At 44.7% G+C, this 125,895-nt stretch overlaps 3 protein-coding genes across 3 annotated transcripts in view; 1 reads left to right on the top strand and 2 right to left on the bottom strand.

The window, feature by feature from the left end:
- Positions 1 to 10,955: 10,955 nt before the first annotated feature.
- Cdkl3 (cyclin dependent kinase like 3) lies at positions 10,956 to 97,272 on the bottom strand. Its single transcript, XM_028857242.2, is given in 15 exon segments — positions 10,956 to 11,016; positions 29,629 to 29,738; positions 63,955 to 64,052; positions 65,082 to 65,244; positions 67,991 to 68,084; positions 70,418 to 70,746; positions 70,837 to 70,996; positions 72,110 to 72,198; positions 76,412 to 76,551; positions 79,751 to 79,863; positions 80,913 to 80,997; positions 81,000 to 81,090; positions 89,799 to 89,993; positions 96,262 to 96,441; positions 97,048 to 97,272. Coding segments are annotated over 13 exon segments (1,791 nt in total). The 5' UTR covers positions 96,427 to 96,441; positions 97,048 to 97,272; the 3' UTR covers positions 10,956 to 11,016; positions 29,629 to 29,669.
- A 2,382-nt stretch (positions 97,273 to 99,654) lies between these two features.
- On the top strand, positions 99,655 to 115,545 carry Ube2b (ubiquitin conjugating enzyme E2 B). The gene is made up of 7 exons (XM_028857243.2): positions 99,655 to 99,759; positions 101,457 to 101,525; positions 103,764 to 103,844; positions 106,606 to 106,631; positions 110,345 to 110,434; positions 112,809 to 112,897; positions 114,283 to 115,545. Exons 1-7 carry the CDS (start codon positions 99,734 to 99,736, stop codon positions 114,409 to 114,411), a joined length of 510 nt encoding a protein of 169 aa, XP_028713076.2. The 5' UTR covers positions 99,655 to 99,733; the 3' UTR covers positions 114,412 to 115,545.
- A 9,060-nt stretch (positions 115,546 to 124,605) lies between these two features.
- Cdkn2aipnl (CDKN2A interacting protein N-terminal like) overlaps positions 124,606 to 125,895 on the bottom strand; it is an 8,300-nt gene continuing 7,010 nt past the window's right edge. The window contains exon 3 of the mRNA XM_028857227.2: positions 124,606 to 125,895. This exon is cut by the window's right edge and continues 239 nt beyond it. The gene's annotated coding sequence lies outside the window, so the exon portion shown is untranslated.

Genomic DNA, 125,895 nt, shown 5'->3' with positions numbered 1-125,895 from the left:
CTGCCTGCCTCTGCCTCCGAGGGCTGGGATTAGAGACGCAGCCACCGCACCCAGTGTCATCTAGAAAGTCTTCCTTAGCTATAGAGTAAGGATAATTGTAATAGCCAAGTAAGTCTATTCTGAGTGTTAAGTGAGATTATAAAGGTATAGCACTGAGCAGCACAGAATACATAGCTAATAAGTGTTTATATCATTTCTATTGTAAATCCGATTTTAAACATGCCCATTACCCATTAGAATCCCTCAGGTATATCAAAAACACCATGTATAATCAAATCATAGCAGGAAGTGGAGGTGGGAGAGGAAATTCAAGCAAGGAAAGAGGTAGAAATAGAACAATTCCCTCGTCACCAGGAGACCTGTTGTATAGAGACAGTTACTTAGAAATAAATCCAAGAATTAATATATTTGTCAGACTCATGCTTCTCTTAGCTCCAAATCCTGTGTCTAAAAAGATACCAGACCTAAAAAGGAGAATGTGTTCTTTGCACCTACGTCTCCTAGGCCTCAGAAGCCCCAGCCAGCATCTTACCGGCCCTGCTCAGGGAAGAAGGCCTAGGATGCTCTAGCCAACTGGGCCTGCCTCCCCACCAGCCTTCTGCACTCCACCTACCCAAGGCTACCGGAGATAGCTATCTATTCCTTTTTGAAGTCTTCAGAAAAAAAATATGCCTTTTCACCTACACTGAGTTTTACAGATGTGGCCAAAGTTTTGTGGCCAGGAACTTTGTCACAGAAACACTCCTGACCTTCCTCCCAACTCGTGTCACTTGACTAAAGACAGAGAGAGGATCACGTCGCTGCCTGATGCCCATGACGTCCAGGCAGTTCTCAGTTACACAGGGAACCAGCACAGGAAAAGAAAGGCAAAGTTCACCGTCCAGAAGGCAGGCCAAGCCTCAGGAACGCTGCCACTAGCCCCGCAGTTCCCAGGAGTCCTGTCATAAGTCTATTTATCGACACAGGTGACTATTTATAGAGTAAAAAGTACCTTAGGAAACAACAGGTATGTCTGGGTGTGGTGGGACATACCTGTACACCAAGCACTCAGGAGGCTGAGGCAGTGGGATCCTGAGCTTGAGGCCAACCTGGGCTGTACAATGGGACCCTGACTCAAAGCCAACAGTCAAAAAATGACAGCCATTTGTATGAAGCATCTTTTCCAAATACAGGAGGTGGTAATAGTTGAGTGGAATTTTTTAAACCTGTGCTTACTTGATTCTTCTATAATGAGTACATATTACCTCTATGACAGTGAAAAGAAAACACCCAGGATATCTGAGTAGACCGGGCATATCTTCGGAGAGTCACAGGTTCAAAGAACTCATAGCTAGGGGCCAGAGAGATGGCTCAGTGGGTTAAGTAAGGCACTTGCCACCGAGCCTGATGACCTGAGTTTGATCCTGGGATCCACAGGGTGAAAAGGGAGCACTGATTTCCTGAGGGCTGTCCTCTGAGCATGTGTGCTGTGGAATGTGCAAATACACACATAGATGAAAAGTAAAATATAAAGGAAGACGTAAAACCTCACAGCCAGGAGGCCAGCTAACTATTGCATTGGGCCATTATTTACGGCCCCCACTTCCTGACGAAAAGGAATCCCAGCTCTCTTACAGCCTTCTCATTTGCCTCCTCACCAGGCATCCCAAGATCCCAACTTGTTGCCGGGCGGTCGTGGCACACGCCGTTAGTCCCAGCACTTGGGAGGCAGAGGCAGGTGGATCTACATGAGTTCGAGGACAGTCTGGTCTACAAAGTAAGCTCCAGGACAGTCAGGGCTACACAGAGAACCCCTGTCTTGAAAAACCAAAGAGGAGAGAGAGAGAGAGAGAGAGAGAGAGAGAGAGAGACAGACAGACAGACAGACAGAATTCCAACTTGTTTTTCCTCCTGCCTTCCCTCTCACAGGCTCTGTCCTCACTTCTTGGGCTCCCTTACCCCCAGCTCCAGCCCCCGCCACCTGAGCTGTTCTTGTCCGCCATGTTCCATGCTCAGCCTTTGTCCACAGTCAGTTTGAACTTCTCTGCTGACTTTCGGTCTCTCTTCCTCATCTTTTTTTGTTTTCTTTATGCCCCTTTTTCTCCTCTTCTCCTCACCTCTATCCTCCCCTCCACCCTTTCTCTTATGCTTTTTCTTCCTTTCTGTGGTGTTGGGCATCAAACCCAGTGCCTCTCCCATGCCAGGCAAATGCTCTGTCACTCACAGGTCCATATAGCTTTCCTGAAGTTGACAGGGGAGCCAGCAGGCAAGATTGATTACTACATATTCATTATTTAAATTTAAGTTGTTGGCGTTAGTGGATGGGCAACTTGCAGGAGTTGGTTCCCTCATTCCACCATGAGGAACCCCGGGGTGGAATTCTGGTCCAGGCCCAATGGCCTTTATCCACTTAGTCACCTCCCTGGTCTTTCTGTGTTCATCCCTAAGTTCTGATTCCGGGGGATGACAATGGAGTTGAGTCCTAAAACAAAAGAAGGAACAGATAATGTGTGCAGACAAAAGTGATGGGTGACTTGGTGTCTACAAGCTGATGGTCAGTTCTCAGAGGAAGCATGCTAAATATCTGCCTCATCTTTGGGGGAACAGACAAAAGGCCATGAGCCTCTGTCCAAAACTAACACTAAGAAGAGACAGCATTTATTTTTGTTTTTGTTTACTTTGTTTGTTTGTGGTTTTTTGGTTTTTAGACAGGGTTTCTCTGGGTTTCTCTGTGTAGTTTTGGTGCCTGTCCTGGATCTCGCTCTGTAGACCAGGCTGGCCTCGAACTCACAGAGATCTGCCTGGCTCTGCCTCCTGAATGATGGGATTAAAGGCGTGCGCCACCACCACCGCCCAGCAAATTCTCAGTTCTTTAATTCATGTAGAGATAGTCTCTCCACCCCCAGGAGGTGTTTGCAATTTAGTCTTCTTTTCTTTTATTTCTTCTTTTCTTTCTTTCCTTGGGGTCTCAGGTAGCCCAAACTGGGCCCTGAACTCACTATGTAGCCAAGAAAGAACTTGAACTCCGATCCTCCTGTCTTAACCTCAAAGAGTTGGGATTACAGGCATGCAACACTACACCTGGTTGAATTTTGTTGGTGATATTTTTTATTTGTTTTGGTTGGGTTTGGTTTTTGGTTTTGCAAGACAGAGTTTCTCTGTGTAGCCCTGGCTGTCCTGGAACATGCTCTATAGACCAGGCTGGCCTGAACGCACAGAAATTCACCTACCTACCTCTGCGTCCCAAGTGCTGGGATTAGAGGTGTGCACAACCACCGCCCGGCTTGTTGTTGTTTAATAGACATTTTTGTTGAGAGATTTTAATTATTTATTTATTTATTTAATGTGCATTGGTGTGTTTGTCTGCATGTATGTTTGTGTGAGGGCATCAGATCCCCTGAAACTGGAGCTACAGATAGTTATGAGTTGCCATGTGAGTGCTAGGAATTGAACCTGGATCTTCTGGAAGAGCAGCCAGTGCTCTTAACTGCTGAGCCATCTCTCCAAGCCCTGAGAAATTTTAGATTTACATGCAGCTGTTAAAAATAACATGAAGAGATCACCATTTCCCGGCACCAACATCTTGCAGTGTTATAATACAATGCTACAACTTGGATACTGTCATCGACTCAGCCAGCGTGTGTGACTCACACTTGCCCAGTTTTAGATACACATTTGTGTGCTAGTCTCTATATAGTGTTCTCCCAGCTGGCATTTTCTTCTGCATCAACATTTTTTTTTTCTTTCTGTAAAAAGGACCTTTATCTTCACAATTATGATTCTCTCAAGTACCTGATTTCCAAAAAGGAATCTGGTTCCTAGCTCTGGGGATTCTAGAAGACGAAGATCCCCAAACCTCTACAGCTCTCAGTTCCAAAAATCAGCCCAGACCATTTTGAGACAATGTCCCATTATGTTGTCCAGACTAGCCTCAGACTTGCTCTATAGCCCAGGCTGGACTCAAACTTGTGATTCCTGTCTTTCAGCCTCCTGAATCCTGGCACTACAGGTGTGTGCCACCATGACAGGCACAGGAATACAGTGGGTGAAAGGTGACAGGAAGGTAGGGGGAGAGGAAGGAAAATTCAAAGGCACAATGCATAGCCTGTCACAGCTTGAATTCAAAATGTCCCTCACAGGCTCTTGTTTAAGTACTTCTTTCCTGGCTGGGTGCTGTTTTGGCAAGTGGTGGAACCATTAGGAGGTGGGTCCGGCTGCTAGAAGTAACTTACTAGAGACAGGCCTTTGAAGATTCTAACCCAGAATCTGCTTCCAAACTTCTCTGCTTCCTAGCTCACCGCTGTGGTGGTCTAAATGAGAAATGTCCCCCCTAGGCTCATGGCTTTGAACACTTCATCCCCAGATGGTATCACTGGGGCAGGGACAACTCAGCCTTAGGAGCTCATGTGATGCCACCACACTTTGGGTCTTGATTTGCTGAAGCACGGTGCTGCATTCCTGTTCTTCCCTCTGGGGCTGGGAATGTCACTCGGTGCCACTGTGTGTTGGAAGTACTTACTTTTGTATTCTGCGAGGTCTCACAGGTGAGAGATTGCCTTGAGTCTCAGAAGAAACTTGGGATTTCTCAACAGTGGTGGGACATTACACTATGTGGAATATTCGGGTTGAACTAAATGCACTTGGCATCAAGAGATGGCCATAACTCTTGGGGCTGTGGCAGAACACTATGATTTAAGTCTGAGATGTGCCCCACAGGCTCTTGAGATTGTTATTGTTGTTTCCCAAAGAGCTGGGATAGTAGGCATGTGCCACCATGCCCAGTCAATCTCAGTGCTTGTTCCCTAGCTCTTGGCACTATTCGGGGAGACTTTAGGACCCTTAGAAGGTAAGCCAGGCTAGTATAGCTCACAAGGGGCAGACCTTAGGCAGTAATAGCCCACACTTTGGTTTCAGCTGCTCCTGCCCAGCCACACGCCTTCCCTACCTTAGAGATGTACCCCTCTGAACCTATGAGCCCAGATGAATCTTTCCTTCCTTGGAGCTTCTATCAGGTATTTTATCATAGTGCTAAGATGTGGAACTACCACACAGTCCACTGAGCACAGTGCTAAGACACGGAACTACCACACAGTCCACTGAGCACAGTGCTAAGACACGGAACTACCACACAGTCCACTGAGCACAGTGCTAAGACACGGAACTACCACACAGTCCACTGAGCACAGTGCTAAGACACGGAACTACCACACAGTCCACTGAGCACAGTGCTAAGACACAGAACTACCACACAGTCCACTGAGCTTGGGTCCCAGCAGGGAGGCAGGCAGTCCAATAAGCAGACAGATCATTTATTAATCATGTCCCCAAAAGAGAGGACATTGCTTGGTAACATTGGGAAAGTCTTTCTGCAGAAGCTGATGCATGAGCTCCATCTTGAAGGAGAGCCCTGGAATTCTCTAGCTGAGAAGAGGAGAACTGTTGAAAACCATTCCTTTTAAATCATATCTAGTCTATTCTCAGTGCTTGAAGAGAACACAGGAAACCATGTCTACGTTTGTTTACAATGTTAAGGTGTCAAATTCTTCAACCCCTGTGTGCATGGGCCGAGGCCAAGAGATTTTTTCCCCCCTTGAGTCTGTTTTCCACTGTCTTGTCCAGATTGGACACCAGATCCTGCCTGCTTAGTTTGAGAAAGGCATTTTATCTCTGGGGCTTTGATCACATCAGAGCTTATATTTAAAGCATGAGAGACGAGAAAAGATCGCAGCTATGCCCTTGACTCTGTCTCATGGTGGCACCACCCTCCTCCTCTCTACGGAAGACTCTGGAAGCCAACTCTTCAACTGTTGGTGGGAGTCAGAGCTGGTCAAGCCATGAATAAAACATCTTAGCCCTCTAATTACTGCGTTAGCCCTTTTGTCAAGGGTTCATTGGAACCTCCCAGAGGCATGGGGGTCCTGACCCCCTCATGTCTGCTCTCCCTGTGTCTGCTGGTTAGCTTCCTCCTGTGTACGCTGCCTCAGACGCCCCAGGGAGTTCTGTGTGGGCTTCAGGTTCCCCATAAGGCTGCTCAGTTCTCAGCTGTTTTCACAGAGACCACACTCTCTGCCGCAGACTGACTCCTAGCAGATCCATACTCTGAACAGCCCCTGGGAGCCATGTTCAAGGCATCTTGTGTGTGTGTGTGTGTGTGTGTGTGTGTTTTCCCGAGACAGAGTTTCTCTGTGTAATTTTGGTACATATCTTGGATCTCGCTCTGTAGACCAGGCTGGCCTTGAACTCACAGAGATCTGCCTGGCTCTGCCTCCCAAGTGTTGGGATTAAAGGCGCATGCGCAACTACTACCCAGCTGTTTTGTTTTGTTTTTTTGAGATAGGATTTCTCTGTGTAGTTTTGGTGCCTGTCCTGGATCTCACTCTGTAGACCAGGCTGGCCTCGAACTCCACATCACACACATCCACACCACCCACGTCCACATCACACACATTCACACCACACACAATCACACCACACACATTCACACCACACATGTCCACACCACACACATTCACACCACACACATCCACACCACACACATCCACATCACACATATTCATACTACACACATCCACATACAGTTGTGCCTTTCTGGGTTTTTGGGGTTTTATTTGTTTTAAGGTGGAGTCTCTCTATATAGACCAGGCTGGTCTCAAACTGGTAATTATCCCATCTCAGCCTCTCAAATCTGGGATGACAGGTATGAGCCACTGTGCCCACCTTCCCAGCTTGTGTGTGTCTATATACTCAGAGGAATTGAAATCTGAGTTCGTACTGTGTAGCCTGCTTTATTCATTTATGGATCACAAGCACTGCCTCATGTACTTAGTTACCATGTGACAATCACATTTTCAGTTATTATCTGGTTTTCTTTTCTTTCTTTCTTTCTTTTTTTTTTTTTTTTTTTTTTTTTTTTTTTTTTTTGGTTTTTTGAGACAGGGTTTCTCTGTGTAGTTTTGGTGCCTGTCCTGGATCTCGCTCTGTAGACCAGGCTGGCCTCAAACTCACAGAGATCCATCTGGCTCTGCCTCCCAAGTGCTGGGATTAAAGGCGAGCGGCACCGCCGCCACGGCCACCACCACCACCACCACTGCTGCCGCCTGGTTACTATCTGGTTTTCTAATATGTTGATATTCATACAATTCATAATGCATGATCTTGGCCCTTAAATTGCTTCCTATTTTCATTTCTGTATACAGTGCTGTGGTAAATGTCCTTGCTTATAAGCTTGTGTCTCTGGTTCTATTTCTTCAAGACAGATGCCTAGGAGTGGCTCATCTCTACTCTGCTGTTGCTTTGCTAATATTAGGTATGCAGAATTGCATCATAATTCCTGGCTCATGACACATTCTCATAGTTGACCAGTGGATGGTCCGATCTTATTGATTTAGGCAACAAATTTATTAATTTAATAATGTAATCAGTAACCAGTATCTAACCATAGCCTGCCATCTCCCTTTCCTCCCCACCCAAGGGCACCATCTTGATCTATGTTCATTTCCTTGCTTTTCTTTTTATGTTGTTTCATTGTTTTTTTATGTATTCCTGAAGTATAATTTTTTTACAAATAGGGTATCATGTTGTATGTAATTGTTTAGGACTTTTTCATCCAACTGTATCACTGCACATTGCTGTGGGTTATTCACATTGATGGATGGATACAGAGGCATAAATGTCCCAGGGCTCATCATCCTCTCACTCTCCCATGGATGACAAACACCATCTCCAAGGCTTTGCTCTTCCACAGCACATCTGTGACATCATCAACATCTCCTTCACTTGCACCAGCCACAGACCAGACCCTCTGGATACTCATTCTCGTTGTTCATACTTCTATGGCCTGAGAGCCATGCTGTCAGGCCACTCTCCAGACAGAGAGAGCAGTTTACTCCTCTTCAAGGAACAGAATGTGCACCTTCCCACACTCTTCTTAATGACAGGATCATTTAAGCCATTTTGACCATCTCACGGACAAAAGGTGACCTCTCCTGGTTCTGTGGCCAGGTCCTGAGTCCTCTTGAAGCTGAGAACAGGTTTTTGGTTCTGAGAATTGTCTCCAGTCTGATAATGGCAGTGATTTCTGGGACGCATTTCCCAATGGCTCAGCTGCTTTCCCATGTGCTGAGAGGAGTGACGGTGTTGGAAGGAGGCTGTGAGGGGAGCCGGGGTGGGAAGTGTGCCCAGCTTACCACAGTGGAAGATTGTCTCCTGGTCCCAGCCCCTGCCAGTGTCAGATCACTCCTAATGAAACAGGCATTCTCTCTCCCTACTCACTATCCTAGGAAAGCCAGCATAATGCTACCCTTTGTTCTTGAACTGATAAATTTAAACCTGCTGCTATGCTCTGCAGTAAAAGAACTTTCTATTTTGGGCTTGGTGACATAGCCAAAACCGAGCAAGAGCTGCAGGCTGCAGCGTGAGTTAATAGCTTTCTTTAGGGGAGAGAGGATCCACCAGCAAAAGACCCTTCCAAAGCGTGGCTTCTGCATAGCAACACGCAGCCCATCTGTCTATCTTTCTGCTGACAGATGTATTTCAAGACTGAAAACTAAACACTACTTAACATTCAAAAGAAACTGGGGGACTAACCCTGAACTGACAGCTACCCCTCCTTCCTGAAAGTATCTCCTGTAGCTAAGGCTGGTCTTGAATTCCTGATCCTCAGGCCTCTACCACTCCAGGCCTGGGATTTACAGGCAGGAGGCCACCATGCTCAGTTTGGATTTCTTAGTCAAATGCATGAATTTGCTGATGTCCCCTGTGTCCTTAGCACTCAAAAGGCACTGTCAAGGAAGACAGTTCTGTCCCCAGGAGATTCCTAGTCACCAAAAAAAAATGATGCTAAGTTGAGGAGTGTCGGAGCACCACCCAAGAAAAAGTTATTCTCTACTAGTCTGCTTCTGTGTGAGCCCTACCCGCCATACTTGGGTAGGGGTCTCCAGAAGACTCAGGCACCCAGAAAGGGCATGCTCAGATCTATCTAAGCCTGGCACCAGTTAGCACAAACCCAGGTCTGGAAGAAACAAAGTGTGAGTCCTCTCACTCTCTCTTGTTAATGTTGTCTTATGAGAAGTTTCAAGTGTGTCCAGAAGTACAGATGACAATGAGATCAACTCTATTAGCTACTGTCTGGTTTCAGTGACTATCAACATATGTCAATCTCATTCCATCCATACCCAACCATTCCCCTGACATTAAAATAATATCCATTTTAAAGGAAACACAGACTTTTTTCTTTTTTTTCTTTTTGGTTTTTCCAGACAGGGTTTCTCTGTGTAGCTTTGTGCCTTTCCTGGAACTCACTTGGTAGCCCAGGCTGGCCTCGAACTCACAGAGATCCGCCTGGCTCTGCCTCCTGAGTGCTGGGATTAAAGGCGTGTGCCACCACTGCCCGGCCAGACTTTTTTCAACAATTACTGTATTGAGGTTGAAAAAACAATGATGTATTAGTGTCATCTAGGGTCAGAGGTCAAACTGATCTGGTGTTTCTTGTTCTTCACTGACTTCCTGCAATAGTGTGGTCTGACTCAGAGCAAAGCAATGACATTTGAGCAGCTAAAGTTGGGTAGATCTGTAACTTGTAACTGCAGCACTTTGCAGGTAGAGGTAGGAAGATTAGAGAGTTCAAGGCCATTCATCCTCTGTTATACACAACAAATCCCAGACCAGATTGGGCTACTTGAGACCTTATCTCAAACAAACACAAACAAAACAAAAACAAAACTAAAACACACAGGCCCACAAGATGGCTTAGCTTGGGGACACTTGCTGCCAAGCCCAGGGACTTACTCAATGGGAGGGGACCCCGACCTCACATCACAACACTAACTAAAGTGAAAACACACTAATACCTCTTGCATTTGTGAACGGAGCTCATCGCTAAGGCCAAGCAGAGAGCAGGATCCAGTCTTTGTTTATAGTTTTAGTTACTTTTAGTTTGTAATTTTTGGGGGTTTTGTTTTTGTTTCTTTTGAGACAGGGTTTCTTTGTGTGACAGCCCTGGCTGTCCTGGAACTCACGGCTGTAGACCAGGCTGGACTGGAACTCACAGAGATCCGCCTGCCTCTACTAGGATTAAAGGTATGCACCACCACTGCCCAACTAGTCTATAATTTTCAAAGTTTTAATTTGTAATAGCATCCTCCACCCTTGCCTTTACTTATTTGTATTTTGTTTGTTTTTTCCTTTTTTGTTTTTTTTTTTTTTTTTTTTTTTCGATATTTCTCTGTGTGTTTCGCTTTCTAGGTCCTTGTAGCTCTTGAATACAAGATCCGCCTCTGCTTCAGTGCTAGATTGCGTCATCCTGCCGAAACTGTCTACTCTGGCCTCAAACTCATGAATGAACTTCTTGCCTAGCCTCCTGAGTCCTGGGATCCCAGGTATGAGCCACTGTGGTTGGCTAGTTGCTCTTTCTTATCGAACTTTCTGGTAGGACTGAAGACAACAGGTCTTTTACTTGGATGGCTAGTTAACAGATTACTCCAGTCTAGCACTTTAGAGTAACCACCAGTTTATCGCACACACTGGAGTCTATGGGCAGGAATTCAAAGGCAGCACTGTAGGGGTGGCTTCTCTCTGTTCCATGCTTATTTGGGGCCTCCGCTGGGAAGATTTGGAGTCAGCAATGATGTCACAGCTGAGATCTAGCAACACTTGAAGTTTTGATGACCCCGAACAAGGGCTGCAGCCAGAGCCCTGACACGGCCATTCTTTATGGCTTAGTTTTCTGACAGCAGGGTGGATTCAAGAGAGTCAGACTTTTTGTTTTGTTTTGTTATATTTTATGGGGATCAAAGTATTCCAGCCAACAAGCCAGAGGCTGTATCGTTCTCTGCCACCACATCTCAGAGCTTAGTGTCAGTCTTGCTGGGCTCTAGCGGGTGAAAGTCCCGAGCCCTCTCCAGTGGAATGGGTCAGACTCTACCTTTAGAGTAGCAAGACCCCAGCAGAGCATGGGGATGACCAAGTGGGCGGTCAGGATGGCCAGTTGAAGTTGCCTCTCTTGCACCAACCAGGAAAGATGTTGTAAACGGAAGAACCCTGGGGGAGGAGAGAAGAGGAAGTCAGGCATATCCCCACAGCTGTGCACACCGCACCCTGGACAACTGAGGGGCTGACTGGGCTGAAACTCGGTACCAACTGTGTCCCCATCTCCAGGAGGAACAAGGGTACTCCCCGCTTCATGTTAGACCCCACAGGACGGCAGGTTCCCACTGGACAGCAGCCGTTAGAGGCATATGTCTTCCTGACACTGGGCTGTACATAGGTTGTGATGGAGCATATTAGGTCTTTTGTGCCTTAAGCTAGACCGGCTAGTTAACCTTAAAACTTGAAGTTGTATTACTTAAATATTGGTTTAAATTATATGTGTGTGCTCGTGCATGAGTGTGTGTGCCCAGAAACCAGAAGAGACCATCACATCCTTGGGAACTAAAGTTACAGGAGGTTGTAAGCTATTCAGTATGGGTGCTGAGAACTGAACCCAGGTCCTCCACAAGAGCAACAAGTGCTTTTAGCCTCTGAGCTCCCTCTCCATCCCTCAAGTATTGTTTTTAAATGGTGTGCACTTTTAGCTTACAGGTCTCACACTTGTTACTGCTGTATTGGTCTTGCATGTTATAGCACTGTCTCAGAAGTTGAGACAACGTGTTCTAATGTCCAGGGACCCCGACCTGACCCACCTGCTGTCAGGCTTAGCTAGACAGAAAATATGGACATAGAATTTCTAGGAAACCAAGCCAAACACAATTGAGGATTTTCTTTCCTTTTCCTTACTAATTTTTCTCAGGCCTCATTAATTGTTAGCATAGCTTTTGTATTTGGGATAAATACAAGAGTAAGTACTTACAATCTTCTTCTGGGTGTCAGGAAGCTAATAGAAAGTAATTTCCTAGGAGCTGAGAGATGGCTTAATGGTTAAGCCATAAAGGCTGCTCTGCCAGAGGACCTGGGTCAGATTTTCAGCACCACATGGCGGCTCACAACTGTCTATAATTTTAGTCCCAGGGTATCCATCTGGCCTCTGCAGGCACCAGGCATGCGTGTGGTGCACAGACATACATGTAGACAAAATACCTATACACATAAATAAGTTACATAATTAAAAAAATTAAATTTCCATGCATTAAAAAGATGCATTTTCAATTATGTGAATGTTGAGGGACAGGCTGTGCACGTGTGAATGTAGGTCCCTCAGAGTCCAGAAGAAGGCAAGGTATCAGATCATCTGAAGCTAGAGTTCTAGGCTGCTGTGAACTGCCCAGCCCAGGTCCTCTGCAAGAGCAGTACATGCTCTTGACCACTGAGACGTCTCTGCAGCCCAATTTCTAAGCATTTGATAGAGCAGAATAGCATCATACACCTCACACCTGACAAGGGCAGGCAAGTACCAAATCACTCCCACAGAAGCCAAAGTTCTCTCAATGAAGCCTGCAGTGGTGGCGCACGACTTGAATCCCAGCTTTTGGGAGGCAGAGGCAGGTGGATTTCTGTGAGTCTGAGGCCAGCCTGGTCTACAGAGTGAGATCCAGGACAGCCAGGGCTGCACAGAGAAAGCCTGTCTTGGAAAACCAAACAAACATTTCTCTCAGTGAGATTATCAGAACACTCTGATGACACCAATAAAGGCAGGAGTAAGAATCCGGGTGAGGAAAGCCACGAAGGGCGTGGTCTGGGCACTTCATTTTTATTTTCTTTTGAAATTTAATGTTTTTCTAATTCATTAAACCTCAGATAGAGAGCATTCCTCACATTGTATCAGTTCATAGCACATTATACTGTAATCAGTCCATGCAAGGATCCTCTCATTTTGTGTATTAGTATGTCTGCATGCATGCACACATTACATTAGTATGTGTGTATGCATGAATCTGTGTATGCATGTAGTAGTGTGTGCATATGCATGCATTTATATATACACAAATGGGGAATGCATGTATTTGCCCCATTCTTTTCTCTGGCCTTCTCTTTCAAGTAATCATTCTAATACATTTGATGTTTCCTGGCTTATATGTGTCCATGTCAGGTGTGTACTATGGCTGGCATGTATTTTCATTTATATGAACAATACTAAGTTACATATCTCATTCTGTCTTCTTTTTTGTTTCCACCCCTCAATATGTTTTCTAGGCCTGCCCATGTTTCTATTTGTACGTTTCATATATCAGCCCAGCTGCTGAACAGCCCTCTGTAGTATACACCCATGGTGTTTGTCATCTCTGCTTCCCTAGTCATGGGTACCCTAGTGCCTGCAACTTCTCTTCTCAAACCAATGCTGCCAGGAGCGTATCAGACCCATATCAGACTCACATGGGAATCTCTCTCTCTCTCTCTCTCTCTCTCTCTCTCTCTCTCTCTCTCTCTCTCTTGGTTTTTTGAGACAGGGTTTCACTGTGTAGCTTTAGAGCCTGTCCTGGAACTGGAACTTGCTTTGTAGACCAGGCTGGCCTCGAACTCACAGAGATCTGCCTGCCTCTGCCTCCCGAGTGCTGGGATTAAAGGCATGTGCCACTACCACCCGGCTCCCTCTTTTTTTTTCTTTTTTTAGTTACATTTTTTTCTAACTTATCATTATTATCATATGTTCATGTGTGTGCATGTGTGCATATGTGTGTGTGTGTGTGTGTGTGTGTGTGTGTGTGTGCTCACATGTATGGGCATGCAGACGGTGCATGTGGAGGTTAAACGACAGCTTTCAGGAGTTGGCTCTGTCCTTGTACTTGGCTGAGGCAGGGTCCATACTCAGGAGGCTGCAGGTGAAGGCTTCTCCTCATTGGCCCCTCGCTCAAGATACCCTTGGCCGAGGCGAAGGGCTTAGGGCCAGCGCTGCCTCATGTTGTCTTGAAGATGGTGGAGAAACATGGCCCCCCTGCCACTGCTGCACGCTCCTGTGTGGACATAGGCAACACGGGAACCACATCTACTGAGCAGCAGCTCCAAGTGGCTTTGCCATGTGTGGAGACCTGGCCCCGTGCCACCCATGTTTGCCCCTTGCTAAAATCCTGTGACAGAAACAAATAAGAGTGGTTTCCACCCAAGGACACCAAAGAACAGGCTTGGCTTCAGCCATCTGGTGAGCTTTTAAAACGGGTCAGGATTGAGATCCAGCAGAAATTCTCATTGACTGTACAGACACATTTAAGCCCTCTTAAAATGACTGTGTGTGGAAGAGATAAAATATCTAGGCATAAAGAAAGCTGCTGTTACTTATTTGATATTTGTATTGATTTATTTTGCCTTTTTGAGATAAGATTTTACTCTGTAGCCCTGGCTGGCCTGGAACTCAGGGTCCCCATTCTCAGCATATCCAGTGCTAGTTTTACAAGTGTCATTTATCCTTTCTAAGGGGGTGGCTGTAGCATAGCTTGGTCCCCTCCTTGCAGAGGAGTTTTGTTCCTAGGACCCACATCAGGCAGATCACAGCAGCCTATGACTTCAGCTCCAGGGGATCAATGCCTCCTTCTAGACTACATGGGAACCTGCACGCACACTGAGAAGTCCCATACAGAGTCTCTAAACCAACGTGCTGGAGAATTGAACACCAGAGAGGACACCTGACGTCCCTACAGTTCCATGAGCTCCTCAGAGTGAACAGATGAGTGTCCACACAGCACCAGCAGGTCCCCTGCCTGGGGTCAAGCCCTGGGATGAGAAAGTTTTCTGCTGTTGCCTTGCCAACAGCCAGGGACTCCTAGCTCCACATACCAGGCTTCTGAGGTCTTGATGAGTCAGCTCTGTTTCCTCCTCTACTTCCTTACCACCAGCCTAGCTCAGTTTCAGCCTGGGACCAGGCAGGGCAGACAGTATCACTCACTCCCCACGGTGATTCATTTGGTTGATTCAACAGCTTGCTTGAAAGACAAATTACCTCCAAAACACTATTTGGAATCCCAAACTAGAGATCATAATTCTCAAAATTTGCCATTCTAGAAAGCAATCACTTGATCCCCCACAGCCTCTAAGAAAGGCTCCAAGGTTGAGGTTGGCTGTGGTCCTGTACTGTGGAGGAGACCTGGCATGACCTCATGTCAAGTCCCCGTACACTGAAGGACTTTGGATCATGTTTAAGATAATGCTACGACCTTAGCTATAGTATTTTCTACAACTTTATGATAAAAGAGGACAAAGAACTGTAGGAATAACTGAACCACCTCTCGCTCCTTTTTCCTCCACCCAAGACCAGACTATCCCACCCCTCTTTGGCTTTTGGACACGGCCTCGTGTAGCCCAGCCTGGCCTCAAACTTACTATGAGGCCTTGAACTTCTAGTCCTCCTGCCTCTGCCTCCCCAGTGTTGGGATGACAGGTCTTTGCCCCCATGCCCATCTATGCTGGCTAGTTTTATGTCAACTTGACACAAACTAGAGTGACTTGGGAAGAGGGAATTTCAATTGAGAAAATGCCCATATCAGACTGGCCTGTGGTGCATTTTTTAATTAACAAGTTTAATGAACAAAGTAAGGCTAAGGTATGAAAATCTCCCAAGGATATAGATAAGAGGTAGATTATTGAATCTACTATAAAAAATATAGAAATGATAGGATAAAAGGGTAGATTATTGAATCTACTCTGAAGAGAAAAAAGAGGGCATAGATACAACATAAAAAGGTAGGTTATTGAATCTACTTTTAAAAGGCAACTACTAGTTTTAAATAATTTACATTGGATTGGATTTGTGTATATTGTATACAAATTATGTATATTGATACAAATTTGAGATTGATTTTGTTAGAAAATACTGTACATACATTTCTAATCCTGTTCAAGGTATTGTACCTATACAGTTCATTTAACAATGTAATGCAAATTGCTAGTCCTTGAAAGTTATTATTACCAACTAACTTGGATATAAGAAATGCAAGTTAATAGTCATTACAATCAAACTTGTAGTCATATTAGGTACGTTTTCAAGGTCAAATAGAAATATATTTTAGATAAACAGTTCATCTTCAAACACTTCAGAGATCTACAGAATATGGCATTTATGATGTTTTAATAACATAGATTCTTTTTTTTATGACAATGAGACATGTCTATTCCTAGCAGCACCAATATACTTCAGAGAAGATGATGGGTACTGAAAAAATTCCATATGGAGTTTACTTTCTTTGTGGCAAGTTAGCCACTGGGCAAGAAAATGTCCTTGTCTAGACTGCTAACAGTATGTTGTCCAAAGTAGACAAGCAGGATACAAAAGAAAGAACTGCCTAACTTTGCCAAGACAAGGTAGGAAGGCTGTTTAGAAAATCCTGCTTTGAGCTGGGCACTGGTGGCACAGGCCTTTGATCCCAGCACTCGGGAGACAGAGGCAGGCAGATCTCTGTGAGTTCGAAGCCAGCCTGGTCTACAAAGTGAGTTCCAGGAAAGGTGCAAAGCTACACAGAGAAACCCTGTCTCAAAAAACAAACAAACAACAGCAACAAAAAAAAAAACCCAACCAAACAACAAAAAGAAAGAAAGAAAGAAAGAAAGAAAGAAAGAAAGAAAGAAAGAAAGAAAAAAGAAAGAAAGAAAGAAAAGAAAATCCTGCTTCACAGATGAGACTCTCAGATATACTAGGCCTGTAGGCCAAAGATGGATGCCCCAACGTTGCAGAGAAACCTTGGGTGACTGTCCAGGCAGCCAACTGTTTCTGTCATTTCTCACAATTTTCTGGAAGTTGCTTGTTTGCACTTGCTGCTTACTTAGGTAATATTATTTCCTTCTTGGTTCTCTGAGGGAGTTGAAGATTAGGTAGTTATAGTTTTCCTTGTTAACAAGTTCACAAGTTCAGAAAAGAAACTCACTAAAGATGTGTAAAGTATAAGATTGAAAGACATCAAAAGATAGTTTTTGGTTGGTAATACAAGTTAGGATAGAAAGTGAATTAGGTACAACATTTTGGACTCACCAAAATAGGATAAATAATGCAGTATTTTCTCTGAATTTGTCACATGTTAATGGACTGCACATTGGTTTTTTTTGTTTGTTTGTTTTTGTTTTGTTTTGTTTCGAGACAGGGTTTCTTTGTGTAGCTTTGCGCCTTTCCTGGAACTCGCTTTGGAGACCAGGCTGGCCTCGAACTCACAGAGATCCGCCTGGCTCTGCCTCCCGAGTGCTGGGATTAAAGGCGTGCGCCACCACCGCCTGGCTGGACTGCACATTGTTAATGTAACTCTTGATTGTATATATTGTATATACTTATTGTACTTATTGCATATAGTTTTTCTTATATTAGTTGTAACCTTCTTTTATTATTTTAGACAAAAAAAAAAGGGAAATGTAGTGATATATTGTGTAACCTAATAAAATTGCCTGAGGATCAGAGGACAGAGCCAGTCACTAGATTAGATATAGAGGCCAGACAGTGGTAGCACACACCCTTAATCCTATCATTCGTGAGGCAGAGATCTGCCTGGTTCTCTGTGAGTTCAAGGCCACACTGGAAACAGAGACAGGCAGTGCTGGCACACACCTTTAATCCCAGGAAGTGACGGCAGGGTGGAGAAAGGCATGAGGAAACAGGAACTAAAGCAGTTCAGCTGAGACCCTTTCAGGTGAGGACTCAGAGGCTTTCAGTCTGAGGAAACAGGACCGGCTGAGGAGTTGGTGAGGTAGGGTCGGTTGTGACTTGCTCTGCTTCTCTGATCTTTCAGTTTTCACCCCAGTATCTGGCTCTGGGTTTTTTTTTTTATTATAAGACCACCTAAGATTTGAACAACAGTAATTAATGTGGGAGGGCCCAGCCCATTGTGGGTGGAGCCACCCCTGGGCCGGTGGTCCTGGGGTATACAAAGGCAGGCTAAGCAAGGTGTGCGGAGTAAGCCAGTAAGCAGTGCTCTTCTGTGGCCTCTGCAATCAGTTCCTGCTTCCATGCTTCTGCCTTCAGTTCCTGCCCTGACTTTCCTGGAAGATGGACAAGTTGCAGGATGAAATGAACCCTTTCCCCCAATTTGCTTTTGGTCCTGGTGTTTATCACGGCGATAGAAACCCCAACTAAGACACTGTCTTTAGATTATTTCTATTTTGCAGGAATTAAACATGCTGTGATCCCCTAGTTTCAGAGAGGAGTGCTGTCAGTGTCGGAATAAGCTCAGAGATTTTGGACACTGAACCCAGCACCAGATAATCACCATTTTGAGAATATTCACTTATATTATTTGATGTCTTGTCTTATTCTTAATATATCATTTTCTAATCCTCAAGACACTATAGTATTCAGTCAGGGTCATAGGATGAGTGCTGATTGGGTAGAAGAAAGCCCTGTAAAGAACAAGAGAAGCCGAAGTTAAAGCGCTCTGAGCAGACAGTGGAAGGTGAGGAGAAATGCACACATAACTAGATGCCGCTCAGTCAGCTCAGGTCAGTCCAGGCTTGACTGAGATGGCTCATGGGCGAAGAGAATGCCACACACGAAGCTGAGGTGTTCCTGGGCACATGAGTCTCCGGAAACAATCGCCAGTAGTTCTTTTTCTCACAGCACTGCTGTGAGATCCAAACACAACCAATCCTGCCCTCTACCTAAAGAGTGATCATTGAAAAATTATGTGTATTTTCAAACATGCATAATATGTGTATATACATACATAATTAAACAAATGTAACATGTATCATTTCAAACACCTATAAAGGTCATAATTACTCACTAATTTATGTAATATAGTGAATAGTATAATGACTCCATTTCCCCAGGCAAGGCCCCATTATCTGGCTCCACAGTCATCAAACTCAAAGCCATTATTACTTTTCTGCATCCTTCGTGACACTCATCCTGGGATATTCTGAAGTAAATCCCATGCATTAGAATCTCACTTGTAAATATTTAATATATGTCTCTAAAACATAAAATTTTGCCAGGCAATGGTGGCACACGCCTTTAATCTCAGTCCTTGGGAGGCAGAGACAGGCAAATCTCTGAGTTTGAGGCCAGCCTGGTCTACAGAGGGAGTTCCAGGACAGCCAGGTTACATAGAGAAACCCTGTCTCAAAAATCAAAACAAAAACAACTCCTCCCATCAAAACAAAACAAAAAAAAAAGGATAAAATTTAAATTTTCAATTTGATCGCTTCTATACTTAAATTAGTAGCTCCATCATATCCAGCTGTTTTAATTTTAGGCAGCAAACAAAACACTGATGAAGGGACAGCTGTAAGGTGCAGGTCAGACGGCCCCTTCTCCATATGGGTGACACCTGACTACTTCAGACTGCAGAGCTTTTCAAAATCTGCATCGACTTTTCAAGTTCATCATCCCCATCTAAAACCCACAAATGTCCCAATTTTGCACTTTGGGATGAGGGGTGTTCAACTCTGCCCAAATCCCCATAGGCATTAATTTAAACGAAGGGCATGTCAGATCTGTTGCTAGGACCCCAGGCTGGGTTATGAGATTTCAGGCAGTCCAATGTGTGTTACTGTCTACACTTGGGGTGGGAAGTCATGAGGACACACTCACCACAAAAATATTAGAATGCTGTCTCTTCATGAGCAATCCCCTTTGTGACACCATGCCATGGTGACACACATTACCTCAGAGTGACACACAGCCCAGGAATGTGAGCAGCACAGAGGGCAAGGGTGTCACATGTGCATCTAGAACACAGGTAAGAAGCAGCAGTCTGTGAGAGCTTTGCAGAGTCCAATTGTGTTGGTTTCTGTCTCCTTGGAACTAGGAACATGCGCTTATTTGGCATGTAATAACAGTGCCATTCATGAGGAATAGAAGACAGTCATGCACATAAAGGGTTTTAGTTGTGATACAGGTATGCACGTTCCCATACTCCTTGCAAGGATTGGTGAGTGAGCCCTAAATAAGTCTGTTCATGAAGCACCTGGAGATCCATGTGCAAAAATTTCTCTAGAACAAATTCCCATTTCTTCTGTTTGTTTGGAGACATGATCTCACTAATCCAGACTTCTCTGGAATTCATTACATAACTCAGGCTGGTCTTGAACTCATGACAATCCTCCTGAGTGCTGGGATTGCAGGAATGGGCCACCACATCTGTCCACATTCTAGTTTTAAAGTTGTAGAGTGGAGCAGCTAACTGGTTTTCATGCTTCCTATCCTGCCCTTCACACCAAGTTGTCTTCCTAACACATATGTGGTCCTGCCACTTCATTAATAGGCATCTAATGCTTCCACTGTCTTCGAAGATTCTCTCACTTCCTTAACACGGTGCCCAGAGTTCTCTGTGATCCACCCCTGACTTACAGAAGAGCCCACTGCTCTCTGCCCACCGCACACTCTAGCCTCCCGACAAGCAAAGCTTTCACACCAGAGCCATGTTTTCCCACTGAAGTAAACCACTGAGTTCATTCCTAGAACAAAGAACAGGATAGCCCAGTATTTAAAAGCCACCCTTCGTGTCAGACTGGATTGAATCCTACCTGCGTCATTCACCAACTGTGTGTCTCTGAGAAAAATCACTCCATCTGAGACAAATCTCTCCAGCTCTAACCTGGGATAATGATAAATGATAACGCACATCTCAATGAGTTGCCAGGAGGGTTCAGTTGGATCAGGTAGGTACATGCTTAGCCCAGCATCCCCACACATAAGCATCCAGCCTACAGTAACTCATTACCTGTGTTAAGTCCACCTGCTGCCCAAGCTTCAGCTCAGCTGACTCCCTGGGGAGCCTTTCCAGCACCCACAGCCCCCAGAATCTCATGGCTCTTTCACACCTTTCTCAGCCCACTTCCTGCCTCCTTATAAGTATTTATAGACACAACTGCTGTGGAACAGTCTTTGCACACTGTAAGTATGTAGTATTCTCACCGGTTAATAAAGAGCTGATTAGTCTATAGGTGGGCAGGTAGAGATTGGGCGGGAAAGCTAGACTAGGAGGATGCTGGGAAGAAGAAGGGTGGAGTCTCAGGAGTTGCCAGCTGGACTCAGAAGCAGCAGCATGGGAAGTACATATTTGAGGTAAAAGAGCCACGGGGCAGCACATAGGTTAACAGAAATGGGTTAATTTAAGTTATCAGAGCGAGCTAAAAACAAGCCCAAGCTATCAGCCGAGCTTTCTTAATTAATAAGAAGTCTCCATGTGATTATTTGGAGTGGCTGGTGGTATAGAGCCGACCGACAATTCCGACAAAAAACTCCACCGACACACTTTACTGAATCCCTGCCCTTTTTTACATGCTATAAGAAAAAAAAAAGTGGAGGAAACTTTGATCCTTAACTATAGAAAATCTAATTAGCAGACAGACACCAGCAACGTGGGCACAAGTCACCGGTTTGCTGAATGAGGCGGTGGCTCACTGTCGTCTCTGTGACGTTTAGTTGTCCTGAGATTCTCTTCATGGCACAATCTCAGTCAGAGCTAAATTTCAAATAGGGACTGTTTCTCCTCCTATCAGGCGGAGTTTATTCCCCAAAAAACAGTGAATTATAGTTGACCAAAGAAAAGCTCCGTGAACTGCCAAGGGAAAGCAACATAGTGGTGTCAGGTTCAGAGGATACCGTCAACTCTGACTTTCCCATTCCCAAAGCTTTCACCAAAAGAAAGATACAACGTGTCGGAGTTACAACACAGCAGAGGGCTAAAATCCCTCCCGGCCTCCCTTGCCTGATGGTACAGTTGTAATGTGTTTTCTTGGTGTATACATGACACTGAGAACAGGCGGTTCAGTATGCTGCACCTCACACCCCCGTATCCTGTCGATAGACAGTCAAAGCTTCGAGGGAAAGGGCTACGCCGGGCTTCAGCTCCAGCATGCCAGTAATCCTACCTGCTGCAGGAGTCCTGTACCTTACATTAAATGGCGCCCTGTCACTACCGGGTGCTCAGTGTCATCAAGACTTCAAGCAAGGCTGTCCAAGCTCCGCCTCACCCAAATACCAGAAGATGACACCCACAACGCCTACCACAAGAGGAAGCGATGCACCTGGACAGCATATTTTGACCGTGTGAACTGAGTGCATGTCATCAGAGTGACATCTCATGAAGTGACTTCCCTGGGCTGGCAGAGAAGAAGCAGCTTGCCTGCTGGGCACAGCTGCCCACTCTTTCCCTGCTGCTGCCTCCATGCCAGGCTGGTTGGCCGCTGTGGCCCAGGGGGAGGGTCTGCCTGGTTGCCTCACTCCATCTCCAGATTTCTAGCTCTGCCAGGAACTATGGGAGAGGAGCCTTTAGCTAATTATGGCCAGTTCTGTTTCTGAACATAGTATGTTTCTAAAACATGGACGTCAAACAGTGAGCTCTTATAAGGATGGGTCATTCTCAGAAAGCTGGACTCACTGGGGAGCGCCACACATCTCACATTCCAACCACAGTACCAAACAATGGCCAGCTTTCCTTCATTCCCTTCCTCCTTCCCTCCTTCCCTCTGCTCATCTTCCTCCTCTCTCCTCTCCCCGTCGTGTGTCGTGTCCCGTCCCGTCCCCGTGTCGTCGTCGTCCCCCCCCCCCCCCCCCCCCCCCCCCCCCGCTTCTCTCAAGTAGCACAGTCTGGCCTAGAACTAAGTACCGAAAGGTGACTTTGATTCTCCTGCCCAGTGCTAGGATTACAGGTGTGGTCACCATGCCCAATTTATTGGGTGCTGCAAGTCAATTCCAGGGTTTCATGCATGCTAGTCAAGCACTCTACCAACTGAGCCCCATCTACAGCCTCAAACAATGTATTTTCCATGGTTTTAGATTGCTTTCATTTTATTATACTTAGCAGTGGGATATGTAAAGAATGGCATGTGACCAAGAATTCAGCTGAGACTCCAGGTGCCTTGCTGTGAACAGTATGATGTTGCTGTGGACACCGCTTCTAGCTGTACCTGTAGTGGCCTTGTCTCTTCCTGTTCATTTCTGTTTTTTCAAACAAGAGAGAAAAAAAAATCAAACTGCCACAAAACATCACAGTGCTTACAGTGGGGTCAAATTAGCAAGACTGTATCATGGCCTGGCAGAGGATGCCCCATGCACCAGCCCAGATGGTAGGTGAGAACCTGAACAGCCCCCTGATGGGTACACAGAGGGAAGTCTCCTTACAGTTACCAAATTTAAACAGCTGAGAGATGAGGCTGCCTGTTCCGTTAAAACACCTCTGCGCAGCACTCGCGGGCTGCAATTCACTTTCATGCGTTATCTCATTTGCTCAGTACCTCAGTCTTCTCAGCCCACACCCTTCTTAGTTTTGTGGAAGAGCAAGAATGGTAAGCCTGTGCAAATCAGTATTTGTTTAGCGTAAATCATTAGTAAACAAGTATCGTTTGTCTTACTTGATACAGTAACTACGGAGACATTTGCTGAGCTGGGAATGAGACAGACATTAAAGGGGCCTTTTTACAGGACCAAAGCAGGGAAACCAAACCACAGTATCTGACATGCATCACATCAGAGATGTACAAAGCAGGCATCTGTGGAAATGGCTGTTGGCTCTCACAAGCCATGTGAAGTGTGGAATCACAACCTTCCCCATGGGATGAGCCAGCTACTTTGTGCTTACAGTGACATCTTCAGCCTCAGATCTGTTCAGCGGAACCTGACTCAGGGCTTCACGGAACTTCCCATGACCAACTTAAAAAGACTAAAAGGCACTGGATTCCAACAGAATGTCAAACATGACACGTGAGAAACTTGGAAACTTAAATGCTGACTAGAGTTTTGATGGTTTAAAACAATTTGTAGTTGTGATGAGCAATTACATGTTTTTAAAGACACACTTAACTTTTAGAGATACATTTCAAAATATTTAGTGAAGAACTAAATGATACCTAGGATGTGCCTCAAAATAATACAGAAAGAATGAAATGCCTGAGAGAATAAAGGGGACAAAAACTGACCGTGTGTGGACAATTGTTCAAACTACATGGTGAAGGAGTGGGCACCTCCCTGAGGTATTGGTCAGGGGTCCCCTGAGGTCCCCAAAGCAATACAGAAGTTTGTTACTGCCGTTGACTGACCATCAGAACTAGATGACAAGACTCTATATGCTTTGGTCACAGAACTTAAGAGAAATTAAACTGAAATGGACTGGAAGCTTCCTCTTTGCTGGCTAGAGTGCCAGAAGGTGCTATACACACTGCTGGGAAGAACTGCCACCAACGGTCTTAATCAGCTGTGGACCCTGTGTGTAAAGCTGCTAAGTAGCCTGGCAAGGTGAGCTCATGGGTGCAGTAGCCTTAAGTCTGTTACGGGATAATCAAGTGCTTTTTGCCTGGACTCGAGGCCCACTCCATAGGAGTAATTTACACCTGGTGCTGTAAATCCAGTCAAGATCCCGTGGCTGGGGAGGGCTTAGGCCCCAGTGGGGAAGTGCCGATAGTTGTTTTTTTCTAAGTGGACACGATATGCCTTCTACATTGCTCTGTTTATGTCCACGGGATAATGCTCCTGTCTGCTTTGGGCAGAGAAGCTTTTTTCTTTCCCTGTAGTCAGCAGGGTCTGCAGAGGCTCATAACTGGTCCAAAGCATGGAGAATAAATGGATATTGAGTGGTAAGCCATACATGGGACATCGATATCGCCCCTTCCAAAGCTAAGGAGACACTGCAGAAGGAGGGTGGAAACGATGTAAGAACGGCACTTTGCGGCCTGCCCTGGCTGCTGCACTCTTGAGCTCACAGTAGGTGTGACTGTCTGCACAAGAGCTGCACACGACTGGACCTGTCAGCACCTGTCATGGGAGGGGGAAGGGTTCACAGGGCCCCACCATTTCCGCTCCTGAGGATGTTATGTGCCGTTAATGGTGGATGGGGAAAGAAACATTTCCTCAGTGGTGTGTCCACTAGTAAGGTGTACGTGCTCCTATAAACAAGTCTAACAAAATTCACCAGATCACACACGCACACACAAAGACATGGAAATAGAGGGGGGTCTAGGTAGGAAGAGGGAGGCAATTATCAGGCCTGGGTAACAGGGGTGACTATGACAGAAACACATTATGCAAACATATGAGAACGTTACAGTGAAATCCATTATTACATGGAATGAACAGATGTAAGTAAAACATTCCTAAAAACTTTATGGTAAGTACATGGGATGGGCCATTATGAGATTCTATTTTCTTCAGCATGTATGATTTACCCATAGTAAAAAGTTTTTAAAATCTTGGAGGATTGGATGCATAAATTAAAACTGGACACAAACAATCCTGTCATATTTCATCACACACACACACACACACACACACACACACACACAGAGAGAGAGAGAAACAGAAAGACAGAGAGACAGAGAGACAGAGAGACAGAGGGAGAGGAGTTGCAAATGTACCACATTATACCATTATTAAAATGCCAGCCTGGTCTACTGGGCAAGTTTCAGGACAGCCAGGTCTACACAGAGAAATCCTGTCTTGAAAAAAAAAAAAAGCTACACACAGCTTGGTGCCTATAAGCACCGCTCTTCTTGCAGAGGGCCTGGTTTCAGTTCGAAGCCCCACACCGGGTGCTCACAACCACCTGTCACAGCAGTTCCAGGGGCTCCAGCGCCCCCTTCTGTCTACCCTGAGCACCCCATGCACATACACGGATACACGCAATTAAAAATAAGATGGCAACACACATGCCAGACAACACAACCTACGTAAGCTTTTGCAGGTCCGTGCACATCCCGGCGATCTTAGACCCAAACACAGGGGTGCTGCCCAGGCCCAGTCCCAGCCAGTCAGGGCTTCACAGTGAGACCCTGGTTCAACAAAGTTTAGTTAAAATGCATTTAACTTAGACACATGACATCGTAATATGACTTGCTTTTGTTTTTGATTTATTTTCACTTTAAAATCTTTATTGCATTTTATTTAGTGTGTATGTGTGAGAAAGAGAGAGACAGAGAGACAGAGAGAGACAGAGACAGAGGAGACACACACAGAGGAGAGAGAGAGACAGAGAGGAGACACACACAGAGGAGAGGAGAGAGAGAGAGAGAGAGAGAGAGAGAGAGAGAGAGAGAGAGAGAGAGAGAGAGAGCATGTGGGCTCTAGGAATCAAACCTGGTCCTCTAGCTCAGTAGATTTTTTTTTTTTTGAGACAGTGTATCTCCATTGTAGCCCCTGGAACTCACAGACATCTTCCTGCCTCTGCCTCTTAAGTGCTGGGATTAAAGATGTGCCTGGCTTCCCTAGATTAAATATTTTACACTGATTCATACAAGCCCATTTCTTTGCAAGTATAATACATTTTTGATGAGATACTCTGCTATCCTCAACTTTGACATAGCTCCCCTTTTTCATAACTATATTTTTATGAAAAATGTAAGCTCTATTCATGTGAATAGCTGTAACTGCTGTTGATTTTCACTGTGTAGAAATAACCATTCATTAGTATATTTGTTGATGAGCCGTTGCAACGTTTACAGATGTTGCGGTAATAAACACCGCCGGGAACATCATCACACTCCTCGGAAGCCGGTGGGCAAGGCTTTCTTTGAGGTGGACCAGGCTTCAGCATTCGATGCCAGGTTGTTTTCCAGAGAGGAGGGTTCACACGCCACTCCCGCCAGCAGCGCACTGTTTCCAGCTGCTCTGTCTCATCCTTCACTGGCACCGTGTGCCAAGGACTAGTCCTTGCCAAGTGGGTGAGAATGAAAAGTGGGATCCACAATTTTTACATCTACTTTTCTGCTTTCTAATAAAGTCCTTTCTTGATATTAGCCATTCATCTTTCTTTTATTATCCGAGGTGTTTTGTTGTTGCTTTTTAAAGAGAGGGTCTCCTGTGTGGCCCTTGACTGAACCTGCTGTGTCGTCCAGGCTGGCCTGGAACTTGGGGATCTGCCTGCCTTTGCCACTGAGTCCTGGGATGGTCACTGTGCCCAGCCAATCTTCTCCTCTTTCCCGCTGTTTTGTTAAAGAGATTTTAGGAATTCACTGTACTCTAGAGATTACTGTGTTAACTCTAAGTTTCAAGTAGTGACTTTTCCATTCTTTTTATGGATCTGCAATGAAGAAGAATGATATACTTGAAGTTTTTTGAGATTTTTTTTAAGGGTAGGTGTGTTTGGTCTGCATCGTTTATCTGTGAACCACTTTCCTGCAGGTCTGAACAGGCCAGGAGTAAATGCTGGATCCTCTGAGACTGGAGGGAGACATTTGTGAGCTACCATTCGGATGCAGGGAATTGAGCCCCAGTCCTCTACAAGAACAACCAGTATTTCTTTCTTTTTTTTCTTTTTTGGTTTTTTGAGACAGGGTTTCTCTGTGTAGTTTTGTGCCTTTCCTGGAGCTCACTTGGTAGCCCAGGCTGGCCTTGAACTCACAGAGATCCACCTGGCTCTGCCTCCTGAGTGTTTGGATTAAAGGCGTGCGCCACCACCGCCCGGCACAACCAGTATTTCTTAAATTTAATTTTCGAGATAGGGTTCCTCTGTGTAGCCCTCGCTGTCCTGGAACTTGCTTCATAGACCAGACTGACCTTGAACCTCAGAAATCTGCCTGCTTCTGCCTCCTGAGTGCTGGGATTAAAGTTGTGCTCCACCACCATCAGCAGATGACTATAAAATTTAACAGTTCAATTTGCCCATCATTTCCCCCATCTCTCTCTCTCTCTCTCTCTCTCTCTCTCTCTCTCTCTTTTTTTTTTTTTTTTTTTTTTTTTTTTTTGAGACAGGGTTTCCCTGTGAAGCTTTGAGCTTTTCCTGGAACTCACTTTGTAGACCAGGCTGGCCTCGAACTCACCTAGTGCTGGGATTAAAGGTGTGTGCCACCACTGACTGGCTCCCCCCCCCTTTTAAGAAATATGTATCTACCTCAAAGCATTAAATGTATTTTAAGACCAGTTAAATAACTCAGCAGGTAAAGTCACTCCCTAAGCAAGCCTGATTGACTGCTTGAGTTTGACCTGGAGCCCATCATGGAAGGGCACTCTTGAAAGTTCTCCCTCTAACGTACATACTCTCTCTCTCTCTCTCCCCCCCCCTCTCTTTCACACACACATACATACACACACACATGCATACACACACACATGCATACTCTCACACACAGATTCTCTCCTCTCTCTGACACACACATACATACACACACACAAATGCACACTCTCACACACAAAGATTCTCTCTCTTTCTCACACACACACACATACACACATGGTCTAGATTTTCATTTTAATGTTTTCAGGTTTCTCCATTCACAATTCTTAGTACATACTTGGTGTTTCTAAGGAAGAAAAAGCCCAGTTCCTCTGTCCTTTTACCATATAGTCCAGTCCCACTTTTAAGGGTGTGGCATCTCCCCGGTGATCGGGATTATCAATGGCTAAGTTTCTGAGCATGAATGGGCCTGTTCTCTCTTCATCAGTTACACTGGCTCATTTTCCACCCTTTCATCACTTCAGCAATGTCTTAATTACAACTTCAAAAGTGTCTTCAATCTAGTTAGACAAGTTCTTCTACTCTGGTTTTTATGATGTGCTGGCAGCTCTCAGTCCTTGGCTGTTCTGTATGAGTTCTAAAACAAACTGCTGGGTTATATTAACATGCCCTGTGAGATGCTGACACCTTTTTGACATTGAGTTCCTGTTGAAGAAGGAAGGAGGATGCTCAGGGAACCCTTCTCTTCTTGCTGCTCCCTTGATATATGTCCGGTATTTCAGTGGGTTTCCGTGTAGATCCCTTTTCAGATTCATGAGCTTTCCTTCCATTTCTATTTAAGTGTTTTTTTTTCTTTTAACTAGAAACAGATATTGAACTACTTTTTCCTGCAGTGATTAATATAAATAAATGTGCCTTCCCTTCCCTCCTCCCCCTCTTCTTCCCTTCCTTCCTTCCTCTCTTAGGATAGGGTCTTTTGTAGCCCAGGCTGGCCTGGAAGTGGCCAAGGATGACCTTGAACTTCTGATCCTCCTGCCTCTACCTCCTGAGTGCTCGGGTTATGGTGTGTACCCCGGGCTTATGGAGTGTTGGGCATCCAAACACCAAGGCCTCATGCATGTCAGGCAAGCATTCCACTGAGTCATACGCCTAGTCCTGGATTTCTCTTCAGTCTTTCCTTAATAGTCATGGCCTTCTCAGGAGGCAGAGGCAGGTGGGTCTCTGTGAGTTTGAGGCCAGCCTGGGCTACAGAGTGAGTTCCAGGAAAGGCGCCAAAGCTACACAGAGAAATGCTGTCTCGAAAAAACAAAAACCAAAACAAAAAATAGTCCTGGCCTTGATCTTTCAAGTGTTACAGGCCACTATCATTACCCCGATACTCTTTCGTATTTAGAGTCAAGTCACTTACTTTTTGGCAGGAACACCAGGGAAATAATGCTACAATGCTGCTCTCCTTGCTGGACATTGTCCAGTGTTATATCATGTTTTATTTTTATTGACATGTATGTCTGTTGTGCTCACATGCATGATGGTGCCTTCAGACTCCAGAAGAGGGGGGTCACAGGTACACTCAGGTCCTCTGCAAGAAGGGAGCGTTCTTTTTTTTTTTTTTTTTTTTTTTTTTTTTTTTGGTTTTTCGAGACAGGGTTTCTCTGTGTAGCTTTGCGCCTTTCCTGGAGCTCACTTGGTAGCCCAGGCTGGCCTCGAACTCACAGAGATCCGCCTGGCTCTGCCTCCCGAGTGCTGGGATTAAAGGCGTGCGCCACCACCGCCCGGCCGAAGGGAGCGTTCTTAACCAGTGGGCATCTCTTTAGCCCTTAGTTTACCCTATTCCAAGCATGCTCACTTTGATAAAGTTACAGATGCCTTCTAACATTGTCTCTGCACAAATCACCCATTTGTGAATGGATTCATAGATACTCACTGTTATGCGGGAGCAAGTCTACTCCAATCTTGTAACTGTGATTATTTTAGTACCCCATATTTGGCTATTGGGAGCTCCTTCTGGTTGGCTTCTGTGTCCTTTTGATATGCCTGCATAATTTATTTAGTTACTCATCCTTTCTGGCACAAAACATTTCCACTATATCTAATAAAAACATGACTTCATTCCATAATACATTTGCCCAACCCTTTCCTAGAACATACATGCAGTTTCAGAACTACTAACACGTACAGATGTGGAACAAATCCACAAACTGGAGTGCAATAGCAGCACACTATTCTTTTTGTCTTTAGCCTTACAGCATCTAGGCAAAATTTCCTTTTCCAAACTCATTTAGATTAGTCTCTTTTGGGCCAGCTAAAAAGCATGGTGGGTAAAGGCGCTGCCAAGCCTGATGACCGTGTTCCATCCCCAGGACCATATTGTGGCAGGAGAGCACTGGGTCCTCTGACCTCCAAATCAATGTTGTGACAGGGCATGTCCACAACACATACACATGTGCACACTTGAAGTAAGATAAAATGTTGTCCTCTGATCTCCTCATGTGCAGGAGCATGCATGTGCACACACACACACACACACACACACACACACACACACACACACAATATATTAGAGTATAATAAATGAAAAAGATTGGCCTTTTTCTTCTCAGCATGACCATGTTAGTCAATGATTTGGTTAATTTGTTAGTACTGGTATTCTGTGTAGAGTCCTTTCCTACCACACAAATACATACACACCTGGTGCAAATCAGTTCAGCAGGAGAACAGTCTGTGTGTTGTGTGTGCTGTTCACATGTGTGTGCATGTACACACACAGACTGGGTGTCTCCCTCAGTCACTTTCCACCGTATTCTCCTGAGATATGCTCTCCCTGGGACCACAGATCCACATATTTTTTTAAATGAAGATATGTAAGTGGTCGCCAAGATATGGTACCTGCACAACATCGATGATTGTTAGGAAGATGAACACATTTCAAAACCACAGTGAGAGCCCTCACCCATTTACAACAACTACCATCAGAGGAGCAAACCACAGTGAGAGCCCTCACCCATTCACAACAACTACCATCAGAGGAGCAAACCACAGTGAGAGCCCTCACCCATTCACAACAACTACCACCACAGGAGCAAACCAGAGTGAGAGCCCTCACCCATTCACAACAACTACCACCACAGGAGTAAACCACAGTGAGAGCCCTCACCCATTCACAACAACTACCACCACAGGAGTAAACCACAGTGAGAGCCCTCACCCATTCACAACAACTACCACCACAGGAGTAAACAATAGCCAGTGCTGGTGAGGAAGCGAGGACACAGACATAAAGGTGTTTCAGAAAAACATAACTTGAATGGATTTGTTATCAGAGTAGGGAGAGGAATGGGTGAAGACGTTCTAAGCCATTTCACTGTGCCTGAAGAATAGGAATGCAAATTATATTAAGCCTTGGTAAATCAAAGACACACATGAAGAGGGGCAGTTCCACAAGGAGAGAAGACAAATCTTAATTTCATGCACCTAATACGAAAGCCTTAATGAAGCTTGTAAAGAAACAGGGATGGCAAGATGAATCAGTGGAGAAAGGCACTTGCCACCCAGCCTAATGGCCCGAGTTCGATCCCCAGGACCCACATGGTGGAAGGAGAGAACCGCCTCCCACAAGCTGTTCTCTGATCTCCATATGCACACAGACACAACATAAAAATTAAAGATGTAAAAAAGTTTTAAAATAAACAGATAAGTCCACAATCATAATTGGAATTTTTAACATACAGCCCTGAAAACTGTTAGAGTAAGCACATGTCAAATGACCAAAAGTGACATAAAGCCCAGAAGAAGGCAATTCCACTCTTGTCCAATGGGCACTGCACCCAGAATGCATGAGTTTTTCAAGTTTAAGTTCAAGCACTCACTGTATATTGGTATTTAAACCAAATAAAAAACATTTCAAAGGATAAAAATACTCCAGAACAGAGTCTCTGACCATGCTCTAATTATAAATATCAGCTTCAAATGTTCCTATGTGCCTGAAAATTGGGAAATGAATCTCCAAATAACACATGATTCAGAGAAGTTACTGTGGTGGAAACTAGGAAATATTTTCACTGAGTAACAATGAAAATAACATATATTAAACCTTGTTGCTGGGTGGTGGTGGTGCACGCCTTTGATCCCAGCACTCGGGAGGCAGAGCTAGGTGGATATCTATGAGTTATAGGCCAGCCTGGTGCACAGAGAGAGATCCAGGACAGGCACCAAACTACACATAGAAACCCTGTCTCGAAAAACCAAACCAAATCAAAACAAAAACCTTGTCTGATGAAGCTAAAGTTGTTCCTAGAGGCAAATTCATGGCACAAATGTGTTTCTTATTAACAGAACTGAACAGCAGTTGTTAGTCAATGAAATCAGTCAGGTGTGATTGTGCATACCTTTGGTTTCAGTGCTTAGGAGGACAACAGTGTAAGGCTAACCTGGGCTACACACTGAATTTAAGATCGGTCTAGGCTATAAGAGTAAGATGGGGCGGGGGATATCAAAATAGAGCAGGAGAAAATAATAAAAGCAGAGCAGACATCAAGGTGTAGAAAATGAACACAATAGAGAAAATCGCTACTCAAAAAGTGATGAAGAACTTAGAAAACTCACAAATTACAATATTCTGGGCATTTGTTTGCTTTGTTCTTGAGACTGGGTTTCTCTGTGTAGCCTTGGCTGTCCTAGAACTCGATCTGTAGACCAGGCTGGCCTCGAATTCAGAGATCCACCAGCCTCTGCCTCCTGAGTGCTGGGATTAAAGATGCGAGCCACCGCCGCTGCCCAGCATATTATGAATAATTTTATGCTGATAATTTTTCTTTGTTTTATGTGTATGGGTGTTTTACTTGCATGTATGTATGTGTACCACATATGTACCCGGTGTCCATGGAGACCAGAAGACAGCATCAAATCCCCCGGAACTGTAATTAGGGATGGTTGTGAGCCATCATGTGGGTGCTGGGAATCAAATTGGAGTCCTTTAGAAGACCATGGAGTGCATGCACTTAACCACTGAGCCATTTATTTTAGATCACAGCACAGGACTACTAGTCTATGTCACATAGCTGTAGCCTCAGACCAGGCCAGTGTTGACACTGGCTTTCATCTTAGCTTGTGCTTCTCACACATGGAGGCTCGTCCTCTCCAATTCAGCTCATCCATGTGACCACACAATGTTCTGCTCTCTTCTCTACTTGATACTCCCCTGGATTCTCCAACACACCAGCAGAGCTGTGCTAGCAGTGGGCTATTGACACCAAGTATTACATAGCATCACTGAATTCTAGAAGTTTGTGTAGGATTAGCACATAAACTGATGAGGGGAGGAGAGGGAAGGGGATGGTGGGGAGGGAAGGGGATGGTGGGGAGGGAAGGGGATGGTGGGGAGGGAAAGGGATGGTGGGGAGAGGAGGAGAGAGAAAGAGATGGGGAAAAAAGAATGGAGAGACAAGGGGAGAAGAGGAAGGGAGTGAGCTTTCACCAAGAGAACTCCATTTAATTGATGGGTTTTTATCATGGAGATAAGAGATGTAACCAAAGTTACACAAAGTTTTCAGATAATTGTTTTTAAAAGATTTATTTTTACTTCTGATTATGTGTCTGTGTGTGCACATGCAAATACAGGTGCCCTTGGAGGCCAGAGGAGCCCAAGCCTTCAGGTGTGGGTGCTGGCAAGCAGTCTTGTCCTCTCAGGAGCACTGTGTGCTCTGAGTAGCTGAAGTGCCTCTCCTCTCTAGATCCCCAGGACTGAGTTATGTATTTGGTTTTTCAAGACAGGGTTTCTCTGTATAACAGCCCTGGCTGTCCTCTGTAGACCAGGCTGGCCTCGAACTCACAGAGATCTGCCTGCCTCTGAGTGCTGAGATTAAAGGCTCTCAGCACCATTGCCCAGTAATTTTTTTCTTTTTTAAGAAAAGGACACTTCATTTAGTACTGGGGACTGAACCTAGGGACTCTAACATGTTAGCCAAGCACTCTACCACTGAGATATACTCCCACCCCTAAGGGATATTTTCAGTATCAGTTGAACTTTGCAACTGGGTGTGGTAGCACATGCCATACTGTTAGCATTTGGGAGGCTGAGGCAAGAGGATCCCAAGTTCCAGGCCAGTCTGGGATACATGGTGAGACCTTGTCTCAATAAATCTCATCAGTAATTTGGCTATTTTGTGTTGTGGACACAAACAACCCTCAAGTTGCAGTAACTCAAGACGAGAGAGATTCCTGTTTTCTCATGTCAGCTGGGAATTTGCTGCGGCTCTTCTCTGGGCTGAGGGCAACTATGGCTTTCGGCCCTGTGGTTTCTTTGTTCGGGATCCAAGCTGAAGGAGCAACCTCAGTCTAGGACTTGCTGTTCTCTGGTTCCACTATCGAAGATAAAGAGCAAGGAGTTGGCAAAAGACACCATGACCTTCACAGCTGCTGCTCAGATGAGGAACTTGTCACATCCATCCACCTCCCACTGGCCAAGCAAGTCACTGGGCCAAATCTCAGCCTGCTGGAACAAGAGTATTTCTTCTTCCAGAAGCATCTCTGTTAATCACATGATGGAAGGTGGGCATATGCAATCTTTTGGGGGGAAGGAGTGAATACTTGTGACTAGCCATACACAGTCCACTACTCAGCTAGCCTTGGTAAATCAGCACAACCTTGATGTGAAGCTGGTAAGATTGCTTGACAAAGAAAAGAAACTGGCTCCAGGCCCTCTGGTCAGCTCGATGTAGATGCTCTCACTGGGGCCAAATTCATACTGGCAATTTGTAAAAAGCATGGGAAAGCATTTTTAAAAAAGATGTAGGAATGATATCTAGAAACTTTGTGGGAAGCAGAGGGTCTCTATGTAGCCCTGGCTGGCCTAGAACTCATTATATAGACCAGAGATCTGCTTGCCTCTGCCTCCCAAGTGATCAGGTTAAAGGCATGCACCACCATGCCTGCCCTAAGAAACATTTTTTTTTTTTTGCGGTGGGAGGGGGGAGCTTTTCAAGAAGGGTTTCTCGGTGTAACAGTTCTGGCTGTCCTGGAACTGTAGACCATGCTGGCCTTGAACTCACAGAGATCCACCTGCCTCTGCCTCCCGAGTGCTGGGATTAAAAGGAGTGTGACACCAGAGTCCGGATCTAAGAAACATTTTTAAGGCATTTATTTTTAGTTGATTACTCTGTGTGTGTGTGTGTGTGTGTGTGTGTGTGTGTGTGTGTGTGTGTGTGTTCGTGCACGCCACAGCACACAAGTGGAGATCGGAAGACAACCTGCAGGCGTCAGTTCTCTCCTTCCACCATGTGGGCTCTGGGGACTGAAGGCAGGCCATCTGGCTTAGTGGCACGTAAGTGCCTTTGCTCCCAGAGCGGCCCCGCGGCCTGAGGGAGAGCTTTTCGGAATCTTTAGAGCAGACCAAGGCTTCCCTGGATTTTCTGAATCTTCTGTCAGTGTTGTTTTTCCAAGGAATCTGTTCCCATCTGGGGTCAAATTTATTGGCACAAAGTTTACTAGACACCTTTATGTTTTCTTTGTTTTTTGTTTTTCCAGACATGACTTCTCTGTGTAGTTTTGGAGCCTGTCCTGGAACTTGCTCTGTAGCCCAGGCTGGCCTCAGACTCAACAGAGATCCACCTGGCTCTGCCTTCCGGGTGCTGGGATTAAAAAGCATGCACCACCACCGCCTGGTGACCTTTATGTTTTTAACACCATGCTTCGTGTACAGCATTTTGCCTGCATTGTGTCTGCACCACATGAGTGCCTGGTCACCTTCAAGTCCTCATGTCTGTGGAATCCGCAGTTACATCCCTCATTCCACATACTGCTGAATCTCTCCTCTCTTTTCCCCCCTTTTTCCTTTTCTTCTTTTAGTATTTTTATTTCATTTTTATGTGTATGGATGCATTGCTTGCATGTATATCTGTGCACCACATGTGCGCCTCAGGCTCACAGAATCGAGAAGAGGGCGTTGGATTTCCTGGACCTGAACTTATGGAGGGCTGTGAGCTGCCGTGTGGGAGCTGGGTATGGAACCTGGACCCTTTAGAAGAGCACCCAGTGTTCTTAAACAGTGAACCATTTTTTTGCATCCCCCACTTTTTTTTAAATGACATATATTTATTTTGTATGTGTGTTGTTATGTGCTCAGATGTGTTTTGTTTTTTTTTTTTGGTTTTTCGAGACAGGGTTTCTCTGTGTAGCTTTGCGCCTTTTCTGGAACTCGCTTTGGAGACCAGGCTGGCCTTGAACTCACAGAGATCCGCCTGCCTCTGCCTCCCGAGTGCTGGGATTAAAGGTGTGCGCCACCACTGCCCGGCTAGATGTGTTCTAGGATAACCCACCATGTGGGTCCCAGGGATTGAACTCAGATTGTCAGGATGGCCACAAGGGCCTTCACCCACTGAGCCATCTGGCTGGCCCTCTCCCTTCCACTTTATTTCATTAAATATTCATTCAATATTTAATTCCTTTAAAAGCAGTTGTGCGGTAGCAATCCTTATAAATGTACTGAGATTTGCTTTGTTTCCATATATGATTGTCTCAGTTCAGGGTTTCTGTGGCTGTGATAAAACACTATGCCCAAAAGCAACCTAAGGAGCAAAGTGTTTATTTCGTTTCCACTTCCAGGCAACAGTCCATCACTGAGGGAAGTCAGGGCAGGAACCTGGAGACAGGAGCCAATACAGAGACCATGGAGAAGTGCTGCTTACTGCCTTGTTCTTCCTGGTGTGCTCAGCCTGCTTTCTTAGCCTGCCTTCTGGAGGTTCTCCTATGCACAGTGAGCTTAGCCCTACCACATCAACCACCAATCAAGTAAATGTCCCACAGGCCAATCAGGTGGGGGCATTCCTCAATTGAGGTTCCCTCTTCCAAAATGACTCTAGCTGCTATCAAGTTGGCATAAACTAGCCAGCACAATGGTCCATGTAGTAAAGGTTATATTTGCACTTTTTTTTTTTTTTTTTTTTTTGGAGCTGAGGATCAAACCCAGGGCCTTGTGTATATTTGCACTTTTAAAAGTGTAGTTCTTGGGGCTGGAGAGATGCCTCAGTGGTTAAGGACACTGGCTATTCTTGTAGAAGACTGGGATTTCATTCCCAGCACCCACATTAGGTGGCTCACAATCACCTGTAAGTCCAATTCCAAGGGATCTGATGCCCTCTTCCAGCCACTGTGACACTTCCATGCAAATATACATGTACACAGACACAGAAAGTGCATATAAATAAAAATATGAAATACTTTTTTAATGTGTATTTCAGCTACCTGGGGTGTAGTACTCTAGAAGCACCTGCTGTTCAAGCTGGCTGGTTTGTTCAGATCACTTGGGTCCCCACTAACTTTCCTATCACTTGTTTGAAAGGGCGCTGAAGGGGGTGTGGCCTGTAATCCTAGCTACCTGTGAGGCTAAGGCAGGAGCATGAGTTCAAAGCCTGTCTAGGCATGAGTTCAAGGGCAGCCTTGGCACTTAATGATATTCTATTTCTTTCTTTTTTTTTTTTTTCTTTCTTGGTTTTTTGAGACAGGGTTTCTCTGTGTAGCTTTGCGCCTTTCCTGGAACTCACTCTGTAGCCCAGGCTGGCCTCGAACTCACAGAGATCCTCCTGGCTCTGCCTCCTGAGTGCTGGGATTAACCCAGCTGGAGATTCTATTTCAAAAGAAAAGGAACAAAAAGAGGGCGGATTGTCACTGCGCGGTAGAGCACATCTCCAGTGTGTGAGGCCATGGCTTCAGTGGTCCAAACACAAAAGGATTGAAAGACATTATGTTTATGAACTCATCTACCAGCATCGCTCTGTGCATCTTAAGGCTCTCTTCGTACCGCATTTGTATTTGAAATAGTTGCATGTTAAGAATGGATTATCACTGGCGAATCTCTATCGCTGCATTCCTTGTCCAGGACTTGACTCAGTCAGATAAGACACTTCAGTTCTCCAATGACTGCTGTTAGCACGCTTTCTCCTTCCTTTCCCTTTATAATGCATCTTCACACCGAAGCATGTTTCTTGTAGTCTAACTACTAGTGAATCGTACTCTTTCAACTGGATAATTCTCAGTTTTGTTGATGATTTGAACCATTTATGTATTTAAAATTTTTGCATACTGTTTTGATCATATTCTTTTCCTTCCTGAACCATTTATATCTACTGTAACCATTTACATGGTTGGAGTAGATTGCAGTTTCCACACACATTGCATTTATATTGAGCCAAAAACAACTGATAACCTGTATTCTGCCCTGCTACATTTCCCTAAACTGGACACCTCACACGAACAGTAAATAGCTCTTGTAATTTTCTTTTCTTTCTTACATTCTTTCTTTCTTTCTTTTTTCTTTTTCTTTTTTTTTTTTTTTGGTTTTCTGAGACAAGGTCTCTGCAGCCTTGCCTGCCCCCAGACTCACTATGTAGACCAATCTGGCCTCGAACTCAGAGATCCACCTGCTTCTGCCTCCTGAGTGATGGGATTAAAAATGTGCACCAACAAACCTGGCTTTCTTTCACTTTTTTTTTTTTTGAGGTTATTCCATATTGTACCATGTATCAGTAAATTACTTAAGATGCTATTATTACCATTTGTGTGTGTGTGTGTGTGTGTGTGTGTGTGTAAACACATGTGTGATGTGGAGGGGTGGGGTGTGTATCACAGTATGCATTTGGGGGTCAGAAGACAATTATGAAGTTGATTCTCTCCCTCTGGGGATCACACTCAGCTCACCAGGCTTGGACAGCAAGCGTCTTAACCTGCAGAGCCATCTTGCGGCCTCTTTACTCTTTTTATGAGCAAATGTTACTCCCTTCCATGGGCATGACACAGTTTAGCTCATGTTTCTTTGTAGAAGCATACTTTCATTTCTACTGGACACATACAGGAGTAGAACTTCTCTGCAAGCAGTGGAGGACTGACGAGACTTTTTTCCAAAACACTCGAATCACTCTATAACCCATCTGCAGTGTATATGAAGATTCCAGTTTCTCCAGGTTCTGACCAGTGTTTGTCATTAACTGACCTTCTAACTCTGTCTAGCCTAGGGGATGGTAAAGTTGCACCCAACTTGAGGCTTGATGTGCGTTTCTCTGAGAACTAAAAATATTGAGTTTACTGAAGATACTGGCCCCCTGTACATCTTCCTCAGAGAGAGGTCTATTCAAGTCCTGTCTTAATGAGTGTGGGTTTCCATAACCCACATTCACACACCGAATCATTCAAGGTGTAGATTAACAACAGAACACGACTGAGCATGCTCTGAGGAAGAACCATGTGAGTACACAGTGACAGCGAACACCTGCAAACCAGGAGAGGCCTTACCAGCCCCTCTCCAGGCTGACACTGATCATGGATGCCCAGCCTCCAGAAGTGTGAGAAAATAAACGTCCGTTAAGTGAGCAAAGGGATTTGCATGGGCTGAGCCGTAACCCACCCGTCCCCACTCTTGTCAGAGTTTTGCAGACAGGGTTTTTGCTGAAGTAATTAAGGCTAACTGAAGTTGTAAGGATAGGGCCCTATCTGATAGGGTCGGTGTCCTTTGCTCATTTTTAAAATCGGATAAATTGTCTGAGTTTGCTTTCTGAGCGGTGATAAACACTATAAGAAAAAAACAAAAACAAACAAAAACCACCTTGGGAAAGAAAGGGTCAGTTTCAGCTAATCCTTTCTGAAAACAGCCTATCACTGGGGGAAGTCAGAACAGGAGCCCCACGCAGGAACCTGGTGCAGGAGTCACGGAAGAAGGCAGCTTACTGGCTGGCTTAGGGGTGGTGCCACCCATTATGGGTTAGGTCTGCCCACGTCGATCATCAGTCAAGACCAATGTGATCCAGGAAACTCCTGAGGGTCCCTCTTCAAAATAAAAACCAACTAACACAGTACTTATGTTGAGTTGTAGATTTCTTCATATATTCTATGAAGATGCCAGTCTCTTATCAGGTATATGATTTGCAGAACGTGTTCTCATTTTGGAAGATGTTTTCCACCACGTTAGATGTTCTCCACAGCCCTCTCAATAGACTGTATTTTCTGTATTTCTGTTGCTTTGACATGATGGAGTCTTCCTTACCCTCAAGGGACTATTGCCTGACTCCCGCCCCAGCATGAGGCAATTCCTAGAGACAGTGCAGGCCTCACTTGAAACTGTGCCATTCAGGGCAAACAACTCCCCCAGAGCCTAGGCGCAGACACCTTTTCGCCAGCCTCTTACACTCAGGGCGTTCTCTACCACTGTAGCCACACCCTCCAGCCGGGAGACAACGCCAGAGCCGCTTCTCTGCAAATCCACCGAAATGACTCAAACCAACCAATTCTGGCCAAGGTAATTGCACCCGTCTGTATTCCCAGCACTCAGGAGGCTGACACAGGAGGCTCATGAGTTCAAGGCCAACCTGGGCTGTGTATCAAGTACCAAGTCAGTCATAGCGAGACCCTGTCTTAAGACAAACCGCCATCCTAAAAACATCTCACCCCAGCTCTCCTGTTACTTCCCAAGACGCCATGGTAAACAGTCTGGCCTGGTTTCCCTTCATGTGCCAGGCCCCCTGGTCAGCCATCAGGCCTCCTGGTCAGCCCTGGTGTTTCACCACACGCCTCCTGTGGCGTGGCGTACCCCTTCATCCATCCAAGTATCTTCGAGGGTCAACGCCACTCAGCTTCTGAGATCAGTCACATTCAGAGTGACGTGGTCACAGACGAGTACCCCCATATCCTGTGATTTGTGCTCATTTTAATACTCTAATTCTTGGCAGTTTATCTCTCCAGATAGACAGATGGACAGTTTCCCTCACATTTGGAAACATTTCAGCCATCAGTTTTTCTGCCCTTTCTCTTCTTTCTGCAATTCAAGAGTATGTTACCTAAATATTGTCCCAACTTCACTCCCCCCCCAGTTTTGTTATTTTATTTTGTTTCATTTCATTTCAATCTTTATTACTTAATTTGGATGCTTTCTACTGCAGTCTTAGGAGATTCATCCTCTCTTCTTTTGTATTAAGCTATTACATTTTTAACTCTAGAAAGTTCCGTTTGGATCTGGGGTGTTGGAGGATACCAGCTCAGGGTCTCATGTATACAAGGCAAGCATAGTCTTTGATTCTTGGTTGGCTTTGTAAATTCCACCCTCGGCAGAGTTTGTCAGCTCGAGTGTACAAAAAGCCATATGGCAAGAAGAAGACTTGACCTAAGACATTTGTCAAAGGAAGTGCAGTAAGACGGTGAGGAAGGAGCCAGGGTCGGCCGGAAGGGTATGGCTGCCATGCAGAGCCAACCCTTGTGGAAGGCAGGAAGGCCAAGTGGGAGACAGCAACAGGCATCCTTGTTCTCCAGAGGAGGACAACCTTCTCACAGGCAGAGATGGACACAGGCAGTGTGGCCTCGGGGAAAATGTAGTGATGGACTGCAGAGTGCAGCAGCTGAGGCCATCAGGCAACAATGTTCTCCCCTAGAATCCAAGAGGTACATTTTGGAGGCCTCCAAATACCCACCACAATACATCTACTCCAGACGTGGAGAGGGGCATGTCCATGGTTCCCATTACCCTCTTCCTGAGGGGAACTCAGGAGAGTGACATCCCATCTCATGCCAGCAGCTAGTTCCTCAGCCTTCTCATGACCCACGGAACTGACTCAGCTGTGTCCTTAGTAGCTTCCGGGGCAAATGTGATGGTGCGGAAACCTCCATTTCTAGGTGGTCCGACTTTCTTGGCAAGTGTGTCTTCTCAGTTGGAGGCTGCCACAAGCGTTCATTCGTAGTTAACGGAAGTGTGTGGTAATAGCAAGAGGCACGGACACGGTGACTTTGGGTTCAGCACACACACCACTCTGTCCTGTCTGTGTCACAGCTGATCGCCTCATCTGGCTGACCACAGCAGCATGCTCTCGCTCCATCAGAACGGTGACTTTCTTCCTGTCTGCTGGTCCCTACACAAGGAACACCTTGGCAGCTGTAACTTTAAATGGGACTCTTGCTGACCTGACAGCAGCGTGCCTTCTGGAGATAAGGAATTCCAAGTCTCCAAAGCCCAAGATTACAGGTATGGGAGCACAAAGCCCTCTAATTTGGGGGTGTCAACCCCAATGTTGGGAGTGATGGTCAGTAGAACTACTTCTGGTTCCATTCCGAGACTCCCAGACTCAAGTATCCTGCCTGCTGGGGACCCAGCCCTCTAAAAGGTCTCTGACTTAATGCACAGCCCACAGAATAGCCCAGCATTCTTGTCATGTATTTCTCTGATGTACAAAGGCTGGCCCAGCATTCCACAAGGCTGGATGCCTTATGTGGGACTCCATGTGACAGCACCAGTGAACACCATGATCAAGAGCCCTCCCTACCTCCTTCACTGTGAAGAGGTCCAGTGCTGGGTTGTGTGGGAGTCCATATCCAGGGATTAATTATTCTACGAACCCCAGGTAAGAATCCACATGCAATCAAGACACAGCTACACACAGGCTCTATACTGTCCCCATGAGGATGAAAGCCAAGTTCTCCCAGGACCGAGGAGGCTGACATATAGGACTTTTTTGGTCTTCTCTGGGAAAGCATCAGAGTCTGTTGCTATGGTTTTCAGCACACAAGGCTTGCACTGCTGTGCGGTGGGGCTTCCTTAATGCCCTGGTGGGTGGGTGCTGCCTTCTGTGGCCTCATGTGGAACAGTGCTCTGTTTGGGCATCTGGCTTTACACAGTAAATGTATTCTAGCATGCCTACTCAACTCTTTATGCCTTCCTCGGCCATTTATAAATGCCAGTCCAGGCCTTCCATTCCCCCGAGTGCTGAGATCTTTTCCCAAGCTTCTTAGAGTCACCTCAGTGGTGGATTTGCCTTATGACCTACATTCTGGGAAAATGTGTCAAAGTCAATGAATTGTCTTTATCTAGGGGTACATTCTCATCTCTGACTAAACACCCTAAAAAATGAATTCCAAGCGTTCTTGTTCCCCTGGCTCCTGCCACATGCAAGCTACTTAATTCTTCTGTTGTCTCTCTCTTTCCTCATCAGGCCCAGGATGGTTTCAATGGAGCTACATCACAATTCAACCTGACATCGCAGTATGAATCAGGGCAGCAACTGAAGCAGATCTGCAGCACCCAGCAAGGTGGGGGAGCTAGTTCTTACAAAGGAAAACTGTGCCACCTCCACAAGCCCACAGGAACCAAGGGCCGCTGCACCAGCGCCAGGATCCTTATGCACATCCACCCAGATGTTCCCATTCTGTGTTCCTCCTCCTCTTTTTTTTTTTTTTTTTTTTTTTGGTGGTAGAGTGGGACACAGTAGTTTCTCTGTATAACAGTCTTGGCTGCCCTGGAACTCAATTTATAGACCAGGCCAGCCTGGACCTCTCAGAGATCCACCTGCCTCTGCCTCTCAGAGTGCTGGGATTAAAGGCATGCACCACTACACTTGGCTTCCCATTCTGTTTCTGCATTCTGGGCTTTCCCTCCACTGGTGTGCTGGGCATTCAGAGCCCCTGAAGGCCTGCAACCATAACGATTACACATACCCCCCTCCTGCACAGCTGAATCCGTCCTTCTGTTGAGACTTCCTAAGACACCAAGGCCACTGGCTTTGACATCCAGCCTCAACTCCTTAAGGACTCTGAGTCTGGGAAGATGACTTGGCACTTAGGGACACTTGCTACTCTTTGCAGGGGACCCAAGTTCAGTTCCCAGCACCCACGCTGGGCAGCTCAAAACCACCTGTAACTCCAGATCCAGTCTTCTGGCTTCCGTGGACCCGTGCATGCATGCGCCCACACAAATAAATACACCTTCAAAAGAGCTTTCAGTCTCTGTCCCTGTGCTAGGTCAGCACAGCCCAGTGAGCCATCAGTTCTATCCCTGTAGTGGTCTTCCTTTCCCTTCCGTCTCTCTCAGGCCCTCCGCATCGCATCTGACAAGAGAATTCCTCACAGAACACCCTGCAGGTCATCAACGATGAAATTCTTGCTTGTGAGCTCCAGTTTGTGCCAGGATCTATTTATGGTGCATGCGACAAATCAAAATGTTGTCCTTTCTGACTAACCCAAGGTGTGCCAGCTAGTCTCAGATCCTAGCTTAACATTTTTTTTTTCTTGGCATCACTGTGTTGGCCCACATAGTCTGAGGAATAGATTGAAAGAGAGAATTAGGAATTCGGGAGATTTGCCAGGGGAAATACCTGTAAGAACACTGGGAAGGGAGCCATGGTGCTGGGTAGAGGCACCACACTACAGAACATGTTTGGCTGAGAGAGGGAAACGTGGAGGGGCAGAGACCTGGACTGCAGGGCAATTTTAAGGAAGATTGGTGATGAGGAGGAGGAAGCTTCCAGTCAAGATTCTGCAGCACTGCCACAAACAGGCCTGCCGGAGCTTCCCTTTATTTCCACAGAGTTCTCCCTTTGTTAGTGCTCTGTCTCCACAGTTCAAGCCACCTCAGCCTCTCCAAGCTTCTATCCATACTTCACCTCAGCAAACTCCTCAGGCTTTCTTTGGGTCCCTGCTGTGGTTCAGCAGCCGCCTCTAGGTAGAAGGCCTTTGTGGGCGTAAGGCTCACCTCTGCTCCTGAGGCTGGCCTCGGCTGACTCTCCACTCAGATTCTCCACAGGCCAATCTGTCACCAGGCAAGACGAAGAAGTATCAGACAGTTACTCCCTCATGGCAGAAACAAAGCTCCTTAGTGTTCTTGGGAAAATATGTGTTTTCTTCATTTAGGAATATTTTTATCTTGTTTTCTTCGTTTGGTTTTAGTTTACTGTTTTTGTTTGTTTTGTTTTTTTCTGTTTTTTTCCGAGACAGGGTTTCTCTGTGGAGTTTTGGTGCCTTTCCTGGATCTCGCTCTGTAGCCCAGGCTGGCCTCGAACTCACAGAGATCCTCCTGGCTCTGCCTCCTGAGTGCTGGGATTAAAGGCATGTGCCACCACCGCCCAACCTGATGTGAATTTTTTTTAAGTGCACTAGTTAAACCACTTTCTTTTTTTTTCCTGGAGCTGAGAACTGAACCCAGGGCCTTGTGCTTGCCAGGCAAGTGCTCTACCACTGAGCTAAATCCCCAGCCCCTTAAACCACTTTTTATAGTTATTATTAATTTCTATCTTAATCCTAGTGGGCCAGATGACATATTCTCAGTATTTCAAGACTTTGGTGAAGTTTGCTTGTCAGTTTGGAAAACTCCCCACATTCAGTTAAAAGTGATACTGTTCGAATCTTGTGTGCAGTGCTCTGTTGTGTCGGTAGGGGCTTGTTCACCTGCTATTTCTGCCTTGTATGTTGTTACTGATTCATGTGTGCCTGTTTTATACGTATCCGGGAGAAGCGTGCTGACTGTTATTACTGCAGACTAGTCCATCATCTCCTTCCAGTACTATTTCTGCGTTTTGTGTTCTGAAACCGCGCTAGTCACTGAACACTAACTTAGGATGTAAATCGATATATTCTTCTGACGGTGCCTTCTCTGTGATGACAGCACATCCCTGGTGTCTCACTCTTGCCCTGAGATCTACTTGGTCTACGTCAGATACTAGATTTCCTCCACCTTTCATTTCTAACATGCCAGTGTCTTTTATGTAAAGATTTTCAGAAGTAGCATAGGGGTGGATAGTTTTTATCTATCCTGATAATTTACAATCCTGGTATTTACTTGGAGTATTTGATCCATTTCATATGGTTACTAATATAGTTGTGCTTATTCCTGTTGCCTTTGTCTGGGTTTAGTAAAAATATGCTCACTCTGAAAGCTTAGAGCACATTAGCTGTATTTACCCGTTCCTCATGGTCTTCCTATGGTCAAGCACTGTAATTCTGCTTTTATTTTCATATTCTTGCAGTGCTGGATCCAGGGGCTCATGCACATCGGACAGACGTTCTACCACTCAGCTCTACTCCTACATCTCCACACATTTTTTAAACCCTCAAAACCCTGTTATTCATACATAATATTTACCCACACTTTCCCCCTTTGTTCCTTATTCTTCCCCAAATTTCCTATTCCCATTTGGGACTAATTTTCTTTCATCTAAAGAATTCCCGTAAAGGGAATGGCAAGATGGCTCAGCAGGCAAAGGAGCTTGCCACCAAGTCTTACAGCATGTGTCTGATCCACAGAATCCATGCGTGGAAGGAGACAGCCCACTCCTGCAGCTGTCCCTCTGACGTTCAAAGGAGTGCATGCACACACGCGCACACACACACACACACACACACAAATGTAAAATTAGGGGGGTGGAGAGGTAGCTCAGTGGTTAAGGGCACTTGCTGCTCTTGTAAAAGTCCGCAGAACCCGCACTGGGAAACTCTCAGCCACCTAACTCCAGCTCCAGAGGACCTGATGCCTTCTTCTGGCCTTCATGGGCACCCCCAGCATGTGGCAGATATTCACACAGACATACACAAACACATAGTTTTTTAAAATTTTAAGTAAAGTAACAAACATTAACAAAAGTGAAAAAAAATTAAGAGAATTTCCTTAAGCTTTTGCCTTAAGGCTAGACTGCTGGTAATACGTTGTCTCTGTTTTTGTCCGTGTAGACAAAAACTGTCGTCTCCCCCATCTCTGAAGTACCCCTCTCTGGATGTAGATCCTCAGCTGGCAGCTCTTCTCTCCCACTTTGTGCCTGTTTGTCAGGCGCGCACCTTGGCAGGAATCATGTTCTACTGTTGGTTCTCTTGCTTTTTAGACTTTATCTCAGGCTGTACACTTGCTTGCTGAAGTCTCCCACAGTGTTCACCTGGTGCATTTTCTGTATAGTCTCTCTTTTGGGGTCACAGTAATACAGACTGCTCGTCCGTCAGGTTGGGAGTGGTTTAGGGCATCAGCTCTTTAATCTGATTTCACTCTGGTCCTTGTGAAGTTCTTCTTACATTTCCGCTAGGACATGGTTGTGAAAGGGAAACGGAGGGGTGTTATCTCTCTGAGAAGCCTCAACCTCAGTTGTCTCTTGTTTCAAAATCAATATACTCCCAGGAACTGGGGAGTGTGGGGTGTCATACAGTGCCTCTGAAATAATCCCCTCAAACTATCATTCACCATCAGCTTTTTGTCTGGGTTCTGATCCGAGGCAGGGTCTCACATATCCCACATTGGTCACAAACATGCTGTACAGCATTGAGGACGACCTTGAACTTAATGCCGCTTCTGCCTCCCAAGTGCTGAGGGTACAGCACGGGCCACTATGCCCAGCTTACCTTTCAACAGCAGCTCCTTCGGCCCAGCAGCTTTCAGCCCAGTCCTGTTTTAAGCTACCAAAGTCCTCCCAGGAGCACAGGTCTCCTGTCCTATGGTGAGATTCAACTTTCTCTCTTTTTTCTTTTTTAAATATTACTTTTTATTTTATATACATTGATGTTTTGCCTGCAAGTATGTATGCCAGAACCAGATCCCCTGGAACTAGAGTTACAGACAGCTGTGAGCTGTCATGTGGGTGCTGGGAATTGAACCTGGGTCCTCTTGAGAAGCAGCCAGTGCTCTTAACTACTGAGCCATCTCTCCAGCCCCAAGATTCTACTTTCATTAATGTCCTTTTTTGTTTCCTGGTTTTCATTATTATTTATTTCTTGACACATTTAGAAAATATATTTAAAATTTCCTATGTATGGGTTATTTTTCATTTCTGGATAAACAATTGTCCTACAAGTCCATTATAGCAAAGTTAAAAACTGCATTACTCAAATCCATATCCACATTTTTGTTTGGTTTGTTGTTTCATTTTGATGTTTGCTCTGGCAGAGGCAGAGGCAGATCTCTGTGTTTGAGGTCAGCCTGGGCTACATAATGAGTTCCAGGACAGCCAGAGCTATGTAAAGAGACCCTCAAACCAAACAAACAAAAAGGAATTTCATGTTTTGATAACAGACTTCAAAACTTCTCCTTGGGCTCACTAAATTTGTCTTTTACATATTCTGAAAATAAGCTGATAGATACAAGACCTTTTTGGGTGGTGTTGGACATGCAACCAGGGGCCTGATGCATGCTGGGTACGTGCTCTGCCACCGAGCTACAGCTGCAGGCGGTTGGTGCAAACCTTTTTAGCATTTAATCATAATAGTGCCCATCTTATGTATACTCAGTTTTTTCTTTATAATTTTCATGCTTATTTATTCAGTGTGTGTGTGTGTGTGTGTGTGTGTGTGTGTGTGTGTGTGTGTGTGTGTGTGTTGTGTGTTGTGTGGAGTCAGGGGACAGCTGGCAGCAGTCTGTTCTCTTTCCACCATTGGTTCATACTCAGTTAGCAAGCTTGGTAGCAAGCGCCCTTACCTACTGAATCCAGAAGGGTGTCTCTTTCTGGCCTCAAATTTTTTTTTCTGATATTAACATAGTTACAAAAACACTACTTTCATCAGTATTTGCCCTGTGTCTTTTAACAAAAGTTTTCTCTCTCTTTCTTCCTTTTATTTGTTTTTTCGAGACAGGATTTCTCTGTGTAGCCCTGGCTACTCTGAAACTCACTCTGTAGACCAAGCTAGACTCAAATTCAGAGCGCTGCCTCCCGAGTGCTGGGATTAAAGGTGTGCGCCACCACCACCTGGCTGTTTTCTCTATTTTTGTGTCCTAATAATTTGTGAACTGTGGCAGTAGCTGTCTATTAATACCTTACATTTTATATTTACACCTTAGCTAGTTGCAAAATTTTTTCTCCTCTCTCTCTCTCTCTCTCTCTCTCTCTCTCTCTCTCTCTCTGTCTGTCTTTGTGTGTGTACATGCATGTGCACACATGTATGCCCCAGTATGTATGTGGAGGTCAGCAGACAACTATGGAAGTCCATTCTCTCCTCTCACCATGTGGCTCCCAGGCATCAAACTCAGGTTGTCAGGCTTGGCAGCAAGGGCTTGGCAGCTGAGACATCTCACCAGCCCTAGATAATTTTTTAAAATCACTGACATACTGAACTAATTATGCTGCTGTTTTGGTTTTCTGTATCATTTCTTTGTCATTTTATCCTTTCTTTGGGAAATGCTGATGGTTAGTATGCTGTCAATCTGACTTGATAGAGTGATGTTTGGAAGGCTGAGAAAGCAGAGCTGGGGTGAAGTTCTTTCGAGAGATATTGGAGTGCAGGACGGTGACGTGAGAAGTCTGACCATGAACACGGGGGATCTCCAACAGGCAGGCGTCAGATGGAGCAAACATGGGCACGAGTGGGGAGCTGGTAAGAGCATGCTCCACCCTTCTAGAGTGAACGTGGTTTTGCCGTTACTGTCTCCTATGGACATTAGATTCTTCAGCCTCTAAGTACAGACTTGCACCAGAGGCTCCTCGGGACTTTGGGGCCTCAGACTAGGGCTACATCATGTCTCGTGTGCTGAGGCTTCCAGCTTCCTGGACTGAGCACTACCAGTTTTCCCTGGCTTTCCAATGTGCTGATGACCACTGTGCAACTGGTCAGCCTCTGATGATGTAAGTCAATCTAATAACCCTCCTCTTGTAATCATATTCGATTAGTCTATTGTTCTGCTTCTCTGGAGATCTCTAATACAAAAACTAAGCATAATAATGTAATGTTTATCTCACATAGACAAATTTTAAAAGTAGGCAATTCAAGGCTGGTTTGGTTGAGGACAAACATAAATTAAGAGGTAACTCATGTCAAAAAACAGGATGTGAATCAGTTAAAAAAACAATTTTAAGAAAGTGAGAATCTAGAGGAAAAAGAGATGACTATATATATGTGCTCAATTGTGGAACACTTTATAATTTGGGAGAGCCAAAATGTGACAGCAAAAATAAATTAAGTAGGCCTTGTGCCTAAATGACTTTCAGACATACAGAGACTGAAAAGTATCAAGTTGATGCCAAGTTCCAGGCTACTTGGAGAACCATGGGACTGAGACATGAGTCAGCTCCCATGGGAAGGGAAGGGCAGGGCCCACAGTGGACCATGAGCTAGTCAAGCAGTTTGGAAACAAAAAAGATGGTCACCACTCATAACCATTCCCTGACTGGATGAACAACAAATGATCACCTCTCTGGCTGACCCAAGGGAGCATGCAGAGGGCATGTAGACTCCTCACAGGTGCAGCCCCTGATACAAGCGATCGACCACAAACAACCAACCTTAAAAAAGATCGCCTAAGTCTCCACCCAATTCCGACCACACAACAGAATGCCACTAGGCAGGTCCATAGCTGGACCCCTCTCCCATTCGTTCCCAGGAGTCAGTCTCCTTTTCCTTAATAACTCTATGTTCCCTCTGCTCACTTCTTGTTCGTGTTTCTTGTTATTCTTGGGTATAAGACAAAACAAAAAACAAAGAAAAACAGAAGCTGGGGGCAGCTTTGGTGACTGCTGATTGTCCAGATCCAAGTTCCCCGGGTTAGGCTGACCAAGAGCTAAGACAGGTCCCTTCACACTCAAGGAATCCACGTCAGTTCCACTTTGAAAACAAGAAAAGCTAGACAGAAACCCTGGTTTGTGGATGACTCCATCCTTTTTGGCACTGTGGGGACCTCAAGATGATGAAGTGGCCATGTGAGCAAGCATTCAGCCAGAGCTGGAGCTTCCAAGAGACAGACGTCAGCGTGAGAACTCCAGGGTTCTGCTCTCAGTACCTGGGAAGTGGCGACTGAGTTGAGCTCCCAGGAACATGGGAAGAACAAGGAACTGAAGCCCCGTGCTCCAGAACACGCTGACAGGCAGACAGGTGGGAAGATAAAATTAGCAGAAGAGCAGAAAAGCATTGGAGGTGAGAAGAGAGTGCTGACATGTGACAAGAAAGATGAGGATGCTTCCACAAAGGGAAGATGATTCATGGTGTCAAAGGTGACACAAAGGTCAGGGGGGCCACGTGAAGAAAGCCACTGAACTGAATGATTTAGTAGGTAACTGGAGCCCAAAGTGAGGTTTCATGGCGGGCTAAACAGGAGCCAGACCCCTTATTTAGCGGGCCAACTCTTACTCTTTGAGGTCTTAGTGCAGCAGGGCATGCCCTGTCCTCTCCACTACACCCTCTGTTTCTCTTTAAAAGGAAGTGGGTACCACACAGCAATACCCACTGAGCCACCAGCTGTCACCCGTTCTGCTGTGAGAACTGTGGGCAAAGAACGGTAGCCAGGACTTCTGCCCTTACCCTATGAACGCCTACCCCACAGCTTTCAAAAGCCAAGCACCCGATTACTGATTCAGCTGCACTGCCACAGCGTGCTCGCAGGAAGGAGTTGGTGGTCAGGCACTCCAGTGGGAGCAATCCTGTCAGCAGGGCCAGCCTGCTGAGAGACCGTGTGACCCATCACCAGCCCACACTTCTTCCGGGGCCACAGAAGCAGCACAGTGATTTTGCATTTGAAGTATGAAATTCTCCTCAAAAAAGAATTTTCCTTTAAAAGCCTTAACCTCTGTAAAGCCTGGAGACGCCTAAATTAAGTGGCAATCCACTAACCATAGCACTGTTTCTAATACCCCCTTAAGAACTCCATGAGCGGGGCGGTGGCATACACCTTTAACCCAGTGCTCTGGAGGCACAGGCAGGTGGATTCTGTGAGTTCCAGGCCACTTTAGTCTACAAAGTGAGGTCCAGGCCAGCCAGGGTGAGACCCTGTAAAACATGCAAATAAGATAACAGCAATGAACTCCATGAATGCACAAAAATTCTGGAGGAAAAACAAAGTAAAACAATGTAAACTCAAAAAAAGAAAAACTATGATCTGTGATCTTGACCGAAACTAACTACAGCACTAACATCTTCCCTGTGGTAGGAGGCACAACACTGAAGAGCCATGGTGTCTTCCCACTAACTTTCTTCCCAAGAACACTAGGAGACGTGCATGTGCATCTTTGGATTGTTGTATTATTTATGCATATGCATATGTTGTATTATTTATGCATATTATGCATATTATTTATGCATACCTGTGTACCCCTTGCATGCCTGGTGCTGGCAGAGGACAGGAGAGAGTGTTGGATTCCCTGAAACTGGAGTTACAGATGGTTGTGAGCTACCATGTGGGTTCTGGGAATTGATCACAGGACCTCTGGAAGAACAACCAGTGCTCTTAACATCTGAGCCACCTCTCTAGCTCTGTCTTTTTAAATTCTAAATTCATATGGTTATGGTAGCTCAAACCTGTGCTCTCAAACAGAGGGGAAAGTGAGGTAGGAGACTGTGAGTGAGAGGCCAGCCTGGGCTACACAGGGAGCCTGAAGTCCCTCTAGATTACACAATAAGACTCTGAAAACAAAATTAACCAGTCAACCAACCAACCAATCAAATAACCCCCCTCTGAATACAGTGTTCCTTCTTCTATTTAATGAAACATTGTATGCACACTGAGCAGACAATGGGTGTGTTATCACTTGTGCCAGCTTCATGTCCAAAGCAAATGAAACTACTCAGACAACATGCCACAGAGCAGAGGGCACTTCTGGACTGAATTTATTCCTAAAGTAAAGAACTCAGGATGTACTCTGACACTTAGACATCAGAACATAACCAAAATAAAACAAAGACCACAGTTCCATCTTCTCAAAGGAAATTCTGCAGGCCCTACAAATAACTGACTTTGATTGGTGCAAACCTACTGTACCTTATGTCATCAAGCATATCTCAAGCATCCTCACAATAGCTCCAGGAAATAGGGCTCAACTGTTAAGGCTGTTTTTTCATAGGACCCAGGTTTAGTTCTCAGCACTCACATGGCAGCTCACAACTGCCTGTAACTTAGGTCCCAGGGCATCTGAGGCCCTTTCTGGCTTCTGCATGAGCCAGCACATGGTGCACATATTTACATGCAGGTGAAACACTCATATATACTAAAAAACCAACAACATAATATCTCTAGGAAAAAAATCTATTCTTTTTTTTTTTGTTTTGTTTTTTTTTTGTTTTTCGAGACAGGGTTTCTCTGTGTAGCTTTGCGCCTTTCCTGGAGCTCACTTGGTAGCCCAGGCTGGCCTCGAACTCACAGAGATCCGCCTGGCTCTGCCTTCCTAGTGCTGGGATTAAAGGCGTGCGCCACCAACGCCCAGCCAAATCTATTCTTTTTATATTAATTTACTCTGTGTGTGTGTGTGTGTGTGTATTGTTGTGTTGCTTCAGATTTTCCAGTTGGAAAAGGGGACAATAGTTTATTTACACACACACACACACACACACACACACACACACACACACACACACACAATCCCTCAGTGAAGAAGTAGTAAAGGGGGCTGGAGAGATGGCTCAGCAGTTAAAAGCACTGGCTGCTCTTCCTGAGGATCTGGGGTTCAGTTCACAGCACCCACATGGTGGCTGATGACTCCAGTTCTAGGGGATCAGATGCCTTCTTCTAGCTTTGTGAGCACTGGGCACACACATGGTACACAAACATACATGCAGGCCAAACATCTACACACACATAAAATGTAAAGAAATGGTAAAGGTGTTGAGCACTGGGTATTCATCTTTTCACTGTCATTCTGATGCTCATCTGGACTCTGATAGTTACACTCTTTATGGCTTTTAATAAAAATGGAGTATTTGTTCAATAAGAGTTTTCAATGAAAGGATCTGCAGAATTGTATAGGTATAGTTTCAATGAATATTCTGATCTTGCTAGATGGTCTCTTTGCAGATGAGAGACAGGTGAAAGGAAATGATTTTCCAAACTGGACAACAATCCAAGGGACTATTGATGGCAACATGATTCCATAATAAAACTTGTTTTTCTTGAGGCATCAGATGCTTTTAACATGATAATAACACATTTCAATGTAATAATTAGTAACCATGAAGAAATTCCCAAAAGGAGCCACCCAAGTGTAAACACGGCCTGAACTACATGTACGTTATTCTAGGGCTTGGTTTGATTAGAAATCCTTCACCTGAGGAAACCAATCCCAAAGCTTGCCTTTTATTACATCCTCATCTACAGGATTTTGAGCAAAAAGCACTGATGCATCCCCACAGCCCCATTCAGCCCAACAGGGACCAGGAGTCCTGAAAAGTCTAGACCTGGGGCTCCCTCTGGAGGAGACTATCTTGGGGAGGGAAGCCTCTGCAGTCCACATGCCGGCTACTGTAAGGACCTACTATATATTCTGAGCTGCAGAAAATGAAGTTAATACTACCACATGGCATCCAGGCTCAGTAGCATGTGCTTGTAGTCCAAGCTACACAAGAAAGTGAAGGATCGCTCGAGTCCAGGAATTCAGGACCAATCTGTGCTACACAGTGAGACACTGTCCATGCAAACCACAGAAAGACACGGTGGCACGCTACTTTTGCTTTCTCAAGACTTAGTATGTGTGGTGCTTACACTGGTTCACCACAAATCAAGTGTTATTGAATGCCAATGTCTTCTAAGCACTACTCAAAGCATGGGGACTACAATAGTGAATTAAACAGCAATCCATGCCTTCCCAAAGGAAGATTTCAGTGGTAAGATAAACAACATGAACAGCTTATCAGACTGAAAATGCTATATAAAAAAATCAAACAGGAAATGGGAGTGGGGATGGAGCTGGAAACCACAGGGTGTCTCATACCTAAAGTACAGATGGGTGAGGAGACCCTGCGGTCACACCATCGGGGCGGGGTTTGAAGCAGAGAAACCCACAGGCACAAAGGCACTGGACAGCTGCTGCCTTTCTGGGTTAGGGTAGACTGGAGGAAAGCAGCAAACAGGACCAAAAGCAACAGAGGTTGACAGTCACCTCACCTCTGTGGGTTTACTCTAAGTAAAGGAAGTTTTGACAAAGCAACACATTTGACGAGGTTTTTTAGGAACATTCTGGCCATGCACTGGGATGAAACTCAAGGTTGAACAAGGATAAAAGCATGAAGACCTCTTAGGGGATTTCTACCAAGCCTGGACAAGAGATGTCATGAAAAACAATAGAGAGTTAGGTGGTTAGACCCTGGAAATACTTAAAAAAAAAAAAAAAGACCTGAAAGGATGGAGGTAGGTAGGAGGAGAGGAGGAGATTCTACTCCATAGCTTTTCTCCTGAGCAACAAAAAGAATGGAGTTGATGTCAACTGAGATATGGAAATCACTAATGGAATGAGGAACGTGATCAGAGACCTCTGCCTCTTACATGTTTCAAGGGCACTCACTGTCAGATAGCTGAAGATCTGAACATGGGAGTCTGGGGACCATCTAGGCTAGAGAGAAATAAATTTGTTCTTTTGTGATCTAAGCCTATTTTTTTTCTTTTGTTTTGCTTTTCAAGACAGGATTTCTCTGTGTCCTGGCTGTCCTGGAACTCACTATGTAGACCAGGCTGGCCTTGAACTTACAATGATCTGCTTGCCTCTGCCTCCCAAGTGTTAGGATCAAAGGTGTGCACCACCACCACCACCACCACCACCACCACCACCACCACCACCACCACCACCACCGCCGCCGCTCTCGAACTAACACAGTTTTAAGAACAGTGATATGCTAGTTGGCCCCCGGAGAGGTTGCCCAAGTAAGAAATTAAAACTACAGGCATACATGAGAGTCTGTCTCACAAACAAAACAAAATAAAAAGAATGACAACAACAATACACACACACATACACACACAGAGAAGAAACGAAAACTAATCTACAGCAACTTTCTAAAATCCTAAAATAAAAACTAATGGATTGGACAAGCTTAAGCATAGCCTGAAGAGCTTGTTGACTGGTTTTCTCATCAGCATGGCCTGAGTGTCACCCGTCACGGATGCACACTCCTGGCTATCTGACCTCAGAATTCCTTTTTCAGAAAAGAAGAGCTGCTGTGGGCCTGTCTCCACGGTCAGTTAATTAGCTTTCCTACCTCTGCAGGAAAAGAAAGCTGGGTAGTCAGGAGACTGGTAACAGAGAATATTTTCTTTCTGTGCTTTGCCTTCCAATAAACCAAAGAGTGCTTTCTTGAAATCACACAGCACAGCGTTAATGTGTTTATGTTTTATGTGTAGTCTGTTTTTAAAAATTAATTTTATTCTCGAAATTTTTAAAGATTTTCTCATTTTTAATCATCTTGAACCACAATTCCTGTGTCACCTAAGATTTTCTGATTATTTCCCTGTACAGTTCTGTGACTGTTTTAGTAACATGGCCCAATTTCCATTTAGGGCCCTTTAATTTGCACTTCTGACAGTATGGTTCTGAATTTGGGCAGATTTCCTTCTCTTTATGGTCCTACACACTGGTGCAGTGTGCTCCTATGTTTGTGCACTGATGCAGTGTGCTCCAGTGTGCTCCTATGTCCAGTGCACTAATGTAGTATGCTTCTATGTCTGTGCACTGATGCAGTGTGCTCCTATGTCCAGTGCACTGATGCAGTGTGCTCCTATGTCCATGCACTGATGCAGTGTGCTCCTATGTCTGTACACTGATGCAGTATGCTCCTATGTCCATGCACTGATGCAGTGTGCTCCTATGCCCAGTGCACTGATGCAGTGTGCTCCTATGTCCAGTGCACTGATGCAGTGTGCTCCTATGTCTGTGCACTGATGCAGTGTGCTCCTATGTCCATGCACTGATGCAGTGTGCTCCTATGTCCGTGCACTGATGCAGTGTGCTCCTATGTCCAGTGCACTGATGCAGTGTGCTCCTATGTCCAGTGCACTGATGCAGTGTGCTCCTATGTCCAGTGCACTGATGCAGTGTGCTCCTATGTCCAGTGCACTGATGCAGTGTGCTCCTATGTCCAGTGCACTGATGCAGTGTGCTCCTATGTCCAGTGCACTGATGCAGTGTGCTCCTATGTCCAGTGCACTGATGCAGTGTGCTCCTATGTCCAGTGCACTGATGCAGTGTGCTCCTATGTCCGTGCACTGATGCAGTGTGCTCCTATGTCCGTGCACTGATGCAGTGTGCTCCTATGTCCAGTGCACTGATGCAGTGTGCTCCTATGTCCGTACACTGATGCAGTGTGCTCCTATGTCCAGTGCACTGATGCAGTGTGCTCCTATGTCTGTGCACTGATGCAGTGTGCTCCTATGTCCAGTGCACTGATGCAGTGTGCTCCTATGTGCAGTGTACTCATGCAGTGTGCTCCTATGTCCGGTGCACTGATGTAGTGTGCTCCTATGTCCCTGCACTGATGTAGTGTGCTCCTATGTCCCTGCACTGATGCAGTGTGCTCCTATGTCCCTGCACTGACTCAGGGTGCTCATATATCCGTGCACTGATGTAGGCCAGAATTGGGGTGAGATCTCCTGGAACTATAGTTACAGACAGTTGTGAGCCACTGTGTGGGTGCTGGGAACTAAACGGAGATCTTTTGCGAGAACAACAAATGCTCTTAATCACTGGGCTATCTTCCAGACCTCAAAATGCTTTTGGGGGGTGGGGAGTGAGGGTGTGTGTGTGTGTGTGTGTGTGTGTGTGTGTGTGTGTGTGTGTGTTATTGTGGGTGGCTGGAGAGACAGCCATGGATGCTGGGAACCAAACTCATGTTTTTGGTTGTGAGCCTCACCTTTGATGGCTGAGCCATCTCTCCAGTCTACGAGGTGTGTGTGTGTGTGTGTGTGTGTGTGTGTGTGTGTGTGTGTGTGTGTGTGTGTGTTTTTAGATAGGGCCTCATGTGTGCCACATGGACCCAGGGTTTCATGCATGCTTATTCAGTCAACTACATGAAATCTCCAGCCCAAATCAAAACTTTCCTAAGACTCCCCAAACCATACAGGCTATTGCCATTATTCTTGGTTGCACACTAGAACTTAATGGTAAGCCCCTATTGTGCTAAAGACATCACACACTTTTGTCCCAGGCCACGGAAAAATCAAAGTGGTACTTTCCAAGGAAGTTTCCTCCCAGCTGGCTAGTTATCATAGTACTGAACAGCATTGCGTAGGCTGCTGAGGGAAAAGCCATCAGCGTCTCACCTAGCTATGGGCCTGGTGTACTACAGGACCGACTGCCACGGCAGGAGATGCTAACGAGTCCACCAGCGGCATGCTGTTATGGGCATCGACAGCTGCTTTCTGATTGTACATCAGGCCTGCAAAGGAGGAGATGCATACCTGGTACTGTACATCCGGCTAAGAATCCACAACTGCGGAGAGCCCATAGATCCCAGGGTTTAGTCTCCTAAATGGACATAGTATCAAACCACTCTCTAAATTTGTGTCTCTATACCCAGAGATTGGTGTGGCTCTCACGTCACAGAAACTCACAACTGGTCAGAGTTCAGAAAATAAGTGGTAGTGGAGCGCTCATCTACACATGGACCATCTATGTCACTCGGCCTCTCACAAGGACCAGAGAGCATCATGGGAGAAGGGGTAGAAGACTCCAGGAGTCAGAGGTCAGGGAGGACTGGAGTGAAACGCTATCTTTCAGACATGTCAGAATCCCTCTCTCAAGACCGCACGGCAGCTGTGGACGCCTGCCCAGGATCAAGCCATTCACTCTAGCATGAGGGCGAGGCAGCTCACAAGCCCTTAGCCTAACTGTGTGGCTTTGGATGACCGATGGCTTCCGGGGAAAGGGGAAAGTTTTCTTTAGGGTGTGGTTCCTGGGAGGTTGCTCACCCTCCAGTGGATGACCCCACACCCAGGAATATATAGGCAGCACAAATTGAACCTGATAAGTAATTAAAAGTAAAAATAAGTATATGACATGAAATTGGGAGTGGGATAGGAAGGTAGGGATGGACCTGGGAGGAGTTAGGGACAAGATTAGGAAGTGAATATGATAAAAATACATGAAATTCAAGGAAATACAAGGAATTAATAAAATATATTAAAAAGAATTTCCTGGTGGGCAATGGTGGTATATGCCTGATCCCAGCACTTGAGAAGCAGAGGCAGGTGGGTCTCTGTGAGTTCAAGGTCAGCCTGGTTTACAGAGAGAGTTTGAGGCCAACTAGGGTTACACAGAGAAACCCTGTCTGGAAAAACCTAAATAAATAAAGATTTTCCTAAATTAAAAACAGCACAGTGTTATACTAAATAAATTGTGTTTTCTTGCTGGGTGTGGTGGCATGTGCCTTTAATCTCAACATTCAGGAGGCATCGGCAAGTAGATCTCTGAGTTTGAGGCCAGCCTGGTCTACAGAGTGAGTTCCAGGACAATCAGGGCTACACAGAGAAACTCTCTCAAAAAACAAACAAAAAATGTGTTTTCTTTTCTTTTTCATATTTATTAGTAACTAGAAAACTAGATTAGAAGCTTGGTTCAACACCAAGTAAGATAATTTTATAATTTTTACAGGGTGAAAAAAAATCTAGAATTTTGGTAGTACTTTGGTTTAAATATATCCTTCAAAAGTCCATGTGTGGAACATTGCTATACTCTGAGAATTCAGTAGACTAAGGCAGGAGGAGTACTCCAAGTCTGAGGCTAGTCTGGGTTACAAATAGAGTACTAGGTCAGCTGAAGCTGTATCTAATAAGAAACTGTCTGAACAAAACAACAAGAGGTCATATTCTAGCTCGGAGGTAGAGAGTCTGCCCTGCACCTGTGCATCCTGAATTCACTTCTCAGCATCCTCAGAGGAAAACAGAGTTAATGTGTTATAAACACAATGCCCAAGCTAATACATCAATAGCCTTAGGCAGCGGGGCCTTCAGAAGGTAATTCAGAATGGATGAGGCCATGAAGTGGCACCTCCATGTATTAGTGGCTTGCTCTGCCTCTCCACATGGTGACCTCTGCCATTCTTGGTTGTAACAAGGTCCTCCCAGAAGCTGAAAGATGCCAGTGGACTTCTAGCCTCCAGAACTATGAGCTAAATAATTTCTATTTTTTATGTTCCACCCAGTCTGTATTATTCAGCAACAGAAAACAGCCCAGGAGAGAAGGTAAGCCTTTCCCAGGTTGTGCACAGTTTCTTTAGGGAAATTTTTCCAGCTAAATGGAAGGCATCAGCCTAGGGGACTGGGGGAACGCAGGCAATGATTCGTTTCCAGGAATTTAACACTGGAACAGCATCTCACTGTTAAATGTTACGTAACATATTATAAATGCTCACTGCTGACCAACAGGATGTCTTTCGTCATGTGATGGAAATGAACAGTTACTTAGACAACAGACAAGAAGGTTCACGGAGCATCCACTTGAAGGGGCCGGTGCTTTCCAGGAGGCTGAAAGCAGTGTGAGCAGGGCACATCATGTGACCTGTGCTACCCACTCAGTAATCATGGCAAGGAAGGAAGCGGGTAGAGGTAAGGTGACTTTATAATTCCAAATCGCAGCATTAAAATAACACAGTTTTTAGAGGAAAGAGAAAAATGGTTAAAATTCTGCTAACAAAACCAAAAAAGCAGACGATGCTGATGCAGACAGGATGAAGGGCTATCTTAACAGCAGCCTGTTACCTTCTATTGTGTGTAAATAACAAAGAAAGAGTTGTCAAGCTTGCATTTTTAAGATTACTTAAAAGACAAAACACTATCGGGAAAAAAAAAATCTGTTCCTCTTCAAATTCTTCCCCTCACAATCGCCATCTCCACCCTAAAATTAAAAACCAAGCCAGTAAGAACCAGGGATAAGAAATGTGAATATCTGTTGTCAAAGCCATGTCTGTACTAATGTTACACTACAGGCGATCTACTGAATGGTAAGAGCTACTCAGGTTTTAAGTCCCATCCTTTCAATCAAACTACGGGACAGGACTCAGTGTCCGGCCAGCATGTTCAGTGTGGAACCCAACACCCGCTCATGCTTAGGAATCTTTGGCTCCTAGAAATTGGGACTCTGTCTCACATATTTACATTGGAACTTTATCATATATTTACACTGGGACTCTGTATTACATATTTACATCGGAACTCTCTGTATTACATATTTACATCGGGACTCTCTGTGTTATACATTTACATTGGGACTCTATTATATATTTATATTGAGACTCTATATTACATATTTATATTAGGACTCTGTATTACATATTTACTTACAGTGGGACTCTATCATATTTACAGTGGGACTCTGTGTTACATATTTACATTGGGACTCTCTGTATTACATATTTACATTAGGGCTCTCTATATTACATATTCACAATGGGACTCTGTATTACATATTTACAGTGGAACTCTGTATTACATATTTACAGTGGAACTCTGTATTACATATTTACAGTGGAACTCTGTATTACATATTTACAGTGGAACTCTATTACATATTTACAGTGGAATTCTGTATTACATATTTACAATGGAATTCTGTATTACATATTTACAGTGGAACTCTGTATTACATATTTACAGTGGAACTCTCTGTATCACATATTTACAGTGGAACTCTGTATTACATATTTACAGTGGAACTCTGTATTATATATTTACATTATGACTCTGTGTATTACATATTTACATTGGGAGACTCATATATATTTACATTGGGGGACACTTATATATTTACATTGGGACTCTCTGTGTTATATATTTACAGTGGGACTCTGTTACATATTTATATGGGGACTCTCTGTGTTACATATTTACATTGGGACTCTGTGTTACATATTTACATTGGGACTCTGTGTTACATATTTACACTGGGACTCTATATATTACATATTTACACTGGGACTCTCTGTATTACATATTGCATTGGACTCTTATGTTATATATTTAGTAACTTTCCCTTATATACTTATAAAGCTCTCAACCAAACCTAGAAACGAGCACTAATCAACATTCCAGAAATAATAGATGATTAAATAAAATCACATGACTTGATGTGATACATAGTTCTATTTACAGGCATTTGTGAGCTTAATGTTCAAATTAAGAAAACAGGAACAATATTATACATTTAAAAGCAAAAATACTACACCCAGCTATCCGGGCTTCACTGCTAGTCAGCACTTCCGTGCCTGAAACATTAACGAAAAGGGTTGTTTTAACCACACATGAGTCTGGGATTCCCTGAATTTTCATCGGCTGTATTTTCTAGTCTACAGCTAACAGGTTCCTCTCCTTTAGCTGGTGCATTTCTTGTTTTCTAAAAACAAACAGGAAGTGGTTAGTCACTGGCTAAGGGAACTCAAGCTGACACAAAATACCTGTACTCTGCGCTACAGGCTGCTTCATAAGGATCTAGGGAGACTGGTGGCAGAAGACTAACCCCTCCTCACCAAACAGGGCTCTTTTCTCTCTTGCCCATGCTACCCATTCACAGTCACGCAGGGGTCCTTCTGGTCAGAGTCCCTTCAGTGTGCACCTACATTATGTCAATGGATTGCTAAGTCTCCTGGAAGGGTTTACTACCCGTCTAGGAAATGCTTGGATCTGATGAAGTAATTAAAAATCCAAGCCAATGAAGAGTCAGACTAGACCACGAGTTGCTACTCCCTGTCTTCTGGGCTTCGCTTGATTGGGGTGCTGTAGACCAAGCTCATGCCGGATGAGCCCCAGCAGCTACACTCCTAGATGCTACCCCATGTTTCGATATTCTCTCAAACTATAAAACAAACTACAGACTGAAAATTTAGAGGAAAGATTTTGAGATAGGGTCTTACTATGAACCTCTGGCTGGCCCGGAACTCACTCTGTAGACCAGGCTGTCCTTGGAACTCATAGTGACCCACCTGCCTCTGCCTCTCAAGTGTTCTCTGCCTCTCAAGTATGGAGATTAAGGGCATGTGAAACCATGCACAGCTAAGGAAAGTATTTTAATTTTACATATATTTATTCTGTGTGTGCATGAATGTGTGTCATGATGTTCATGTCAGGGTCAGGGGCCGACTTGTGGGGCCTGGTTCTTTTTCTATGACGTCAGTTCTGGGGCTGGACCTCAGGTCTTCGGGCTTGGCAGCGTCTTTACTCACTGAATCATTTCACCAGCTCAGAAACCTTCTTAATTCTGACACTGACTCACTAAACTGTGCTCGGACTAGTTACAGCTACAAACTCACGCTGTGTCTGCATCTCGGTGGATAAGCTCTGAGCAGCACTGACAGACAGCTCCTGGTGTTTCTAATAACTGCAGCTGGTTTCGGTTACTCTGCTTTCACGGCTGCCTTTTCAGGAATTCTACACCATGTCAACACCTGAGAGCACTGTTTTGATTCATCTTTCCCTGCATGTATATGTGGGTTTGGTCTCTGAGCCTCTCATGGAATAGCAGGTGGAACATCACAACTCTCTTCAAACCCAGGAGCCCTAATTCACCCAATTAGTTAACCTATCTATCTGCAAACGGTATGCTATGCAGGCTTCCAGGACATGAGTACATCCTTCAGTGCACAAGCTTAAAGGATCTTGTGACTTATAACAAACTACAAGATGCTCACTAATGGCTTTCCTCTTCTATAACAGCTGGTTCTGCAAAGTAGATTGTGACATAGATAAGAAGTCCTGGGACTGTCAAACAAAGCTGTACCTCAAATGTCCCAATGAAAATGCCTCCTTACAGGGTTTCAGAAAAAAATATGCATATATGGCTCCTTTGTTTGTTTTTCTGATACGAAGTCTCAAAGTCACTGAAGATGACCTCGAATTTCTGACCCTTCTGCCTCTACCTCCCAAGTGCTGGGGAGAGATCTACACTGCCACACTTGGTTTATGTGGAGCCAGGGCCTTGTCAATGCTAGGTCAGCACACTACCAACTGAGCTACAGTCCCTCCCCAGCCCTCCATAGTTTTAATTCACTCAATTTTCTTTAATAAAGCAGGAATATCTTTATCATGAATTCAAATGTAGTCACTTTCATTTGTAATGGGGATAATAAAATTGATAGATTATGCATGGAGATGACCTCACTAGGGAATCCAAGGCCACACGTATGCTGAGACTCAGTGATTGTCAGTTCAGTCTCCTTCCCCTTCAGAGAAGCATTCAGATGGATGCTGATAACTACAAGATTCCAAATAAAATCCAGCAATAGCTGTGGTGGGTGGGCATTGGAGCCGACAGCAGGTATTTGTGAAAGCAGGACCAGATTCAGGGAGCAAAGACTGTAAACATGAAGGAAACAGAAGGGAAGAAGCCAAAGGCCAACACAGCTGGGGCAGCAGGCAGCCACCACCGTCCCATGGCACGGGTCACCTGAACAAGGCTGGACGAGGACTGTAACACAGCTACCATTTGTCCTGGGTGCTGTCTGCATATTCTGATCACGAACAGTTCAAACGAGGGCTGTGCTTACTGCTTCAAAAACTAATACTTAGAACATAAATAATTGGGTATGGGGTTACAAGCCTTTAATCCCAGCACTGGGGAAGCAGAGGCAGGCAGATCTCTGTGAGTTTGAGGCCAGCCTGGTCTACATAAGTGAGTTCCAGTCAGCCAGAGCTACATAGTAAGACCCTGCCTCAAAAAATCCAAAAAACATGCAAATAAAAGAAAATAAAAACAGACCTGTTCTAGAGTTTCAAGATTATAAAAGTTTTAATTTTTACAAAACTTTCCAATAGCAAAAGCAACTAAATCCAAGCACCGAGTACAACATTCTATAAATAGTATAAAATGTTTACCTCTTGTTTTTCTTGATTTGGGTCCACAGTAAGTAAAGTTGGTATTTTAGGTGGATCTGTTTTCTTTGACTCTCTCTTCAGCACTTTTATCTGTTTAACTTTTTGCAAAATAAAAAGAGAGAGAGAAAAGAAAAAGAAGAAAACATAATTTGTTGGCCCTGCCAGCCCACCTAGAAACCATTCTTTTAAGCAGTGCAGATAGGCACCCTAACAGCTAGTCAGCCCACGTCTGAAGTTAGCTGCAAAGGCACTGAGTAGCTGTGAGCTGGAAAATATGGTACGCTTTGTTTTTGATCTCACAAAGGCATGTCTGTTCTTTCTACTGAGTGGCCCTCACAGGGCACACGTTCTACACCTCACTACTGTGCCCCATCTCACCAGGTCTCTGTCCTCCCAGGAAAGGAAAGGGTATTTGCTCACATCAACACATTTCATTTTAAGATAAATATCTGTTTAATTTTTATTACATTCTATTGGGGGGGTAGAGCCAGTCCCCTCCTTCTATAATGTGATTCCCATGACCAAACTCAGGTCACCAAGGCTTAACATCAAATGCCTTTACCTGCTAAGCCATCTCATCAGCCCTTAAATTAAATCTTAAAGTGACAATGAATTTTAAATTTATAAAATCTACCAAATCCCAGCATGCCCAAAGCATCTATAACAATTTTGGGCAAACAACCAGGGAAGGTACTTTACCATAGGCTATACACTGAACCAAATCCACCTTTTTCAAATTCTGCCCCAGCATCTCAAGCTAATAAAACATTTACCCTTTGGAGCTGTCTTTACCTTTCTTTAAAATTATCTCTATTAAGTCAGGCAGTGGTGCGCCCTTAGTCCCAGCACTCTAGAGGCAGAGGCAGGGGGATCTCTGTGAGTTTGAGGCCAGCCTGGTCTACAGAGTGAATTCCAGGACAGCAGAGAAACATAGTGAGACCCTGTCTAAAACAAAACAAAACAAACGTCTGACCCTTAATTATAAAAGAAAAAAATCTCATAATGGGATTTGCTTTTTCAAAGCAAATTACTACCTTGTGAAAGGTCACATGTAAGCTTCCTTACATCCATCCCTTACCTATGTCATCCGCAGAGCTTTGTGGAGCTGTGCACCACCAGGTACCCACCTTCCGTTCCTTTCATTTCCTTTGCCTGTATTGTGAATGGCAGTTCAGGGAAATGGAATTCTTTCCGGTCGCATCTGGAAAAATTCAGCTTTCTTTTGTTTCCACTGGCCATTTGGTCACTCTGACTTGTTCGATCATTAAATATGCCTTTCTCCACCTGGCTCTAGACAAACAAGTACCAGTTAGCATGAAGAACCATGTGAAGGGGCTGGAGAGATGGCTCAGGGGTTAGGAGCACTGGCTGCTCTTCCAGAGAACCTGGGTTCAATTCCTATTACCCACATGGCTCAAAACTGTAACTCCTGTTTCAGGAGATCTGACACCTTCACACCAATGCACATAAAATAAAGTTAAAATATTTTTTAAAAAATCTTGTGAAACTAACTGTAAAATCACAAACCAGTGATTATCTTAATAATTAAGAAGTAGAACAGAACCAAATTTTGGTAGATATGCTTGTAGTCCCAGCACTTGGGAGATAGGCAGAAGGATCACTAGTTCAAGGACAGCCTAAGGTAGATAGTAAAAGCCTGTTTTAAAGAAAACAGAAGCAAAAACAAACACACAAACCAAAAGAACAGGGCACTACTCCATACAAGAAGACCAGATTCCCAGGGAAGTTTCCCAAGCAAGGTTTTTAGTCCTTATTATTCTTGATTTTGAGAATCACAGAGTGAGTGAGTGAGTGAGTGAGTGAGTGAGTGAGTGTGTGTGTGTGTGTGTGTGTGTGTGTGTGTGTTTCAAGACAGGGTTTCTTTGTGTAGCCTTGGCTGTTCTGGAACTTGCTCTGAAGACCAGGCTGGCCTCGAACTCAGTGATCTGACTAAATGTGTGCTCCACCACCACCCGGCTTTTTTATTTTGTTTTGTTTTTTCAAGACAGGGTTTCTCTGTATAGCCCTGGCTGTCTTGGAACTCAATCTGTAGACCAGGCTGGCCTCAAACTCACAGAGATCTGCCTGGCTCTGCCTCCCAAGTGCTAGGATTAAAGGTGTGCACCACCACCACCACCACCACCACCACCACCACCACCACCACCACCACCACCACCACTGCCTGACCTCTTTTTTCTTTTTTTTTGAGTTAAGGTCTCCTGTAGCCCATGCTGGCCTCAAACTTACAAAGCAGTCGAGGCTTGACCTCCTGATTCTTCTAACTCCACCGGCATTATAGGTGCGCACCACCACACCTGGCTCAGGCCGAGCTAGGGATGAAGCTCAGGACCTGCCAGCAGAGCTACCTTCAGAGCTCTCTAAAGTCTCCGTGGCGGTAAAACGGCTCAGGGGGTACAGATGCTTGTCATCAAACCCTGTGATTTTGGCTCCATCCCTGGGAGCCACAGAGTAGAAGAGCAGCTGACTCCTACAGATTGTTTTCTGGCCTCCCCATGAATGTCTCCCCCCCCAAAAAATAAATGAATGCAATAAAAAACTTCTCTAAAACAGGGAATACTTTCCAGTGTAACATGCAGCACCACATCATGCAAATGCACCCTAGTGTACTTCTGAAACTATCAGCTCTTACACAGGTTTGTGTTTTCTATATTTTATTTTTTTTAATTTATTTATCATGTATAGTGTTCTGCCTGCATGTGTCCTTGTAGGCCAGAAGAGGGCACCAGATCCCATTACAGGTGGTTGTGAGCCACCATGTGGTTGCTGGGAATTGAACCCCGAACCTCTGGAAGAGCAGTCAGTGCTCTTAACTGCTGAGCCATCTCTCCAGTCCCTATATTTTATTTATTTATTTTGAGCCAGGGTCTCACTACGTATGTACAGAACTTGATCTGTAGACCAGGTTGGCCTTGAACTCAAGAGATCATCCTGCCTCTGTCTTCTGAGTGCTGGGATTAAAGGCGTGCGCCACCACACTCAGATATTTTCAATTTTATATTATTATAAATAATGTTGTGCCTCAAATGCAATAAACTGATTATACTATTAAAGAAATGATGAGCAAAAAAAGAAAGACACGGTTAGCATTTCTAGGGCAAGGAAACTTCATCTATTTGGCAAGTGTTTTTAATCCATAAAGATAGTTTTGGAAGAGAAAAACACAAGTCTTGTGATTTGGAAAGGTCAAAGTCGCATGTTAGTAAACGGGGCTGGGGAGGAGGGTCCGTGGTTAAGAGCAGTTGCTGAGGACCTGGGCTCAAGTCTCAGCACCCAAATGTGGCTCACAGCCATGCATAACTCTAGTTCCGGGGAAAAAATACCCTCTTCTGGTCTCCACGGGCACCAGTAGGTATTCACATATAAAATAAAATAAATAAATCTTAAAAGAAAATTTTGAAAAAAGATAGTGAGACAAACCCAAATCATGAAGCCTGAGGAGGCACGAGGGAAATCATGGTCTACTTTCAGGAAGAAAAGAGGGGCAGCGATTCTCAGTGAGCACTCATTTAGTGCATGCAAAGCCTTGGACTTGTCCCGGCACAGGAAAAGGAAGAAGGAGAAAAAGGGAGAGAGAAAGGGGAGGCTGGAAGGAAGATTTTTAACATGAGAATTTAAGAGAAAAAAGGTAGATAATGTTTAAAGAGGTCATGTTTATTAATCAATTTATTCATTCCCTGTATGTGTGTGTGTACATGTTCATATGTGTGTACATGTGTGTGGGGGTATATCTGCATGTCTTTCTGGGTAGCTCTTCATCTTATTTTTGAAGACAGTGTTTCTTGTTACACCTGTAGCTCACTAATTGGGCTAGACTGGGATGCCAGAAAAGGCCTAAGGTTCCTCCTCCCCGACTCCCCAGGGTTAGGGTTACAGGCCTGTACTGCTGTGCCCAGCTTTGTACAAGGGTGCTGTGGACCCAAACTCTGCTTCTCATGCTTGCTTACCTAGCTCTTTACTGACTGACATTTCCCCAGCCCCACAAGTCCATATTTTAATGACTAGCATCTTGCCTTACTTGCGTGGGACCTGTGTCCTCTTGTCTGCTATTAGACAAAGTCTGTCCAATGACTTGTGAAGAAGTGCGTCTCTTTTTTGCTCTTTCAGTTAACCTATGAATTAAAAATAAAGGAGAAGTTACTAGAAGCCCCCAGAATTGCCCTTGCTTTAGCTTTAAGAACAAGTAAGTTATGCCGGGTGTTGGTGGCGCACGCCTTTAATCCCAGCACTCGGGAGGCAGAGCCAGGCGGATCTCTGTGAGCTCGAGGCCAGCCTGGGCTACCAAGTGAGCTCCAGGAAAGGCGCAAAGCTACACAGAGAAACCCTGTCTCGAAAAACCAAAAAAAAAAAAAAAAAAAGAACAAGTAAGTTATAATAGACGGACCTGGCTGCAAACACGTATAACCCTGACATTTAAGTGGCTGGTGCAGGGCTGTTAACTTAAGGACAGCCTGTGCAGCAGAACCAGACTGTAGCTTATGAGAAAGAAAAGGGTTTATACCATGGTGCTGTTAGAACACTGAGTGCCCAAAAGTTCTTACGTCCTCAGAACTCCAGAGACAGAACAGCTACCGCATGGCTAACTGCCGGTGAAAATATGTCCTGAAGCTACTCTTGCGGCCCATCTGCTCCCTTGGATCTGCTCTAAACTTGGCTCATTTAACCTCTGAAGTTCTCAGCTGTTGCCTGAGACTGGCTTACAACCATGCTTACTGGAGTGTGGCTCGGGGGTCACCTCAAGAACACCTTGGATTACTGCAGTCTAAGGCCTGATGTACCTTTGGACTAGACAGACGTGTCCACTGGTCTACATCTACAGACCACTCATCCTCACAACCTGTAGCCTGAATCAGTCTGTGAGAATCTAGTTGAGTTAATGCCCCTCACAGTGTAAGTTTGCACAGAGACCTAATGTCTTCACTGTTCATTCCCAGTCCCCAGATGAAGCAGATTCAGTATCAGTCTCTCAATCTACAACAGGAGCTAATTGAAAACTGGCCTGATAGAGCATTTTCCTACCAAAACACTTAACACTGAAAGGTGATTTGCTGGGAAGGACTAATTTTGGAGCATCCTTTTTCCATTGAGAGAAGCTGCTGTGAGGCAGAAATAAAGCTTACCCTGCAGGACTGAGTGCTACGGCTAATAGGCTTTGTCCTCCAGTGGTCCACATACTGGAAGCTTGGTCCCAGTGGGCAGGGTGCAGAGGAGTGGAGCCTGTAAGTGGTGAGGACTCTCACAAAGGAGGTGACTAACTCTCAAGAGGGACTGATGACTTTTCTCCTCAGGAGGCATCCCTGCACGTGACGGCTGCTCCACAAAAGAGGGTCTTTATAAAGTGCCCTGGCGTCTCCCCTGACCGCTCTCCCTCGTTCACACACACGCCACTCCTACATGGGCTCAGTTCCTACATGGCCTCCCTCTCTGCTGTGCTGTGACACAGCCAAGGAGCCCTTGCCAGAGCGGTGACACCATGCTGCTGGACTCTCCAGCCACCATCACCACGAGCCAAGCAAGCCTCTCTTCTTCACAAAGCACCCTATGTCTCAGTTTTTGTCATAGCATACTAAGTGCAATGACAGAGCAAGACACATGGGGGCCAACACCTAAGTCAAATCACCCTTTTCTCTTCAAATAGAAGGTATTTTTCTTTTAAAAAGATATTCCAGGGCTGGAGAAATGGCTCAGTAGTTGAGAACACTGGCTGCTCTTCCAGAGGACCTGGGTTCAATTCCCAGCACCCACATGGTAGCTCACAGCTGTCTGTAATTCCAGTTCCAGGTGACCTGATGCCTTCATACACACATACAAGCAGGCAAAACACCAATGCACATAAAATAAAAATAAATTAAGTCATTAAAAAAAAAAGATATTCCAGGCTCAGCAGCTAAGAGTGAGTATTGTCCATGCAGAGGACCTGGGTTCAATTCCCAGTGGTGGCTCAGAACTGCCTCTAACTCTAGCTTCAGGGGATCTGATGCCCTGTGGCCTCCACAGACCCTGAATGAATGTGGTACACATAAATATACTCAGGGACACATACAAACATAAAATAAAAATTTAAAGCTATGCCAAAGACACCAGTGAACAATTAGACAGAATCTAAGTTGGTGTGGTGGTACACATCTCCAATCCAGTCACTGAAGAGGCTGAGACTGGCAAACCATGTGTAGGAGGCCAGCTTGGGTTACAAAGCCAAGTTCTAGCCTAGTTGGGCTCTGTGGCAATTTGTCTTAAAAAAAAAAATTAAATACCTATATAGCTAAGAAAAAACTTATCATATGGCACTCCCCAAAACTACTCAGTGAATGCCCTCCTCCATGATGGTAATTTCAACAGATCTTTTTCCGATTCAGTCTCCACTGACATCACAGAAGTAATTCTGAAATGCCATCAGACAGGAAGCTGCTTTACTTGGGCCTCTCTCTTCTCTGCTCCAGCTCACCGTGAACTGGGGTGGGAGAGGTTGGAATTGAGGTTCGCAGCCATCAGATTACTGCTCGTCAGGTTGATGGGTGGCATTATCATACAGCCCCCAGCATGGGGGGCTTCTTTGACTCCGTCAGAGTTCGTGGTGGGGTTGACAGGGTTTGGCACTTCGGTGACGGCAGGCTTTCTGTCCTGAGACGAGCTGTGCGTGTCATCGGCTGGGCCCTGCTGGCGGTGGTCCCCTTCACACTCTATCTTTTTCAGGTCTGGGACATCTCCTTTCCCTCCCTTGACTTTAATAACTCGGACTTTGATCTCCTTGGGCCTTTTGTCTTTGTCCATTTCCTGAAATAGGTACGTTGAGAGTCTGAGTCATGACAGGTCTAACTAGGATATAACTAGACAGGCTGAAACAAAAGGCTAGGTGCAGCTCACCTTTCCATAAAGTGACGTGTTTCCATAAAGCAGCGTGTTGGTAAAAACTGGTTTCCCCTCATCTCTGACAGGTTCGTTTTCTTTAAAATTCTCTCTTGGCTTTATGAAGGAATTAACCTTTGCTTCTTGTAACAATTTAGCTCTCAGCTCTGGTATGAATCTGATGAATCAAGCGATATTTACCCATCATCTTTTAACTTACATGGTTTATCTTACTAGAAGCATTTTTCAAGCATAAACAATGCTTTATAATAACTGACATCAAGAGATGGCACTATTTGATTTGTTTCGTGACAGGATATCACTGTATAGCCCAAGTTGGTGCCATGCATAAAATCCTTCTGCCTCAGCTTCCTGGGTGCTAGGATGACAGGCATCACCATACCATACTTGCCCAAGATCATGTAAATATTTACTTAACAATAATTGTGGACATTTTGCTAGGGAAATTTACCACATAAAACTTACAAAACAGGCCGGGCGGTGGTGGCGCACGCCTTTCATCCCAGCACTTGGAGGCAGAGCCAGGCGGATCTCCAAGTTGGAGGCCAGTCTGGTCTCCAAATAGAGTTCCAGGACAGCCAGGGCTACACAGAAATCTTGTCTCAAAAAACAAAACAAAACAAAAACAAAAGCAAACAACAACAACAATCCAAGGCAGGTGGATCTCTGTGAGGTCCAGGCCAGCCTGGTCTACAAAGCTAGTTCCAGGACAGCCAATGCTACATAAAGAAACCATCTCGAAAAAGAAAACACAAACAAACTTACAGAACAGACTTACATTAGATTCCCTTTGAGATGTGAATTTAATGAAATGTCAAATTGGGTTGTGATAGAGAAGCTGTTTGTATCTCTGGACTTACATAGAGGTTGTTTTCCAAAACTCTGGCAGCTCACAACTGCCTGTAGCTCCACCTCCAGGGGATCTACTGTTCTTCAAACTTCCACAGGCACCCACACACATGTACACATACACATACATAAAAAGAAAACACACCCTTAATTCTTGTATTAAATATGTCCTCTGATCTGAGATAAGGCTGCAATTGTAGAATGGGATCTTGGTACACTGCCTACAATCCCATGTCCCTGTAATGAATGCTAGCTGCAATTACTTGCATTAAATCTCTCACCCATGTCACCTGCCAGACTACCATGTACCTGATCAATACCTGGTGCAGTAACTGTTAACTTTTTGTGAAGCTGAATATTTGTGGTTTGCAACATTAGTCTACCTAGCAATTCCCCTTCTAGAAAGAGCACACATGCTTACTTCTCAATAAATCCATCTCTAGTAAAGTAATCATGATGCAAAAGATCAGTAGATGATGTCCTCTCCGCAGGGTCAATTTGTAAACAAGCCTGGAAAAGAAAAAGGTTTAATACAAGATGAGCTTTGGGCTCTGCTCTAAAATTAAGTCTTTAAAGGGTAAAAAACTGATTTGACACATGACAAAGTAATTTTTCAGTGCTAACAGAATAGGCAAGTTTCTTTTCCTTTTCTTTCCTTTCTTTCTTTCTTTTCTTTTGTTGTTGTTGTTGTTGTTTTATGGAGACAGGGTTTCTCTGTGTAATAGCCCTAGCTGTCCTGAAACTCACTTTGTAGACCAGGCTAGCCTCAAATTCACAGAGATCTGCCCGAAATATGCAGATTTCTAACAGTTAAGTTCTGACAATCTATTTACCTAAGAGATTTACTCTCATGAAACTTATTATAAAAGTTATATTTTATATGTGCATGCCACAGGCACATGGGGGTGTGTGTGCAGAGAACAACTCTGTTATTGGTTCTCTCCTGAGACCTTGTGGGATCTGGGGATTAAATTCAGGTCAATAGGCCTGCATTAAAGTGCCTCTATCAGCTGCCCTCTAACCAGCCAGTGAAACTTTTATTACAGGTTAAAAGTTATATGATCCTAGCCAAAATAAAATCAGCCTGCTCATGCTACAATTAACAGAAATTAGGAACTGAGGGTATAGTTTAGAGGTAGTGTGCTGGCCCACCACACAAGGATCTGGGTTCAATCCCCAGAATCTCTCTTACACACAAGCAGTAATAAAATCATAAAGTTGCATTAGGTTAACAGAAATAATTTAGCTTTGCTCTTCTGTCAGCCCTGTGTGGGGGAGAAGTTCACAGGGAATAATTTATATTGTGCAGATCTAGAAGCATGATCAGTGATTGGTCAAATGGGGATTTGAACCTGTATCAGCTGGCTCCTAATGCTGTACCCTTTGTGGCCTAAGGAAGCTCAGTGAATACTGCAACTCTCAGGCCTCTGAAAGCCCAGCATTAAAGCAGCTCTTCTGGAGCTGGAGAGATGGCTAGCAGTTCAGAGCCCTCTCCAGAGGAGCTGGGTTCAATTCCCAGCACTCAAATGGCAGCTCACTCCAGTCCCAGGGGCTCCACCCGTCTCTCTGGCCTCTGCAGGCACTACACACATGATGCACACACATACAGGCAGGCAAAACACAAACATACATAAAATAAAGTTGTTTTTTTAAATCAATGATCGGCTCTTCTGTGTCTCTCTGCCCTGGGAATACCTCAGCTGAGGAGACAACCAAAACCCAAAGGCAACTCATGGGACAAGTTGTGAAAAGGAAGCTGCTCACAATGACCCATAGGCCACTAAATACTCAGACTGTCACCACTCTTTAGAACAATGGCCACAGGATTTGACTGAAAGGCATGTGCTTTATAAAATGCATTCTCAGTCTGCAAAAAGGCCCTTTCCCGGCACTTCTCCACAGTCCACACCACAGCACTGCTGTCCTGTGAACACTCAAGGAGACCAAGCCCTGTAGACGTTAAGTCTTTTAACTTCATTTATTGTTGGGGAGGAGGCATGCCATGGCGCATGTGTGGAAGTCAGAGGACAGCCCTGTGCAGTTGGCTTTGTCTCCCCACCTTTAGGTGGGTTCCGGGAAGAAACTGGGGTTAGCAGGCTCACACAACAAGCACTCTGACAGGCCGACCCATCTTGCTGGCCCTGGCCTAAGATCTTACGTAGAAGGACCGGAATGAAAATACAGAAGGTGCTTCTGCTATCTTCCAAGTACACAGTACGAACTACAGTTCTATAGCTCCGCCGCACACAGTGCACACGGGGTTAGAAGCGCTGGCGAGAAGGGAGACTGCACGTCACATGGAGAAATTCAAGTGGAACTGAGTGTGCATGTCTGTGTGGTGCATGTGTTCATGTGTGCAGCTGCGTACACAAGTGTAAAGATCAGAGGTTGATGTCAGGTGTCTTCCTCCATCACTTTCCACCTTAATTTTTTGAGATCGTCTCTCACTGAACCAGAGATTCACCAGCTCAGCCAGAAAGGCCGGCCAGCAAGCCTGAGGGTCCTCCTCTCTCCACTTTCTCAGTCCTGAGATTACTGGTGCACACCACTGCCCCAGCTTTTTTTTTTTTGGGGGGGGTGGTTCGAGACAGGGTTTCTCTGTGTAGCTTTGTGCCTTTCCTGGAGCTCACTTGGTAGCCCAGGCTGGCCTCGAACTCACAGAGATCTGCCTGACTCTGCCTCCCGAGTGCTGGGATTAAAGGCGTGTGCCACCAACGCCCGGCTGCCCCAGCTTTTTACGTAGGTTCTGGAGGACAGAATTCAGGTTCCCACGTCTACAAGGCAAACAACTACCAACTGAGCCAAGAGCCACTTTTTAGAAGATACTTCATTTTATTTGTTCTGAAATTCCAGAAACCATGTTTAAGAACTTCACATTGGGGCTGGAGAGACACCTCAGGGATTAAGAGCCAGGCATGGTGGTGATAATGCAATCTTTAATCAGAACACTACAAAAGGCAGAGGCAGGTGGATACTGTCTGGAACTCCAATCCCAGGAGACCCAACACCCTCTTCTGGCCCCTGTGGTTATCAGGCACACGTGGTGCACAGACACACATGCAAGCAAAACAGCCACACATGTAAATCTAAAAATAAAAGTAAAAGGAGCTGTGTATTAGAAACTAGGACTCTACTACAGTCTGTAGTTTTTTGGGTTTTGTTTGTTTGTTTGTTTGTTTTACTCTTTGGGGGTCTGCCACCCAGTTTCCAAATAAATACACAGAGACTTACTTTTACTTATGAATGCAGGGCCTTAGCTTGGCTTGTTTCTAGACAGCTTTTCTAACTTAAATTATCTTGTTTTTCTTCTTCTATGTTTATATTTTTAACCTCTCTTTATTCTATATATCTTTCTTTCTTACTCCGTGGCTGGCTGGGTGGCTGGGTGGCTGGCCCCTGGTGTCCTCCTCTCCTTCTCCTTTTCTCACCCCTCCTATTTATTCTCTCTGCATGCTAGCCCCACCTATCCTCTCTCCTGCCTAGCTATTGACCATTCAGCTCTTTATTAGACCAATCAAGTGTTTTAGACAGGTAAAGTAATGCAGCTTTACAGAGTTAAACAAATGCAACATAAAAGAATGTAACACATCTTTGCATCATTAAACAAATATTCCACAGCATAAATGAATGTAACACATCTTAAACTAACATTCCACAACAATGGTCATACAACCCTCATCTAGAAATGAGCACCTTCACTCCTCCTGGTATAGGAAACCAGCTGGTTAGAGAAATAAAATAAGATTTGCTATTCATGATAAATCCACCTTATATTATTTGAATTTTGAACTGTGTTCATATGCTACTTAGTTTAAATAAAATTTAAAACTTAAAATAAGAAACAAGGGCTAGAGAGATGGCTCAGTTGGTAAAGTACCATGTAAACTTAAGGACCTGAGTTTAGATGTTATGGTTGCATGGATCTGTAACCCAGCACCAGTGAGGAGGAGACACATGGATTATGTTCATTGGCCAGCAGCTCTAGGTTCACTGAAATGGATATCTCCCTCTCTCCTTCCTGTCTCCCTCCCTCTACCCACCATGCCGGGTACTGAACTCAGGGCCTTGTGAATGTTATTTAAGTACTGTATCCCTGAGCTATACCCTAGAAAGAGATTCTATCTAAACGACAACAAAGCATGGGGGGCTTCAAGGAAAGACACCTACATTAAGTTCTGGAGATACAGGCATACAAGATGCCCTATGTGCACACACACTCATACTCTCAAGTATGTATACTACACACGCACAGCACAGCATTTGCGCATGCACGCTCTTAAATGTTTTTGTTTTCTTCTACTTTGTGAATTTGGGTACTGGTGTACTCTCAGCAACATTCAAATGATCGCTGCCAACAGATGCCTCTGCAGAAAGTTAGGACAGCACAGGACAAACAACAGCCCTAGCCTGGTAGACCAGATGCTGAAAGTGGTGGGAAACATGGAAAGTCCTTCAAGTGTTCCCAATTTTTCCCTCGGTATCTTAAATGTTAATTTCTCTCTATTAATTTCTATGTAGTATATAACGTGTTACTATCACTTTAGGGGTCTTTCTGGAATCTCTTTCAAGTAACATTTTAAAACTGTATTATTGCTGGGAGTATGGCTCAGGGATAGAATGCTCGCCCAGCTGTGTGCTCCATTTCTAACACCAAAGAGAAGACAAGATTCCATGTTATTATGATTTCTGCAAAGTCTTAGTTGTTCTTAATGTCTTAACATACATGAACTATCTCTGCCAGCAATCCGTTGAGCTTTGGGTATTTCTTTCTTGCATTCTTTGGGTGTTGAACTTGAGGAAGAACCACCCCGGCAAAGATGGGACTCTTGGAAAAGATATTGTGCAGGTGCGGAGTCAGGTTGCCTGAAACGATAACCAAGTGTCTGAGTCAGGAAACTGCTCTCAGTGGAGATCGCATGCCATTCGCTCTCAGTCATGAATGAGTGGAGAAGAGGAAGAAAAGAAGAGAAAAGAAAGGAAAAGAAAAGAAAAGAAAAGAAAAAGAGAGAAAAGAAGAAAAGGAAGAAAAAAGAAAAGAAAAAGAAAAAAAGAAAGAAAAAAGAAAGAAAAGAAAGAAAGAAAAAGAAAGAGAAAAAAAGAAAAGAAAAAAGAAAAAGAAAAAGAAAAGAAAAGTTTACGGTTGAGGAACTATCTAAATGTGTCACGACAACAGAGGCTGGAGGTTAGGGGCACAGCTCTGCAGTGGAGTGCTTGTCTAACAAGTGTAAGGCCCTAGGTTCAGTTTCCAACACTGTTAAAAAAAAATGAAGTTTTAAAAATTGAAGTTTCCGGGGAGTGGGAGAGGGGGATCTGTGGTTGTTACGTAAAGTGAATAGAAAAATTTTTAATAAAAAAAGAAAATCTATGTGACCCAAATAAATAAATAAGTTGAAGTTTCCTCCAGTAAGCTGCTGACAGGCAGCAAAATACATAAAACCATATGGTTCTTTTATCCCCAAACTCTAAGGCATAATAAATACCTACCATCAAAAGAACTTTAAAATTGGACATGTTTCTCTACTTGATCTTAATGGTTTAACTGTCAAGTGTTCATTCTTACAGACTGAAACCTTACTCATAACAGCTAAAACAATAGAGCCAGGTGGTGGCAGTGTACAACTTTTTTTTTTTTTTAAAGATTTATTTATTTATTTACTATGTATACAGCATGTCTGCCTGCAGGCCAGAAGAGGGCACCAGATCTCACTATAGATGGTTGTAAGCCACCATGTAGTTGCTGGGAAGTGAACTCAGGACCTCTGGAAGAACAGTCAGTGCTCTTAACCTCTGAGCCATCTCTCCAGCCTAGTAGCATACAACTTTTAATCCTAGCACTCAGGAGGCAGAGGCAGGCAGATATTTGAGTTCAAGGCCAGCCTGGTCTACAGAGCAAACAAAAACCACACAAACAAAAAACACAGTAAAGAGCTAGAGAGATGGTTCAGTGGTTAAGAGCACTGGCCACAGAGGTCCTGAGTTCAATTCCTAGCACCCACATGGTGGCTCACGACCATCTATAGTGGAATCTGATGCCCTCTTCTGGCATGAAGTTGCACATGCAGTTAGAGCACTCATTCATAAAATAAGTAAGTCTTTAGCTGGGCGGTGGTGGCTCACACCTTTAATCCCAGCATTCAGGAGGCAGAGGCAGGTGGATTTCTGTGAGTTTGAGGCCTGCCTGGGCTACAGAGTGAGTTCCAGGAAAGGTGCCAAAGCTACACAAAGAAACCCTGTCTTGAAAAACAAAAAAACACAAAAGTAATTCAGAAACCAAAGTATTGTATAGAATAGTGATTCTCAACCTGTAGGCTGTGATCCCTTGGTGTTGTCGAACAACCAAAGAGTTGCCTAAGTCTATCAGGCAGTACAGATGTTTACATTACAATTCATCACAGCAGCAAAAGTACAGTTATGAAGTAACAATGGAAATAATGTTATGGTGGTGGGTCACAACATGGGGAACTGTATCAAAGGGTTGCAGCATTACTAAGTTGACAAGCACTGGTGTAGAAGGAAGAAGACCAGCCACAGAGTGCGAAGAACTGTGAACACTCATGGAGACTAGGCTCTGGTACCTTTCACCACCACTAATAATGTGCCGTGGAGCAAATCTCTTCGTCATTTATGGCTTGGTTCCCTCTGTAAGATGACAGGGTTAATGTCATCACCTCCAAGCTCTCTTCTAACACAGTCTCAGAACAGGGCTTTAAAAAGGCACATAAAGTGGATGCTTCAAGGCTCGATCTGACTTTTATTAATCTTAAATCATCCTCAATCAATGTTAATCCAGGTTTTACTGCTTTAATGACTGTTCACAGTGCCTTCTTCCTCAGAGTCCTGCAATTATGTGTTTATGAAGAGTTTTCCCGGCACACTTGGGGCTCCTCAAGCTCCTCCTTCAGACTGAAATATCATGTGCAAAGCTAACTACCAAAATGTCTAGGTAGTTATGGTGATCAGTGTAAATTGTCAACCTGGAAGCCTCTGGGGACGACCTGGGGAATTATCTTGATTACATTAATTGACCTCCTACTGTGGATGGCTCCCTGGCTGGGTCCAGGATTGGAGAAATGGAGAAAGGGAGCCAAGCAACATGAATGTATTTATTACTGTCTGTTCCTGATTGTGGGTGTGATGTAATCAGGTCAAGCTTCTGCTGTGACTTCGGCTCCATGATGGACTAGAACCTGGGGCTGTGAGCCAAAATAAACCTGATCGCCCTAAAGTTGCTTTATCAGAGCAACAAGAAAAGCATCTAAGACAGTAGTTAAAACAGATTGTAAAGTAATTAAACTCTTATCAAGTATACTTTCAAATTTTACTTTTCATCAGCTATATTACTGAACACATTATTTAGCTACATGGTTTTCTACTGTGGGGTTGTAGTGGTTGTTGATAAAGAGGATGACTTAAGGGGACTGGAAGAGATGGCTCAGGGGTTAAGGGCACTCTGCAGTTCCGTAGGACCCAAGTTTGGTTCCCAGAACCCACCTCTGGTAGCTTACAGTTGACTGCTGTAACTCCAGCTCCAGGGGAGCCAACACCTCTGGTCTCTGGGCACCAGCACTTAAATGCACATACCCACACACAGATGCATACATATATACACAATTAAAACAAAATAGATCTTATTAAAAAAATAATTTATTAGCAAATAATTGCTTTTCTATCTCCAATATTTTTAAAAAGCATCTGACTCAACTTTATTATTAAAAGCCCTTGTCTAAAGAGCAAGTATTGGCAGAGGCCAACTTTTAGTTCTAGAACAGCACAACTTTTAGAAAACTTGTAGTAGTGGGTGGGGTTGGAGACTTAACTCAGTGAAGGAGAGAACTACTCTACCACTTTTCTTAGAAGCAATGATTAACATGTGGCTTTGAGTTCCTGCAAGGAAAACATTATTTGTCAAAACCATTTTCTGCCTTCTTTACCAGCATGGAACCCCATCTACCATCACCTGTCTCACAAGGTGCTTCCTCAGTGTTCACTCCCTAAACATGGGCACCAAGGATAACTGATGCAGTTACTTAGACACATAGCAGAGTATTTCAGTAATACCTACCTACTTTTAAAACAATCTTGTGGAGCAAATCCAAATCTGAACTGCTAGGAAGGTAGGGATTACCAGTGGCCATCTCAATGATCATACAGCCCAAAGCCCAGATGTCCACTGGTCTGAAAAAACAAAACAAACAAACAAACAAAAGAGTAAATTACTTTGTCAGGCACCAATATGTGTGATAACTAGTCTAAACACATTTTATATCAAATCAAAGCTAAAAGAGAGGAGGAGGGAAACTAAGGCAGATGAACATGATCAAACTGTATGTGCAAGAAAATGTCCTGATATATGCCATTATGCTATCTGATTAATACAGCCCCAAAGGGGGACAGCCACAAGTGATGGTGAATGTCTCAATCTCAGCACTTGGGAGGCAAAAACAGGCGGATGGATATCTGTGGTTTTGAGGCCAGCTTGGTCTACATATTGAGTTCCAGGTCAGCCAAGGCTACACAGTGAGGCCCTGTCTCAAAACCAGTGGCGAGTGGGGGAGATAATGTTTAAGTGGTATTATTTACAAGTTTTCACTGTAGTATATTCACTAATTGTGAGACTGTGCTCCTTTTTGAGCCATCTAGAACACAATTTTTTTAAAAAATCATCACTTTCAGTCTTTATAAGGAAGACGTCACTTTTTACAACAAACAGGAAACTTGGTAGATCCTATTTCAACACAGAATTATGCTAAATGACTGGAGAGTCTTTGGAGGGGTTGTCAAGATGGCTCAGCAGGCAAAGGTACTGGCCACTGGGTCTGAAACCTGAGCTGGATCCCAGGGACCCACATAGTTGGAAGGAACTGATTCCTGCAAGTTGTCCTCTGACCTCCACATGCATGCCATGGGCCCTACCCCATCAATAAATGAAATATAAATCATTTAACCGTTGCAGAACATCAGCAGAGGAGACAGCCCTGCAGAGGTGCGGCACAGACTGCTCCAGCCAGCCTGGACACAGTGTGAGGACATATGCGCAGGCCTCCAGCAGCTGCTGCAGCCATTCAACCCTCCAGTGTCGGCACAGGTGCCCAAAGCGTCTTCCGGGTACCTTCAAAGGTGTCCCTCTTCCTTGACCAAAGCCAGACACAGATGGCAGAGTGTCAGGAATAGAGGGAAAATGACACACCTGGGAGAAGCCAGGCGGGTCCCCAAAGTATACGTACTTTCCATAAGAGGTGTCTTTTAACACCAGTTCCGGAGCTCTGTACCAGCGTGTGGCCACATAGTCTGTGTACACATCCCCAGGGCCGCTAGTGTCCTTGCAAACCCAAAATCACAGAGTTTAGTAATTCCTGACTGGGAGACTAAAATATTTTCAGGCTTTATATCTCGATGGATAATCTAAAAACAAACAGAAAATTTAATATATTAAAACAGGGTTTCCGTGCTCGCTTCGGGAGCACATATACGAAAACAGGGTTTCCTTTTATACAGAATCAAAAACTATTCAGAGAAAAGTCTAACTCACAGCTAAGACAGTGAAGACATTTCCTAATCACAGGCAAAATGTTACATATTCTCCATCCATCACTTCCAAATGGAATGAAGCCAAAACAGACACTGTTGTGGCATATTACTTTAACTATGTAAAGATGTGCTACATTTTTTAATGCTGTATTTATTTAATTATGTAAAGATGTGTTGCTGTTTTACCTTGTCTGCCTAAGGCACCTGATTGGTCTAATAAAAACTGAACGGCCAATAGCTAGGCAGGAGAGGGTAGGCGGGGATGTAGGGCAGAGATAGTAAGCAGGAACCTAGGCTCGAGAAGGAAAAGGAGAAAACGAGAGAAAGAGAGGGAGCCACCTAGGGCCAGCCAGCCAGCCACAGAAAAAGCAGGAAAAGTAGGACACACAGAATGAGAAAAAGGTAAAAAGCCCTGAGGCAAAATTTAGGTGAAGAGAAACAGGTTAAATTAAGTTATAAGAGCTAGTGGGACAAGCCTAAGCTAAGGCCGGGCATTCATACTTAATAGTAAGTCTCTGTGTCATGATCTGGGGGCTGGCAGTCCAAGAAAGGCTGCTCCATAAGTCACACTCTAAGATCAAAGGGACCTAGTGAGAAAAAGTTCAGCTTTGCTTTGACCCAGTGGTCAAACTGTCTTCACGCCAATCCTCTGCAAGAATACTGTCTACTAACCCGTCCTCTGCAAGAATACCGTATACTAACCCGTCCTCTGCAAGAATACTCTATACTAACCCGTCCTCTGCAAGAATACCATATACTAACCCATCCTCTGCAAGAATACCATATACTAACCCATCCTCTGCAAGAATACTGTATACTAACCCGTCCTCTGCAAGAATACCACATACTAACCCGTCCTCTGCAAGAATACCGTATACTAACCCGTCCTCTGCAAGAATACTGCATACTAACCCGTCCTCTGCAAGAATACCGTATACAACCATCTCTGCAGATACGTATACTACCCCGTCCTCTGCAAGAATACTGTATACTACCCCGTCCTCTGCTTCCATGCTGTGTTCAACTGCCCTGGACAGTCATCAATGCTACTGGCACACTGATGGACACCTCTCAGCCCTTACCTCACTGATTTCTTAGTGTGAGCATGTTACCAAACACCCTCTATTCTGCAGTCCTGGGACCAAAAAGTCTTTTCTTGGCCTAGAAGTTCCTTTCTCTGTTCCTTAAATGTAGGACTGTCTCCCACTTTCCCTTCTCAAACACCATGCTCTTCTCTCTCTCCCTCCTTCTTCCCTCCACCCTGGTTTTCTGTTGTTTTGTTTTAAAACAGGGTCTCATGGAGTCCAGTCTATCCTTCAGCTCACTATGTAGGCAAGCATAACTTTCCATCCTGGTCTCCCAGGATCACAGACACACATGATTATACTCGGCCTTCCATCTCTACCCATGGACCGCTTTCATCACTTGGTTCTGGAGATCACAAATCCATTTGCTTCTTTCTTCTCACCTACTGACTGATCTATTTCAGTTTCAGCACCCCTCTTTTTAGTAATTTTTTTAAAGAATAAGAAAATGCTTTAACTGACATAAATATATATTAATTGCATACATTTTATTAATTTTTTTATTAAAATATACCAACAAAGCTGGGCACGGTGGCACATGCCTTTAATCCTAGCACTTGGGAGGTTGAGACAGGAGGATCACTGTGAGTTAGAGCCATCCTGGTCTACACAGTGAGCTCTATGATAGTCAAAACTAAAATAGAGATACTTTGTCTCAAAAAAAAAAAAAAAAAAAAAAAAAAAACGAGCAAAAACCAAAAAACCCACCAAGGAATAACTAAATTAGATTGACTAACCTCTTACCTCTTGTCATTTTTGCAAAATGGACCTTAAAATCTACTCTCAGCAATTTTAATAACACAATAGTCACTAACTATAGTTACCATGTTGTAAAAGAAAAACAACTCTTGAACTTACTCCTATCTGAAACTTGGTAACCTTGACAGAAATCTTTCTCTTAGCCTTCTTTTTTAGATTTCACATGTAATATAATTACCCACGTAAGTATTGTGCCCTATCGCCAAGTCTCAGTACTATATGTACATCAAATTTTCTTTGCTGTATTTTCTGGGCCCATTCATCTATGGTTGGACACTTAGATTAATGGCAACACACTCTGCCTACCGTGAATGATGCTCCAGTGAATGCAGACTTGCAGCTATCTCAGACTAACTCATTTTGTTTCCATACATGCCCAGTAGTGAGACTGCTGGCTTACCCACAGTTCTAGCTTTAAATTACTGAGGACCCTGCATACGGTTCCCCATAATGTCCAAGTAATTCACACTACCACCAGCAGTCTACAATGGTTTCCTTTCCTCCACATTCTAATTTCTGCCTTTGAAATCACCATTCAGTGACTTCCATCGTTTTAATGTACATTTCTCTGATAATGACAGACTTTGAACATTTCTTCATATACCCGTCCACCTTCATATACCTGTCCACCTTCATATACCTGGTCTACTTCAAAATGCGGCTTTCCTTTGCTCATTTTTAATCATTCTGTTTACTTACACTGAGTTATTTGAATTCTTTATTAGTTCCCATTTTTCTCCCATTCTGGAAGCTGTTTCTTCGTGCTGTACATTTTTCCCTTGGCTACACAAAAGCTTTTCAGCTTGGTCTCATCTTCTTTCATTGTCTATTTTTGCTTTTACTACATGTGCTTTGAGTTTATCTCACAAAGAAAGAAAGAAGTGGGGAGGGAAGAGAGGAAGTGAGGGGAAAGAAGGGAGAGAAGAAAAGAAGGGAGGGGGAGGAGAGAGAGAGAGAGAGAGAGAGAGAGAGAGAGAGAGAGAGAGAGAGAGAGAGAATCGATGCCCCATAGTGTCACAGAACTGTTTCAGCATTAGCCTCACCTTTAAGTCTTCAGTCTGTCTTGAGTTGACTTTGAATGTGTGGTTCATGGACTTTAGAAACTTTGGTCTGTCATTGTCACACTACAGTCCTTTAAAAATTGTCTCTTTCTGTATGGTTAGACTATCTTTAGTATTTCTCTACAATGTTTACTTTTCTTTTTGTTTTTAACATAAAAACAGGTCATAATTAAAAAATCCAGGGTTATTTTAAACAGTAAAATATTTTCTCTGTAAAAAATAGTAAAAATGGTAACATTTCCCAATAAGTCCTTTTAAGCCAAATGATAGCTGAATTATACATATAAATATTGATTAGATACTGGGATACAGAAGAAACCTATCTTCATCTTTCAGAGAGCTATGTTTTACTCAAGTTGTGTAAGTGAGATTCCTATTCATCTTCCCCTTCACTGTTTGATTTACGGCAGACATTTTTCTATAGGCTAATCCCAATGTTTACTTTTCAATGTACAGATCTCACACATCTTTTGTCAAGTGTTTCTTAGGTTATATAATATTTTGATGTTGTAAATGGCATTTTATTTTACTTCAGGCAGGGTATTCCATCCACTATATAGTCAAGGTTACGTTGAATTTCTGATTCTCCAGTCTGCACCTCCCAAGTGCTGGGATTTCAGGAGTGTGCCACCACACTCAGTTTTATATGGTGTTGGGGGGGAATCACACCAAGAACATGCAAGCACTCCACCAATTAACTGACATTACCAGGCGATGATCATACCCTAAAAATTCTAGTTTCTGATTATTTGTTGCTAATGAATAGAAAAACAGCCAGGCAGTGGTGGCACATACCTTTAATCCCAGTACCTGGGAGGCAGAAGCAGCAGAGTCTTTGAGTTTGAGGCCAGCCTGGTCTACAGAGCAAGTTCCAAGACAGCCAGGGCTACACAGAGAAATCATGTCTTGGTTTTGTTTTGTTTTGTTTTGGAGAGCTGAGGACCGAACCCAGGGCCTTGCGCTTGCTAGGCAAGTGCTCTACCACTGAGCTAAATTCCCAACCCTGAAATCATGTCTTGGAAAAAAAAAAAGGAAGGAAGGGAAGGAGAGGGGAGGGGAGGGGAGGGAAGAGGAGGAAGTAAAACAACAGATTTAGGAATATAGGAATGTTCATCTTGTATCCTACAATCCAGAAAATTTTGTTGTGGGAATATTCTATGTAAATGAGCATGTTATCTGTGAACAGAGACAGCATACTTTGCCATTGCAGCTACTACACTAGCTACAATAAAACTGACAGTCACAGGGCTGGGTCAGCCCCCGCTCAGCATGCACAAGACCCTGGGTCAGAGCTCCAGCACCAAAAAACCAAAATGAATCCGTCACTTTGGAAAACAGCTGGGCAGTTTCTTTCTTTCTTTTCTTTTTTTCTCCCCCTCAAGACAGAGTTTCTTTAGAATTCTTTGTAGACTAGGCTGGCCTCAAACTCACAGAGATTGGCCTGCCTCTGCCTCCTGAGCGCTGAGTGTTGGTGGTATGGCATGCGCCAACACCACCCAGTGGCAGTTTCTTTAAAACAACCACCACCACTAAAATAAATAAAACAGAGCTGTTGATGGCAGTATTATTCAGAAAGTCTGAGCTAGAAACAAGCTGAAAGACCACCAGCTGGTGTATGCTGTATCCACATGGCAGAGCAGCACTCAGTATCTAAACAGAACAAAGCACCCATACACGTCCCAAGAAAGACGACTCTGGACTCTGCACTAAGGTGAAGGAAGCCATGTGCAAGACTGTTCACTGTGTGGTTTTATTTTTAAGAAAATTTCAGCAAAAGCCTATCTATAAACACAAAACTGGTTATCGGCTTCCTGGAGCTGAGGTTAGAAACTGGGACTAAGTAAAAGGAAGCAAGCTAACTTAAAATCCCCGTCCACTCATTAGCTGACCACTGAACTGAGTAGACATGACAAAGACTGCAGACTCAGGACTTTAAAGTGGGGTCTGGAGAGATGGCTCAGGGGTTAGGAGCGCTGGTGTTCCTCCAGAGGACCGGAGTTCAATTCCCAGCAATTACACGATGCTTCACAACCATCTCTAATAGGTTCTGATGCCCCCTTCTGGCATAAAGGTATACATGCAGTATACTCACACCTAAAATAGAAATAAATAAAACTTTTTTAAAAAGAACTTTAAAGTGCAGGAAAATTAACCTGAAAAACCCAGGCAGAGTGGGTCTGGAGACTCACACCTTCCCACCATGCCAGCACATGGAAACACAGAGCCAGGAGAATCTCAGCAAGTGAGAGGCCACCTGATCATCATAATGAGTTCCAGACCAGCCACACCTACTTAGCAGGGATGTGTGTGTGTGTGTGTGTGTGTGTGTGTGTGTGTGTGTGTGTGTGTGTGTGTAGGGTGGGGAGTTAAGCCCAGAGAGGGATGGAAAACTCTGATTTCTGTAATTGCCATATTATTTTAAATATCCTGTTTTCAACAAAAACTTAGGGGCATGTAAAAAAAAAAAATCAGGATACAGCACTCAGTAACTTAGTAGATGTATTTTCCAAGATGCCAACACTGTACTTGCTGAACAGCCTTTAAATCAGCTTACTTATTATTTTTGTTGTTGTTGTTAGCATATAGCACTTGTATGAAATAGTGGGTCTCATTTGTTTTCTGAGACAGGGTCTCACTTGAAGTGCTGGCTGTCCTGAAACTAGCTATACAGACCAGGCTGAGGTCCACCTGCCTCTGCCTCCAGAGCACTGGGATTAAAGGAGAGCACCATGACACTCCTTTTTCAGTGAGTCTGCGTGTGGAAGGGTGCATGTGTGCCAGCGTGTGAGAGGACATCAGGAGTTGTGTGTCGGCCTTGGCAGCAAGTGCTGCTACCCACTGGGCCTCTTCACTGTCCCTCGTGACTTTGAAAATGTTTATCTATTTTCATTGGTTTTGTGTGCACGTGTGTGTGCTCTGGAGCAAACCCTGTCCAGGACAACTGGGCAATCGTGTCTCCTCCTCCCTGATTTATCGCCACTCAAGTCTTAAGTCCCTTGCTCAGGTCGACTTCCATCTTTCAGTAGCAACCTGTGTACACTTCTCTAATGAATTCCTAGCTACATTTCAATCCAACTTACTTTACCTCATCCTCAAACTTTTACTGTTTGTTTGTCCCACACTCCCTGGAGACACCATGCATTACACTTTCAATTTGCCTGGAGTATGTGTGTGAAGTGGGGTGCACATTCTAGCTACAGCCTATTTGGTATATTATTATTATTATTATTATTATTATTATTATTATTATTTTGGTTTTTCAAGACAGGGTTTTCTCTGTGTAGTCCTGGCTGTCCTGGAACTTACTCTGTAGACCAGGCTGGTCTCAAACTCAGAGATTCACCTGCTTCTGCCTCCTGAGTGCTGGGATTAAAGGCACGCACGAGCACCACCTGGCTGGATATTTGGTATTTTAAAGTCAGTGAGGTAAAGTTGTGTTATTTTACAAACAAGAAAGGGAGCTAGGCGGTGGTGGCGCACGCCTTTAATCCCAGCACTTGGGAGGCAGAGGCAGGCAGATCTCTGTGAGTTCAAGGCCAATCTGGACTACAGAGTAAGTTCCAGGACAGGCTCAAAGCTACACAGAGAAACCCTGTCTCGAAAAACCAAAAAGAAAAAAAAAGAAAAAAAAAAAAAAAAAAAAAAAAAAAAAGAAAGGGAAGCTTAAGAAAGTTAAGTCTTAACAAGTGTTCTGGTGCTGGCCTTTAGTCCCAGCACTCAGGAAGCAAAGGCTGGCAGATCTGTGAGTTTGAGGCCAGCCTGGTCTGCAGAGTGAGCTCTAGGACAGTCAGAACTATGTGAGAGACCTTTTCTCAAAACAAACAAGTGAAACAAAGAACGTTAAATCTCCAGGGTATGGAATCATGAAGCTGTCAGCTCTGGTTCCACAAATCACGAAGTTTTCAGAGATAACATGTGGTGAAAACATTGGTTAGTGTGATTTAAGACTGTACATGCTGTTTCATGAGACAGGGTCTTGTCACAGAGTCTGCTGGCCTGCACTTGCAGTGATCCTCCTGCCTTGGCCAGCTGAGTGCAAGTGTGTACCACATGCCCAGCTCTACATGCTCCTGATGACCTCATAACTGCCCCCTCTCGGATCTAGCTGGCAAGGACATCACCATGTCAACTCCAATTGCTATCACAATATTTTTCAAAGCCATGAAATATGCAGCATTATTAGCAAATCAAAGCAGTAGAAACCATCTGAGAAATCAGCTGTACCAGTATCAACTACGTAACAAAATGATCTCTGAAATGCCAGCACATGGAAACACAGAGCCTTGCACATGGTTTCCTTCACCTTAGTGCAGAGTCGTCTTTGTTGGGACGTGTATTGGTGCTTTGTTCTGTTTAGATACTGAGTGCTGCTCTGCCGTGTGGATACAGCATACATACAGCAAGCCAGCAGCTCGTACTATGATCCATGTATGCTAAAGTCTAAGGCAGAAAGACCTGGAACTTGGGGCTAGCCTGGAATACATAGTGAGTTTGGCATTAGCCTGGACTACCCATTGAGGACCTTGTTTCAAAAAACAAAACAAAACTATTTTTTGAGGATTTTATGATTTTTTTCCTGGACATATAATTTATTGCTATTTCCTGACTATATGTACTTGCCAGAAAGTACAGCCATCTGAAAAAAAAAAAGCCACAAAATACTGCTCAGCTAGGCTGAGCTTTGGTGGCACATGTCTTTGATTCCAGCATTCAGGAGGCAGAGGCAGGAGTATCTCTGTGAGTTCAAGGCCAGCCTGGTCTACACAGCAGGTTTCATGACAGGCAGGACTACATAGAAGTTGTGCTCAAAAAAACTGATGTGCTACATTACTACTTAAATACTACTGAAGTCAGTACTAAAAGAGTAATCAGAAGAGTTGGATATATATATATATATATACACACACACACACACTTCCACAGACTGAGTGATGGACACTTTGCTCTGCCTTCTTCTCCTAAAGGCCTCCACTGACTTGCCCTTCTCTTACCTAATATCCACCCAGACCCCAAACCTTCCTTCACTGAAAGGACTCTTCCATGAAAGCACGGCTCTGACTTTCAACATTCTGATGCATTTCTCAAGTTCTTCATTGATGCTGCTTTTAGCATCTGCCACTGAGTGGATGTGAAGTGTCCCCTTCGAAAAGGCTCATGGGAGGCTATATCCCCGCTGCTGCTGCTGTTGGAGGTGTCTCGGGAAACTTCAGGAGGATGTCTAGCTAGAAGAAGTGGGTCACAGGGCATGTCCCTGAGGGAATAGACCTTGTCTGGGACCCTTTCTCTTTCTGTTCCTTGTCTGCCACGAGACAAGCACACTGTCTCATGCCCCTGCAGCCATGATGCTCAAAGAGAATTATGAGCTGAAACCTCTGAAATCATGAGGCAAAACAGTAATTCCTCCCTTTAAGTTGTCCTCACAGTTTTGGTCACAGCTTATGGAAAACTAACTGTACCTCAGATTCAGTCTACCTTGTCATTACAATTACTAAGTACTAAATAAAAGCTTTGGGGTTCTGCAAATAAACTGAAAGGCAATCTCCCCCTTCTCATTTTCAGAAAGTCTACTAGTGTTATACAGAGAAAAATCTTAACAAGCTTCATAAAAATAGAACTATTCAAATGGCACTTGTGAGTCATACCCGTCCCAGCTGGGCTCTCTCTCTGAAGCACTTACATTATTATTGTGAAGATACTCAATTGCTCGAAGAATCTGGAACAGGTACTTTCTCAGTCGCTTACTCTCTAGTCCGTGACAGTAATGCTGTAACTCATCTAAGACTGTGTGGTCAATAAATTCAAATACCAAATGAATTTTCTTTTTTTGTCTAAAAACTTCAATCAGATTGACCAGGTTTTCATGCCGAAATTGCTATTAACAAAAGAAACAGAGTTTTAAATAAAACTGTTTCAAACAGTAATTCATTCAAACACCTATATAATTTTGAAAGAAAACAGGAAGTTTCAACTTCTTTTCTTTCAACAGAAATGTCTCAAGTGATCTGTCATATTCTTAATGTGTACAAATTACTGTTAAGTGATTTCCTGCTCTCTGTAAAGGTGAGACATGCTGACATGATTATTTATTAAAATAATTTAGAACTAATGTACCACAATGCAATAAGAAATGTTTTTGCTATCTTTTAATTTGGTTTGTACTTAACAATTTAAGAGGACTTCATGGGCCAGGCATGGTGGCATGAGCCTTTAATCCCAGTACCTGGAAGGCAGAGGCAGGCCAATCCCTGAGTTCAATGTCTACATAGGGAGTTCCAGGCTAGGCAGAGCTACAGAGTGAGAACTAGTCTCAAAACAAAAAAAATAAAAATCAGTCAATAAAATAAAATGGACCTTGTTTCCTGTTTATTATTTTTGTAGCTGTTGTTCTTACTTTGATTTTCAGAGACAGCAGCTTGCTATAGTATCCCAGGCTAGACAAGAACTCACAACCTTTCTGTCTCAGTTTCTGGAGTACTGGGTGCTGAGATTAAAGATATAAGCCACCATATTCAATTTGCACTTGTTTTGTTTTCTGGAAACTGAACTTGAGATCTTTTTACAGGCTGAGCTGAAGATATCTAGCCCCTAAGGTCCTCATGTTTTCAAATGAGCATGAATTTTCACATTTTTAAAAAATGTATGTATGAGTGTTGGTCTACGTGTATATATGTGCACCATGTGCATGCCTTGCACCCAGAGGTCAGAAGAGGATGATGTCAGATCCCCTCGAACTGGAGTTAAGGATGGCTGTGAACCACCATGTGGGTGCTAGGAAGCAAACCTGGGTTTTCTGTAAGAACAAGTGCTCTTAACCATTGAGCCATCTCTCCAGCCAAGCATATATTTCAAACATCATTTTAAGCATGTGCTATACATTTACACAATGTACTCTCTAATTTTGGTCTTAAACTGTAGAGAATAAACCATAAGTTCTAGGGGTCATTTATTAATTCATTTGATAACCAAAAGAATATCAAAATGTTTTTAAAAACTTCAAATATGTGATATAATTTATAACCACAGAAACAACATAAATACGCAAATATTTATGGTATTTTTATTCATTGTCTATTCTATAATTCTACTAAACCACAAAACACCCTTTGTCTCAGCTACTTGGGAGGCTGAGACAGGAAGATAAATTTGAGGCCAGCCTGGGCAACACAGTGAGCTCTTTATTTCATCCCAACAAAAATTAGATAAGTCATTTAAAAAACAAAACAAAAATCCTTTTTGTACTCCCATCAACAACCATGGTCAAAAACAGTTTTAAGGAGCTGGGAAGATGGCTCAGTGGGAAACTGTTTGGTATGCACACACACACGAGACCTGAGTTCAATCCCCAGCATCCACAGATAAGCCAGACACAGCAGCGAGTGCCTGTGACCAGCACTGAATGAGGTGAAGCTGGGTGGCTGGAGGGCAGCTCACTGCTTGGCCATTCCTAGCTCAATTGTTTCAAAAAAAAAGGTAGAGAGTGGTAAGAGGCGGGCACCCAGCACGGACCTCTGCCATCCAGGTTCACGTGCACGTCCCCCCCACACACACAATGAACGCTTTTAAATAATTACCATCTATCAGTGTAGGACACAAATGAAGCTTAACATTTTATGCACAATAAGCTCCTATTGTCCTTACTACAATCAACCCTGAAATATTTAACTGCTTTTTTAAATTAACAAAAATATTTCTAAATTTGGATAAAAATGAGTGCATTTTCATTATTAGATTCACTAGCAAAATATAACTTTTTTTTAAATGCTTTTATTCTAGTGGTGCAATGTCAGGTTTTCCACTTTCCTGTGACTAACAGAAACTAAAATCCTCAAAACATGACTGGACGAAATTTTTGCCAAAAGGCAATGCCAGGTTCCTTTCCTCTGCTTGCTCTCAACTTCCCTGATCCGAGGATGCCCTGTGCGGTGCAGCAGCAACAGAACACTGGCAGCCGCGGAGGGACAGTGCAGGGTGAGTGCTTTCGGACACCAAAAGAACGGCCCCACTAGCGAACACGACTGGCTTTGTCTGGTCTTCATTTCATAGTTTTGATAGGTTTGTTTATGTGGACAGGTGTCTGATCTGCATACATGTCTGTACACATGTGCGTGCCTGGTGCTCAGTCCTGGAACTGGAGTCACAGATGGCTGTGAGCCATCTGTGAAAGAAGTGCTCTTAACAGCTGAACCATCTCTCCAGACCTTAGTCTTTAGGAGGCAGTAAGGAGCCAACAAAAACAGCAGGAACTTCTTTTTTAATGTATTTAATTATATCTTTATTACTGGACAATCTTTCCACAGATATTATAACTGCTCTGTTGGTAATCAGAGTCTACCATGAAAATTTAGTTAAAAATGAGTTATCGTTTTAGGTTAAGAATATTAACAAATGCAAGAAATCTCCTATTAGATTAAGTTAAGTTGAAAAGTGGTATGTGTGGCATGTGCCTGTAACCCAGGACTCCAGAAGCGGAAGCAGAATGAGGAGGAGTTTAAGGCCAGCCTGAGCTATACAATGAGATGAAATAGCAATTAATAGAACTGGCTGATCTTCCAGAGGACTCTAGTTCTTTTAGATTTATTTTACTATTTTATGTATGAATGTACTTGCATGTAATGTCTATACACAGATGCATGCCTGGTGCCCAGGGAGGTCAGAAGAGAAAATCAAATGCCACCATGTGGGCTCAAGGAATTGAACCCAGGTCCTCTGGAAGAGCAACAAGTACCCTTAACTGCTGAGTCAGCTCTCCAGCCCCTAGGGCTCTGGTCCTGAACCCTCAGGCTCACAGCTCTGTAACTCTGTAACTCCAGTTCCAGGTAGTATGACACCCTCTTCTGTCCCCTGTGGGCACTGCACCAACACAGCACAAACACATACAGGCAAAACACCCACAGACATAAAATGAAAATCTTTACATCTGAAAACTATTGTAGCTGGGCACAGTGATGGTGCACGCCTTTAATTCCAGCACTGAGAAGGCAGAGGCAGGTGGATCTCTGTGAGTTCAAAGTCAGCCTGGTCTACAGAGCGAGATCCAGGACAGTCAGGGATGTTATACAGTGAAACCCTGTCTTGAAAGCCCCTTCCCAGCCCCCCACAAAAATGTTTTAAAGGAAGAAAGGCAGGGAGAGAGGGAAAGCAGCTGGGACATCCCAACTAAGTCAGTGAGAGTAAAGTGTCTTGGTAATGGTGTCACAGGCCTTTAATTCCAACACTCATGAGGCAGAAGTAGGCAGATCTCTCTCTGTAAGTTAGAGGTTAGTCTGTTCTACATAGGAAGTTTCAGGGTAGCTAGGACTATATAGTGAGACCTGTCTTAAAAACAAACAATAGCTGGGCAGTGGTGGTGCACACCTTTAATCCCAGCACCAGGGAGGCAGAGGTAGGTGGATCTCTGTGAGTTTGAGGCCAGCCTGGGCTACAGAGTGAGATTCAGGACAGCTAAGGCTACACAGAGAAACCCTGTTTTGAAAACCAAAAAGAGAGGGCTGGAGAGATGGCTCAGAGGTTAAGAACACTGGCAGCTCTTCCAGAGGTCCTGAGTTCAATTCCCAGCAACCACAAGGTGGCTCATAACCATCTGTAATGAGATCTGGTGCTCTATTCTGGGGTGTAGGAGTATATGCAGACAGAATATTGTATACATAATAAATAAAAAAAAAAAAAAAAAAAAAAAAGAAAGAAAATGCTTCCTCTATACCAGATAAAGATGGGCAAGAATAGTTGTATTCTTCATCACATATAAAACATCTGAGGGCTGGAGAGATGGCTCAGAGGTTAAGAGCACCGACTGCTCTTCCAGAGGTCCTGAGTTCAATTCCCAGCAACCACATGTAGCTCACAACCATCTGTAATGAGATCTGGTGCCCTTTTCTGGCCTGCTGTCAGATATGCTGTATAGTTAATTAAAAAAAAAACAACAACAAATAAACAAAAAAAACATAAAAAATAAAATAAAATAAAACATCTGAACTCCACTGTCAAGGAGAGAACCCTTACAGCACCTAGATTCCAGTAAAATAGAACATCTGTATTAGGAGGCAATGTTTTCAGCCTCTAGTTTTGGACCCAGTCCCCAAGGAATGTTCACATCCCTTTTTCACCCCCTCAGTTCTTTGTCTATCACACCTACAGTGCCCTGATCTCTCCTGATACTGTCGCTGTATCTTTGCAGAAGCCTAACAGTCTCTAGTTAAATATTCCAGTCATCTCCAAGACAACATTCCCAAAACTGAACTAGTTCTTAATTTCTCTTCCAACTTACACCAACTGCAGCATTCTCAGAACTTCAAAGGCGTCTGACTCCTTTCTATATACCATTTATACTGCTGAATTCTAAAAGAGGACTCATGATATCCTAGCAGGACTACTGAATTAAATTCTCATGAGACCCTTTTAGATTTCAGTCTTCTGATACATTCTACAGAGCATTAGAGATTAATACTTAACAGGAATTCTTTACAATGAACTTGACCTTCACTTGCCAGCTCTTAAAAAATCAGGATGCTACAGGATGTCTTTTTGTATGCTGTGAATATGTGTTGCTCTGATGGTTGATGAATAAAGCTGCATTGGCCTGTGGCAGGGCAGGATAAGGGTAGGCGGTACACTCAACTGAAGATGAGAGGAAGAAGGGTGGAGTCAGAGGAGACGCCAGCTCGCTGCCCAAGGAGCAACAAGATGCCCACAGACCGGTAATGCCACGGCCACATGGCAACATATAGACTAATAGAAATGGGTTGAGTTAAGTTATAGGAGCTAGCTAGCAAGAAGCTAGCTGACCCATAGGCCATACATTTGTAAGTAATATAAGCCTCTGTGTGTTAACTTGGGACCAAGCAGCTGAGGGATGCAAGTGGGAGAGATTCGTCCGATCGAAGGGCCAGGCAGGACCGGAGAAACCTCCCTCGACAATGAGGTTTGTGCTTTTGAGACAGGCTGTCATGTATCCCAAGCTGGCTTGGAACTCAATACATGGCAGAGGATGGCAACAGGATTGCATACACTCAGTTTTATATGGTTCTGGGGATCAAACCCAGGGCTTCAAGCATGCTTAGCCAGCACTCTACCAACTGAACTACAACAAATCAAGCCCCCAAACCAAGTTTTGACTCCTTAGCCTAAAACGCTTTAAAAATCTACTTCCAATTTACTGCACTAATCACACCTCTTTCTAATTCTATACAAGAAACTCATAGGTAATATCTGTTCTTTTCCTTTCCACTCTTGCTCTGTCTGTTTTAGTCTTTGTGAGCTAATGCTGTTCCACTAACCTGGAATTCAGCAGTAGGTCCACTTTACCCAAATTCTACACATCCTTCAAGGACAAGAACGTACCAGACTTTCTGCAAAAAAACCTACCCTGCCAAACAGAAATTTGTGGGATTTAATATTAACCATTTAAAAAAAAAACAACTGTGTGGGTATGTGGTTATGCACACAAACTTGCAGGTGTCCCTGGAGGCCAGAAGTGGGTGTAGGATCCCTTAGAGCTGGAATTACAGGCAGTCCCTTAGAGCCGGAATTACAGGCAGTTGTGAGCCTCCTGCTGTGTGTCCTGGGAACTGACTCTAGCCCTCTACAAGAGCAGTAAGTGCTCTTAACCACAGAGCCCTCTCTCTGGCCCAGCATGAGTCACTCTTATCCAGGATTATTTTTATATACCCTCCTGCCTAGTTATAAGTCATTAAGGAACAAGTTTTTACTTCTTTCCAGTCTTACCTTCTTCCATAATCCCCTGTACAAAGTGGACCTTTTTAGTTATTATAACTTGAGTAGTCTTGAGTGACTTCACGATATTATCATAATTCTGTTATACACAAGCACACAGATCTTTTATCACTAAAAAAATTAGGAACTGTTGACAATGAGGATGTCTATATGTAGGTCTTAGTATATGTTAATGGAAATGTTCTTTCATACATTTTGTTTCTATTCTTCTATAACAATCTCTCTCTTGACTTACACAATCAGGGCAAAAGAAGCCCAGGGTTGTAATGTAGCCTGTAAATCTCAGCACTGGAAAAAGTAATTGTTCCAGGCCAGCCTGGGCTTCATAGTGGAGTACCAGTGGGAAGAAAAAAATGTAAAAATTAAAAAATATACATATATCTATATAATAAAAGGCAAAAGAAACAAACCTTTAGAAACTTTATTTCTCTCGTTGCAATTTTGTTGACAGATTTTTCTGGTTTCTCATAGAATATCTTAATGGCCACTATCCGCCCAGTATCCTTATGTTTGCATTTCATGACCGTTCCGTAACTTCCCTCTCCCACTTTTCCAAGAGTTTCATACATCTCCATTTTCAAGCCTGGCTTCTGCTTCACAGAAATAAAGAAAATGTTAAAAGTTCATACTTTAAATTTTTCAAGCTAGATAATGTATGGAGTCCATAACCCCCTACTTTCAGATATAAGGACAAAAACCAGAAGAGCTGGCTAGAGCACAGCCTGGGAACGCTTGGGTTGTCGGAGAAGCTCCAACTTTCACAGGGGACAGTGTCCAGCATTAATCAGGCATTTGGGGACTGAGAAATTAAAGGGATAATTGATTCGCGCTTAATTCTGGAATCCTTTTAGAATACGGGATTTAGAATACGAGATTTAGAATACGAGGTCCCCTTTCAGAGAACAGCAACTACAACGAAAGCCAGGTTAAAAAAGTCCCACCAACGCCGGGCGGCGGTGACACACACCTTCAGTCCCAGCACTTGGGAGGCAGAGCCAGGTGGATCTCTGTGAGTTCGAGGACAGCCAGGACTGTTATACAGAGAAACCCTGCCTTGAAAAACCAAAAAACTAACAAACACTACGGGTCCCTTGTTACAGGCTCCGGTCCACCAAGCGTGGGAACTCCCACCTGGGTACTGCTGTCGCCCACGCATCCCTCCCTCTCCTCACACCCCCAGTCTCAGCAACCCCGACCCGAGTCGCGCCTCTCGCTGTCAACCTCGTCCTGAGAACCGCTGCCGCCTCAGCCCATCCTGTAGTCCCGGCGGCTCGGCTCCACGAAGTCCCAGCCGGCCACGGGACACCACGCCTCCTCTCCCGGCCGACCTCGCCGGCTCTGGGCCGCCGGATGCCCTGGCAACGGGGCAGGGGCGGGGCCGGGGGCGTTCGAACCTCGGTACGCAAGACTGGAAATCGCTGGGGTCCCGACCCGGAAGGGAAAGTGACACCAAGCGGAAGCTAGATGTAAGTGGGGACCGGACCGGGCGGGGGAGGGGGGACGTGCCGGAGTCCCGCGTGCTTGCGGAGTCGGGGAGGCGGTTTCTGTCGCAGATTGAACGTCCCCCTTCTGCTCAGTGGGAAAGGAGAGCGTTTAGTCGCCAGGGTGACTGCTGGTCACCTGCTTGTGCCCGGTCCTAAAGAGTTTGTCACTAGAGACAACTGATCCAAAGAAGCCCCGTGTGACTACGGTTTGCCAAGGCTGCATTAATATTCCATACACCTGATCTCGACCTCAAAGTCGACATTGATCCGTAAACAGGGACAAGATGGTTCTTAGAGGGCATAGCTCAGTGGTAAGCCTCAGACTCAGCATTCGCTACTCCCCTGACTGGCCAAGAGTTAGTTCATCTGCCTGCTTTGAGGCATGGTGTGCCACCATGCCCCCAGCCCTAGCAGTCCTTAAAAATTTTCTCACTACATGTGAAACGCAACACTTTTTAGGAGAGCAAATAATTCACTGGACCGAGTGATATACGAGGGCACTTCGGAATGTACATTTAAATAACCCGAAGAGATTTTTAAATGACTCCGCTTCTAGGGATCCCGATTTAACCGAGAGGGTAGTAACTAGGTCAGCAAGATAGCTCAGTAGGAAAAGGCTATAAAGTCTGACGACTTGAGACCAATCCCTTGGGTCTGCTTGGGGGAAAGAGAACCAACTCCTCCAACTTGTCCTCTGACCCACACACAAAAATAAATGAATGTGCACAAGAAGTGTGCTGAGTAGTGTATGTAAAAATGAGAAACTAGTTTGCTTTAAAAAAAAAAAAAAACAGTTTAGGTGCATCTCATTTTACTATTATCCTGTCCATCCTGTTAGAGCTTGGATTTTGGAGCATGAGAGTAAGGAGGGGTGGGTACCTGGTTTGGGTTTGTTTTGTGTCCCTGTCATTGTCCTCAGGTCCGTCCTGTCCTGGTCTCCCCCGACCCCCCCCTCCAAAAAAAAAAATGTCAGCCAGGTGGTGGCAGTGCATACTTTTAGTACCAGCACTCAGGAGGCAGGCAAGAGGATCTCTGAGATCAATGGCAGCCTGGTCTGCAGAGTAAATTCAAGGACAGCCAGGGCAGTTACATAGAGAAACACTGTCTTGAAAAACAAAATGCCATAATTAAGTCTTACAATACTGTGCTCTAAGTTTATTTACCATTTGTTATGAACTAAATATTTGCAAGGAGCAAAGCATGAGCCAGACTGAGTTCCTGGCATCTTTTAACTCACAAAGCTACAAAGTCACTGATGCCCGTTTTAATCCCAGTACTTTGGAAAGAGGCAGACAGAGCTCTTTGAGATTGAGGCCAGCCTGGTCTACATAGCAAGTTCCAGGCCAGCCTGAGCTACACATACCCTGTTTTAAAAATAAAATAAATAAATAAGTTCTAAGACTATGGTTGTAGGTTTCCAGCAAGCCTCCTAATCAAGAAATGATGTAGACATTCTGCCCTCTAATGCTTTAAGAAGTACATGGAGTATGTCAAAACATTTCATTTTGGAAAAACCAAACTATCCCATCCAGTTCTAAGTTATAAATTACTAGATAAACAACAGAGATTTAAAAAAAAAAAAACAAGTCTCTTTAGCATTTCACTGCATATAACCCCACGTTTGCCTTCCTTCTTAGCCATGTGGAAGATTAGGATTGGTATGGCTGGATGGCAAATTTAAAAAAGGCAAGACACTTGTTACCTATGCCAGCTACTCAGAGGGAGTTAAGGCCAGCCTAGGGAACTTAAGGAGTCTGTCTGTCTCACTATTTTTCCCGAGACAGTATCTCTCCATGTAGCTCAAGGTGGCATGGAATTTGCCATCCTGTCACCGCCTGTTTGGTGCTCAGGTTGCTTGTGTACTATCCAGCCTGCTCAATAAAAATTTAAAGACCCTGGGGTTCTATGGCGTACCTCAACAAGGAGGAAAAAACTCAAAGGCGAGAATATTTAACTTTTCTTCAATATTTATTTAGTCTTTTATTTTTATTTTATGTACATTGGTGTATTGCCTGCATGTATGTATGAGGTTGTCAGACCCCCTGGAACTGGAGTTTACAGACAGCTGTGAGCTGCCATGTGGGTGCTGGGAATTGAACCCGGGTCCTCTGGAAGAGCAGCCTGTGCTCTTACCCACTGAGCCATCTCTCCAGCCAATATTTAACTTTTAACTTAGTCACATTGTGAGTGCACAGCAACAGCTACGGAGTTAGACTTACCTAACAATCCTCAGGGTTACTTTTTTTCCGGGGGTGGGAGGGGTAGGAGGGGTAAGGGGTTGGGGGTGGGGTGAAAGGATGAGACTGCCTCAGGCTGCCCAGGATGGCCACCATTTCACCGTCACCAAGGCTACTTGTAAACTGATCCTTTCCACTACCTGAATGGCGGGATTAGCAGAATGCACCAAGACATCGGGTTCTCGAGGTTACTTTTTTTTTTTTTTTAATTATGTATAAAAGTGTTCTGCTTGCATGTATGTCTGCCCGCCAGAAGAGGGCATCATATCTCATTACAGATGGTTGTGAGCCACCATGTGGTTGCTGGGAATTGAACTCAGAACCTCTGAGCCATCTCTCCAGCCCCCGGAGGTTACTTTTTAAATCAAGAGAATTCAGAGTTTGAAGAAGGATGGATAAGAACAGTGGGAAACTGTAAACCCTTCCTGGTTTCAAGGAAATATATATGGACAGGAGTGGAGAGGTGGATTCCTATTCCCTTCCTCCTTCTAGAGCTAAGAATTCCGCGTCCACTAAAATGTTCGGTACCCCAGACTAACAAATCCTCCCAACTGGAGATAGAAGCTGAGGGTGAGTATTCTGTGACTCGGAAAAGGAGGAGCCTGCAGGGTCTAGGCTTCTGGACCTGCTGCACATCACCACCCAACGACCAGGCACTTCCGGTCCTTTTGCACCGTCCTTGCCACTATCCAAAACCTATAAAGAGTTATCTCAGACTCAAGAAATACCTCCTACGCATGTCTGCACAGTCTCTTCCCCGATCTGAATCATTTTGTAGGTTTCTTTGACAACCAGCAGTCCATTGATATGCTCTAAAATCACACCCCCACATTTCTTTAGAAATACAATTATGCCGCAAACGCAGGCAAATTCAGATTTCAATTTCCTTAGTTCTGTGCAGTCTTTAAGGCTTGGCCAACTTATTCCATTCTCATCTCCGTATGGATTTTAAGTACAGAAATCCCACTAGCAGGAACAGGCTACTGGTCCCAATGCCCGTGAGCCCACCTCACTGGCGCCGGCCTTAGCATTCAAAGCTGTTTATTATTATTATTGTAAGTCTACGCGACCTTCTCAGTACCTGCCCCACGTCCCAGAGTTGCTAAGTCACTTGAAACAGAGAATTAAATCCAGGTTTTTGTTTTTTTTTTTTTGTTCCGTTTTAAAGACTTAGAACGCAAGCGGCTCCTTCCACAACGTCTCCTTAGGCTAAATCCCTGTACTTGGGACCCAAAGGACAAGGTATGACTCGAGGTGTCAAGCCCTGAAACTCAACGACCTGCCTCGTTAGACCCCAAAACCGAGAGCCGGGCGGCGCTGTCACGTGACCCGTTCTACCGGCGTCACAGGGACACGTGGTTCTAGAGACTTCGCTCCCTCCCCCTCGGGGGGGTGGATTGTTGACAACGCCGCCGGCGGTCACGTGACCTGACGTCACCCCCCCCCGCCTCCTTTTCCCTGAAATCTCAGGCTCCGGATGCGCCCGTCTCTTCCCGTCCGGCCGAATCTGAAACTAGCGACGGGCGTGGGGGGCGGGCGGACGGGGCGGGGGGGGGAGCAGGCAAGGTCGAGTGTGGCCCGCGGCGGCCCGGGGCCTGCCGCGTCCGGCGGGAGCAGGCAGCGGACGGCCCGCTCCGCCCCGCAGCCAACCAGCCCGGAAGCCGGCCCCTGGCGCGGGCCGGGGCCGCGCGCGCGCCCGCTCGCCCCGCCCCCTCCCCCTCCTCCCGCGGTGGTACTGGCGGAGGGCGGAGGGATCCGGAGGCGGCGGAGGGAGACGTCATTGCAGGGTTGTTTGTGCAGTCTCGGCGGCGGCGGCGGCGACCCACAGTGATTCGGCCGCTGTGCCGGGGGGTGGGGGGGCCGAACGGGACTCTTTTCTTTCAGACTGACCGCGGGGCAGCTGCGGAGCATGTCGACCCCGGCCCGTAGGAGGCTCATGCGGGATTTCAAGCGGTAAGGGCCCTCGCCTTCGTCCACCATGACGGTCCCCTTCCCGAATCCGCGGGACTGCAGGGAGGGAGGGGACCCGGGACATCTTCCCCTGGTGACCCTGAGGAGGCGGACTGTGGGCCTGCGGGAGCCGCGGCAGCCCCGGCTTACCCGCGGCTCCCACTCCCTTGCCTGGTACCTCCCTTTGAGTAAAGATGGTCGGGAAGACTGCCTCCTGCCCTCCCCCCGCACCCAAAGTAGGAAGGTGGCCATCGCTGGGCCTGGGTGTCCCAAGGCCCACCTCGGCCAGCTGCCGACGCCTCATCTCCCGCCTCTGCACCCTGCGGCGTCCCCTCCCCAGCCGGTGCGAGGGAGCTCCGCCTGAGGCTCGGGCCTCGCGGGGCCGAGCCGTCCAGCTTTGTTACAGCGCCCCGCCGCCTCCGGTTTGGAGCCGGGTTCCCGGGTTCGGGTGAACGCTGTCCCACGTCCCTTCCCTTTCTGCAGTGATGAGGGTGGGGTCTGCTGCGCGAGGTCCGGAGGTAGTTAGCCCATCCCCCCGAAACCCGACTCTGCCCCCGCCCACCTGGAAGGACCTTGAGAACTGGCTCGGGAAACCTGGACCGGGAGATGGCCACTCGGTGCTGCCAGTGCCTTCTGGAGCTGAGATCTGGCCGCGGAATAAAGGCCTATCTATAGCCTCCCCAGCCTGGAAAAATGCCTTCCCTCAGCCGGGAGCTAATCTGATACTCCACCTGGGCCTCCTTTTGGAAAATACGGGTTTGTTAGGAAATACGGGGCTTGGAGGAAGAAAATGACCTCTCCCCTCCTCTTCCAGTTCTTTATTTCCTTGGAAACGTACAAGTGCAGACACAGTACCTGAAGTCCAGCGTCGAGATAGTCTTAAGTTTTCTTTTCTGGTGCAGACCTGCCGTGATTGAGACAGATCTGTACTAGAAAAACTTAGATTTGCCGCTCAGGAAGTAATCTCTTAACTTGGCCATGATAGAGTCCCGTGTGAGGCCTTTGGAAGCCATTGTCTTGCACCCTGGACAACTTCATCGTTTAATTCATTCGTTGCGGCTTTTAGCCACTAAAAAGTGGGGAGACAAGCAGTAAGTAGTTCCTGTCAGCCCTGTCAGCGGCCTAATCTGCTTGATGTTGACCAAACAGTACACATCTTATGTGTACTGATTGCCAAATGCCCTACCACCTGGAAATAACATTTCTGTGTGTTAAATGGAGAGGGTTTTTTGTTTTTTTGTTTTACTCTGGCAGGCAAGGATGCCCTTTTTTGGTGCAAAAGTCACCCAAGGCCTGAAGTCACTATATTTGATTAGCTCCGAGACCGAAATGCAAATAAATCTTCCCAGTTACATCTATTGTTACCTCTTGTTCGTTTTTTGCAATTCCTGTACTTGCTTCTGAGTTGAAGACACAATGCCTTCGGTGGGTTTCCAAGGGTCTTCAGGTTACAAGAATTTGGTGATGGCATCTGTTGGAAGCTTTGTATGAAGTCTCCTGGTCTGAGAGGTAGATCTAGCCTTCGAACAGCTTTTAAAATAGAGGCTGCCGGAAAAGCTAGCTGGAGCTTCTGGCCACTTTGGAAAGTCACTGTCTGAAGCATAAAGCAAAACTTGCTTTCCGATTGAATTGAATGTGAGTTTTAGTCGTTTACAGTATACAGAGATTTACTACGTTTTTATATTGTGCAGTGTCTGTGCTTAGAACTGGTGAGGCTTGCATGATTAAGGTAGGAAGGTTGGAGGTTTTCTCTTTTGTTATGTTTTTGTTTTTCAAGACGGTTTCTCTGTGTAGCCTTGCCTGTCCTGGAATTCACTCTGTAGACCAGGCTGGCCTCCAACTCACAAGATGTCCACCTGCCTCTGCCTCCCAAGCGCTGGCTTTAAAGACCTGCACCACCACTGCCCAGAAGTTGCTGATTCTCTAGCAGTCATTTTTACTGATGAGATTGTAAACCTTTAATGGGTTAAGAGTGCAGTCTGAAAATAGGAGTTCTTCAAGAGAGAGTATCTTAAATTTTGCTGTTTGAAGAGAGATGATCTCTTAGGCCTTTGGACTTAGAGATCACTTGTAGTATTACTAAATGTGTTAACCTGGTTGATTGATTTAATGTGGTTCATTCCAGCTCCAGCATTAACAAGAAAGTCCATCTAGTCATTCTCTCAGAATAGAGTCAGTAGAATTTGACCTCACTAATAACCTTTATGTTCAACTCTGAAAGTGACCACTCTGGATTTCTAGATTGCAGGAGGACCCACCTGTGGGGGTCAGTGGTGCACCGTCTGAAAACAACATCATGCAGTGGAACGCAGTTATATTTGGGTGAGTTGAAATAGTTACCGGGTGATAGGTGTGTGGGGACTCCTTCAGAAAAGTAAGTATATAAGCACTGAGGAAAGAGGTGGAGGTAGAATCTGAAGCTCCCTGGACAGGGTTGGGGGTGGGGTGGGGATGTGCCACTTTGGAGAAGCTGAGGATTGAACCAAGGGCCCCATGTGTGCTTGCTCATAGTGCTCCACCACTAAGCTGCACACCCAACCCCTCAAACATTTTATTGAGTCTAGGACAGTTACATAAAATTGATTTGCTTCTTGCTGTTATATATAGTTTTATTTGATTTTTCTTTCATTGAGCCAGGATGTTGAAATGTTGCCCAGGGTGATTTTGAACTGGGCTGCAGGGATCCTCCTGTTTTAGGCCTTCCAGTAGCTGGGATTGTGGGAGTATGACTATGGTTTTCCAGCCACTCCAGGTATTTGATAAAAACTCGAGCTCAAAGGCTTTGACTGAACCCGATTGGTAGAATGCTTGCCTACCATGCATATGGCCCTGGGTTTGATCCCCAGCACTAAAAAAAATAAGTAAATATTTTAAGTTAAATAAAGGAGATGAAATAAATTATCTCATGCAAAATGTGCCATGCAAGTAAGTTCTTGTGTGCGTGCTGTCAGAGCTGTAAAAAGGCTTGGAACCAAAATAATGAGAACTTTGCTGTGACAAGAATTTCAGCTAAAAATCATCTGTGTACGAATGGAAGTAGTTTACTTTGGGTAATGGTGGGATTGAACCGGAGCTCGTTCCACATTGTAGGCAGGTGTTCCATCGCCAAGCCACACTCAACCCTTTTAAAATTTGATTTTGAGGTGGACTGTTGGCAAGGGTTGGGGCAGCCCTTTGATTAAGCACTTGGAGAATAAGGTCCAGGCTGCCTAATGGGGCCCTGTCTCACAAAAACAAAACAAAAATGCAAAAAGATCTCCATGAATTTCCCAAATTGTCCTCAAACTTAGGATCCTCTTGCTTCAACCTCCCCAGTGCTGGAATCATAGGCAAGGACCACCATACTTAATACTTCCTTAAATCCTTGTTTATTATTATTTCTTCGTGTGAGGGTGTATGTGACTGTGCGTATGACTGCGTGAGTGAGTGTAGGTCCCTGTAACCCACAGTACTCAAGGTAAAGGGAAGATGGCAACTGCTAAGTCGCTTCTCCCCTCCATCATGGGTTCCAGGGAGAGTGAGGCAAACACTTTTACTTGCTGGACCGTCTTGCTAGACCTTTTTTATTTAAAACTTAAAAATTTGTTTTTGATTATGTGTGTCTGTTGATATATGAGATTGGTCCCACAGCTGAGTTTGCCACTACAGCTGGCTGTGGTATTTTACAGTCAGTCTAGGTAATTGATTAATAACTAGGGTTTGGGCCAGGCGGTGGTGCGTCATGCCTTTAAACCCTGCACTTGGAAGGCAGAGGCAGGCAGATTTCTGTGAGTTCGAGGCCAGCCTGGTCTACAAAGAGAGTTTCAGGACATCCAGGGGTACACAGAGAAACCCTGTCTCAAAAAAACCAAAACCAAAACCCTAGGGTTTGAAGGGGGTGCTGTGGAATACAGGCAGGTGGCGGAGTCAGCTCTGAAGCCGTAGTTTAAGTTGTGCGCTGCCTGATGAGGGTGCTGGGAACTCGTGTAAGAGTTTCAATCACTGAACCAGCTTAGAAGAGTCTACTTTTTGCTTTTTCAAGACAGGATTTCTCCATGTAGTTTTGGTGCTGGTCCTGGATCTCGCTCTGTAGACCAGGCTGGCCTCGAACTCATAGAGATCTGCCTGGCTCTGCCTCCTGAGTGCTGGGATTAAAGGCGTGTGGTGCCGCCGCCGCCGCCCGGCAGAAGAGTCTACATTTAAAGTCTCCTGGCAGACTGGGAGCGTAGCTCAGTTGGTGGAGTGTTTGCCTAGCCTTCTCGAGGCCTTAGTTTGGGCATCTGTAATCATACACCTTGGAAGGATGAGGCAGAAGGGTCACAAAAGCCAACGTAGGCTATTTAGCAAGACCTTGTCTCAAGAAAATAAAAAATAGTTAGGTGTTCTGGTTCATACTTATTAATCCTAGCACTCAGGAGTCTGAGGCAGGGGGGTTGCTGCAGGGTCAAGCCAGGCTGGGCTGTGACACCCAGTTTTTGTTTTTTGGTTTTTTTTTTCCTGTGTATGTTATACCATCCCTTTTTTTAAATTCTAGTTTGAGACGGCGTCTTGCCAAGTTGCTCAGGCAGGCCTCATACAAGTTGCTCAGGCAGGCCTCATACTATTCATATATGCCAGGCAGGCCTCAAACTTGACATCCTCCTGCTTCAGTCTCCTGAGTATCTGGGATTACAAGTGTGTGGCACCATGTCCACTTGTATACTGTTGTTTTGGGTGGTGGTGGTGGTTTTTGGTTTTGGTTTTTTGAGATGGTTTCTTTGTATAGTCCTGGCTGTCCTGGAACTCATTCTGTAGACCAGGCTGACCTTGAACTCAGAGACCTAGCTGCACTGTATTATTATTTTCGGAGCAAAATCATAGACAGTTTTGTTGAGTAAAATTACCCTTGGCGGGGTGGGGGATGGATGAATGGACTTGAACATTCAAAGTCATCTCTGCTCTATCACTGAAAAGCTAAGGCTGTGCTTTGGCCTAAGCGGCAGTTTGTGCAGCTCTCCAGGTGACCGGGTGACCGCAGCCTTTCTAGTTTCCCAGTTACCCTTCCCCCTTGAGAAAGAAAAGGCAGAGTAAAAAATGGTTTAATCGGAAATCTTCTTGTTTTCAGACCAGAAGGGACACCCTTTGAAGATGGTGAGTAATTCTTAATTATTTTCTATATGATATTAAAAGGTGCTTTTAAGTCAGAGTCAAACACCAGCACACCTATTTGAAGTCAGGTTTTACTCTTAATAAACTCCATGGACACTAAGCAAGTGAATGAAAATTTGTAGTTGACAAGGATCCTTTTTGCAGATCAGCTTGAACATCTCTGTCACCAGTTTCCTGTCGAGCATGATTTGCTGTAGAGCTGTAGGACTAGGTAGTGGGTCTGTGTTAGGAGTAGTTTATGTTTGGGCAGCCTAGCAGAAGGGGTTCTTGAGGTTATACCAAGAGGATAATTGTAGTTTTCTACTTACTGCCTACATGATAGTGGTCTTGTGATAAAAGTTTTTCTTTTTGTCTTTTTTCCCCAGTGCTAGGAATCAGACCCAGAGCTTTGTGTGTTCTAAACACGCTCTCCCCGGTCCTGAGTCCATAGCTCCAGTAGCTTCCCTACTTAGCATGTGACACCTGAGCATTCTGCACAGTCGTTTGCATCTCAGGTTGGGTCTGTCTAACAGGAGCCAGGGAAATGGGAGAACAGTTCTAATTTCTAATCATAATTAAGTTTATTAAATTGGTTTTAAGCAGGTGCTGCAAGATTTTTCCTAATTACAGTAGATTTTAAGAAATTAAACAGCTTTGCTGTAATTATCACGTGACTTCTATTTATCTATTAACATATTTGACAGAATAACTACTGTGAACTGTTAGTCAAGGGATAACCTGAAAGCCTAATGAGCAAGTGGTACTGTGCTTCGAAATATTACCTGTTGAGTAATGAGGCCGATCTGGTCATAAGTCTTAGACAGAAATCCTGTAGAATAATCCAGATCTGTGTTCGAGGTGGATCTCATTCTGTTGGCCTGGACTCACAGAAAATCCTGCTTCTGCCTTCTAAGTGCTGGGATTATCCTCTTTTTTTACTAAACATGTATGCATCTGTTAGAGACACATGCCACACTCGTCACACTTATTTCTAGGTAGTTATAAGGAATCCAAGGAGGTATTGAATGACTATAGCAGATTTTTTTTAGCTATCTCAGGACTTCTCACTTGTGTTCGATCCACAAATCCTTCAGGCTGTCTGAGTCCCCTTTCAGGAGATCATGTGACCGTCTTGATAACAGTGCTTGTTGACCTTCGCAAGTACAGAAGTAATCTAAGCTAGGTCTCTACCTAAGTAATCGAGCATCTAAGAACAAGTTGAGACCTTGACCCAATTATACTAACAGTCGCTGTGTTCTCTGCGTGTTAAAATGTCTTGGCGACAGTTGGAATTGCTAGTGTCATTCAATTTGGACTCTCGGTCTGCTCCTTGGTGTTGTGTGTGACGAAGGGACATGACAAAAGCACTTGTGCACTTGGGAGTCGGTTACAGCGTGGGCTCCTGGTTTGTCATGGAGATCTTCACTTGGAAGAAAGACTGACAGGCCTGGGAAGGAGCTGGGTGGTGGAGTGTGTGCCTGGTGTGGCCTTGCTCTAGTCTAGCATTGTCAGAGAAGGACCAAAGCAAAACCAAACTGTATCCAGAATGCAGCAGGGTTGAATATAACTGAGCACAGAACGTTTATGGATAAGATTGTAGATGCTCCATTGCAACAAACCTTTAAACAGATCTCGTGCCATAGCAAGCCAGTCTAGTTATCCAAAGGGCTGTGAAAATTTTCAGTTACATATTCTGTGAGGCCAGATTTTGTTCATGTACTATACTTCAATCAAACAACAGATTGCAACAGATTGCGTGTAGATAGGAGAACCCAGCTGTCTTCTTTAAACTAAGCCTTAAAGAGAATTGTAAAAATGAAGAATAATGATGGACCTGTCACTAGCATGTCTTTAAGTAGATTATTTAGCACATCTCTTAAGTATATTATAATTTAGGTTAATATATAGTAAGGCTCAGTCACTTTTTTATGAATTCTCGGATTTTCTCAGTTACTCTGTCTTGATAGCTGGAGAATGACCCCAAGTGTGTCAGGCTAGCTCTTCACTGAGCTGACACTGCTCCAGCCCCTTTCTACTTTGAGACAAGGGTATTGCAGAGTTGCTCACACTGACCCAGAACTTGAGATCCTCTTGTCTCAGCTGCCTGAATAGCTGGGGTTCCGGTTCCCATGCACCCCACCCCAGGCCTTGTACCCACTCACTAGGCAGTGTTCTGCCACCGACTATGTCCCCAGCTGTCAAATGACAATTTCTAGTACAAGGACAAGGAGATACCATCAGTGTCTTATTGGAGGCAGTAGATACAGAAACACAAGGGCTGGTTGTTGAAATCTCGGAGAGTTTTGCAGCCGCTATTTTAATTAAATGCTGCTTTTAAAAACAACATTTTAGCTGGGCGGTGGTGGCATATGCCTTCACTCCCAGCACTCAGGAGGCAGAGGCAGGTGGATCTCTGTGAGTTCAAGGCCAACATGGTCTACAGTTACAGAGTGAGTTCCAGGACAGACAGGGCTGTTACACAGAGAAACCCTGTTTCGAAAAACCAACATTCTAGAAATCAGAAAGTGGTAATAATTGAACCACAAAAACTTTTTCTAATTGTTCTGCCACTCAATACTATCTGGCTCTTAGAATTCTTAACGTCTGTTACCATGGTGAGTTATCATAGTGTATGGTGTTCTCTACACCTCGGTTTCATGAATCCACTTCTTGCCCATAGTGGGATTAATACTGCTAAGTGGTCCTGAGACCAAAAAGTTTAAGATTAACCATCCCATGCTTTCGCTTGAAATTGTATTTGGTCCAGCTGTTTTTATAATTGCAAAAATGAAAATGTAAACTTGAAATATGTAAGGGCTTGAGGTGTACATCAGCAAAGAGTGTATGCTTGAGATAGATGTGAGGCCCTTGGTTTAATCCTCAGGATAGTAGTTAAGGCTAACTTCATTAACTGTCTGAGTTACCTCTATTATATGTGCACATAGGAAATAGAACTTAGGTTTGTTTGGCTTGTATCTTTAGCCAAATTTCCCACCAACAGCAACAGCAAAAAGTAAAGAAATGGAGATTGTGTTCCAAATTTATGATGAGTAAAGATATAAACTATCCATTTTGTTTTTAGCGTGTTCAAATGAAGGAAACAGAACTATTTTCCAATAAGCACCCGGGCCTAAGCTGCCCTTTGTCAGGTGGTAGTCAGTTCTTTCAGAATCCTTTGGCATCCTCCATTTAAGCTGTAAAAAAAAACTTTCTAGTTCCTTAAGTGTGAATTTTTAAAATTTTAGTAGTTAGGGTCCAGTTACCTGTCAAAAATGACAGTTGGGACTGGTGAGATGGCTGAGGGTAAAGGAGCTTGCCCCACAAACTGACAGCCTGAGTGACTCCCAGAACTTTGGTAAAGATGGGAGGAAAGAACTGCAGAAGGAAGTTGACCTCTGACCTCCACACACACACACACACACACCCTGGTGTGATGCCCATCTGCACACACCCCCAGTCAGTCAGCGAGCTAGATAGGACCGTTACTACTTCCACACTTGTGTAGAAGCCCATGAAAGTACCTGTCCTCCGAGTGCTTGCCAGCCTCCCTTGTCCACAGTCTACACAGAAGTGTGCTAGATGTTTTACATGCTAAACCGGAGTTCTCCCGGCTAACGTGTGGGTGTGCAAAATCTGATACGGAATTAAGAATTATTTGATGAAGGTGTTTAAAAGTAATGTTTGTCCTTACTGTAATTTGGTTTGTTTTTACCTAGGTACTTTTAAACTAGTCATAGAATTTTCTGAAGAATATCCAAATAAACCACCAACCGTTAGGTTTTTATCCAAAATGTTTCATCCAAATGGTAAGTAGCAGCTTCTTGGATTTTTGTCAGTGATGGGATGAGGGTGTGGGAGGGTTTGTCCCTCCCCTTGGGTAGAGCTTATTCTTACAGTTAGGGCCTGTCTTCAGATCCCACTTCCTTACCCGTGCTAGCCGCAGTTTTGTTGCTACAGTCCCAACAGTTTTCCATGTGTGAGGTAAAGTAATTTGAATAACATCTGAATTAAAAGTAATAGACACCTATTTGCTTAAAGAACAAAAATTCTACCTGAAATTTGGCTCTTAAAAACCACACATGCGCTGCTGGGCGGTGGTGGCACACACCTTTAATCCCAGCACTTGGGAGGCAGAGGCAGGTGGATCTCTGTGAGTTCGAGGCCAGCCTGGTCTACAAAGCGAGTTCCAGAAAGGCACAAAGCTACACAGAGAAACCCTGTCTCGAAAAACCAAAAAGAAAAACACACACACACACACACACACACACACATGCAAGCCAGAGGATGGGCAATAAGTAGTTCAGGGTCAGAGTCAGTTTTGATATAGTCACAGACACAGTAAAACCATCAAAGTGGCCAATTTCCCTTTCTCTTGTGAGATAACAGTCTGGATATTTTGTGTTAATGGGTTCTTTACTGACTTTTCTGCCTACATAAACCTTTTGGTTTGTCTCTTGTGGTTGAACTACATCCCAGCCTTATAACTGTACTTTGTCTCCTTGCTTGAATAATGTTTTACTATGTAGAAATATATTCTGTTTACCTGTTGATCAAAGGATGGACATTTGGATTCAAGTTTCCTTTTAGCATCTCAAAAAATCAAAACTAGTTTAAAACTTTAAAATTATCAAATGCTTCTTTAGGAGGGGGAGGCTATGGGGTGTGACATTTGATTCTGTAGGACAGATGAGAAGTGGCTGACTTATACTTGATTCAGGCCAAAAGATCTGGACTGAGGTTAACCGTTAGTAATACGGAGCACATAGAGAACAAGGTGAGGCCAAAAGGGTAGATACAATTGCCCGGAGATGAACAATATGCATGGAAAGAAGAGAAACCCTAGGATGAAGCCCTGAGGAAAGGCACATGCGCTCCTTAACCCTATTGCTATGGAGAATATCATGGTTCTGGGGTTTTTCGGTTTGGCAATATTGCCAGGAGTAGTGGAGCATGCTTATAATCCCAGCACTTGGGTGGTGGAGAGAGGCAGGAGGCTCAGAAGCTCAGTGCTGTCCTAGGCTCCATAGCAGGCCTGGGCGACGTGAGACTTCCTTCTAAAAGAATGAAGTCCTGTACATTGGCAGTACCTGTAACCTTGGCCTGAGAGGTAGAAGGTGTGTCCCAGGTGGTTAATTTCTGTCTTTTTCTTCCACTTGTGTGTGGCCAGGGGTTGGGGGATGGGGTAAAAGTCAGCTGACAGTCTTAACTGCTAATATTTTGGCCTAATTTTACAAATATTTGTTACTTCATTTACTCAATGTAAGGGTATTTATGTACTTTTTTAAAAAACAAAATACAGAGCCGGGCGTTGGTGGCGCACGCCTTTAATCCCAGCACTCGGGAGGCAGAGGCAGGCGGATCTCTGTGAGTTCGAGGCCAGCCTGGGCTACCAAGTGAGCTCCAGGAAAGGCGCAAAGCTACACAGAGAAACCCTGTCTCGAAAAAAAAAAAAAACAAACAAAAAAAAAAAAAATACAGAACTACTAGATATAATTTTTAGACTTTTTCAGGCAGAGGCAGGCCAGTCTCTATGAGTTCAAGGCCAACCTACATAATGAGTTCCAGGCCAGCCAGGGCTACTTAGTAAGAACCTGTCTACAAACAAAACCTCTTGTTTCCATGACAAACACAGTAGATAGATGCCATTTATAATGTTTAAACTAGTAGTGTTCCTGGAATGTGTCATCATTTACTATTCTTAGGATGCTGGGAACCTAACCCAGGACTTTCATGCTCCACCTCCAGGCAGGATTGTGCTGTTGTTTAGCCAGACACCTTTTTTTTTTTGGACCATAAGGGAGTTTACTGTTCCTACAAATAAATCTGTTATGTATTCTTAATAATCTCCTGAGAATAATCTCTAGGAGTAGGGTTTTTAAGAGTTCTGTTTGAGACTTAAGCATGGTGTAGTTTTGTGTGGGGGCTGGGGAGTCAGTCACTCTACCACTGAGCTACAACCTTGGACCTGAAATGGAGTGATTAATATATGTTGTGCTTTGAAAAAGTCTCTCCCTTGGCCTTCTGGAGTGAGACAGACATGACTTTTAAGAACAAGTCTCCCCATAAGATGGAAGGGAAGAGATTAGAATGTGTGACTTGGTCAGGTAATGTGTGTGTTGACAAGTTTTCTTAACTAGGATGTGAGTTGATGGTGTAACTAATTCAGTGTTGTCTTTGCAGTGTATGCTGATGGTAGCATATGTTTAGATATCCTGCAGAATCGATGGAGTCCCACATACGATGTCTCTTCCATCTTAACTTCAATTCAGGTACGTGTCTGTAATTCTGTGGGACAGAACCAGTTACTTAGAGCTATCTAGCGACCAAGGACACAAACCCCCAGCCAGCATCCAGGAGCTAGTGCAGCGCTCAGACAGGAACCCTGGACTCAGCGGCACTTGGTTAGTTGACATCAGAGGTCTAATCCACAACCTGTTTCCTATGGAGGTCAGGGTGGTATCTCTTGTTGCCTAGGCTGACCCAGGGATGACTTATAACCTCTGATCCTCCGGCCTCTCTCCCGAGTGCTGCAGGTACAGGCCTATGTGCTACCACTCCTAGTAAGTCACAACTGTTCCCTGATCATGTGCTACACATTCTCACAGGTCAGACTTACTCATGTTCACATGGTATCTGTGGAGAAGTAAAGATGATTGCTTAGAAAACCATAGGGACCTTTAGGAACTGCCGAGTCAAAGAACCATGGCCTGTTTTGTCCCATCCAGGAAAGTGTGTGTATAAAAGAGGGGCAGGAACTGTTTGCCAGTGAGTCTTGGGAGACTGTTGTAGCTGTGCTGATTTGAGAATAGCACAAAATGTTTCAATTTATGTCCATCTTTGTGAGTCTTTTACTCTACTGTTCGTTCTGCTCATCTCTAGAGAATGTCATTATGCTGTTTTGTACTGTGTCATTGACCCTTACTCATACCTGCTTCCCCACTACTTGTCTGTCCTGCTCACTGTCCATCTGTCCCATCCCTGTATGTTGTGTCCTCCTCCCCCATAGCCCTCTGCCGTAATCCACTTCCCGTTCCCATGTTCCATGTCTTTAAAGGTCTAGTCCCCACAGAAGAGCAGCTGTTCCCTTAGTTACTGGTCACTCTCTGCTCTTCCCTCCCACCCCGATCACCTTTCTATTCCATTCCCTCCCTGCTGAACATACATGTTTTATGTATCAGAGGAGCAAGCCTGCCTACAGAATGGCTGAGTAACCTAAACCATAATGTTTAGGCCTGGGGTGTGGTTAGGAGTAAATTGGTCACCTAGCATGCTGGAGACTTGAGCACCACCAAAAAAATGTTAGGAGCAGTAAAAATTATATGAAAATAACAATTACTAAGGTATTTACAAGCATTATAGTTTAACCAAATGAAGCTGTTTATTTCCTGGTAAGGAAGTTCTTATTCGCTAATGAACATTGTTCTTGGCTGATTTCCTTGAAATGGGAGGTCTCATTTCAGGCAGCTTGGAATTGTTTTGGAAACTAGAGTTCTTTAGCAGCAGAAACCTGTTCATGCCATTTCTGAAGGTTTTGAGACCTAAAAGATGACATAGGAACTTCCAAATAATTCTGTGTTTTGAGTAAATTTTTTGTCCTCATCTGAGCCCTATTAATATAACACATAACTGGAAAGCATTTTCTTCTCTCTTCTAGTCTCTGTTGGATGAACCGAATCCAAACAGTCCAGCGAATAGCCAAGCAGCACAGCTTTATCAGGAAAACAAACGGGAATATGAGAAGAGAGTTTCGGCCATTGTTGAGCAAAGCTGGAATGATTCCTAATAGACACCTGGTCTGTTCATCTTTTCATCGTTGTTGTGTATAATTTACCTCCCAGTAGAAAGGCTAGCAAGTTTTAAGTGCCACGGGTTTTAAGGATTCTGCAGAGAAAAAAGAAAAAGTCCTTCAGTTTAGAACCTACAAAAGCTTGTGTATCTTGATTAATGTACTTTTTATTGCATGGTGTGAACTAAGTTATTGCTGCATAAATTTGTAATATATCCTGTTTGTATTTTTTTCCAAGTGTATAATGTTGGTGTGGAGTTTTCATGACAGAATATACACATTTTGTAAATCTGTACTTTTTTCAAATATTGAATGCCTTATTTTTGAATTCTTTAGATTTTTAAATTGGAGAAAAGCACTTAAAGTTTTTTATATATGAATATTACATGTAAAGCTGTTAAAATACATAACTTCAGTGCAAGAGACTTTGTCACTTATTTCCTTATCTGTGCAGGAGGGACTGAGAAGTCTCTAGCTCTCCGCCAGGTGAGAGCTTCATTTCCAACTGCAGAAGAGCATACTTCTAGTTTATCAAGAAAGTCTGCAAATTTGAATCTAAACCAATTCTGATCTCCGGCTTTATTTTGAATGTACTTATGTTAGTTCAGTTGAGTAATTATAGACTTACTGGTCTGATTCTGTCCAGCTCTGTATTTGGGCCACTTGTTAACGTGCGTTTCTCATGTTAAACTGTACCTATTGTGACTTCACAATTGGCACCTCGACCACGAGCAGAGCTGATTTTCTCTGCTGCGTGGCAGCACCTTCACAGGCTTTTGATTAAGAAGAGAGTAAATCCGTCATCATTTACTAAATGCCGTGCCACAGTATTAGCAATGGCCGGTTGCGTTGGTTTGAGCAAGGCAGATATTTGGAAGGAATCTTGGTGTGACTTGAATATTTGCAAACTACCTTTTAATGCCGCTGCGCACTACCTGTTTATTCTGGAACTGTTGAGCACCAGGGCCTGCCGAGTCGCTTCTCCCCTCCTCAGTTGTATACCAGTTGTACTGCATCTTAGTTTACTGGATAGAGTTAAAACACAGTATTGTAGAAAGCTACTACAAAGCTATCCTATGCCTTCAACTAGTATAGAAAATGGAAAATATACCAGTAAATTCTGTTGAACCACTTGTGTAGTCTCTCTGGTAGTTGGAACAGCTATTGCAGTGAGCCTGAGTCTCTTGTCATCCATACCAGCCTTCGAGAGACATGCTCTGGAGCCTCGCTCTTGGAAAGTTGGGTGGCAGAATGACCATGGCTTCCTCTTACGAGCCAAGTGTAAAGCTGGGATGGATAAGAACTGGTACTTCCTATAGAAGTTACAATCCGAGGGGCTCAGTGGGTAACAGGTGTACTGTTTTTGCAGGAACCCGAGCTTGTCTCCCTGCGCCCACCTCAGACAGCCCCAGCTGCCTGTAACTCCAGCTCGGGGAGGATCCAAAGCTTCTGGCCTCCTCAGAAACTAGCAGTCACGCACACAAATGCACACCTAATGAAAATTCCTACAAAAAATTCAAGCTATTAAGCAGAGCATGGTGGCACATATCCTCAGGAGGCTGGGGAAGGATCATGGGTTTGAGCCTGATCTACATAGTGAGTTCCAGGCCACTCAGGGCTACATAGTGAGACCCATGTGTGATACTTCTGTTTAGCTCTAAAACAAATTCTTTCCCTCCGGTGACCTGGACAGTAAATAAGCAATACCTGTGAAGCACTCTCCTGTTTAGCTAAAGACTATCCTGGATAGTGCGTCAGCACCAGATTTATTCTCTTTCGGTTTTTGGTTTTTCTGAGACAGGGTTTCTCTGTGTAGTTTTGGTGCCTGTCCTGGAACCTACTCTGTAGCCCAGGCTGGCCTCAAACTCACAGAGATGCACCTGCCTCTGCCTCCCAAGTCCTGGGATCAAAGGCAAATGCCACCATGGCCTGGTTGATAAGTTTTTACCATACAAAAATGTTCATTTTGGGGGCTGGAGAGACCTGGGTTCAATTCCCAGTACCCACATGGCAGCTAACAACTGTAACTCCAAGATCTGAGACAGACATACATGCAGGCAAAACACCAATGCACATAAAATAAAAATTTTTAAATGTTTGTTTTACTCTCTACATTTGTATTGCAAGAAGCTAGAAGTAATTGAGGTAGGTTTGCATCGGGGTTCGGATGTGCTTGTGATGCAGTCCTCAGTAATGGCTGACAGAGCTGCCCACATGGCACTGTGCCCAGGACTTCGTTTCTTTACAGATCAGGGAACTAAGTACACACAAACGAGGTGTCTCACTCAGGTCAACCAGTTGGAAATTAGCTGGCCTTGGAGTAGTCTGACCAGTAATATTCAGGGGAATTTCACTTGTGGAGAAATACTTTGCTTAATAGAGAGCTACACAGGGACTCTCCAGTGGGCAAGTTCTCTTTTCCACCTTCACACACAGACCCCATGTTAAAAAGTCTGGATGTAGAAACTTCCCTGGTCTCTATATAAAGGACTAGTTTCTCAATAAACCATTTCCCTCCTCCAGGAAATACCCTTGAGTTGAGCTCCTGAAGCCTAGTCCTCTTCACAACAAAATGGTTCCATTAGTGTAAACAACCTCAGTGGCTGAGATGACTCAGGTGAAGGTGCCTGACACCTGACGGCCAGAGTCCAATCCCAGGGAACGCCCCCACCCCCGTGAGTTGTCCTCTGACCTCTAACCATACATGGCACGTGCTTTCATACACATAAACACAAAATCGGTGTAATTTAAGGTCTTTGAGGACTGGTTTTAAACTGGAAAGTGATGAAGAAAGCCAAGACTGATGCTCTGATTACTAATGGTCTGTTTTGTGCTCAGTAAACAGAGTACTCACCTACTCAGTGTATTATTTTCTGGTGGAACTGAGGATTGAACTAAAGTCCTTGTGAGTGCCACATAAGCGCTATACTGATGAGCTACACACCTAGTTCCTATTGACGAGTGGTGGAAATAACACTGGAGGCTGGAGAGATGGTCCGGTGTTAAGATCACACACTGCTCTTGCAGGACTTGAGTTCAGTTCCCAACACCCACGCCAGGTAGCTCACATGTAACTCCAGGGGACCTGAAGCTTCTAACCCGTGGGCACCAGCACTCATGGACACATACACACGTGAAGATTTTAAAAGAATGTGGGTATAGTAATATGTGTGTGGTATGGTTCATGTCTGTAGCTTAGTATTTGGGAGGCCAAGACAGGAGCGTTACCATGAATTTGAGGCTAGCCAGACCACACAGAGTCAGTGCCTCTAGAAAGAAACGTTTGGACTCAAATTTTGAGGTACTGGAAGTCAAAATGGCCTCAGGCACACTAGGCGAGTGTTCTGTTAGAAAGCTGGATTGCCTGGCCCCAGGATGGTTTGATGTTTCAATTTTCCTGATTTTGGGAGTAGACTGTGGATCACAGTTCTTTCTATTGCGTCCAGCCATGGCATGTGCCATATGGGTTAAATGTGTAAATAGAAATCTAGTAGTTCAAGCTGTTGAAGTTGTGCAAGATTGTCAGCAGAGACTTGTGCCAGGGTTATGCTTAGTTCCCATCTAGTTAGGGAGGAAATGAGCTGTTATCCAATAGAGATTATTTTCTGTCCCAGTATATGACAAAGCAAAGATACCAGAAGTCATTTGACTGAAAGAACTGGCCTTTTCTCTATCCTTTGAGGAAAGAAGAGATAATTGAATACATGTGCCATTTTTAGTAAATCCTTCACATCATTATGATAACTTATAATAATCTTAGTAAAGTCTTAGAAAAATAATTTTAGTGAAGTCTTGAGGTTTTAATGTTTCTTCTGCTCATACGAAGGCTAGGGAATTGTTTTAGTTGGGTCAAAAAGATGAATGGCCTGATTCCTTTACAAATGGGTATGCCAGCAGTCCACACGCAGCTCTTCATTAGCTCCAGGCATCCTCTTTGGTATCTAGAAGGTTCAGACCTAGAAGAGGAACTTGCCTGTGGAAGGACTTAACTGCCATTTATTACATAACTAACGCTCTGGCCACATGGCACTTCTCTGACAGTGACTTGCCGAGAGCAGCTAGCCAAGCTTACCAGAGAAAGACTTTACAGAGTGATGGTTACAAACCAACACCTGTGGGCTGCGTGTGTGGGTCGGCGGCAGAGCAGCACCTGCTGTAACTAGTCTAAGATCTGGGTCTGGTCCCCAGCAGCCTACACACTGCTTAGCTCAGATGGAAGTTAAGCCCTAAAACGTGGTTGGGCTGGGAACGTAAAGAGGACCGGAGTGTCTGTGAACTGGTTAGCCACCATCCGTAGACTCGGAGAAGGACTTCACCATGTCTTGAAAGCTGCTGGGACAGGCATTGCTCTTTCACAGAACTCTCCAGAGCCAAGGCTTCTTCCCTACAGCTGCTACCTTTCTGAAGCCCAGAGGAGAAAGTTGCCCCTTTACAAACAAGATCTTTTGCCAAGAATACCACTGCCCACCAGCTGAATTGGCACAGTGGCGCGTCTAAAGAGTGTCAGGTAAAGAGGCTTGAAGCTCTGGCTGGTCCGCACAAAGACATTTTTAGAAAACAGAATTGGGAATTTTCTAACATAAATGTCTCTAATTTGGTTCAGAGCAAACCAGAAACAGGAAAGTCCTCACCTACCTACCACCTCATTCCACCAAGCCTGAGAGTTACTCTCCCTTTCCGTAGAAAAAGATGTGTTTGCTTGACCTGATAACTTACACACCACCAGAGACAACGGAGGCCTCTGGAGAGGCTAGCCGGGCACCAGCTTCAGCTACATGCTTATATCAGGAAAAGCTGTCATTCGGGAGGCAGAGGCAGGCAGAGCTCTGTGAGTTCGAGGCCAGCCTGGTTTGCAGAGCGAGATCCAGGACAGCCAGAGCTACATAAAGAAACCCTATCTCAAAAACTAAAAACTTAGAAAAGAAAAAAAAAAACAGAGGAGGAGGAGAAGAAGAAGAAAAGAAGAAGAAGAAAAGCTGTCATCCTACCATGCTGTGACAGGCCTTGGTCCTGGAAATGCCCCCTAGGATACACACAAAGATGAGGTATCGGGCAGAATGGGAACTGAAAGCTTTCCTGTAGCGGGAGGACTCTTCCCTGGGGTCCTCTGCAAGGCAGCAGCACCTGCAAGGCCAACACTGGTGCTCACTCCTGGCTTTGTCTTCACACATTTATTGGGGGGTGTGTGCTAGAAATAGTCTCCTACAACCCAGGCAAACCTAGAACTCTGTAGTCCAGGATAGCCTCAGACTTAAAATCCTCCTGCCTCAAACTTCCAAGTGCCATCATGATGAGCTACATTGCTGTTTTTACATGTATGGGTATTTTGCCTGCATAGATGTCTTTGTAACACTTGCGTGCCTGATGCCTACAGAAGCCAAAAGAGGGCATTATCAGATCCCCTTCAGCTGGAGTTATAGACAGTTGTTAACCACCATGTGAGTGCTTGGAATTGAATCAGGTCCTCTGGAAGTGCAGCCAGTGCTCTTAACCACTGAGCCATCCCTCTGGCCCAACTTTTTGTTGTTTTTTGAGATAGTCTTAGTCCAGACTGGCCTTGAACTTGGTATACAGTCAAGGATGACCTTAAATGTCTGATCCTGGGGCTGGAGAGATGGCTCAGCGGTTAAGAGCATCTGGCTGCTCTTCCAGCAGTCCTGAGTTCAATTCCCAGCAACCACATAGTGGCTCAACCATCTGTAATGAGATCTGGCACCCTCTTCTGATGTGCAGGCATCCATGTATACGTAATAAACACTGCATACATAATAAATAAAACCTTAAAAAAATTAAAATGTCTGATCCTCTTGCCTCCCTCTCCTAAGTGCTAGTATTGTAGGTGTGCACCATCACACCTGGCTTACCCACTGCTGGGGATGAACTCAGGGCAGCTGGAAAAGTAGCCACAATCAGCATCAAGGATCCGGTATACCAAAGGAAAATGAGGATCGCTTGCTTTGCAGCTGGCCTCTGCAGGCACAGACTTGGCTGGACAGGAAGCCTAGAAGACAGCAGAGGATCTTTGGGGTGCAAGGTGCACACTTTTAATCCCAACACTCAGGAGGCAGAGGCAGACAGATCTCTATGAGGCCAGCCTGGTCTACATAGTGGGGCTCTGTCTCAGTACAACAACAGAATTTAACAAGTTATAAAGATAAATAAATAAATAAATAAATAAATAAATAAATAAAGTAGAGGGTACACAAATCACTGACTTAGCACCTGAGATGCTGAAAACCGATGGTTTAAGCAGAAGTAGGGTCAGCCCAGAACTCTAGCCAGGTGTAGCACGAATCCTAATTAGTCTTAATAAAAATCCGGAGCCAGATATCGGGGTAAATGCTGAGAGAACAGTAAAAGAGCCAGCCACTAGAGAGACTTCTCACCTCACCAACTCCTCAGCCAAAAGGACTGAGTTCCTGTCTCCTTCCGCCTTATATTCCTTTCTCTGCCCAGCCATATTACTTCCTATCTCAACCTCCCTAGTGCTGGGATTAAAGGCATATGCCTCCCAAGTACTGGGAGCTGGAGAGATGGCTCAGCCATTAAAGGCTAGGCTCACAACCAAAAAAATAGGAGTTCGGTTGCCAGCACTCATGGCTGTCACTCCAGCTACCATGTGAGATGAGAGAGAGAGAGAGAGAGAGAGAGAGAGAGAGAGAGAGAGAGAGAGAGAGAGAGAGAGAGAGAGAGAGAGAGAGAGAGAGAGAGGAGAGAGAAGAGAGGAGAGAAGAGAGATACCAAGTGCTGGGATTAAAGGTGTGTGCCACCACTGCCTGGCCTCTGTGGTGAACTACTGGCTGGCCTTGCCCTCTGATCTTCAGGCAAGTCTTATTTGTTACAGCAGGAACAACATATCACCACAAAGGGAAATCTGGTGTTTTGCAGGACTGTGTGGGACAGGACTCCTGTCACAGGCTGTGCACACAGCGCAGGGCAGGAGCATGCTCACACCACAGGAACTCTACATCCTAGACCCAGTGCTATCAGGTCCCAGGATACCCAGGGTTTGGAGCTGGGGACTGCAAGTGGCCACCAGAGCGTTAGCTAAGACCTGCCACTTTGGAGGGTTTGTATTTGGTGGTTGGCCTGTTGCTCAATACCTCCCACCATCTGTCAGCCTCAAGTGTCTGAGGGTCACATCCATGCTACTCCCTCTCCAGAGAAAGGTCCTTCCTCTTGCAGCCCTGCCGTGGGGGTGGGAGAGCAGGGCTCCTGTGGAAACTTGTTTTCCTTTTGTGCGAGCCCAAGTTTGTCAAAAGCTTTGGTTCCAACATGTTGCAGCTTGGCCTCCATGGAAACCTAGGACAGGACAGAGCGGAGATATACTCATGCCAGGCCTGTGCGGACACTGGTCTCCCCAGAACCCTCCAATAAGGTGAGTCCTACTGGGCAGATGCCTCCACCCAGGGCACCGCCAAAGGGAAGTGTCTATAGTCACACTCACTGTGGACAGCTGATGAATCCCATGTGTCACCCTAACCACGTGGGAGGCTGAGGCAGGTGGAGCACCAGGCCAGCCAGGGCTATGTGGCAAGACTCAAACAAAAATGGTCAGAGTGAAGAGGACACGGCCCAAGATTAATACATTTGGATGTCAATTTGAACAGCAGAGCTGCTAAGTCACCAGCCCCAACCACATCGTGCAAGGGTGACCTCTAATTGCTCCTTTATTAAACCAAGGGAAGTAGGGCTGGCTCAGTGGTTAAGAGCACTGGCTGCTCTTCCAGAGGACCTGGGTTCAATTCCCAGCCCCACATGGCGGCTCACACCTGTCTGTAACTCTAGCTCCAGGAGATTGGATCCAAGGATCCAACACCCTCTTCTGACCTCCAAGAGCATCAGGCATGCAAGTGATACACAGACATACATGCAGACAAAATATCCATGCACACAAAATTTTAAAAATTTAAGCCAGGTAGTAGTGGCACATGCCTTCAATCCCAGCACCTGGGTGGCAGAGTCAGGCAGATCTCTGTGAGTTGGAGGCCAGCCTGGTCTACATAGTGAGTTCCAGGCCAGCCAGGTCTACATGGAGAAACCCTGTCTCGAAAGACAAATAATAATTTTAAACCTGAGATGTAGCAGGAATCTTAAAAGTTCTTATTAATAAAATCAAACCTGAGGCAAGTTATTGGGGTCCATGCTGGTAGATCAGAGAGACAGAACAAGCCACAGCTATCTCACCTCGCCGGATCCTCATCTGGTCTTGTCTCCTCAGACTGGAGGCCTCTGAGTCCTCATCCGGAATGGGTCTCAGCTGAATTACTGCTCAAAAGCCTGAATGCTTAACCAGCCAAAATGCTTCTAGTTTCTGGTCCTCACGCCTTATATATCTTCCTGCTTTCTACCACCACTCCCTGGGATTAAAGGCTGGCTTTCTGGGATTAAAGGCGTGAGTCACCATGCTTGGCTATTTCCAATGTGGCCTTGAACTCACAGAGATCCAGAGGGATTTCTATCTCTGGAATGCTAGGATTAAAGGTGTGAGTGCCACCATTTTCTATCTTTGTATCTAGTGGCTATCTGTTCTCTGACCCCAGATAAATTTATTAGAGTACACAATATTTTGGGGAACACAATACCACCACACTGAGATGGGTCTTAAACCCCTAACAGTGGCAACAGTGGCATCCCTCCAGGCAAATGAGATTGGAAGGCCACAGTGAAGGATTTTCTTAAGCCTTAGCCTACCAAGGCTGGGAAAGCAGAAAGCTGATGGGTTGTATTTAGAGGCATCCTGTCCAGCTCACATGCTCACTCCTAGGACAAAGGAGCACAAGTCCACAGGAGCAGCAGACTCCTCATTAGTTTCTAGTCTGTGGTTTTGCCCGACTCTGAATCTGATCAGCTGGTGCAGTGGAGGTCCCCTCCATCACTGAGGAGCACATGCCAGACTGCCCAGCTGCTGGCAGCCACCTTCCCTCCACCTGGCCCGAGAGTATGAACTTTCAGAAAGGAAGAATGAACTTGGAAGTTCATTTCACACACACACACACACACACACACACATACACACACACACACACACAAGGAAGAGGGTCCTTTTTTCACTGTGCACTCAGCATTTGTTGAGGGAAGCAATTTCTATGACTAGAGTCTGGTTTGTAAGTTCTGAAATCGTTGTTTCTCAAGATCCCTGTGCACTCTCCCAAAGTAACTGGCATCACTAAACATGTCAAGAGCAAGAGCCTGGGTTTCATGAAGCACACAGGCCTCAGACAGCAGGCTGAATCTCCACGATTGGTGCCACCATGACTAACATCCAGGGGATCCTTTAGAGCTCAAGTGGGCAGCGCGTCGAGTCTAGCTTGAACTAGGGCAACATTTTACTACACATTACAAAGAGTTCGCCGGTAGGCAGTTATTTCTGCCATTGCTCAGCAGATGAGCCAGTAGTCCACATCGATCCTAGAAAAGCTCAGAGGGAATCCTTACCTTTAACATCATCAGGTGGACTCTTTTTTTTTCTTTCTAAGACAAGGTCACATGTAGCCCAGGCTAGACTTGAACTCAGTATCAGCTGAGAATGGCCTGCACTGGTGCTGAGACTACCGGGGTGCACCACCATATCCAGGGCTCCCACTACTGAGCCACACGCCCAGCCTGCGCTGCGCCCCAGGCTTCTCTGGCATATTGGAGAGAGCAGCTTCCTGGGTGCAGCATGATCAACCTGAGCACCTCTCAAGCCTTGGTGCTCACTTCCCATGGCCTGATACGTACTCTCAGGGAAAGTCCTCTCCTGGGCATACTCTGTACGAGCTCACACACTCTCACTTCAAGCTTGGAAAGAAATAAAGAATAAAATACTGGTTAATTTTATAGGTGAGTCAGCCAATGAGTGGTAAAAATAAGACCAGAAGAAAGGCAGGCAGCCTAACTGAGAAAATGGAGAAAACTCACTCACTATAATCAGAAAATTTAACCTAAGGGGCCTGGGGATTTAGCTCAATGACGGAGTCCTTGCCTTGCATGTAGAGGCTCTAGGTTTATCATCAGCACCAAAAACAAAGAAAAGAAAAAAGGAGAAGGCTGGAGTGAGAAACAGAGAGTGCAAGGTGACAGAATTGTGCTATGCTGGCCCCAACTTCATCCTGTACGCCAGCTCCACTTCCCAGATCCTGGCTGTCCACCTTCCTACACCTAAGTCAGGAAACTGAAGGGCACGAGACGAAATCACACAACTCAAGCTTCATTTAATGGAAAGCTGTTTTATTGGGGGTTGTACACAGAAAATAAAATCACCGAGCTATGGAAAGTGCATTTTAAAGTGAACCATCACAATTGTTCATTTTGTTTTAAGCCTCACAAATCTGACAAATGATTAGAATGGGAAGAGGGCAAGGATGCATTTGAGGAGGAGATAAAGCTAAGTCTCAGTGAGTACAGAGCTCAGCTCTATCAGTCACTACCTTGCCAAGGCCTCTGTAACTGGCGACCTGACCTCCATTGCCTGGGGGAGTTTGTCCAAGGTTGCAGATCAATGATCTTGACTCCTGATCTATCCTGGTCACTGGGGACTGGAGTTAGGAACCACACAAAGATGTGGCCTTCATCTCAAGCCACCAACAAGAATGTCGTCCCACTGATCTGACACCAGACATCACTGGCCCCAGCTTCTGGGTGTCTAATTTCCTGTATCCAGAAGATAAAGCCAAGGCAGACTCCACTGTCTTACTGACCATAATGGGCCTGCCATTGATGAGTCCTGCCGTGGTACACTGCTCCACTGCTGCCCACAGTTCGGGCATTTACCTGATGGGGAGACTAAGTAGAAGGAACTGGAAGGGGGTTCAGAACAGACAGATCAGCTCTCAGGTGGAATATCAATACATCTCAGAGCAAAGCAAGACTACAATCTAGAGGCGATGTGCAAGGCAGTTCAAGTCTGAAAGCCTTCTAGAAACAAAGAGAATGCAGGCATGTGAGCAGCCTAGGAGACCTCGAGTCTAGAAATCAGCTAGCCGGCTGAACAAAGCTGTATCAACTTGCAGGCATTTTTCATCTGACTAGCTATTTCTCTCTCTCTACAACACTGGGGACCAAGCCAGGATCTCAAGATGCTAAGCAAGCGCTCTCCCACTGAGCTACATCTCCGGCCCTCAGTGAACTGTAAAATGAGGCCAGATGATTTTGTGTGAGCTTCCTCCTTCTATGAGCTAGCTCAGCTACTTCAGGCCTACAGCATGACTCCCATTTCCTACACAAAGATCTGAGAGCCCAGCAGTGGGGGTGCTCTGATGATCAGTTGGTTAGCGCACAGTCCTTCGGTGGCCATCGGCAGTGAGGTACAAGTATAGAGTGGGTTCAGATAGAAATAAGGAGAATCTGGCTTACCTCAGGACAAAAATGGGTGGGGTGAGGCAAAAACCAGAATTACATTTAAAAGCACTCTGCTAAAAACATCAAATTATAAAATTCATCACCTGTCATTATTATAACAACATAAAAGGCATTTCAAACAAAGTTTTGGCTTGGACG

The sequence above is a fragment of the Peromyscus leucopus genome, chromosome 8b (genome assembly GCF_004664715.2).
Source record: "Peromyscus leucopus breed LL Stock chromosome 8b, UCI_PerLeu_2.1, whole genome shotgun sequence".
Classification (NCBI taxonomy): Eukaryota; Metazoa; Chordata; class Mammalia; order Rodentia; family Cricetidae; genus Peromyscus; species Peromyscus leucopus.
Note: the sequence above shows the minus strand (reverse complement) of the source record. Positions and strands in the feature narration are given on the sequence as shown.

Bases quoted from the DNA above. Each gene is read 5' to 3' on its own strand.
- Ube2b (XM_028857243.2), top strand. From the start codon at position 99,734: ATGCACCAAGACATCGGGTTCTCGAG. The intron at 103,845-106,605 runs GTGAGTTGAAAT...TCTTGTTTTCAG, and splicing joins TGGAACGCAGTTATATTTGG to ACCAGAAGGGACACCCTTTG. The intron at 110,435-112,808 runs GTAAGTAGCAGC...TTGTCTTTGCAG, and splicing joins CAAAATGTTTCATCCAAATG to TGTATGCTGATGGTAGCATA.